Consider the following 144,179-nt stretch of genomic DNA (forward strand, 5'->3'; position numbering starts at 1 on the left):
TCTTGTAGATATGTATCCAATCCATGGACATGCGAGTTGAATGTGAATAATCAAATCATGTGGAATCCATGCATCTTTTTTTACTTTTTACTTTTTTTACTCATTAGCATTAGCGCTACGTGCTTCTCTCTTGCACCCACAAACACATCTCTTGGTGCAGCTGTGAAGCTATAGCTGCATAAAAAAACAGCAAAAGCAAACCACCTGACCTTTTTTCACCTCCTCCACCTGAGCTTCAGTACTTCAGACCAGCTGTTTACTGTTTCTCCACTCCAGCAAAAGATGCTCCACATATGAGCTGCTAAAAAACGCATCCATTTCCCTTTATAAAGCTATGAGTCGTCTCTCAAATATGAGGTTTTTTTTTTTGTTGTTGTTGGTGAAGAAGGCGAAGTTTATAAACGAATCAATGTGCACACGTGAGATAGTGTTTTACACTCTAAAAAACAGAGGCACGATATGAGTACTTTTTTGTACTCGAAGGTACACTCTTTATAATTGTACCCTCAAAGGTACAATATTGGTCTTTACGGGGTCAGATTTGTTCCCTCTGAAGTACAAAGTTATTTCTAACAGCAATAAGTACAAATTTGTACCATTTAACCAGCCAAAGGGTACATTCAGTATTCTGCATCACTGTACTAATGAACAATATATATTTAAATTGCACATTTTTTTATTTGAAAGCCAGACAATTTTGGATCATCAAGTTTTTGAGCCATATTTAGTTGATGATAATGTTTATAATCTTTATGATCTTTACTGCCACAAAAACCATGGGTACAAAAAAGGACTTTCACTGAAAGGTACTTTTTTGTGCCTCAATATAAGGTACAGCCCCAGCTACAAGCTTTGTACTCTTTTAAGTACAAATCTGTACTTATATTTCTTAGAGTGTAGGGATTGATTCGCTCACATTACACAGAGATACAGATCACTTACATTTGTGAATGTGAACCGTCAAGATAGACAAATCTGATTTGTAGCCTAAGTTATATCCAAGTTCATTTCTACAGTGTCCTACAGTCCCTTTAAAAAAGATGAAATGCAACATCTACAGGAATGTAAGGGATGTATTCACTATTGTTGGATACTGTATACAGTATACGTAAGCTGATAACAGAAGCAGAAGTGATTTGCAACAGAAGAACAGTATAGTGTTTAATCAGTACTTCTATTTACCATCGTTTACATTAGCACCTGACTGAGAGGAAGCAGAAGCAGACGCTATGGCCTGAGGAATTTCCCTGCTCTAATTCATCTTTTTGTAACACAAAGACCTCAGGTTATACAGTATATCCAGTTCACAGATATTTAAATAGTGGAGATGCTTCCCTGCTCTCCTCCACTGCTGGATGCTGGATGCTGTTGTGCCAGGTAACAGTTACCTGCACTGGGCCTGCAGAGCTGGCCTGCTGGAGCTGCGGACAATGAAGGTAATGTGCAATAAAATAAACAGCAATTGTAGGCGCAGGACTTCTCCTAGGATGTCTTGTAATTACTTACTTTGCTTTCCTGGCTTTTGTATATCACCGTCAGTATCTGTCAGTGTTTGAGTGGGTAAGCCTTGCTGTGAGCTTCACAAATGTGTCTGATTATGTCTGGTGTCTAAACTTTGCTTCTTTATTTGTTACGTGGAGATTTACAGTGCTGTAATTGCACACAGCATGTGGAAGAGTACTCTTAATACTCTTAATACAGTAACTTACAGTAAAGTTTGGACACTTTTCCTACATAGTAAATTAATAATAAAGTGATCCAGACTATGAGGGAGCACATAAGGAATCGTGTAGTAACTTAAAAGTGTTAAACAAACCAATATACTCTGTGAAGAAGAATTTAGTTGCTCTTATCTGGGGTTAAGCATTTTCTTAACTTGCAGTTTTTTGAGGCTGGTAACTCTGATTAACTTATTATGTACAACAGAGCTAACTCTTGCTCTTCCTTTCCTGGGGCAGCCCTGAGGAGTTTCATCATAACATTTTTGATGGTCTTCGTTCAGATTAACTGACCTTCATTTCTTAACATAGTTGTTGCTTCTCATAATATGGATTAGAACATTACTCAAACATTCACTATTCACTGTATACCTGTAACTCTACCTCTTCACTACTTTACAACTGATGCTCTCAGACATTAACATTAAGAGACAAGAAATTCAAGTTTAATTAACTCTTGACGAGTTCAGAACAGCTGTTAACTGAAAGCCTGAATTCCAGGTGACTCTACCTCATAAAGCTGACTGAGAAAATCCAGCAGAGATGTGCCAAACTGTCTCTATCTAAGCATCAAGTGCTACTTTGAAAAATCTAAAATAAAAACATATTCTGGTTTAACACTTTTTCAGTTTACTGAATAATTCCATATGATTTTCTTTATATTTTAAAATAATGACAAATCACTGAATTTAAGGTGTTTTCAAACTTGAATGGTTCTGTAGGTTCGGTGTTTTTGAGTTTATTGTTTTGTTGTCAAAATGTAGAGAGCAATTACATTCAGCAAACCTATAAGACCACTCTGTTTAGAATGAATATATTAAAGTTGCAGGGCTGGTTTTACCAGAACACTGATATCACACTGAGTAATACTACTGCTTTAAAAAAAAAATGGGAAAAAGGGAACTGCTGCTTAAACTAATTAAAAATATATATATTAGGTAATATTCAGTGTATAAATAATAAACAGTCATATTTTGGTCCCAATGTTTGGTCTATCAGAAAAATAAATAAATAAAATTATCGTAAAATATGTGGAGGTGACCTCAATTATTTTTGCAGACCAAATACTTCCAATTGTGTTTCTATTAGTGATGAGATCCTATTAATTTGAAATTAGCTGGTATTTTGACTGTTTAAAATATATGACTTTTCATTTTCAATATTTTGAATATGAATATGGATTTTTTAAATATTGATGCGAATACATGATTTTTAAAAGAAATATTTAATATTTCTATTCAAAGTAATGAAAAACCCTTTAAAATGGTGTGATTGCATTATTGCACCAATATTGCGATTACGTCATCATTATATAATGACATCCTATAATATTGTCTTAAAGTGAAATAATAATAGTAAAAATAATAATATAATTTCTTGCAATATTTTTTGGGTCATCATATCATTAAAAAAATATAATTGTAAAATGCCTACTTATAAATTTGATTGAGTTCAGCTTGTACAGTATACATTTACAATCTGATGAAGGTACAAAATACAAAAAAATCTAAAGAGATTTTAAACTTTTAAACATCACTGTTTAAAAGGCTGACAACTAAAAAGTAAACATGATAGAAAAAAATGTACTTGTACTTCGACTAGGAAGTTTTTAATTTAGAAGTTACTCCTTCCTGTCCATAAGAAAATTTAAAAAAGTGTGCAATTAACCTTTAGATTGGTTGATTTTCTCAAACAAAATAGCTGAAAAAAAAATCAGGGCATTGTGCTGCAGGGTAATCATTATTTACCCTGCACAAAAGAAGAAGAGTTAAAATTTCAAAGTATGAGGTTGGGTCCAAAATGCATACTAATCAGTACTATTAACCAGGTTTTAAGTAAGCTATATAGAATATGTAGTATAGATAAATATGCCAACGTCAAGTATAATCAGCTATCCCTGTTACTTAATATACTTTTTTTTTTCTAAGGAAAATGATAAGAAATGTATGTAATTTTTTAAACTAAGTGCAAAAAGGCACAGTATTCTAATAATGACCCAGTGGTACCACTTTAAAATAAGACTACCCTTATAAATGGTATATAAATGGTTTATAATCTTGGGTATGAAGTATTATTGATTAGGTTGTAAATGCCTTAAAACCATTGATAAGCAGTTACAACACATCAATTAAAAAGGCAGCAGTGATCCATTGTTTGTTTAGTCATTTAATTCAACGTAGTCATTTAATTTATAGTAAAGAATTAAACATACTTAGAAATATTTTAATATGAAAAGTTTAATGCTGATTGGTGAAAACACAAAATAAGATCAGTATCTAGGAAGATCTGAGGTTTGACAGTATAAATGAGTGTGAAATCACTACTTTGCCATTTTTTAACTCGCTGTTTTCATTTCTATCCATGTTGTTATTTATTTATTAACTGCTTATTAATGAGTTTTAAAGTATTTGAAGCCTAATTAATAACCATTAATAATCTCCTTTATAAATCATTCATAAACCCTTTATAAAGGTACTCTTATTTTAAAGTGGTACCGACCCGGTTAAAGACCCATTTTATAGAGTGTTTAAGAGGAAATATGTGCTGGCATTTAAAGCTACCATAGTAAAAAAGTAAAGTGTATTAAGTACATTTTTTAGAAGTATATTTAACATGGAAAAGTACATACTTTTAATGTTAAAATAAAAATATGTACTTAAATACATACTAAATGTACTATTTTGGATAAAAGTATGGCAACTTAAGTATATTTTAGTTGTAATTAAGCTATAATTAAACACAACATAAAAGATTTAAATTGTGCTTTTGAGAGCTTTTTTCATACAACTTTTGTGAACTTAAGTCGATTTAATATTTTATGTATTTTTTTTAATACACTTGAAGTATGTAGTAAATATACTAATTTGCATATTGATGCACATATTGTGTAGACCGTAACTACACTAAAGTGCACTTCAAGCAGTATTTAATGCCACTATGTATATTTTCCATCAACACAACATATAATTTAAAGCATTGCTTAAAAATGCATTTTAGGGAAATACAGAGAAAGTATATTTAATGTGTATTTTCATAAAGTACATTAATTTGAAAATGCACTTTTAGTATTCTTTACCTATTTTTTTTATTAATATATTTATTGATTTTCTTTTCAACAATCATAACAATGTTACATATGACATATACTTCCAAATAAACACAGTTAACCAACCCCACCCAACCGACAACACCCACCCCAACGACACCACTCCACCCACACAGTGCTATTAAAGTCCATGGTGAAAAAAAACCAAACAAACAAGCCATTAAAATGTAAAGAAATCCACAGAGCAGAGCCAGCATACTAGTAAATATAATTACAGATCCACAAATACACTCTGTAATAGCAACTCAATTTATATTATCAGTTACAAGATAGAGATGATAGATAGATGGTGCTCTGTACAGCACCATCACCAGGCAGAGGAGCTCATTCAGCGGCAGACTGCTGTCCCAGTCCTGCTCCACAGACAGACTCCGAAAGTCTTTTGTTCCTCAGGCCATAAGACTGTTCAACTCCTCTCAGCACAGCAAACTAAAGACTCTGTGAAACTTTTTCATTCCGGCCACTCTGGCCACACCATGGACACACCCCCAGCTATGGACACACTCTCAGACTTGCTGATGCCTAGAACACTTTTTATAGTTCTACCATATTTTGCACTAGTAGTTCATTCACTAGTTAATTCATCTACTGTTTACATATCTTTTGCACTGTTTACGTATCTTTTGCACTGCTTAATTTAATTTAAATTATTATATAACTGTGTATTTGCACTTTCTTTTTGGCTGACATCAGTTATCCTCACATTATGCACATCAACTGGTGTTCACTGTCTATTGTGTTCAACTGCACTACCTCCATTCTCCATCTCCATTACACACACACACACGAAGACTGTACATTTACACTGTATATTCTATTTCTTATTTGATTGTATTTATATGTATCTTTATATTTTATATTTTATCTTTTTTAACTTTGTGTATTGTGTAACCTGCTGCTGGATGCCAAGAATTTCCCCCCGGGGATCAATAAAGTATCTATCTATCTATCTATCTATCTATCTATCTATCTATCTATCTATCTATCTATCTATCTATCTATCTATCTATCTATCTATCTATCTATCTATCTATCTATCTATCTATCTATCTATCTATCTATCTATCTATCTATCTATCTATCTATCGTACCTCTGTTTTTTAGAGTGTATTGTTAATACGCTTTTCTTTTACAAGGGAAATACTAAAAAAAATAATTGTATGTAATTTTAAAAACTTTTTAAGCACAAAAAGGGACAGTATTTTGAATAAATAACCCAGTTAAGACCCATTTTATAGCATGTTTAAAAGGAAATGTGTGCTGGCGTTTAAAGTTATGCTTATTAGCCGTGCTAACAGACGGGATCAGTATCTCAGGCTTTGTCTAGTGGGACCGCTAATGACCTTACAGCCTGTCTTACAGCCAGCTGCTTCTGATAGAGGTCCTTCACCCATCAGCACCTAACGTCTGAGACGTTTGTGTATGTCCCTGAGTGTGTGTGTGTGTGTATCTATATATGTGTGTGTGTATGTGCTTATGCTCACATCTTGTGTGCGTGCATGCATGCATGCATGTGTGTGTATAAGTGTGTGTGTGTGTGTGTGTGTGTGCAGCTGTTGTCAGGCCATCTTTGAGTTAAAAGAGGAAAGGAGAAAAAAGTGTGTGAGGGTAGGAAATCCCCTGCACTAGGCCAACATCCCAGACTACATTGATTATGCAGAGGCAGCAACAACAGCAGCAGCAGCAGCGCTGAGCCCAGACACACAAAAACATCCAAACAAATGATCAGGATTTCAGCTCTGCAGCTTGACCTCCACGCCTGCAAGCACAAACACGCACAGAGAGAGAGAAATAACAGCCTGCAAACACACACACACACACACACCAGCGTAGGTCACGCTCTATAGTGCGCAAGATCTGTAACATACAATATACAACACAGTATACCACCTCGTCACCGTCACGCAAAACACATGCAACTTCAAATAACTGCACAACTTTACAGGAGAAGAAAAAAATATATAAAATAAACAAATGAATAGTTTATAACAGAATACTGAATTTATTACAGTAGAATGGAAAATCTGTAATAGTAAATACTAAAATACTGAAATAATATAGTAGACACTAAATCATTTACTGCAGATACTTAACTATGTATAGTAGATACTGAATAATTTACTGCAGATACTGAATTGTGTATAGTAGATTCAGAATCTCTAATAGTAGATACTGAATTATGAAGTACAGATACTGAATTATGTACTGCAGATACTGAAGTATGCATAGTATATACTGAATCATTTACTGCATATACTGAATTATGTACAGTAGATTCAGAATCTGTAATATTAAATACTGAATTGCCTATAGTAAATTTATAATCTATAATAGTAGATACTGAATCATTTACTGCATATACTGAATTATGTACAGTAGATTCAGAATCTGTAATATTAAATACTGAATTGCCTATAGTAAATTTATAATCTATAATAGTAGATACTGAATCATTTACTGCAGATACTGAATTATGTAGTACAGATACTGAATTATGTACTGCAGATACTGAAGTATGCATAGTATATGCTGAATCATTTACTGCAGATACTGAATTATGTACAGTAAATACTGAATCATTTACTGAAGATACTGAATTTTGTATTGTAGATTTAGAATATGTAATGATAAATACTGATTCATGTACTGCAGATACTGAATTATGCATAGTAAATACTGAATCATTTACTGCAGATACTGAATTTTGTATAATACACACTAAATCATGTACTGCAGCTACTGAGTTATGTATAGTAGATACTGAATCATTTAATTCAGATACTGAATCATTTACTGCAGGTACTGAATTTTGTATAGTACATACTGAATCATGTACTGCAGCTACTGAATTATGCATAGTAGATATTGAATAATTTACTACAGATACTGAATCATGTACTGCAGATACTGAATCATTTACTGCAGATACTGAATCATTTACTGCAGAGACTGAATTATGTACTGCAGATACTGAATTATGTACTGCAGATACTGAATCATTTACTGCAGATACTGAATCATTTACTGCAGATACTGAATCATTTACTGCAGAGACTGAATTATGTACTGCAGATACTGAATCATTTACTGCAGAGACTGAATTATGTACTGCAGATACTGAATCATTTACTGCAGAGACTGAATTATGTACTTCAGATACTGAATTATGTACAGTATGGTAGATACTGAATCATACACTTACAGTAGAGATTTATTGTAGACAGTGAACAATAATCATTTTATTGTTGATAATGATTTTTTATAGTGAAAAAAACTGAATTATGTGTAATAATTGCTAAAATTGGTAAATTTATCGTAGATATTCAATAAATTAGAGCAGATACTGAATCATGTATAGTAGATAATGAACAACAGATTTGCTGCGTGCATAATAACAATTTATAAATGTATTTAATATTGTTTAACAAGGCTTTAAAGGCCTTTTCCTACTCTATATTATAAAATATTATTTTTGGGGCATACATATTATAAGCAAAAAACCAGAAAAACAGGGGAAACAGCTGTAGATTGAAGAGATATTGTAGAAAATTAAAAAACAGAAGCTTCACAGCCTTGCTCACACAGTTAGTGCAGTGAAATGAGTGGGCGTCTGTGCTTTTAACCCTTTATAACCTGCCGTTGCAGAAGTTCAGAGCTTGTTTCTGAAGCTGAACTGGACTGTAGTTTATAGATTACAGCGGTCAGGGCTCTTATTAAAGCTGTGTGTTGTGTGGCAGCACTTAAGTAGGCCGACTCTTGGACCCGTACCAGGTCCCCCCTTTAGAGCTGAAAATATCAGGGCCTTTCACTATGTGGGAATTCCCCACTTGTGTTAAAAAACAGCTAACGCTTCCCCCAGTGCCACCAGTTTCCTTAAAAAACGCCTCACGGACACAAGCATCTTGTGTAGGTGAGTGTGCAAATGCTGTGTATTTATGCTATATGTGTGTATATGTTAAATTAATATATATAATGGGCTTAAGCATGACTTTCCTGCACTTTGCTCTGGCTTGGCTTTAGGTTTTGTGGTGTTTGAGCTTATTTACTGCAGGAAGAATGCATTCAGCTTGCTTTAAAAGCAGTATGTAATATTTTTTGTGGTATTAAACCATTAATAGTGTAATATAATGTATGTTGAGTTTAATGAAGAGTATTGAAATGCATGTGATTCCTACAGGCTGATCGTTTTAATGTGTTTAGCACTGCAGGACAGATTATTCAAGTTCGTTTGTGTTAAAAAAGTATTTTACAGCATTAAACAAGTTTAAACAGAGTTTATTTAAATATAAATTAGATTTATAGCTTTAATTGTCGAGGTTTATTTCTGTCTTTTCTAAAAACATGCACTACACTGTGTGCTGCACTTTTATGCTGCATACATTTTTTTTTTCGTATAGATTAATAATTAAACAGCAACATTTGAAGTTATAATAGTTCACTAGTTCTCTATTCATATTAGAACTTCAGTGTACTTTATTAATTTAAAATTTTTAAAAAATGTATATAAGTATGATAATGTAAAATTTGACATGTATAAGCCTATATGCACTCAAAAACCCCATACCATGATGAGCCTAATGTAATTACAGCGCTCATTTCCTCTCCGCTAACTCAGGCCATAGAGGTTCACCATAAAGCTTCAGTGTATTTTCAGTGTGTAAGTGAAACGGTCACCTCGGTTCATTTCTTCGAGTGAATTTTACACGAGAACGCTCCACCGTACACCCAGCTCTGTAATTTACCTCCTAAACCACAAGCCCTGCACTATTTCCACAAGATGTCACTATTTATTTTCCCATTACTCACAGCTGCTCTCTTTTCACTGCGTTCTGCTGAACTGCCCCTGTAACACACTGTACACCCCCATATATACTCCATTTACACTGCCAAAACTAATATAGGGCAATTTACTGGATAGATTACAAATATACTATATGACGTATCATTAAATAATAATAAAAAAAAAAACGAGTAGGTCAAAAAACAGTACTATTAAACATCAATAAATGGTTTAAATGTCTTAAATATTAATGAATTGACACTATTTTTAAACATTACTACATTTTAATGCTTAAGAATGTTGTAAATAATAATTAATTGACATCAAGTAAACATATATTTGGAATAAAAAGTAGAGACCACTTAAAAATGATGAGTTTCTTTAATTTTACTAAATTGAAAACCTCAAGAGGAAGATGGATGATCACAAGCCATCAAACCAAACTGAACTGCTTGAATTTTTGCTCCAGGAGTAAAGCAGCATAAAGTTATCCAAAAGCAGTGTGTAAGACTGGTGGAGGAGATTCAGTTTCTAAATCAGTTTCTGAATCAGTTTCTCTGGTTTTGCTATTTATAGGTGTACCTGTATGTTTGAGTAAAACTAACATTGTTAATTTATTCTATAAACTACGGACAACATTTCTCCCAAATTCCAAATAAAAATATTGTCATTTAGAGCATTTATTTGCAGAAAATGAGAAATAGCTGACTTCAAATAATGCAAAGAAAACAAGTTCATACTCATAAAGTTCATAAATCAATATTTGCTGGATTAGTGATTTTTTTCCCTAGAACTATATATAAATATATATATATATATATATATATATATATATATATATATATATATATATATATATATATATATATATATAGTGGTGTCAAATGATTTAACAATTTAATCAGATTATTCACTACAATATTCTGTGATTAACTGTGAATACTCAGACTTGTTCTTCTTAAGATGCAGATTTTTATAGTTGATATAAAAAAAATGTAAAAAAAAATTTTTAATTATATTTATATTAGTGGTAATAATGAAAATACTAGTACGTTTGAGGGGAGGTAAAGCCAGCGTGGGGCGATGGAATAAAGAAGAATGCATGATAAAGATTTAAAGATTCTCCACAAAGAGAAACAGCGGGTTAAACAGGCAGGCGAGGAAAAATGCGGGTTATGTTCTGAACCTCTGAGCTGTGGTTTACATCACTAAACACTGACTTTGTGGCCAAAATTGGAAAAAATGGAAGAAAAAAAATAGTATGCCATATTAATATCATGCATTATATACACATTAATTACACAATAAAATTACAAGTTTTATTGTTTTTGTGTTTTTTTTTTTTCTTTTTTTTTTTTGGGGGGGGGGGGGGGGTCAGGTATTAACACCAAAACTAATATAATATGTAATTATGCTAATAATGCGCTCATGAAATAAACACATAAAAAAATGAATAAAGTAAACTATATTGGGCAGATATAATGTGTCTCTAGTAGAAGAGTCAAGCAAAATGAGAACAGTAAATTTCCTTTATAGATTATCAAACACCAATCAATCAAATCAACATGTTACATGACAAAAGCTTAAACATAAGATTTTATGATGTGTACTGGTGTGTATTTCGTCACTGTCCAAATAATAATAAAAAAAAAACTAGTACGGACAAATTATTTGTCGATTTTTAGTTTACAGCATAGTTTGAACACACAAACTGTATTTTACACTACCTACAAAACTTTCTAATGAATGGACCAATAGAAATTGACCAAAATGAGCTGAAATTAACTTTTATTACATTGACTTCCATTGAAAGTTAAAAAAGATCTCTCTCCTGTAAAGCTGCTGTTTTTTAGATACAGTACGTTTTTTACTGGACTGTGGTGATATATGGCTAGGTGTGTGTCATATCGTATTGTGCGCAATAATGTTGCCAACATTTTCTTAATATTGTGACTGATATTATACCCTAAAATATCATGCCATATCACCCACGCCTATTTATCACGTCAGTGTACTACTTTTTGCTGTTTTTGCAAAAGGAAAAATCACATTGTTCTCATTTCCCATTATATATCTACTAGTGACAGATTATATCTGTTCAGTATCATTTATTTTACTTTAATCCTGGATATATGGAGATATTTAGAGAGCATTATTATTAGTATAATGACATTTTAGATCATTGACTTCATTCTGTTATAAATCTGATATATATATATTTTTTAATATCTCAGTTACGGGTGTGCCATATCATATTGTATGCAATAATAAAATTAAATATTTTTAACTCAGTGTTTTGTCATGTTATCACCAAAAGTATCGTTAGCACGAAAATACCATGAAATATCGTGGTATTATTTTAGGACCAAATCGCCCACCCTCGTTATGTGGCCGTACTCTATATCAGATTCCTGTCTGGGCGAATATGCAGACGCTCTGAAGCAGATTTAGGTCATTAATGTGTATTTTGGTATTACAGTCAGATGATTTCTGCAGATCTCCACGTAAGCCTCGTCTCAGTGTAATGACTTTATTACGTTACTGAATTGAGCATCGATTGTATGTAATTTCACACTGTATTTAACTGTAGTTTGTGATGCTGTAATAAACAAGGGCTATTGTGTTATCATGCGATGTGTGGAGGTCAAAGCAGTGCAAAACATCTTCAATTTTTCATATGTTTTATTATTTTCCCTGAGGATTTGATGGAATAATGTATTTTTCACACTATAAGGTGTATTTAAAATCCTTTATTTTTACCAAAATTCGTCAGTGCGCCTAAAGTACAGAGTTATACAGGAGTTTCAGTTTAGTTCTCCAGCACAGAGACTGGAGCAGTATTAGCATTAGCTTCTAACCGTGCTAAGCGCTAGCTCTTTTACCGTTCAGAGGTGATTATTATCTGCCTGTAGCCTGCTGCTAACTCCAGCTAGCACTACTGGAGCAGTATTTGCATTAGCCACTAACTGTGCTAAGCACTAGCTCTTTCTCTGTTTTGCTGGTGAGTATTATCAGACTGTAGCCTTCTGCTAACCCTAGCTAGCCATGCTGGAGCAGTATTAGCATCAGGTACTAACTGTGCTAAGCAATAGCTCTGTTTCTCTGTTTCACCAGTGAGTATTATCGGATTGTAGCCTGAATGTTTACCGTGTTAAAACAAGTTACGTGGGCTGTTCTGCTAGCTAATATCACCCTGGCTTACCAGAACACTCAGGGTTCCTCAGAGTAGCGCTGTCGGGTGGTATTAGCCGCTAAGCACGGCTAGCCTTAGTGGAAATCTGCAAATATAAGTTTACTGTAAATAAACGTAAGAGCTTTACTCACCCAAATAAACAGTTTTCATGAGAGACATCTGTGTAGATTTACATCCAGCACTTGTTTCCCTTTAAAAGAGAATGTTTTTAAAGAATTACAGTTTTGTTTACTTAGCTTAGCTTAGCTTAGCTTTACAGGTTTTGCCACCCAGTGGTGCAAGTTAAAAGGAAAATATGGCGACACCCCTGTTCCTTACTAGTGTCACATAATGCGTCTTCTCACCTTAGTGCGAAATATACGGTAATCAGCCATAATATTAAAACCACCTGCCAAGTTGTGTAGACCCACTTTTGATGCCAACGCAGCTCTGTGATATTTGACACCAAGACATGAGCAGCAGATTCTTAAAAAATCCTGCAAGTTGTGATGTGGAACCTCCATCAATCACTCTAATTAGCCTTGGGTACCCATACTTTTTTAATCTGCCTTTTTTCAATCCCTAATTTAGTGACCTTTAGGCTAAAAATGAGGTGCTAATTATTTTAATTAATAAGTTGCATGATTTGGTATTTCCTTTAAGAGCCAGGGGCACTCTGATTTTGGCGGATTGCTATTTTAATGGCGCAGCTACTTTAAAAAAAAATGCTATTTTCCATTTAAACATATTGTAGTTGTATTTTGTAACAAAATAAAATGTGTTATGAAGTTATAAGGTACATTTTAACTTATCTCAGTTTGAAACCTACCATCTTACATTTTTCAATAGACAACAATGAAACAATGCACTTTCGGATCTTGTCAGAGGTTCCTGTGGGTTCCGACACTGTTTACGTGGTATGACACAGTAATATCTTCAAAAATAGACTAAAGTCTGCACTGTGTTTAGACTACACCCACTTATAGGAGCACCTACACCCACTGTTTCAGCTGTGTGACATCATTTTCCATGTTTACAGATAACAGTATAAACCATATACATTGATCAGCCATAAAATTATAACCACCAAGAGATGAAATTAATTACATTCGTTATCTTGATACTAGTAGCATCTGTCAAAGAGTGAGATATACAGATTAGGCAGCGAGTGAACAGTTGTTAAGATATGAGATTATGTTGTTTGACAAGAACCAAGAACTGTGATGTCTAGATGACTGGGTCAGAACATCTTGTGCGGTGTCCGTGGCATCTCACGATACACTATTATCACAATACATTGCCCATTATAACCTAAATAAGCAAATACTAGGAATTATGAATTTATTGGCAACCAATATTCTTCACCGCAGGTTTAACCTATTCATTTGATTATAGCGCCACCATGTGGAGTAATGAAGCAGTAACTTTACTAAGTCAAAATGGGAGGGGGGTACTAGTCCTAGTTTATTTAGAGCGGCTATGGTTTAATAATATATCTATATTTGACTCCCTGCACTGATAATGTAATGCAAATGAAAATGATTCGATATATTGCGATATCAATATTTTGTCCCACCCCTAGTCAAAAAGTACAGTATATCAAAAGTTCTCCAAGTCTCACTGAATACATTTATAGGTTTTGTAGAGTCCATGCCTCAATGGATCAGAGCTGTTTTGGTGGCACATTTTGATCTACTCCAAACTAAGCAGGTGGTTTTAATGTTATGGCTGATGGTAGTGTACATACAGCTCTGGAAAATAATTAAAAGACCACCAAAAAAATTATGAGTTTTTCATTTTGCCAAATTTAAAACCTCTGGAATATAATCAAGAGGAAGATGGATGATCACAAGCCATCAAACCAAACTGAACTGCTTAAATTTGTGCACCAGGAGTGACATAAACATATCCAAAAGCAGTGTGTAAGACTGGTGGAGGAGAACATGCCACAGATGTGTGAACTGTAATTAAAAACCAGGGTTTTTATATTGATTTCTCAACTCTTAAACTTTAAAACTATGCATCTTTTTTGTTTCAGTCATTTCTCGTTTTCTGCAAATAAATGATCTAAATGACAATATTTTTATTTGGAATTTGGTTAAATAGGTTGTCTGTAGTTTATAGAATAAAACAACAATGTTCATTTTATTCAAACATATACCTATAAATACCAAATTCAGAGAAACCAATTCAGAAACTGAAGTGGTCTCTTAATTTTTTCCAGAGCTGTATACTTTTATTGTTCCATTTCATCACTGTGTCAAAGATCTCATATCTCCACAACAAGTTTTTTTTATTCATTCTTACTGTAGATATTGTGTCCCTGAGGTTCTAAAATGGTGTAATTACTATGTAATTAGTATGTATGTACAATACTATTGTTATTTAATAGTAAAAGTAGCTTAAAAAAGTCATATTTTTATGAATGCCAGACATTTCTTTTGATGTCTGCATTAGAATTATTTTGGTATAAAACAGCAACTTCATCATTTTTACCTTAAATTTGATTAGACACTTTATTCTGGACTAATAATAGGTTAGGTCTATACACATTTACATCACTTCTGAAAATTTATGGGAAGCAAAGATTCTGGTATTGACCAATACTGACAGCCTGATAGACATTACTAATAAATGACCTCATCCTGCTTTTGTGTTATTAAGAAATGACTCCATAAAGGCTTACTGCTGCATTTACACTGCTCTGTCACATCAACACACATGAATGCACTGCCCCCCTTCAGCCGGTCACATGTAGCCGTTTCAAAGGCTTTCTCTGCATCGTCCAATTAAAGTGTTGTAATAAATGGAAATTGGATTCATACTTCATTTCCTACTTCCTATTTCCATACTTTATTTCCTATCAAACTAATAAATATAAATGTATTCTTATAATTATACCACAGTTAGTTCTGACCCTGCAATGTAATTGGCTGAGAGGCGTTTTATGAATGACATTATCAGCCGGTAATGCACTGTGACCAAAGCTATTCTATGTATTACTCCACCACATACAGGTAACCTAGCAATGATGCAGCGCTTACAAACCAAATACAAACCAAATGCGATGTGATTAAACACCACTGGGAGCCACTGGATTCCATAGAGACATAGTGCAGAAACGTCATGTCTTCAATAGACGGCGGAGGCAAAGACGCGGTCCCACAAATAAATAAGCCCAGCAACGTTAGTGTCGTTAGGGTTTACTAGCTAGAGTTTGTATTCGCTCTTTTTACATTTTTTTTTTATCTGAGCCAAGTAAAAATGGTGCTTAAAACAAACAGCAGATTATAGGTTAATCTGGACCATAGTAGCTTTGCTTCATCACAGGGCTAAACAGAGTAAACAGAACCGAGCACCCAGTTCTGTAATTTGATGGAAATGTAAATTCTCTGGTAATAAAATACATGAACTGCACTTTTATCAGACATACAGTGGAAGAATCTGATGCACTGTAAACTCAATGAACGCAGTGAGACACTTGGTTTGGGAGAAGGGGGCGGGTCTAGCAAACAGTCTGGCTCAGGCTCTGGTTCCCTCTGCAGAGATTCTGAATGCAAATCTAACAGATGGCAGACAGGTTTAGCTTATTTTCTACAGAACAGAAGGGAATGGAACAGTCATCGTGTCAAATAGTGAAAACATTAGGAATAAAAGCCTTTTTAATATATACAGCATATTCATAAAGTTTTAAGAGTTCAGAAATCAATATTTGGTGGAATAACCCTGGATTTTAATCACAGTTTTCATGCATCTTGGAATGTTCTCCTCCACCAGTCTTACACACTGCTTTTGGATAACTTTATTCCACTCCTGATGCAAAAATTCAAGCAGTTCAGTTTGATTTGATGGCTTTTGGTCATCCATCTTCCTCTTGATTATATTCCAGAGGTTTTCAACTTGGTAAAATCAAAGAAAGTCATCATTTTTAAGAGGTCTCCAGAGCTGTATATTATAGTTATTTCTATTTACAATACTCTTAGCATAAATAGATGGATTCCCCCCTTAGTGAACATTCTGGCTAAAATAAAAATGTAACCATTGCTAAATCTGATGTAAACATGCCTACTCACATCCTACCTCCATTTCTAGAGTAAGAGTTTCTGAAGTAAAGATGTGGAAAACTCCCTTCTGATGTATGTTTAACGTGGGAGGAGCATTTCAACAACTATATCTGTTTTGGGGTGGATTTTTCATCTGATTAAAATGTCTGTGTAATGCAGAAGGAAGCCTGATATCTAATATTACTGACAAGGAATTTATAAGTGCTCAATGTTTGGCTTTAATAAAGAAAAAATATATACTAAATGCATTAACTGATGCTTTTAATTAGTTTTGATGCTAAATGCAATCAAATCCTCACAGCAATGACCCAACGTATAACATAAAGCTTTATTATCCTCATAGCTCTTTAAATTGAAATACTTATCCAACTTTAGCATACAAACTTAATGGTGCTTTTTATTAGTTTTAAGACTGAATGCAATCAAATCCTCACAGCAATGTCCCAACATATAACATAAAGCTATGGTTGTCACAGTTGAAAAAATAAAAACATGATTCCCACCAGTGCTTACTCCACTTATTGGTGAGTCAAACTGCTTGAATTTTTGCACCAGGAGTGGCATAAAGTTATCCAAAAGCAGTGTGTAAGGCTGGTGGAGGAGAACATGCCAAGATAAATAAAAACTGTGATTAAAAATCAGGGTTATTACATTAAAAAATAATTTCTGAACTCTTAAAACTTTATGAATACAAACTTGTTTTCTTTGCATTCATTGAGGTCTGAAAGCTCTGCATCTTTTTGTTATGTCAGCCATTTCTCATTTTCTGCAAATAAATGCTCTAAATTATAATATTTTTATTTGGAATTTGGAAAAATGTCAGTAGTTTATAGAACAAAACAACAACGTTCATTTTACTCAAACATAAACCTATAAATAGCAAAATCAGATAAACTGATTTAGAAACTAAAGTGAACTGATTTATTATGTATAATTTTTTTTTTTTTATAATAATCCCTCTTTCTTAACCAATTTATTTATTAATTAATTAACTGTTAATCCATTAGTATGACATTTTAAGTGGCCATATATATTATTTTTGTTTATATTTTTATTAGTTACAGTTGTTTGAGGCCGAATGCAATTAAATCCTCACAGCAATGTCCCTAAATTGAACGCAAAAAACCTTATTGGCTGCTCTTGTCTCTTTAAACAAAGATAAGGTCCATAAAGCAAGCTATAGCAGGCGCCCGTCGTTATTGGTGTGCTGATCTTGTCTAGTCTCACCTCACCATTTGTCCACTCACCTGTCAATCAGAGCTGGCCCTGCCCCTCGCAGTTCACAATTGGCTCAGAGGCCCGCCCACTGCTCATTCCTATTGGTCGGGGGCGCTGTCAATCACAGCTGTTTATATCAGCGTTGTTAGGTGGAATTTCCCCGGTTACGCCGCGTTTCACGGCTCGGATCGCGATTCGCTGCGACGCACGGCGACGACAGGTCAGAAAAACGGCTGTTTTACGAGATTTCTGCGATTAAACTGCGATTTTAAACGAATTATTATAAATTAAAAAGCTCAAAATTTGTTGTTAGCACCGTTAGCTTGGTGCTAGTTAGCTTTAAAGCTAGGTTAATGGTGAAAGCTAGCTTGCTAACTAACGTTAGTTAGATTCAAACACTGAGAGATTTAACGGTAATGTTTTATTTAACGATTTGTTGGTGTTTTAACGGTGGTAATTGTATTGTACAGTGTTATATATTAGATGTGGAGGCTTAAATTGGTTCATTTGGTCATTTATTCGCCTTAAAATCTAGTTTAAACGAGTGAAAATGGCAAAAGAGGCACATATGGCAAATCCATTTCCACAATGTAGTAATCCGCTCCGTGATTTTGCTCCAACTGCAAAGGCGGTTGAGCTGTAGCGCGGCTGCAGCAGAGCCGCCCAGGCAGTTGGAGCAAAATCCCGGAGCGGAGTAATACATTGTGGACCTGGATTCACCACTGTATACCTCTCTGTATACCTCACTAATAATAGGCTAACTGGACTGCTCACAGGCTGTATAGTACAGTATTTATCTAGCTAGCAATCCACTGCGGCTGTTATCTATTCTTCTCTTTGTCTCCATATATCTGCTCTCTGCTTCATCACTGTTCTTTATCATCATCATGGAAAGGAAAGTGAAACGTTCTCAGTCAGTTTCGAGCCTTAAACGCGGCAGATGTTGGTAAAGTCTGGATGTATCCTCACTGTTATTATCAGTGGGAGCTGAACAGAGGAGAGAGGCAGTGTGGGGGATTTTCAATTATCTTTAAATGACGTTATTGTCGTGAACGTGTGTTTTGTAGGAGGTGAGGGAACGATTCATTTAGAGTTTTATATTGAAGGAACGAGTTGTTGTTTAATTTAGGGAATGGATTGTTAAACTGAGGGAACGTGTTATTAAATTGGAGGAACACATTATTTAGATAAGAAAACGTGTTACTAAACTGGAGGAAGGATTTATTATTAAATAATTGAATGGGGTTTTAAACGGAGGAAACGTGTTACTAAACTGGAGGAGCAATTTATTGAGATGAGGGATTGTGTTATTAAACTGAAGGAATGATTTATTGTTGTGTAATTGAGGGAATGTGTGGTTAAACTGGAGGAACGATTTAAGGGCTAGATAAGGGAATGTGTTATTAAACTGAAGCAATTATCTATGATTATGTAATTGAGGGAACGTATGATTAAAATGAGGGAACATGGTATTAAATTGGATGAACAAGTTATTCTAGATTGGGGAATGTGTTGTTAAACTAAAGGAATTATTTACTATTATGTGATTGAGGTAATGGATTGTTAATCGGAGGGAACGTTTTATTAAACTGAAAAAATGATTCAATATTATGTAATTGAAGAAATGTATGGTTGAATTGAAGGAGTGTGTTATTAAATTGGAGGAACAAGCTATTGATATGAGGTAATGTTATTTATTAAACTGAAGGAACAATTTATTTAGATGAGAAAGCATGTTATTAAATTGGAGGAACTAGTTAGAGAATTGTGGGAATGTGTTATTAAACTAAAGGAACAATTTCTTGAGATGAGGGAACGTGTTATTAAATTGAAGGAACAAGTTATTTAGATAAGGGAACATGTTATTAAATTAATGGTGTATTATTATAGTGTATTATTATGTAATTGAGGGAATGTGTTGTTAAACTGGGGGGGCAGATTTATTGAAACAAGGGAAAGGATTATTAAACTAAACTAACATGTTATTGAATTGGGGAACAACTTATTGAGATGAGAGCATGTGTTATTAAACCGTTGGAAAGAATTATTAATCTGAGAAAATGGACTGTTAATTGAATAATGTATTTATTATTTGGTCGACAGAAACAATTGTGTATCTGATATCTTATTAATTTTTTATTAACTGTTTTTCGTGGGGAATTGATTCATGAATTGAAGTAATGATCTGTTGTATTGAAGGAACTGATTATTAAATGAAGGTAATGAATTGTTAACCTGAGGTGAACAAGTTGTTAGTCTGAAGAAATGGTTCATTAAACTGAGGGAACACGTTTTTATGCCGAAGGAACAGGTGGTTAAACTGTGGAAACAAATTATTAAACTAAGGGAACACTGTATAAAGAACACACATATAAATTTGAGAGTCATAGTTATTACTTAAAGGGAATAATTTCTTAATCTAAGGGAACAAACTATTAAGCAGAGAGAATGGTGAATTTGCCATTGAGGTAATGGTTCAAGTCTCTAAATATTTTATTTTTATTTTTTATACTATAGGTACTCTGTAATGTTCATGTTTCTTTATAGTGCGATTCCTCATCTAAAAAAACGCTAGTTATGAAACAGCCATGTTTTTTATTGTAGTATCAGAGGCGAGCATTCAAATGACCATGGACTAAAATAACTAGACAGAAATCCCCTGCACAGGATTATTCAAATGCTTTCTTTTTTGAATTGTAAATAGACTATTGTGCGTCAAAACCTGTAGGTTAGCTTTAGTTTCACTAAGTCACTGTGGCTGGGGCTGGTCTGGTGTTTATAAATGGTTGTGAGTGGATGTTTTTATCTTGTCCATCCTGCTGGAGATCAGCTGATCTGACTGGGCTGTGTTTTGTGTGTCTGGGCGCAGGGAAGCATGTTAAGCGAGTAGGCGGATATGGACGGAAAGGGCCCGTATCGGATCTATGACCCAGGTGGGAGCGAGAGTCAGGCCAAAGAGGAGGCCAGCAGCTATCGGCAACTCCTGGAGGAGAACAGTGTCCTGAGAGAGCGTATGAAGGGCCTGAAGAGCCTGGGTGAGTCCATCGTTTCTGTGCTGCTGTTCGGTTTCAGTAGAGTACAGCGGCGGCGGGAATTAGATCCCGGCCCTGGAGGGCCGATGTACTGCTGGGTTCAGGGTTTTCCCGGATTTATCACTCCTGATTCAGCCGTTTATCCCATTTCCTGGCACTTAAAGGGGAATTCCTGTATTTCTTTTATATTTGTGTCTGGTTAATTAATTTGCTTAGGTGTAAATAAAGACTTTCTTAGTCACCTACCAAATTTGATTTCTGTACAATATAGTCAGTGGTGGTGATGGGGTCCATGCACCATGACTGTACACAGATATAGACAGTTGATATACTATCCAAACCCATGTGTACTGTTAGTGATTGTAAAACTGTTAATTTAGCTTTAATTTAATGTTTTTGCCTTAATTTAATTAATTAAATTGATTAATATATATATATTTTAGCCCAAAACCTGCTTTTAAAGCAAGGATAAAACCCTGTCTTGTGCATCAGGCAGTGTATTGATAACTAATTACTTTAAAAACTTCCTGCGGGAGAACTTTTAGAGCCATTAAAATGTTCTTAAAGTACATTTATGTCTACTGTAAACAGTTATAGCACAGTTATACAGTTATAGCCATTACACAGTTATAGCCATTACCATATGTCTTCTGAATTATCTATTAAATATCAGCATTGAAATATGAAACACCTGCAGGTTCAGACCAAGGTCAGAACCAACATTCATTTGTTTTCTTATATTGCAGATATTTTATCTGGTTCGTTTTGGTTTCACCAAACCAAGTCTCTCCACTCTTCACACTGATTGGTTTGTGGAAGGGAGTGCATCAGACTATGCCATGTTGTCAGTTCAGCGAGTGCACTTTCAGCAGAATGAGTATAATAGGTTGTGCTCAGACTCATTTTATTTCTGTTTATGAATAAGGGTTAATCTACAGTTACAGTAGATACATTTGCATTAGAAGAAAAGCCATATTTAATAACAGCACTGTTTCTTTTTCTTCTTCCATTTGTTTGAGGGATGACTATAGCCTGCCTCAACATCCTGTAATTGGTTCAAAAGTCAGAACTTTCCATTAAACCTTCCTTTTTTACAGTGCAATCAAACCGGACCATGGTGTAGTTGATTTTAGCTGAAACCACCTATTTTAGGGCGTTTTCACACCTTGTCTGAATCAGTTGATGAGTTTGTTTACTTTGAGTGTTTTCTCCCTCTGTTTGGTTTGGTTTGGTTTGGTTTCACACAGGCAGAAACCTAAACGCACCAAAATGCACACCAATAAACCACAAGAAGATTCTGTGTTTCAGTGTATATCTGTGCAGTGTGAAACTGCTTTAACACAGAACTCTGGTTTTAAACAGTGTTTTTATTAGGGCGTGCAGCAGTACATGTAGTAAACGGAGTTGCGCGGCTCGAGCAGTGAACGCTGCCCACACTGTGCCTTATCAGCAGTTTAGCTCGTATAAAAGGAGTATATTTGATAGCTGTGTTGGATGGAGACCGGATCACGTTCTCAACAGAAGCGAACTGCTCCAGAGTTTGTTTGGAACCGCACTAGGGTGCAGATTAAAAAAAAAAAAACGCACAGAGACCTGCTAGAGGAGGTGGTATCGGACCATTTTTTTTATCTGCATCTGTGATTACTGTTTTTATACCTGCTCAATCAAACCACACTAAGGGTACAAGCAAACCAGAGTCTGTTTTAACCGGACTAAATGGTGCTGGTGTGAAAACGCCCTTAATTGGACCAAATTTTGTTCATTTGATCCAATCTAAAGATAGGTGTGAAAGCACCCAGAGAATTATACAATAGTGACAAATCTTAAAAACAACTCTTCGACAAGCCCTTCGACAAGCCCTCCAGCCCCCAGGTGAACACCAATAGTAGCGTAGCTTTGTAAGAGTGCTTCTACATGAAGTGTAAGCAAGGAGTGCTGATAAACGGCAGGTTTAAGTTCATTTTTAAGCCGTACTCACGCAAATTACATAAAATTAAGTGATCTGTTTTCTGGCCGAAAGCTACAAGCCGTACAGCGCTAGGATAGGACTTTTCACAGAATTCAAGCAGGTGGGCCACCACTGCAAAATGTATGGTGCGGAAACACTGAGCAGTGTTTTTGTTACCATTTTTGTGAGGGAACTTTTGAAGGCATTAAACACTGCTTCCATTCCCCAGCGCTGTGAGGAGTTCTGACTCAGTCTTTTATCTAGAATGGAGTGTTCCACATATAATGACTGAACATCTTTGTTTATATTTTAACTGTTTAATGATGGAGAAATTGTGGAAGATTGATGGAATTACCCAGCATTTTCCAGCTTTCAACACACACTGCAAAGCTGTTTACTGAAAACATGCTTCTGATTGAAGTTAGTGGGCAGGTGCTGCTCTTTTGTGCAGGGTAGTCATTGTCTGAGTGGTGAGTGTTGAAATGCTGAATTTAATTAGCTGAACTGAGTGTGTTTAGGCTGGTCACGATTACAGGTGGGACACTATATTAATATGGTGATCTATTGTATGCGTAGCTTCAAATATCAATATTTTAAGAGATTCATGTATTTATTTATAATTAATTGTTCTATACTCTTATGTTACACAGTTTAGGAAGGTTTTAGTTTAGTGTACATTTTTACAGTAGCAGAAATATTCTAGTTTCTGGAAGTTTGTAGCAATAACTTTTTGCCACATTAATGCCACTATGTTATAGAGCTGCAATCAGTAAATGTGTTAAATAAACACAAGCAAGCTAAGCTGTGCATTTTGTTGTACATTGTTTATATCAATTGTCATATAAAAAGTTTGTGTGAAACTGATACCAATAAATCCATAATTGCTGGTGTTTGCTTATTAAGGAGTATTTTATCCTCTTCATTAACACAGATGCTGTGAAGTATCGTAGAAAATTGTCATATATTGAGTATTGCAGAACTACAGTATCGGGAGATCATCTTTATTGTGGGCAATGTATTGTGATATCATATCTATTATCATGACAGTCCTATGTCTGTATGTTGTACTATAATTCAATAATGCTATTATTACAACGTGCCTACGTCTATATATATATATATATATATATATATATATATATATATATATATATATATATATATATATATATTCAATAATTATGATAATATGTAATTATCGTGACAGGTCTATGTCTATATATTGTATGATAACTGAATAATTTGAATATCGTGACGGACCCATGTCTATATATTATACGATAATTGGATAATGTGATTATCATGACTGGCCTATGTCTACATATTGTACAGTGCTTGGATAATATGATTATCGTGACAGGACTTTATCTATATATTGTACGATAATTGGATAATGTGATTCTCGTAACAGGCCTATGTCTATATAATGTACAATAATTTGATAATGTAACTGTTGGGAAAGGCCTGCATCTGTATATTGTACGATAATTGGATAATGTGATTCTCGTAACAGGCCTATGTCTATATAATGTACAATAATTTGATAATGTAACTGTTGGGAAAGGCCTGCATCTGTATATTGTACGATAATTGGATAATGCGATTATGCAGACAGGCAAACATGTATGTATTGTACGATAATTTAATAATGTGATTTTCATGACATGCCTACGTCGATATATTGTACGATAATGTAATTAGCGGGATGGGCATCCTATGTCTATATATTGTATGATAATTGGATAACGTGATTATCATGACAGACCTACGTCTATATATTGTATGATAATTGGATAATGTGGTTATCGTGACAGACCTACATCTATATATTGAACGATAATTGGATAACGCGATTATCGGGACGGACTACATCTAGCCTATATATTATACAATAATTAGTTAATTTAATTATCACAAGAGGCCTATGTCTATATAATGTACAATATTTGGATAATGTGATTATCGTGACAGACCTACGTCTATCTGATGTACAATAATTGGATAATGTAATTATTGTGAGAGGTCTGTGTCTATATATTGTATGATAATTTGATGATGTGAATATCGTGACAGGCTGGCGTCTATAAATTGTACAATTATTGGATAATGTAATTATTTTGAGTAGTCTGTGTCTATATATTGTACGATAATTTGATGATGTGATTATCGTGACAGGCCTATGTGTGATACCCGTTGGACTATGAGCTGGAAGCCTGAAGTATCAGGTTTCCTCTGAGGAAATTCATATCTAACCAGTAATACGGGAGTGTTTGGTGTAGCATGCTTTCACTTCAGTGTTTGGAGTAATTTCAGCCGGTTGTAGGTTTTAATGAAACACACATTAGGCATGTGAGCAGGAGGAGCATGTGATTGGGCAGGTTGTTTTGTCAGGTCAGAATGCAGCTTTTCCTGATTGGGATTTTTTCGGCATGTCGCTCTGACTCACTGATGGGAATCTCACACAGCTCACGTGGTGATAATGCTGGAGTCTAAGATTGCTTGGGAGATACTTGCTCAGGTTGATTGCTCTTCAGTAAACTGTAGATCCGTGTGTGTTTGGGTTGGCAGGAGACCTGCTGGAGGAGTCTCAGACCGAGGCGTCTAAACTGCGGAAGCGCGTGGAGGAGCTGGTCCGGGATAACGAAGCTCTGAAGTCCTCCACCTCCAGCTACGCTTCTAATGTGTGTATGGGAGCGCCTGTTCAGACGGACACACAAGGTAGGGTTTATGTAATGACATTTAAAGGCTTTAAGGTTAGACAGAAACTGGTGTATTCTGTTGTTTATTATAAAGCAGTTGAGATGAAATGTTCATACCCACTGTATGTAGAATTAAGTCTTGATTACTAAAGAGCCAGACTTGAGTAAAAGTATTCTTTATCTTCTTTATCAAAAAAGTGACTTGTATAAAAGTTGAAGTGTTCTTTAATACATAAGTAGAAATACTAAAGTATTTAACATGTTTTGTACTGTGTTCAATGTAGCTTCAAATGTACTACTGAAGTACTGAAAGTAAAAGTATAGTACTGGGTTATGTAGTAATTACTGAAAGCAGTGGAAAGTTCTTAGAGTTAAAGGCAGAACAGGAGCAGGTTTCAGCTTTATCTCTTGATTCACTCATTGATGAGCAGCTTCATCAAACCTGGTGAAAGTGCAGAATATCTCCCACTCTGACTTTAGTGATTATGTGGGTTTAAAATGATTTATAACATTTTTATAATTATAAAGAGTAAAGATGCAGCACATAAACAATTTATCAGAGTAAAAAAAAATAAACTCATCCAAATGTGTAGTGAAGTAAAAGTGGAAGTAGGAGAGAAGTAGGAAAACAGTATACAGGATACAGTATTTTAGTACTTAAGTACATTAATGAAGTAAAAATAATACTCCAGTAGATACAGATGCTGCACTTTAGTACTTAAATACAGTAGTAAAGTAAAATAATATGCCAGTAGATACAGATACAGTATTTTAGTGCTTAAGTACAGTAGTGAAGAAAAAAAACTAAATTTCACCGCTTATATTTACACTATTTGTTTCCCAAATACATCTTCAAATTAGAAAGATTAAGCGCTGTACAGCTTGTAGCTTTTGGACAGAAAAAGACAACATTTTTCCCAAATTCCAAATAAAAATATCATCATTTAGAGCATTTATTTGCAGAAAATGAGAAATGACTGAAATAACAAGAAAGATGCAGAGCTTTCAGACCTCAAATCATTTTAAGATTTAAGATAAAATTAAGATTTCAGAAATCAATATTTGGTGGAATAACCCTGGTTTTGGATCACAGTTTTCATGTATCTTGATATGTTCTCCACCAGTCTTACACACTGCTTTTGGATAACTTTATACCACTCCTGATGCAAAAAATCAAGCAGTTTACACTACTTTATTTACAGGAGAAGATAAAAGGGTGTAGAGCATCCTGATTCTTGTTAGGATAGAAGAGTAGGGTAAAAATATATTTTAAAAAAAGTATTAAACATAATATAATATGAAAGCAATGAACTAAAACTAAGCAAATAACTGTACTGGCATCATGCTGGAGTGACAGCTGGTGGTATGATGCTATGGGCTGAATTTAAGATGTTTTTTTTTCTGGTCCCTCAGGTCATGGGAAGCTTCTCAGTCACCCTGCATCCGTCAGAGCTGACCCTCGCGAGTGTTTGACTGGAAAAAGCGTTCAGCCCGAGGCAACCGTAAGTATCCCCGAGCCGTTATCATGTCCAGCGCTGCTGTAGCGCAGTATTATGTAAGTGTGGGTTCTCTGCTGTGAGCTACTTGGCAGCACAACATCCTTCTCCAGCAGATATGTGTGACCCTGCGGGAGCTGTGTTGTAATCCTGTGCATTCTTTTGTGTGTGTTGTAGGAGCCGTCCTCTCAGTTTGAACTGGTGAACATGGAGGACAAGACGGTCACAGAGACTCAGACGGTGAGATGTGGGGATGTTTGGGAGGGTCTGGGAAGGGATCTTTTAGTGTGTCGGTGTTCTTTTAGTATGTTTCGGAGAGCATATAGAAAAGACCCTCACGCTGCCCGGTGTGCTGTGATGCTGTGGCTGTGCTGGAGCTCTTCCCTGTGCTCTACTTCTCCGCTGTAGTGATTCAGTGGTTTGTATAGGGCACAGTCAGATGTGAGTCAGGGGGGAAACTCCAGGATTTACTTCAAGCAGGAAGACACTCGCAATCACAGGAATTTCTCTTTTGGACACATTTCAGAGGGAAAATCTTTTCGTAATTGATTTACCTTTCGGAGATCCTGAGAAGAGACTGATTTATTCAAATATTTGAGAGTTCGTTTTAAAAGCAAGGTACATTTTTAGAAAAATGTATTAATCATCCATCACTAGTAAATTGTATAATAAGGATCTAATAATCCAAACAATCAAATAAAAAATAATCATAATAGATATTAACTTTTAGATGAAGAAAATAAAAATACAGTAAGTACATAAATTCAGTAAGAATTTTCAGTGTTTTCTAACAGTATAACAGTAATAATTATAGAGCTGTATAAATCCAGTATGAATTCTTAGTGCATATTTTACAGTGCAACAGTGATAAAAAAAAAAAAGGAAAAAAATGATAGTGGATCCAAATAATAACACTCCATATTTAACAGTTTAACTAATAATTATACAATCGTATACATTTTCAGTGTTTTCTTACAGTTTAACAGTAATAATTGTAGTCACAAAAATCCAGAATGAATTTTTTAGTGTTTTCTTACAGTAGAACAGTAATAATAATGAAGCCGTATAAATGCAGTATGAATTCTTAGTGCAGATTTTAGTCAAACAGTAATAATTAAAGAATCTTATAAATTCAGTAAGAACTTTCAGTGTTTTCTTACAGTATAACAGTAATAATTATAGAGCCGTATAAATCTTTAGTGCATACTTTAAAGTATAAAAGTGATGATTATGGAGCCGTATAAATCCAGTATGAATTCTTAATGCATATTTTACAGTGCAACAGTGATAAATATGGAGTGTTATACATCCACTGTCATTTTTTTAACAGTTTAACAGTAATAATTATAGAATCTTATAAATTCTGAAACAATTTTCAGTGTGTTCTTACAGTATAACAGTAATAATTATAGAGTAGTATGTATCCAGTATGAATTCTTAGTGTAATATTTATGGAATCATTTAAATGCAGGATTACGTTTCTGGGCTTTTTTAGCAGTGAGATATTAAATTTTTTTTAAATTTTACAGGCTTACAGTGACAATTATGGAGTTATTTAAATAAAGGATGACTTTTCAGGATTTTTTCCAGTAGTTACACAGTAATAATGTTGTAATAGTATAAACCCAGTATTAATTTTTAATCTAGCTGTAATGGATCTAGAGTGATTTTAATCCAGGATTTTGGGCTTTGTTCATTATGGTGTTTGTATGTAATAATTGATAAAATAATTGAGTGATGTAAAAACCCTTGATAATAACATGGTGCCGTATTGGTAAATCGGAAGTAGAGGTGATATTTTGGAATATATGAAATTATGTAATCTCGTGAGTCATGTAATTACGTAATTATATCTAAATGGTTTAGCCATGAGAAACAAAGACGGGTTTAAATGGGTTTAAAGGTGTTTCTACTGACGTCTTGTTAAAAAAAAAAAAAATATATATATATATATATATATATATTATCTGATGTCTGTGTGAAGCAGAATACCTCAGAAGCATTGTCTGCTGGTGTGCTCCTTTGTTCTAACTGCTTGTTTATTGGAATTTTTGGCCTTTAAATATCAGGCAGCTGTTTTTGAAGGCTATTGTGGGGTGTTGTGATGTGATGTGTGAGTGATGGAGGTGGAATGTGGAGGAACAGGACGTCTGGAGAAGGATGACGGGGCAATTATAAGGTCCTGATCAGTTTGTGTGTGTGTACACAGGCTGGTGTCCTGCCCTTACCGCAGGAGAATACAGAGCTGGCCAGTCAGCTGCAGCGGCTGGAGAGCTCCTTTAGCGTGTTTGCAGAAGAGTCCAACCCCAATCAGCTCCTGGCTCACCTGGGACGCATGGCTGTGGAGTTCCACCACCTGTCCTCTAAAGTGCAGAAGAATGAGCAGAGAACATCACTGCTACAGGTACTGGATCTATGACAGGTTATGCTCTAATCATTTACAGCACTGGAAAAAAAATTAAGAGACCACTTCAGTTTCTGAATCAGTTTCTCTGATTTTGCTATTTATAGGTATATATTTGAGTAAAATGAACATTGTTGTTTTATTCTATAAACTACAGACAACATTTCTCCCAAATTCCAAATAAAATATTGTCATTTAGAGCATTTATTTGCAAAAAATGAGAAATGTCTGAAATAACAAAAAAAAGATGCAGAGCTTTCAGACCTCAAATAATGCAAAGAAAATAATTTCAAGTTCATATTCAAGTTTTAAGAGTTCAGAAATCAATATTTGGTGGAATAACCCTGGTTTTTAATCACAGTTTTAATGCATCTTGGCATCATGTTCTCCTCCACCAGTCTTACACACTGCTTTTGGATAAGTTTGTCGTTGCACCAGGAGTAAAAATTCAAGCAGTTCAGCTTGGTTTGATGGCTTGTGATCATTCATCTTCCTCTTGATTATATTCCAGAGGTTTTCAATTTGGTAAAATCAGAGAAACTCATCATTTTTAAGTGGTCTCTCTTCATAACACCCAGTAAAGCCATATAGTTTTACAATTATTTTACATTAGTATCCCAACTAATTTATAATTTTACTTGTATTAATCTGGAAGGATAGGGTAAAAGTGGACCTCGAACTCTGTATTTTTTTTTTTTTTTTGGTGATTTTAATTTTTGTATCAGTTGTTTTCCCACTTAGTTCAACAGTTGCCAAAACATTACACTACAAAACAGAGAACAGAGCAACACAAAGAACAAAAACAAAATAATAAAACCCTCCCCATTCCTCCCACTCTCACAGGTCCGTTCTTCCCCTTTCCACACTATATTGCATTTAAAGGGGCCAGAACAAGAACAAACACTGTGAGGAAGTTATTACCAGAAAAAATGATTATTTAACATTTTAATAAACACCATAATAACGTATTATTAATTTGGTTGGTTTTGATTAATTTGAGTAATTGAACAGCCATAGCTTCACATTTTAATATTTCTAATTTAAAGATGTATTGACAGTAATAACTGTGTAGTGATTTCAATCCAGTATGAATCTGCAGTGGGTGTGGGGAGTGAGGAGTTGATAGTCTAACAGTAATAACTGTGAAGAGATTTTAATCCAGTATGAATAGTCATTGTGTGAGGAGTTCATAGTCTTGACAGTAATGACTGTGGAGTGATTTCCCCACACGCACTGCAGATTCATACTGGATTAAATCCCTGAACAGTTATTACTGTCAAGACTAAGAACTCCACACACAATGGCTGTTCATGTAGTTTTGACAGTGATATTTGTGGAATTATTTAATCCAGTATGAATCTGCAATGGGTGTAGGGAGTGAGCAGTTCATAAGATTTAACAGTAATAATTGTGGATTGATTTAATCCAGTAAAAATAGTCATTGAGTGGAGGGATTTAATCCAGTATGAATCTGCAGTGTGTGATGTGTTCCTTTTCTTGACATTAATTACTGTGGAGGGATATAATCCAGTATGAATCTGCAGTGTGTGGGGAAAATCACTCCTCAGTTATTACTGTCAAGACTATGAACACCTTACACACTGCAGATTCATACTGGATTAAATCACTCCACAGTCATTACTGTCAAGACTATGAACACCTCACACACTGCAGCTTCATACTGGATTAAATCACTCCTCAGTTATTACTGTCAAGACTATGAACACCTCACACACTGCAGCTTCATACTGGATTAAATCACCCCACAGTTATTACTGTCAGGACTATGAACACCTCACACACTGCAAATTCATACTGGATTAAATCACTCCTCGGTTTAAGATTTAACAGTAATAATTGTGGATTGATTTAATCCAGTAAAAATAATCATTGAGTGGAGGGATTTAATCCAGTATGAATCTGCAGTGTGTGATGTGTTCCTTTTCTTGACATTAATTACTGTGGAGGGATATAATCCAGTATGAATCTGCAGTGTGTGGGGAAAATCACTCCTCAGTTATTACTGTCAAGACTATGAACACCTTACACACTGCAGATTCATACTGGATTAAATCACTCCACAGTCATTACTGTCAAGACTATGAACACCTTACACACTGCAGCTTCATACTGGATTAAATCACCCCACAGTTATTACTGTCAGGACTATGAACACCTCACACACTGCAAATTCATACTGGATTAAATCACTCCTCGGTTATTACCGTCAGTTTGTGAACTGTTTATGAGTCTATGAAGGTTTTATAGTCTTGACAGTAATAACTTTGGAGGGATTTAATCCAGTATGAATCTGCAGTGTGTGTGGGGAGTGAGGAGTCCATAGTCTGACAGTAATCACTGTGGAGGGATTTATTCCAGTATGAATCTGCAGTGGGTGAAATTTTACAGTCTCCTGGTCTTTCAGTAACAGTAGTTTTGTTCCAGTCTAAATAACAAAAGAAAAAACCCGCTAGTGATCACAGTCCATGGTGTTACTGTAATTGTCTCGTGTGGCGTAACATCTGGACCGTAATGTTTCAGTACAGAGTGTCTGTTTTTGAATTTGGGGAAACTACACAGGTATTTATCCTCGTGTGAATCAGTCAGTCAGTTATATTGCTGAGACAGGCTGCTTTAGGTAGGATGTTTTGGAGGAAGTTCAGTGGTGCTTTAGGACTGCAGTGTGATTTGTTTGTGGATTTGGTTTAGTGGTAGGGGTTAGTTTGGTTCTGTAGACTGGATTTGTCTGATGGATCCAGTGGGTGACTGGTTTGATTTGTTTCCCATTCAGACACTTTGTGAGCAGCTGAGGCAGGAAAATAACGAGCTTAGGAAAAAAATGGAGGAGGACCTTCAGTATCGGAATCGTGACCTGGAGCAGCTCAGGTAAGAGAGCTTTTATTTATTTGACTTTTAGGGGTAAAACATCTGAATCTTTACAGAGTAAAATCTTGGATGTCTAAGTTTTTTTTCTGTGTTTTGCTGTATAATTTTGCTTACTTCTATTATAGCTTTTTAATTCTATATGACTAGGAGTGGGCAATATGGCACTAAAGTTATATAACAGTATTTTAGGCTATTGCTATAGTATTATTGAAAAGCATTATTAAATAAAAAATGAAATAGTAAAAGTATTTTAAGTATTGTTTATTTGTAAACAGTGTCTTAAAAAGAGCTGTGGGCGATATGGCCCTAAAGTTATATTACAGTATTTAAGGGGATTTTTTCCTATAACATTTTATTGAAAAGCATTAACAGCAAAATGAAATAGTAAAAGTATTTTAAGTATTGTTCATATTGTTTAACCGTGCCTTAGAAAGACAGTTTTTTGTTTTAAAATAATATTAATGTAATAAAGCAATAGAATGTAAAATAATAAAGTAAAACAGATCTACTGCAATTCTACAACAAAAAATACCCTCAACGTTTCACAGAAAATAGCAAAATGATGCAAAATAGACTTTTAAAAATAGAATAAAAAAAAAAACACAAATCTCACATCTTTAAGTAATAATTAATTAATAATTAGAATAAAATTATGGGTGCAATAAGTGGTTCTTATATAGTCCAGAACCATAAAATAACTTCTTCTAACTCTATGGCTCCATAAAGAACTTTAATGTGAATTTTAAGGTAAAGGTTCTCCAGCAGTTTATAAGATCTTCACATTCTCATCTCTCTCTACAAACCTGCCTCTATAAGGAAGCAAAAGTGGTTGTTCTGTGGTAATGTATGTGGTATAAAAGGCGCTGTTTGTGTTGGGCATCTGTGGGTAAATGTTACGGTATGTTTTCTGAAGGAAGTGGAACGTGATGGAAGCAGAGCGTGATCAGAATAAACGTGAGGGTTTTTTTGGTTTCTCCTGCACGTGCTGCGCAGTACTGTACTCCTTTGGGAAGGTTCTGACCACATTTCCCTCTGTAGTGCAAGTGTAGGGTCTTTCCAGCCTGTGCCCGGTTCCTGTTGCGTCCTGCGCTGAATGAGTGTATCAATCCTGGAAGTCCTCTCTGCTCTGAGAAGCTGAGCCTCTGAGTTTCACTGTGTGTGAGAGACGGTCTCTCAGCCATGGGGGGTTGCAGCTTCCGGTCCTGGACGTCAAGCGCTTGGTGATTTCCCTGCCCAAGCAAATCTGACTCAGCATTTGTGTTAATTACCAGAGAAATTACCAGAGAAAGCACCAGACTGATCTGGACCGAAGTCCTTCAGAGGCAGCGTGGACAACTCCTGGATTAAATTCTGTTAATAAGTTACATTAATACACCTCAGATTAATATGTTAGTCTTGCTTTCTCATGTAGTTATTTACAACCTAATTTCTAATTCATGTATATTTAAGTGTTCTTTAAAACGGTGAGCTAGTAGTAGTTGTTGTGTTCTGTAAAGATTCTTAAAGTAAATGCTTCTCTAGATTTGACAGTTTAATTAAGGTAAATACAATATATATATTGAATTATTTAAATATTTATTTAAATAGCGTTTAATCATCCTTTTTGTTCTGCCTAAGGCTTAAGGTTTTAGTACTGGAAATTTTATATAAATACAAGAATCAAATGTTAATCAGCAAAGTTCAATTACATTTATATTAATTCATATATATATATATATAAATTTAAGAGACTCCTTAAAGATGATGAGTTTCTTTGTTTTTACCAAATTGAAAACCTCTGTAATATAATCAAGAGGAAGATGGATGATCACAAGCCATCAAACCATGCTGAAATTCTTGAATTTTTGTTTTAATGCATCTTGGCATGTTCTCCTCCACCAATCTTACACTGCTGGAGGAGAACATGCCAAGATGCATTAAAACTGTGACTGCATGAAAACTCTTTAGTTTACTTTAGTTTTTTTTTGCATTATTTGAGGTCTGAAAGCTCTACATCAAATATTTTTATTGTCTGTGTGTGTGAACAGGCAGGAGAATCTGAAGCTGAGGGAACAGGTAAACGGAAAAACGGAGGCGGTCCAGACCGAGTCACCTGAGTCCAAAGAAGAGCCCAAAGAGGAAGCTACAAAGGCCAAACTGGAGATGGCCATGACTCAGCAGGTACACACACACCCACACATATACACACTCTGATCCTCACCATACTACCTCAGTCAGGTGACATCACCTCAATAGATCTCCCACTATGCTTAAAAAAGGTCCTGTTATCGTTTATTCTCGTCCTATAAAGGTTTAGGTGTTTTTTTGTTTGTTTTTATAACTTTGTTTTGAGAAAATAACCCTATAAAAGTCACACAGGCAAATAAGAGACTCATTATAAGTCAGCCTTACTTTAGGGCAGTCCACTTCTGTTCTCCAGCACACGTGTTAGAAGCACAACTGTGGGAAGTTGACAGCAGTTCACCTTTTTCTCTTTAGTGCTTCATTGTGCCGTGTCCTGTTGTGCTTGTCCAGCTGGGGAATTGATCCCTAGTTTAGGTATTAGTTATCCAAAACACAGACTTTAACAATGGACCTTTCAAGCATTCAATACAGATATATAGAAGCGGGGCACTAAAGTTCAGCAAATTAGCTGCTGCTGGTTAACTAGATAACTTTAGGGAAGTTACTTATTATTGTCAAGTTCTTAATTCAACTGTGATGCAGAGCTAAAATGAGCTTTTATTAACTTTATTAACTTTATTACGTTTTGTTTTGTCATTCCACCTTAATTACTGCAGTCTTTGCTATCTTTTACACCATTTAAGGCGGAACGGGAAAGTTATCTAGCTGGTTACTGACACAAACTTCTAGTGTTGTTTTTTTTTTTTTTATGACTTTAATGGCCATAAAACTAAAACTACGATAAAACTCAATCACACTGTTTCTTCTTCTTAAAGCTTAAGATTTTATTAGTGGAGATATCATGTAAATACAAGAATCAAATGTTGATTAGCAAAGTTAATTAAAATAATAATTAAGTGTTAATAACAATAGTCTGTGATTAATAACAAACTTGTGACTCAATAGCAGGTCAAACACTTATGATCAGCACTTACTGTGTGTCTTTGTGCATTTAAGGTGGAACGGGAAAGTTAACAATCTTGTTACTTACACAAAGTTTTTTATTGTTATGACATAAAAGGTCATTAAACTTAAAACTACACATTAAACTAACGTAATGTAGTGGTTATCATAATTTTTAACAAGAAAAATACTAAAATTTATGGGTTTCTTTGGTCGCTTGTGTTGCACCATTTTGCCAGTGATTCTCATATCCCTGTTATTTGAGTGTTCCTCCAAAAAATAATCTTTGTTTAAAGAGTCAAGTAGCCCAACACCTCAGCCTAACAAGAATCAGGACACTTTACTTCTAGGCAAGAATGAGAAAAACCGAAAATTATAGGGCTAATTGGTAGGGCCCAGGTGGTTGGTGTGGTACAATGGATAACACCACCACCTGCAAGTGAGCTACCATGTGGGGTTGTACCACTGGGGTTCAATTCTAAGAGTCCTTGGGCAAGACTCTACAACCCTACATTGGCCCACCTCTGTAATAGGAATAACATTTTAATTTGCTCTAGATAAGAGCATCAGCTAAAATACTGTCAATGTAAATGTAAGGGGTGCAATGTGATTGGGCTTAATTCTTTGTTGTACAGTCTATTATTGTTGCGATCACATTTTTTGCCTCTCTCTACTCTCTACTCTACACTTGTAGTGTGCCTTTAATTAATTAATAATTCGTCCATTTTTTTATGTTTTAATTGTTTTATTTCACAGTCACAATCTTTTGTAATTTTTATTTTTTTATTATTATTTTTGTCCTTTTACAGTTTTATAATTTTTATTTTATATTATTTTGTTTTCTATTACATCTTACCTGAATGTTCCTTTTATTTTTAATTTTCCTTTTTTATTAATGTTTTGATTGCCTTTTATTATGTACAGCACGTAGAGCTGCATTTTAATGTATGAAAGGTGCTATATAAAATAGTTTATTATTATAGTGTGTACCAATTAATTAGTATTTCCTCCTTAAGTAAACTTCTTCCATGCTTGTGTCCCCAGGCTGGCAAAACTGTGGAGAAAACCCCGTCCAAGACCCTGGACCCAGAAGTGTACGAGAAGAAGATCAGGCTGCTGGAGAAGCAGAGGAGAGACGTAAGGGACCGTTCTGGAGTTCTCTCTTACTCCCCAGTGTGGGCTCTTCTCCACCGGGCGGTCTGACGCTCTGATTTACCTTTTTTCCAGGTGCTGGAGGTAAACAAACAGTGGGACATTCAGTGGAACTCGATGAAGGCGCAGTTTGAGCAGAAGGTATGACTAGGCCTCAGTGAACGTCTCAATAACAACTGATAATATTCCATTTCATCTCTTAACCTGTTTTTTGTGGGTCAGGCGCGGCCACACTCGATTCTTACCGTGACATTCGTCTGGTGATTCATTTTTACTGCGAAACAAAACGTTACTCAATAAGCCAGCTGGGTTGTGGCCTGTCTGCGTCAGTGGAGGCCGGGCGGGGTGACGTGTGATGGCTGAGCGTAGCAGCAGCAGCAGCAGCAGACTGTAGGTGAAGGCTCTGGGTCTGCGTGTCTGCGCTTGTGTAGCTGTGGAAACGCAGGCAAACGGAAAAGCAGATTGCTGCGTTTTGCAGCGGCGTTCGCAGACCACAGCGCCCCTCTGTCACACACACCGCAGAATTCCCCTCACTGAGGCTTCCTGCTTCTGCAGCCCTGACACTGTCTCTCTACACCTCTCTCTCTCTCTCTACACACATCCTCTGACGTTACTGAGCTTTATATGCAGCGATGGAACAAAAACATATGACCTAGTATTGACGTTTTGTCTGTGTATGTCATTGTGTTGTTTATTGAAGATATTCTATAAATAATTTTATTCTATAAATAATATGTTCCAACATTCAATCAAATATTTATTTAATGTTTCACAGCTCGTGTTGCCATGCAGACAGACACTCAAGACAAGCAGACAGACAGTCAGACACACAGTAATCTTGAAAGAAGCTGCAGAGTTACAGATTCAATAATAAGAACAACTATGACTATAACAGCATAGAGCTGATTCTGCATTTGTTTTGGCATTTAATTATCCTGTTCTCATAAGGTTAATGTGATTTACAGGGTTTATACGGTCATAAAAAACCTGGAAAAGTCATGAAATTTGAAAATGGCAATTTCCAGGCCTGGATAAGTTTTGAAAAATGAAAATACCCAGAAAGTTTAGCAAAAATCATGAAAATTAGGTCTACAAATCTTTGTGTTTCCTTTTATTGATGGAGAAAATCTATTTTGAGCTACACATAAATTCAGTAATTAAGCCCTACACAATACAGCTCTCAAGATCTGACACATTTTATTATTATTGAATAGTGTGTGTCAACATTTTATCTGATTTATTTTCTACTATGAAATGTTCATTAACCTTTTATGAACCAATATTAATAGATCAATTGTTTAATTTTTCAGCAACATAAATACATTATTCTGTAACCATTAGGGAATACTTGTCAGTAACCAGTATAAATTGTTCAATTATCATTATGAACAAATCAGTATCTGCTTGTAATTATTTAACTGTAAATGATTTAGAAACCATTATGAATTTTTTGTATCTACTATAAATTATTCAGTATCTATTTTGCACAAATTTGTATCGAAATCAGTATTAATTTTTCTACTGTGAATTATTCAGTAACCATAATGAATATAGCTGTTATAAATAGTCACTTTTAGGATTGAATGCTTCTCTATTTATGCAGGAAGTATATATGTATGCAGTGGATTTATACACTATATGCCCAAAAGTTTGTGGACACTACTTGTAATGAATCATTCAGCTACTTTAGGTTGCACCCATTGCTGACACAGATGTGCAGATGCTCACAGAGGAAATTGAGGATGAGGTGTGGTGGTGATCATCATTCAACATCCTCTACATCCAAAGCTTACGAACGCTCTTGATACGAAATGCAGTCAAAGTGTCACAGTTTACAAAAATCTAATAACATTAGTTTACTTGATTTTAGAAGAAATGGAGAATGAGCAAGTGTCCCACTCTATATTTAAATCCATATAGTGTGCATATTTATAGTTTAAAATGTTTAAATTGAATGGTATATTTACACACTGTATGTTCTAACTAGGAGGTGATAACAGGTTCCTCTGAAATTCAGTATTTTATTTGGAACTGACTTTTTAGTTTGGATTGAACCAAATGAAGCAGGTGTGAAAGGTGTGCGGGCCACAGTCTAGACCAAAGAATCAAAATTTGGTCTAGCTAGTGCTGGGTGGTATACCAGAGAAGAAATTAAAACCAGTATGCATTTTTCACATACCACCATACTGCTAGAGGCACTGTGGAGTGCTGTGTAGAACAGCACTGCCAAAGAAGCAGATACAATTCGCTAGCTAATCCTAGCCAGTTACATAGCATAACAAGCTGATACACTGGAGTAACTGTAGCTCAGCTCTGTGGAGTCAAATGCTCATCTAGCGCTGTCCAGCCTGGAGAGAAATTAGAACATTACTTTATCTGAGGAGCTCCTGATGCTGTTTCTCACTGTATGAGTGTTTTTATCAGAGTAAAATAGAAAAACAACAGCAAATATTCACTAAGAAAGAGATTCATAGAATTTCACAATCTATCCACAGCACCAGATGAGCCCAGAACTGGTCCTGGGTGCAGAATAGTTTATTCATCACAAGTGATTGAACTCCCTAAAACACTGAGGTGTTTAATGATATGATTTGCAAAAAAACTTCAAGAGGAGTAACTCTAAACCTGTTTAAATATATTAATATTGTAGACTGAAGCATAATTTAAGTGCAAACTAAACTGAATTTGTTTGTTAACTGGAGAAAGAAGGGAATTGTGGCTGACTTTAGTACTGTAATGCCTCCAATGGCTTCAATATAACATAAACAGTAACAGTAAATTGATATTAAACTTGTCTTACTTAATATCTATTTTGATTAGTTACATTTTGAGTATTTTTGGTTTATTTCTAGTGTTTATGGAACTATTTAAAATACTTAGTTTTATAAAATGAAGCAAGTTATTGGCATCTCTTTTTAAGGTCTATTGTTTACATTCTTCAGCTGCTTTTCTGCTAATGCAGAATACATGATTCCGTCATATATTGTGAAAGTTTGTGGGACAAACCCAGTAGTAATAAAACCCTAATTTAAAGCTTTAGTGTTTTATATTAAATGTACTTCTAACAGTACAGTAACTCACAAATCTGTAATACATAAAAAACTAGTCAAAAAATAAATAAATAAATAAAATGAAATACTGTGAAACCATTAGAATCTTGAAAAATAAAGTGATATATGTTTTTGGTTATACTGCTCAGCACTACATCCAGCAAATGAATCTACTTAAACCCTGTTCTGGTTTGCCTACAGTGTGAGGCCACTTTTCTAGGTGCATTTCTACCTCTCAAATGCACTTGATGCTAAATGCAAAAAACAAAAAATGTATTAAACTAGTTTACTTGATTTGAAAAGAAATGGTGAATGAGTCTGTGTCCCATCCAATATTTTAAACTATAAATATACACACACTATATGGACTGAAGTGTTTGAATAGAAAGGAGTATTTTGCATATGCTTTAACAAGAAGGTGATAACAGTTTCCTCTGAATTTCATCGGTACATGGAAGAGCGGTCATGTGTTCTCTTATAACGAAGCTGTTTAGCGCCACTGCTGCACTGCCATCGATTTCAGTCTGCTGCATCCAGCTCCTGATGACTATCCCCACATTCCTAGCTTCTGATGAGCTTCTGAAATAAGATATGATAGCCTCAGGCCAGTGTCCTGCTCTAGACGTCCCTTTCATATGTCAGAAACAGAAACCCACCAGTCCAGTTTAATAGCCTGTGGAAGTGTCCTTTAGTTTATCCGTTTGCATCTTGTGACTCAGTGTAATGTATTTGGATGAAGGTTTCTGATCCCTGTGGCATACATCTGTAACTCTGCCTCTGTGTGTATGTAGATTACAGATCTGCGGCAGCGGCTGGCAGACTCCCAGAAGGCCGTGCTGGAGCTGGAGGCTGAGAGGGAGCAGAGACAGAGAGACTACGACAAGAAACTGCTGCTGGCCAAATCCAAAATCGACAATGTGCAGGTAACCCCGCCTCTAGAGCTGCTTTCTGTGCTGCAGAACTTCACTCCTGTTGGCTTTACCTGTAACCTAAGCTTGGCTAATCTTTAAACACAATACCAACTAATGTAAAGAACAGGGCTGCCCACTGAAGCCCACAGGGGCTCTATTTGGCCTGCTGGAATGTGACCAAACCACACCCTATGTCAACCAATGAGAGAACAAATATATTTTACACATTATATACAGTACAGGTCAAAAGTTTGGACACACCTTCTCTTTTTCAATGCGTTTTCTTTATTTTCATGACTGTTTACAGTATAGATTCTCACTGAAGGTATACACGTTTTATATTCTAATTTCTTCAAAATAGCCACCCTTTGCTCTGATTACTGCTTTGCACACTCTTGGCATCATTTTCTCAATGAGCTTCAAGAGGTGGTCACCTGAAATGTTTTTTAGGTGAGCCTTATCAGGGTTTTAATTAGTGCAATTTCTTGCTTTATCAATGGGATTAAGACCATCAGTTGTGTTGTGCAGAAGTCAGGTTACTACACAGCCGACTGCCCTAATAATAAAATAAAAAATGTCGTGTAGTCTGAGCTTGGCATAAGGGATGTTTTAGGCAGTATATTGCCCAAGAAATAATTGTAATAAATGATTGTTTTTATTTTAGTATCTTTTTATTCCAGTGATATAATAGCATATTAATGCACTTGCATCCTTTAAAAGAACAATTAACTTTTATTTATTAAGAATATTCAGACATTAAGCTGGTATTTGGACTTGTTTATATTCTAATTCAATTCAAGTTGGGCTCACATTGCTGATTCTACTGTAAGTTCTACAGTACTACAGCTATTTCTACAGTAAGTCAATAAAGTAGTTATTGTGACAGGCTTACCGGATGCAGAGCCACCTTAAACTTAAACCTTATGGGCTCTGAGTGGTCCATCAGTCTAAAGCGCTGCCAGTATGATTGGGAGATCGTTGATTTCGAATCCTAGTTAGGCAGCTTGCCATCAGCTGCCGGTGATAGACAATCGGCCTAGCTAAATTAGGGAGAAAAATGAGGAGCATTTAGGAATACATCTTTAAAATAGGAAAGAAATTAAACCTTGTGATATTCCTGCATGACCTGTTCTCGAGTCAACAGGAACAGAGTAGGTTTATTTGTTCTTAGCTTTAGCGCAGCAAGGCTGTCAGACTTTGTCCTTGTAATAATATGCTTTCGTTTTTTCTGTATGGAAGCGTCCCGTGTGACAGAGTTATTGTCTGAGTGTTATCTGATCGTGCCAGTTGGGATCGGCATGATTACAATGCTGCTGTTAATTTGACTAAAGGGACTAATAAAGAGTCTCTAGTCACGTGAGGGTTCTTTTTATTTTGTTATCTGTGGCAGTGAAGAGAAATTATCCTTTGAACCTTTGTCTCAGAGAGATTTCCCTATATAAAAGTGAAAATGAGTCCATGACATTTTGCTTAAAAAGGGGTTCCAAAGTGAACATCTAGAGAATTTTCAAGACATTTCTAGCAATTTTCTCCCAAAACTTATAAAATTAAAAATATTCATGGAAAAGGGAATCATCACGTCCCTTGACTTTTGCCATATCCCATGGATGCTAAAGAAGACCTGTTTGATATATGTGTGGTCTCCTACATTCAGTGTGAATCTAATTTTTCCCAGGGTAGCTTGTCTGAACGCATGGACAATTCTAGCCAGATGCCGCCAGTCACAATCATTACCGCATTAACACTGCACAGTCCACTATGGGTGGTAATATTAAAGCTTCTATGATATATTGGGAATGGAATATCCCATTCATTTGGCACCCAACGTTGGAGACACTTGTTTATCCATGTTTTTCCCAATAAAAAGAATTAAAACATGTCTAAACTTCTGAGAAGGCTTTACACTAGATAACTTGTAAAAACTAAAAAGTATTGCTATGAGGATTTAATGGTGCCACAGCTAAAAGCAATCACAAATGCCACTCTAGTTCATGTCAAAAGCATTAGATTGAGCTCAGGCAGTTTTACTTAGCACAACTAGGGTCTTGTGTGACCTACCAGACCATCCCTTACCAGACAAGCCATATATGTCATATGTCATACTTGTGCGGGGCACAGGTGGAATTTGGCTTCCATCTTTAGACCAGTTCTTATTCAGCCACCTATTCATTCAGTGAACACCCACCCATGCATACACACCTTTAAGTACACTTAAAGTACACACACAGGGATACAGTGAGCACACATGCCCGGAGCAGTGGGCACCTAGGGCTGCAACTAATGACTATTTTAATAGTTCACTGTAATAATCTGTAATAAAATGAGATTACTCTTCATCGTCGTCTGTTAAATAAATATATATATTTTTAAGAGTAATTATTGCTATTTGTATTTTTGGTTACAATTTAGAAGAAAAAGTATTGTTTGGGTATCTAGATCAATTTTAAAGTATCGTATCAATACCATTAATTTTTTAAATGATACCCAGCCTTAGTTGATTTCGATTGTCGATTACGCTGATTAATCGTTACAGCCCTATGGGCGCCTATAGAGTAGTCATGGTTAAAAGCCTTGCTCCAGGGCCCAACAGTCAGCCCGCTAATCTCTTAACTGGTGAGCTGCCCCAGGGGTATCAGTGGTTATCTGAACTGAATTTACAGCAAAATGCATGTGTCAGCTGTATGTCCACTTTAAAACAAATAGTTTAGGATGTCCCTCCGCTCTCCCAGGCCCAGCAAAGTGCAGGTCACTGAGTGAACTGGTGAACATTTTGCTTTCTCAGGCCTTGAAGTGATGTCAGAGCCTGTGGGTGAAGTCCACAGGCAGCGAAGCCTGTTATGACTCATGGCACCAGAATAACAGCTAATTCTGTCTAGCATATTATAGGGGATCTTTAAAGCAGAGCTGCAGTAGTTCTCAAGAACAACACTAAAATAATCAGTCTACTCAGAATTAGGTTACACAAGGGTTTCCCTAAGTTCTGTCTTTTTGTGTGATGCGTGCATTTAAACTTCCTTTAAGAAACTGAACTTAGAACTCTATTAAAGGCAGAGGTCAGATATTTCCAATGCAGACAAAACAGGCTAATAGTACATAAAGAGAGGCTAAAGGTGACGGAGGTACAGAAAACTCCCTGAGATACAGTGTCAAGAATGGACCTGAAACCTTGAGAGGAACCAGAACTCAAACAGGGAACCCATTTTTGTTTTTTTATCACAACAGCGGAAGTGAATAAGAGTTTTAACTCTATAAAACTCAAAACGTACTGCTCACTTCTGCACGTGGGACCATTTATACAGTGGTGACACAGATGCTTGTTCACACTAGGGATAGGAGAATATATCTGTGATCTATCGTGATATATTGTATCGTTTGTTTATTTAAGACATATTATTAATATGTGGCATCAAATACAGCTCAGGAACAAATTAAGAGACCACTTCAGTTTCTGAATCAATTTCTCTGACTTTGCTGTTTATAGATTTATGTTTGAATAAAATGAACATTGTTGTTTTATTCTATAAACTACAGACAACATTTCTCCCAAATTCTAAATAAAAATATTGTCATTTAGAGCATTTATTTGCATGAGAAATGAGAAATGGCTGAAATACCAAAAAGATGCAGAGCTTTCAGACCTCAAATAATGCAAAGAAAACAAGTGTATATTCATAAAGTTTTAAGAGTTCAGAAATCAATATTTGGTGGAATAACCCTGGTTTTTAATCACTGTTTTCATGCATCTCGGCATGTTCTCCTCCACCAGTCTTACACACTGCTTTTGGATAACTTTTTGCCCCTCCTGGTGCAAACCTTCCTTAAGCAGTTCAGTTTGGTTTGATGGCTTGTGATCATTCATCTTTCTCTTGATTTTATTCCAGAGGTTTTCAATTTGGTAAAATCAAAGAAACTCATCATTTTTAAGTGGTCCCTTATTTGTTTCCAGAGCTGTATATTTCCTTTGCTGACAACTTTTATGGAGATGCGAATTTCATTTTCCAGCAGGACTTGGCACACCGCCCACACTGCCAAAAATACCAATAGGTCTAACATAATATTCTACTTTTCTGAGATACTGATTTTTTGGGGTTTCTTAGGCTGTAAGCCATAATCATCAACAATAAAATAAATAAACGCTTAAAATAGATCACTCTGTGTTTAATACATCTATATAATTTTAAAATATAAAAGTTTAAAATATAAAAGTTTCACATTTTGAACTGAATTACTGATATAAAGTAACTTTTCAGTGATATTCTATTTTTATACCCCTTTATATAGCCACACCTGGCATTAGACATGGTGCGAATAGGATTATACTTTGATAAACTGTTCCAAAGAGTCCTATTCTATTAGCAAGACTTTTTTTTTTCTTTACAGGAGCCAAACAATCTGTGCAAATGTGTGTGTGTGCTTTTGCACGTCTGTGTCAGCAATGGGTGGAGCTGAAATGCAGAATTAATTAGAAGAGGTGTCCACAAACGTTTGGACATCCCCCTCCCTGTTAACCGTCACACCTGGGAGGGAAAAGCTGATATCACCACTTTTCCATACGTATTAATACGTGCTCCCCCTTTCAGCCTCTGTAGACGCTGAGATGATGCTGTATGTTCTCACACCTCCGCGTGGACGGCCGCGTGTATTGAGTAGTGGTACGCTGTGGTGTGATACGATCAGTGCTGAGTCAGTGGGGGTTATGAAGGTTGTTGAAGTGGATGATGTAAAGGTAGAGATGGATGAGTGGTCTCTGACGCTGCACAGTAAAATCGCACTCTATCACACACTAACCGGGCAGAGATGTGTAGAACAGTCTAACACTGTATTCACATAATGATATCATTAAATCAGATAAATACACTGACATGGCAGAAATCATGGGACATGGGAACTAGTATGATTTATTGTTTTCCTGCCAAATCAAGGATGTTAAACAGTTTTATTCTGCTTTTGTTTGATTAAAGTTGATGTCTGTAAGTTTTGGGATTTAGGAGATTTAGGGCCCTCTCTGGTGAGATTAAGTAACTGTACAGAGCATGCAGAAGAATCATTTTAAACTAGGCGGGTGTGAAGCGGCCTTCTTTTAGAGTGAATTAATCCGATTCCAGGTTATGTTCAGTCAGAGAGAGAGAGACAGAACAGAAAAGTCACTCCTTTGTTTCTTTGTTTTTACTATGAGTGAATAAGCTACTGAGCTCTCAGATTCTCCTTCTGAAGTCTCCATTGTTCCACCAGCCGCTCGCGTTCACTAAGACAGTGCCGGATTCTCTTTAAGAGGCTGTAAATTTGGTATCAATATTCAGAAGTGGATCTGTGCTGTTACAGGTTAATAAGCTTGTTATTGAAAATTAAACAGTTTATTTAGTTTGGTAATTTATTTATTTTTTGTTTTTTCTCAGGGTGAAAAGGAGTGTTTGACGTCGGAGTCCTGTGAACTGAAGCAGAAGGTTCGGTACCTGCAGGATCAGCTGGTTCCTCTGACTAAACAGCGGGAGTACCAGGATAAGGAGATCCAACGCCTTAACCGGGTCGGTATCAGCAACACACACACACACACACACACACACACACAGGATCAGACTTGGTCTCACTGGAGTCTTTTGGAAAGGAGCAGATGGAAAGAACTTTTAAGTAAGAGTGTGTTTGTGTTCCAGGCTCTGGAGGAAGCGCTGAATCTGCACACTCCCGCGGCTCACGCTGGGACGAATCTGGGAGAGGGAGTTCTAAACCTGCGCCAACAGGAGCTTCACACACAGATCGCTGTCCTCAAAGAGCAGGTGAGTGTGTGTGTGTGTGTGTGTGTGTGTGTTCTTAGAGTGATTAAAATAGAGAAGCTTGTCATTTTGTCATGTAGACCAGAAAACACATTTTTGAGATTTGAGGTTTGTTTTTTTTTATGTTATTTTTACTATTTTTACAAATAAATGCTCTAAATGACTATATAAAATAACAGATTCTTAGTCCTCAAATAATGCAAAGAAAACATAGTTCATATTCATAAAGTTTAAGAGTTCAGAAATTAATATTTGTTGGAACAACCCTGGTTTTTAATCACAGTTTTCATGCAGCTATGCATGTTCACCTCCACCAGTCTTACACACTGCTTTTGGATAACTTTATGCCTTTACTCCTGTTGCAAAAATTCAAGCAGTTCAGTTTGGTTTGATGGCTTGTGGTCATCCATCTTCCTCTTGATTATATTCCAGAGGTTTTCAATTTGGTAAAATCAAAGAAACTCCTCAGTTTAAGAGGTACCTTTTTCTTTTTTCCAGAGCTGTATATGGTATATTATGATATAATAGTAATTGTCTTTTTTACCGTTTTGTATCTGTTCTTTTTATTTGTATTACTTTAACTGCTATTACTACATGATACTTTATACATGCACGTCTGCACACTCATGTACTGCATGCTCAGAATGAATGTGAAAGTATGAAACTGATAGTTGTGGGGATTTTAGGTGACTCTTTCTGTCTTATGAAGCCATTAGCTATTGCTATTCTCTCCTGACACACTTTTATATCAGCATATCTGCTCCAGGTGCAGCTCAAGTAGAACAGGTGTGTTTACAGCTGTAATCAAACATAAACATGAATCTATTCAGGAGTGTGTTTGTAATGGGAGTGTGTGGTAAACATGTTTTTGGAACAGTGAGACAGTGCATGACGGAGCAGCTGGATTGACCAAGTACACAACAGAGTGAAAGTATGTGATGGATGATCTGAGCCCACGCTACAGAATAATCACTGGACGGGATTAAAAGCTCTTTTGGGACTGAATTTCTGTGTGAATTTTTTTGAGGACACAGCCTGCTTATTAAAATAAGATTTTTCCTACTGCTTAGCATAGAGTCTGTATTCATAAGTATTCATACTCCTTGAACTTTTTTTCCCTTAAATGTATTTTACTGAGATAACCACTGAGGCCTTCACAGAACTGGTGCTTATATTTATACTGAGACTAAATTACACACAGCTGCACTTTTTTTTTATTAACTCATTCAGTGACTTCTGAAGGCAATTGACTGCACTGGATTTTATTTAGGGGGTTCAGACTAAAGGGGGCTGAATACTTTTGCACATCACACTTCTCAGCTTTTTATTTTATAAAAAATTCAAAAGTGTATCATTTTCATTTCACTTTACAATTATGTGCTACTTTGTGTTGATTTAGCACTAAAAATCTCTATGAAATACATTTAAGTTTGTGGTTGTAATGTGACAAAATGTGAAAGATTCAAGGGGTACGAATACTTTTACAAGCCACTGTAGATAAGGTTCCACCTTTCAAAATAGAGCCAGTCAGTTTATTGGTAACTATGCAGGAGGAGGAGTCTCAATGTGACGCTAGTGGGGAAAAGACCTAATAAAGGAATGAACCATGTCAGTCAACTGTGGAACTTCAAAAGTGGCAACGAAAATCAGAAAAACTGCACAACTGGCTGGCTAGTGGTAGAACTAAGCTTTTAGTATGAGTGCTTAAACATGCCAGCAAGTGGAAAAAATTTTGAGACACTTAAAGCATATATATATATATATATATATATATATATATATATATATATATATATATATATATATATTTTTTTTTTTTTTTTTTTTATAAATCTATGGTTGATCACATTGGTCTAGACAATACAAGACAAAGTAGACAAGCATTAGTGTTAAACACAGTTAGGACTGTCTTTTATTTTTCTGTGTACCTGTGTGTGCTTCAGGTGAAAATCTTCGAGGAGGATTTCCGGAAGGAGCGCAGTGACCGGGAGCGAATGAATGAAGAGAAAGAAGACCTGAGGCGGCAGGTGGAGCGGTTACAGGGTCAGATGACCAATCTGACCAATCAGGTAAGCAGCTGGTCAGGATAAAGTGGAGTAATATATATATGTATTGTGTTTGTCTATAATTGTAACTTTGATAATGATCAGAGACCACATTTATTAGGTTTTATTTTTTAATTAGATTTGTTTTTTTGTGTCTATATTTGTTACTTTATTCCATATATTATGTATAACAGCTGAAAACCAGGTACTTCTGAATGGTGACTTATTTTCTTGTAAATTTTCCTGTAATTGCTTATCACAGGGTTTTTTTTAACTACTTGAGCTCTATATGTTATATTTGTTAATCAGTATAATGAAATCATTTTTAAAGGTATTTATATTTGAGCAGAATTGAACTGTGGACCACATTCAGACTGAGCCAGCAGCTAACTGCTCTGGTGTTATCAGTGGTGTTGTGTTTTTTATATCTATCACTCTTATTGTAGCACTGATAAGCAAATTATTATGCTTACATTTTATTTAATCAGTGATAAGCGAGCTGTTATAGGCGTGGGAATGTTTGTTCAGGGTCAAGCCCTGAAATAAAATATTAAAAATCAGAATGCTCAAATAGCAGTGAACACCACTTTATGCTGTCCATGCACTATATGACTTTAAAAAGACTCTGAAAAGACTTTTAAGTCTGACTGCCTCTCACATCTAAAGACAAGTCACAGACTTTTTACTCACAGACTAAGATTTTACAAAGACTTGGGATCTTAAAGGGTCACGAACTGCACGACTGCAACTAGATTTTTTCTGAGATTATTTCCCATCATGCTTCTGCTGGAGTTTACATACAAAACATATTACATATCAGAGGTGGAAAAAGTACTGAAAATTGTAATTAAGTAAAAGTACCTTTACTTTGCTAAAATTCTACTCAAGTAAAATTAGAAGTACCCATCTAAAAATCTGCTCGAGTAAAAGTAAAAAGTACTTAATTTAAAATGTACTTTGAGTAAAAGTTACATAGTTACTTTTAATTATTTGATGTAAAAAAGTATTATAAATTATATTGTTTTTAATGAGCTATTATTTCACACAATAATTTGGACCTTTCAGGCAGTTTTTGTTCAGACCAGCCCATAAAACAAGTGGCATAGGTTTCTATGATCCATTTTTTTTCTTTTTATTAAACATTTATGGTAATATAGGTGACTATAAACCGTATTTTTATAGTTTTACAGTTCACTATTATGCTTTTAACTGCTATTTACATGTTTTTTAATTGTTATGATTATGATTGTTTAATCATAAAAGTACTTACCACCAGATGCTTTCTCAGGTTTGATGTGGAAGTTTTGAAAGCTGACAGCTCTGTCCGGCGGAGCACGTTTTGTTTTGCATGAGGACGTTATTACCTCGTTATTCCACGCGCGAGCATCTGTGACAATTTTTTTTTTTATTCAGACAGTTTTTTTTTTCTTCCCCCAGCATTTTATTTTTTACTCAGTAACGGGGAGTTTTCCAATGTAGCGAAGTAAATTACTTGTGTCAAAATGTACTTGAGTAAAAGTAAAATTACCTATTTTAAAAACTACTTTAAAAGTTACAAATTACTCATAAAATCTACTCAATTACAGTATCTTGAGTAAATGTAATTCATTACTTTCCACCTCTGTTACATATTAAGTTACAAATAATGTATAAATTATCAATACTGTGATTTATTATTCAGAAACTCACAACTTTTGTCCCCATCAACAGTTTATTTTTCTGCCACACTGTTAGTTCTTGATATTTTGTATATATTTAATATTTAATAGAATACGTTTACAGTATAACTCTGCCTAAAAGCTTCTTTCACCTTTTTTTTTGCTAAACCCTTGTATAGCAAAGAATCACAGTTTCACTGCTGTACATTTGCCTTTGTTTTAGATTTTAGAATTAATGCAATAAAAAAAAACATCAGTTTTGCAAAATGTGTATTTATTCAACTTGTTTGTATATAAAATAACACTGTACAATAAGATAAAGTAGTGCATCATAAAATAACTGTAATATTTACTGTATTTTAAACACAGGTAACACTTTATTTAAAGTAAGAACTATATAAGGCATATTAACTGCAAAATTTGTTCTTTTTCAAATCGTTTGTAAACTATTGCCTTGTGGCTTCCTGTAGCTTTTCTGTTGGTTGCTGAGATTGTTCTCATCACTATTTTCGTGAAAGAAACGCGAGGATGAGAAAAAGACGTTCTATCCTAATTTTTCAATCCAAATTTGTCTAGGAAGATCTACCTGGACATCATGGGAAAAACATAAAAAAACAATAACTAGCAAACACACACTTGCTATTGATCTTATACTGCTGTGTTTGTGTGTGTTTCTCAGCTCCATCAGGCTCAGAACGAGTGTCAGAGAGAGAGGGCAGAGCGATGTAAACTGGAGAGACTGCAGATGCAGCATAATAAGCAGGTAAGCTAAAACATTGACACTACCGCCCTCTAGTGTTAAAGATTATTATTAACTCTACTTCAGATAGACTTTGTGTACTTATTTTATTTTTTTGGCTTGTGTGTGATTTGGAGGGGCAACCAGAGCGAAGGACGTCTGACCCCACTTCAACCGCACCCAATGGCCCCCTGAGCCCACCGTACTGTGGCCCCTTTGTGCAGGTGGGTCACCAAGGCCTCGAGGCCTGGCCCATCCACTTCCCGCCCAGAATGCCCACGCTGAGCACGGCACCGGGCCGAGATTTCCAGCCTGTCAACCCGGTAAGAGCCAATGCTTGCCTCATTGAGCTACTGTAACTATACTGTAACTATACAGTAACTACTGTGTTTCCCAGCTTACACTCTGATTCATTTATTAATTTGTTAAAAATATAAGTAATATACAGTACTATTACACTTATAAAATAAGAGACTCCTTAAAAATTATGAGTTTCTTTGATTTTACCAAATTGAAAACCTCTGGAATATAATCAAGAGGAAGATGGATGATCACAAGCCATCAAACCAAACTGAACTGCTTAAATTTTGGCACCAGGAGTGGCGTAAAGGTATCTAAAAACAGTGTGTAAGAGTGGTGGAGGAGATGATTCAGAAACTAAAGTGGCCTATTCATTTTTTTCCAGAGCTGTTTGTCCTATATCTTATATACTCTATTGTGTGTTATATGCTCTTTATGTACTAGATTTCTCATTGGATATATCATGGATTCTGTGTGGTAATAGAAGTAGTGATACCTAAATGGCTAATGCTGGTTAAGTATTTCCCAATATATTTTATATTGCATAGTTTATTTAGATTTTTTTAGATCATCCAATAAAAAATACAATAATTTAATATTAATGACTAGTACTAGCACTAGTATTCCTTGTGAACTTCAAAAAAATTTAATATTTTTGAAAAGTTACTTATCAAATTCATATATTATAAAGATGTATGTCTTTTTTTAAGCGTTTATTTATTTTATTGTTGATGATTATGGCTTACAACCAATGAAAATCCAAAAATCAGTGTCTCCAGAAAATTTTAATATTATATAAGATCAACTGGTACTTTTGGCAATGTGGGCAGTGTGCCAAGTCCTGCTGGAAAATGAAATCCTCATCTCCATAAAAGTTGTCCGCAGAGAGAAGCATGAAGTGCTGTAAGATTTTGTGGGAAACAAAACTGCACTGACTTTAGACTTGATAATAAAACACAGTGGATCAACACCAGCAGATGATCAGCATGTCTCTCCAAACCATCACTGATTGGTGGAAACTTCACACTAGACCTCAAGCAGTTTGGACTGTGTGTCTCTCCACTCTTCCTCCAGACTCTGCTCCCTTGATTTACAAATGAAATGTAAAATGTACTGATGATCAGTGATGGTTTAGAGAGTCATGCTGATCATCTGCTGGTGTTGATCCACTGCAAAAAAAAACACTAGTTATCAGCTCCCCAGATAAGAGCAGCTAAAAGCTTCTTTACAGAGTATTTTGGTTTGTTTAACACTTTTAAGTTACTACATGATTCCTTATGTGTTCCTTCATAGTCTGGATGACTTTAATATTCATTTACAATGTAGGAAAATTATCTCTGGATGCAGAGATCATCTCACATACAAATGAAGACACTTTATAATTGTGTGTATGTGTTTGTATAGGGTTTTCCTTGGCAGTCATCATTCCCTCAGCCACGGGGTTCCAGAGGTCAACCAGATCCAGCAAGAGCTCCTCCAGAAAATGCAGGTGCGCGTGCGTGTACACACACACACACACACACACTCACTCAATTGTGGCTCTTGATGTCTAAAGGCACTTTATGTACTTTAATTTATTTTTAAGTTTAATCCAACACTACTTCAGAGTAGCTGACTTGGGGTGCAGTGAAATAACCAACCCAAATACAGAGAGCTTTTAGCCAATGCTCCCAACAGGCTTACAATGCTAGTGATATTCATGTTTTATTCATGCTAGTGAGATCCAAATTTTATTGGTAGAATTCTGAGAGCCCTGAAATTTAAAATGAGGCACTGAGAGCTTTAAAAGTGCACAGATAGTTTAAAAAAAAAAAACACTTTATACACACAGTACCTTCAACTAGTTCTCTATGCGACTGATGGACTGATGATCACAAACGAATAGGTAGGATAAAGGGAGCCGACTGCAAAATTTAAATTCTGTTGAAATTCCTAGATCTCAATAATATTTATATTTTATTTGTTTAATTCCATTTATTTTCTTTAAAACTAACTATTAAAAACTTGAAAATCTGAAGTGTGATGTAAAAAAAACTAAACACAACAAATAAAAGAGAATAGAACTTGATATTATTGGGCCTTAGATATGTTAAAAATGATATATCAAAATATTTAAAGACATTTCCTCGATACCGGTATTTAATGTGATGTGTTGACATGCAGACAGAACGCAACAGCAGGCACAGATTCTTAAAAATGTATTCAATGTTATTGAAATGCTCTTTCATGCACAGTACAGTGATTTTTATTCTTTTTTTGCTGAAAATTATTCGTTATGCCCTGATTACTCTCTCTGTAATGAAATGTACAGCTGCTCAGTGTTCTTTAAGCACTGATCTAGTGCCTATCAGGTGCCTATTCAAATATGCACATTGTTACAATAAGACAGTGTGTCTCAGTACGATAAAAGTACTGTCATATTGCTTAGCTCTGTTTCACGTGCTTTGGAAAAAAGTTCTTTTTTTTTTTGTTTCCTTTTAAACTTTTCTTTAATCCCGTTTTCTGGTTGTCGGCAGAAGCAGGAGCAGCCGGCTTTGGGAAGCGCGATCGTCAGAATGCTGCGGACCCTGGAAAGCACTAACCACCGCTTCAGCCCCGCTCCACTGGCACCCAGCTAGTAGCATGATGCCATTTATCTTTCTGTTGGCATGGTGTGAAAAAACTTTCTTTTTTTGTTGTTGTAGTTTGTTTTCTTTGTTTTTGTTTGTTTGTTTGTTTTTCTTTATTCCCCCCCTTAGTGTGTGTGTGTAAGTATGTATGTATGTATGCGTGTGTGCACGCGCAATTGAGTGTATGTATGTATGTATGTATCCGTGTGCGTGTGTATGTACATATATAAATATCTATCTCCTTCTGACGAAATGTTGTTTATATAATTAAGTTTTATAAGCCTATTGTGAAACACTGTTCTGGCAAATTCTGAATATATATATATATACAGTATATATAACGTATATATATACATTTATTATGTTACCTTTTTAATATTAAGGGTTAAACTCTGCTTTATATACAGCAATTCTATGCAGGAACTGAAGTCAGAAATTTAATGGATGAAAGGATGAAAATAATTCAGTAAGACAGTATACCTGCAGAGTTCAGTGAGGACCAGTATAGAAATGAAAAAGCTTATTTAATTGTAAGTGATGGTACCTGATAGTACTGGTGGTTTAGCAGGAGTATGGCCTGTTTGCATTGGGAAATAAACGGTCTGGTTAATGTAAAGAGCTGCTTTCTGCAGTTGGGATGTATTTTTGTGTTTTTGGAGATCTGCTGAGAGCTGGTCTGATTGTGAAATATAAAGCAGCAGTGGTGTAAATCCCGCTGTCCTGGAGCTCTGTAGGTAAATTGTCTTGCTAATGTTCCACAGTAGAATGTATCTCTATTTATTCAGTGGTCCGAGTCGTGATGGCCACTCGTTATTCTGTTTAATGCATCCACACGCCGGTTACCGAGCAGTGACCGAACACCCATTCAGTACACGTCATTTCCTAAAGCCATATACAGCACTTCTCAGCCTGCTCCACGCCACTGAAACCCAATCATCACTGAGAGCGTTTACATGCACTAAAAAAATCCTGTTCATAATCAGATGAGTAGTATGATAAGTAGCAATCTGATAAAAAAGCTGGATTTTGCTCAGTAATGGTATTTCTCAGTTCATATAAACTCTTATCTGGAGTATTCTGCAAGTCCTAATTCTGCGCCTGAGTGAAATCTATGGAAGCTCAGTTTTGCCACTTGAAAAAATAAAATAAGGATCATCTATTAAGTCGTAATAATGAGATACTAAATCCAAAAGTATGAAATATCAAGTCATAATTATGAGATATTAAGCCTAGGGGTATTATCTAATAATTATCACTTAGTATCTCATAATAATGACTTTGCATCTTGTAATTATGACTTAGTATCTCATAGTTATGATTTGCTATGTCATAATTAGGACTTGCTACCTCGTAAATATGCCTTGGTATCTCATTGTGACTTACTATCTCGTAATTATGAATTAGCATCTTGTAATAATGACTTACTATCTCATAATTGACTTAGTGAGTCATAATTACGAGATGCTAAGTCATAAATACGAGATTATAAGTCATAATAACAAGATGCTACCTCATAATTAAGACTTACTACCTTGTAATTATGACTTATTATCACTTATCTCGTAATTGTGATTATCTAAAAATTATGATTTAGTATCTCTTTTCATGACTTGATATCTCGTAAGTATGACTTACTATCTCATAATTAAGACTTACTACCTTGTAATTATAACTTAACATCTCGTAATTTTAATTTGGTATCTCGTAATTTTAATTTGGTATATCGTAATTATGACTTGGTATCTCGTAGTTATGACTTAGCATCTCATTATAGTGTCTTGATATCTCATAATTATGACTTAATTATGAGTATCTGGGTGGAAATGGGCTTCCATAGAAGACAGAACCTGGTAGTGGAAATAAGCGAGTAGCGCGAAGCAAGAATCTGATTATTGTCAGACTCATGAAAAATGTTGTGATTTCCCATAAGTTCATGTAAACAAGCTGATCAAATTACTAAAAAAAGATGTTTTGTAGTAATCTGGTAATGAAATGCATGTAAACGCACTCAGTGATGAGCTTATGTCGTTCAGTACGCCAGTAATCACTCAACAAAATGAAAAATTTGGGAGATTGGTTTTCAAGAGCTTAGTTTAATCAATACTAGCAGTGATACTTTTCTAAAAATAAAAAAGGTGACTATTTGAAGGGAATCTGCACCAAATTTGAATTTTAAAATGTGTTTTAATATAATGTGTGATGTTTGAGTCAAAAGTACCTTTTATTTAAAGTCTAGTTTAATGAATACATTTAAGATGTAAATAAAGCATTTCAGTGTGGGTTTGGTGTGAAATACTTCGTTCTTAACAAACTAGAGAGTCAGAATTGTTCACAGTGGTGATGAATAAAACGAGACCTCCTAAGCCTCAAAGGCTCTGTCCACACATATCTGGATATTTTTAAAAATAGACATTTTTCTCTCTTTGTTTTTGATTCAATTCGATTTACATTTATTCATATGTGTAAATCTGAAATCCAGTGCTTACTGTTTGTAGACACTGTAGTTTTGTGCCCTGTGTAGTTCACTATATAGTGAGTAACAAGGTTTTTCAGATTTAGACAGATGTCATTTTTTTAAGTGAAAAAAATGCATTTTTATTTCAACCAGAGCCAAAACCTTAGTTTTTTTAAAATATCCGTATATGTGTGGACTGCATCTAAAATATATACAATTATTTATTCTGTGAAATGATTATGAATATGCAGCCTAATTTCTGAGATATTATTTACTTTATTAATTGTTGTCAGAAGGTTCTTACCCAAAATGTTTTTGTTTGTAATATTTGCATTGATTAGAAGCGTTGTAAGTAAAAAAATTACCAGAAAAAAAACAAGTTTTGTTTTCTTTTTGTTGTTTTTTTCCATACAGATTTACACCATTTTTACTTAATCAACAATACATACAAAACTCGGAAGACTGGGTTCACTGGTGGGTTTGGATAAGTGCTGCACAATATTGGATTTTTTGTTGAAGATTTCCAGATTCCAGAAGTCAGTTATCCAACATATATTAGCATGTGGATGTGGATATTAGCAGTGCTCATATTGTACGTACACTGATTATTGGAATAAAGTAAATGATACTAAACAGGTGTAGTTGACCTCTGATAGATACGTCAGAAAATACTTAAATAATACCTAAAAAACGTACTTAAACAAGAAGTAGCAGCAGGGAAAAGAGGTTGTCATTTATAATATGCCCTATTCGCTTTCATCTGAACTGTTTCTGCTCTTAAACTGATGCTCGTTCACTTAAGTGCAGCGCTTCACATGAAGTTTCGGTTTCATCAGTTCCAGTGATTGACAGCTGGGCTCATCCTTGTGATTGCATTTGAGCTTTCTGTAAAAACAGCTCATTATTCGCTTATTTTGTATTTTCCTTTGAAGCTGCTGCCACTCCCTCCTGTGGCCATATTCAGCCATTTCATTTGAATCGCAGAGGGGTTGTGACACAAGGTTTGTAAATTAGTTGGAACAGATACGTTCGCTTTCCTCACTAAAAACACCACTGAAGCCCTCACTGCTGTTGCCCATTTTCCCTCCTTCTCACTGCCTCACTGATTTCTGTCTTCTTGAGGTAAAATCATGTGAATTTTGATTTGAATTCTCTGAAATCGTATATATATGTATTGGCAGGAGTTCTTAACTAAAGTTTTGTTTTTTTTAATTTTCATTTCTTTTTTTTTAAAGGTCTCATTTTATCATTTTTAAATTAATATTAATATTGTAAAATATTTTAGAAAGTCTAGTTGTGGTCTAGTATAACTGAAAGCCATGTGAGATGTTTTTTGTAAAAAAAAAAAAAAAAAAAAAAGGTGCTTAGGTGTTTCTGTTTAGCCCTGCTTTAGATCACTGAATTAGAGGTCTATGAAGAAAGACAGGTTTTGGGCTCTTGCCCAAATATATCGCTTCTGATTGGCTAACAGCACTGCAGCAGAGAATGCCCACCTGCCTTTCTTCCCTAATCGCCCCCAAACCCCCCATGTCCAGGTCCAAAAGGGTTAAAGTGTTTTTGCTGTTAACACTCATGGTTCCCGTGGGTCCTTAAAAGTCTGAAATTGTCTTAAATTTTCCGTAAATTCCATAAAATTAGCCAGTGCGTTCAATGCCGGTGGGAAAACACGTACTAAATTTGGGGTGAGTTACCGGAGAGAGAACTAAGGTTAGCATAGAGCTAGCTAACTTTAGCCACGAGCTAGCTAACGTTACTGGGGAGATAACTAATGTTAGCATAAAGCTGGCTAACTTTAGCCGTGAGCTAACTAACATTATTGGGGAGATAACTAATGTTAGCATAAAGCTGGCTAACTTTAGCTGCGAGCTAACTAACGTTACTGGGGAGAGAACTAAGGTTAGCATAAAGCTGGCTAACATTAACAGCGAGCTAACTAACGTTACTGGGGAGAGAACTAAGGTTAGCATAAAGCTGGCTAACATTAACGGCGAGCTAACTAACGTTACTGGGGAGAGAACTAAGGTTAGTTAAAATTAGCGGCGAGCTAGCTAACATACTAATGTTAGCGGCGAGTTAGCTACATTACCGAGGAGAAAACTAGAGTTTAACGGAGAGCTAGCTAATATGTTAACATGTTCTGCATCACTATGGAACAAAATTGAAAAAGAAAATTGGTCATTTTTGAAGATTGTTACGTTTTAATTTTCAATAAAATCATTTGTTCTCTACTTAAGAAGTTATGACTACATATTTGGGCATTAAATTTTATTTTTTGGCGCCTTAAAAAGCATTACATATGACTTTTAAAAATGGAGCAAGAACCCTGTCACTGTAACACATATGATTAACACACCTGTTTCACATATTTGGGCCACTTTTACCTGCTGTGTTTGTGAACAAAGCCATTTTAGTACCACATTGTTCCAGTCACCACCACTCACTGTAAACAGGTCTGACTGGTAATTATCTCTAGAATGGAGCTTTTATCACTAAAACCCACTCTGAATTAGTCCTAATTTAAACCCAGTTTACATCTAAACCACTGAATTTTGCAGAAATGTGTAGAAACCAGTGGTTTTCCCCTTGTTTCCTGGTTCTGTAGTGGATTTCTACTGGTGTAAACGAGTGTAAATGAGTAAAAGAGATAGGCCTCAAACTCTTTTCTAATCTATAGTTTCTAATCTTTCTGCATTTGCCTTGATAATACTGATGATGACTGTATGTGGCTCATTGTGTTAGTAATGCTGTGTTTGTGTACTGTGTGTGTGTGTGTGTCACTTATATACATACTGTAGCTGTGTGAAGATTGCTGGTGTGACTGTGTCAGCTGATGTATAAAGTGTGGGCCAAAAAACGTTTTATTTTTATTTTATAATTAATATTTTCCCCTGTGGAAGCAGTTTATCTGTCCACCAGTCTGTCTGTGCACCTTTACCCTGTCGTTTAGGACACACCAGTGCATATTCATCCCATAATAATCCAGTTTAAAGGTGAATGGGTTCAAATATATAGAGGAGAAAAGCTTACACAGGTGCTGCATTTAGTTTCTGAACTGATTCCATAGAGAAACCACTTTTGATTCCACAAAGAACCAAGTTTTAATGTTGTTTATGAGAGTTAAGAACTTATTGAAGGTCTTATTGAAGTTTAAAGGTTCTTCACACTATATATACTGTATATATTTTTTCTTTAAATTTTCTTCAGAGAAGAGGCCACTTCAGTTTCTGAATCAGTTTCTCTGATTTTGCTTTGTTTTTGTTATTCCATAAACTACAGACAACATTTATCCCAAATTCCAAATAAAATATTGTCGTTTAGAGCATTTATTTGCAGAAAATGAGAAATGGCTGAAATAACAAAAAAGATGCAGAGCTTTCAGACCTCAAATAATGCAAAGAAAACAAGTTCATATTCATACAGTTTTAAGATTTCAGAAATCAATATTTGGTGGAATAACCCTGGTTTTTAATCACAGTTTTTGTGCATCTTGACATCATGTTCTCCTCCACCAGTCTTACACACTGCTTTTAGATAACCTTATGCCTTTACTTCTGTTGGTGTAAAAAATCAAGCAGTTCAGTTTGGTTTGATGGCTTGTGATCATCCATCTTCCTCTTGATTAAATTCCAGATTTTTTCAATATGGTAAAATCAGAGAAACTCATAATGTTTAAATGATTTCCTATTTTTCCAGAGCTGTATATATATATACTCTATATCTGTAGGTTCTTCATGGGAAAGCTCTATAGTTCTTTACACAAAGGCACTGCTTTTCCATAGCAGAACTGTTTTTGGTTCTGTAAAGAACCATGTTTATAGAGCTGTGTGAGTGTGAACAACCTTCAGATTGGTGAAGAACCTGTGGATCAAGTGATGGTGTGCCAAGTCCTGCTGGAAAATGAAATCCTCATCTCCATAAAAGTGCTGTAAGATATTGTGGGAAAACACTGCACTGAATTTAGACTTGATAATGAAACACAGTGGATCAACACCAGCAGATGACATGTCTCTCCAAACCATCACTGACCATCTGTAAATTTTACATTTACATTCCGACTTAAATCAAGCAAAAATCACTTATTTTAAATACAAGGATCAGAATAACTTGACTGGTGACTTTTTCAAGCTTATTTAGATTAAAATTCAATAAATTGCTGAAAACTCTTAACTGAGACTTATTAAAATGATTTCTAAAATAATATTGTTTTTTTTTTTACAGTTCTCAGTAAGACAAAAATTATCAGAGAAAAAAAAAGATTTATTGCCCTAGATAATTTCACTTGCTAAGGTTTTGTTTTTTGCAGTGATGTTCTTTAAGGATCCAAAAGTGGTTCTTCTGTGGAATCTTTTGAAGAACAGTTGATTGAAGCAGCTTGGAGTGTGTGGAGTGTGTTTATCTGTATTATCATGTACATTATCTTTTACCTGATCTCAGATCACTCTTATAATAGGAGCCAGTGGGCCAGTTCTGTAGGTCAGGGGTCAGCAACAGGCGGTCCGCAGGCCATCTTCTTATAAGGGCGTTTTTTTTTCCCTGGCTGTATCCCAATTCACTAGCCAGGGCAATGGTAGTGTATTGTACAGCGCCCCTGACAATTTTTTTTTCTTTCTTCTTGGGTTTACCTGCTTTGAGATCCACTGTTCTGCAGTTGGGTTCAACAACCCTCTGGGCTGGAGAGCTACTAGTCTGTAGCACTCCATCCCATTACACTTCATTTTACAAAACAGATTTTTTTTCTTTTTTGTGGCCACATAATGGCTTGAGAAATATCTGGCCCATTGCCAAAATTAATTGCCGACCCCTGCTGTAGGTTTTGTGTTTGACCCTGACTGGACTGTATCTGCTGCCATGGTTTTGAAGTTGTGTGTATAAATACGGCTGGGTCTGGACGTCTGTGTGTGAGGGAGGTTTTTCGCTGTTGTTATTTATCGCTCACTGTAATTTACTGGATGGTAGTTTCTGTGCTTTTTGAAGTGAACTCTCCTTCCCCCCAAACAACCCCCCCCCCGAAAGCACATCTCACGTGAATCTTTTTATATCTGATTAGCTTATAAATATACTCTAAATGTCCCGGTATGTGTTGATGAAGGCTGTGGATGTGTAGAGCTGGATCTGCGAGGCCTCTGTGTGTTTACACCTGATTAAAGTCGATTTGTAACGCTGACTGAACGCTTCACACAACAACGTCAATGTGTTTAATAATCAATAAATCCAGAGGGACCATTTAGAAAGCGTACCTGTGTCCTGTGCTCATTATTAATAATCATATTAGCATGCATTTCATTTGGGGTTATGGTGAGGGTCATTTACCACATGGTTTCAAACCCTGAAGCTCAAACTGTGTTCACATTACAAGTGAGAAATTAATTAATTTATTCTTTATTAGGTCAAATATCTTGATTATTTTGGGCTTTAATGTGACTACAATTATTTTTGCATTGATGTACTCTACTTTGCATTGATATACACTACTCACTACTTAATGTGTTAATGTAACCAAATATGGATTTTATTGGGTAATGTGACAAAAAAAAAACATTTTTGTTAATGTAAGAAATATCAGACTTGTTTTTTCATTAATGGGCAAACATTTGTTTGTTTTTTTGCGTTATTACAAAAAGTTTATACAAATTCTTTTGAGTTAATGTGACAAAAATTATCCCAACTTTTTTTTGCATTCTTTTTAGTTAATGTGACATTAAGTTTTTTAAAAGCCACTAAACCCTAAGCCATCTAAAATGTGTTTATTTGTAATAAAAACACATACCAGTCCTGCTTAAAAATGTTATAAACCTTTTCTACCCTTTAAAAAATGCTTTTATTTTGGTAATTCATTTATTTCCAATCTTCTGGCTCGTGGCTAGAATTGTCCATAACTATAGGACAGAGTGACGGTATTAGGAGTTAGTTATCACATCCACATTCGCTGTAAGAGGCCACACATGCATATTCCACAGGTCAGTGCAGAGCTCTTTAGCTTCTATAGGACGTGCCAAAAATAATGGGACCCAAGACATTCCGATTATATGTGAGAGTATTAATTAAAAAAAAAGTGAAAACGAAAAAAAAACAGCACACGACGTCTTGCATTGAAAGCTTTATTGTATGGATAAAATCATAAAGATCACACACAGGGCCGGAGCAGGGCTGGGTGGGCGGGTCAGGAGAATGGGCGTGGCTTAATGGAAGCAGCAGAGCGGCCTGAATGCACTGAAGAACCTCTCTGGCCCCAAGCTTCTAGTCAGGCTTTGCAGGGGGTCTGCTTTCAAACCTGACCTTCATCCAGACGCCACACCTCCGGATCCAGCACCAGCACAGCCCTGCCGGCGTGAGATCTCCACCTCGACTTCTCCGCTCAGTCTCCTCCACACGGCCAGTCCTGGAGGGGCAGCTTCTGGACAGTAGAGGGAACATCCTCACCCGAGCAGACCTTAATAGTTTTGGGTGCGCTCGGGTTTGGAATGATTGAACTGGACCCTCAACTGCTCAGTACTGTGGTCCTTCAGGACTGGACGTGAAGAACAATGATGTAAATACATCTACAATATGGTAAAAATATTAATATTAACCATAATTAACCTCATAATAACAATTATTCTGTAGTTTACACTTGTTTTTCCCCCCTTGTTTTTTTTTTTTTTTTTGGCACAGTGGTGGACCGCTTGCTAACCAAACTCAACAGACACACAGGACAGGATTTGTCTTTATTTTTTTCTATGGTACCACTTTAAAATAAGGCTTCTTTATAAATGGTTTATAAACAGTTTATGAAGGAGTTTATTACAGGTTATTAATTAGGTTATAAACCATTAATACACAGCTACAACACATAAACAGAAAAGGCAACAGTGGCCTCTCATGTATCGAATAGTGATTCCTTTATACATTCATTTATAATTTATACTGTTAAACCTCAGATCTTACTACTAAAAGATACTTATCTTACTTTTTCTTTTCCACCAGTTATCATTAACTTCAGTTCAGTTAATAACTTTATTTTTTTAGCTATAAAAAAACATATTAAAGGACTAAATTGACTTTATCCCCTTGAGACCCTTTACATTTACATTACATTTCTGCATTTCTGCATCATAATTCTACACTTTTTTAACCATTTGGTGTACCATTTGGTGGTCGCATGACAACATTACTCTCAATTGATTAAAAATAAGATGGTGGGAATCCCAGTCACATGTTTCTACAGCCAGTCCAGAGAGAAACATGAGCCAGGTAAAAATTATTTTTCAATTTTACGTTTGAAGCTAATTTATTTACTTACTGTAGAAAGCTAAAATTTAGTTTTTTGTACTAATTGGGTTCTTCTGATCCCAAATTGCAAGGATCAATTTTAAATGTTAAAATAAACTGTTCTCTCTATATTAGGGCAATGTTATTTGCAAAAAAAACTATTTCTGTACAAAGACAAAGTTTAGTTTTTAATACTTATTCGGTCCTACAGATTCCACATAGATATAATACATTCAAAATGCACATCAAGAAAATGTTCGGGTCTCAGGAGGTTATATATTATTTTATTAAATATGTTAAAAAGGTCATTGTTACTGTTCTTTTATCTATTTGTGTTTATCGATTGTTTAGTAATGTTTTTAAAGTATTTGCAACTTGATTAATAACTATTTATAAACTCCTTCGTAAACTATTTATAAAGGAGCCTTATTTTAAAGTGGTACCTTGTCTATATAGATTCTGGAGTCGATTAGTGCTGGGAATACTGCTGACGAATCAGGCGAATGATGTCGGATCGCACTTCGGAAATGTTCACCCTCGGAAACCACCTCCTCAGCGGCTTCCCGTCCGGCCCCACCAGAAACTTCTCGAAGTTCCACTTAATGTCGTTGACCCTCAGCGGATCCCAGAACAGCCTTTCGTTGGGGTTTCCAAAGCTGTCGCCCACAGGTGGACAGGCATTCTTAAAGAAAAGAGAAAGAGAGAGATGGAGAGAAGGAGAGAAGGAGGATTACGTTAATCCCACCTTAATCTAAATCTAAACCCCACTCACTCTGCAGTCACAGGTCACAGGTTTCAGTGCAGTAAAGCCGTGGTGCTTTGCTGAATAGGGTTTCCTGTGTCTCTGTGCTACATATGTAAACATACACGGATGGACTTAGCCTGCCACCAATCTCTGCTCTGCAAATATAAACTCCCCAAAAAACACATTTAGCCCTGAGTTTGCTTTGGCAAGACAAATCGATGTGGTTTAGAACACAGTATGACTTACTGGATACTACTAACTCTAAAAAAAACCCTTTCAGCTCAAAATGTTATGTTTAAAAAGGTGACATAACCCTTGTTTTCTTTTATTTATGAGCTACTTTTCTATCTGCATTGTAGAGTAATACTACAAAAGCCATCCAAACTATGAAGAAAAAAACAATTTGAAGGTGTTAGATACTTAAAAAGTAAGCTTCTTGCTTAGATACAGACAGCTTTACACATCTCTGCTGGATTTTCTCAGTCAGCTTTTTGAGGTAGAGTCACCTGGAATTGAGGCTTTCAGTTAACGGCTGTGCTGAACTCATCAAGAGTTAATTACTTGAATTTCTTGTCTCTTAATAAAGTGTTTGAGAGCATCAGTTAAAGTAAAGTAGTGAAGAGGTAGAGTTACAGGTATACAGTGAATAGTTTTGTTTGAGTAATGTTCTAATCCAGATTATGATAAGCAAGAACTACTCAACTAAGTAAAGAAAACTGTCAAAAACATTATGATGAAACTGGCACTCATCAGGGCTGCACCAGGAAAGGAAGGGGAAGAGTTTCCTCTGTTGTACAGGATAAGTTCATCAGAGTTACCAGCCTCAGAAACCGCAGGTTAACAGCTCCCCAGATAAGAGCACCTAAATGCTTCTTCACAGAGTATTTTGGTTTGTTTAACACTTTTAAGTTACTACATGATTCCTTATGTATTCCTTCATATAAAAAAATATATACATATATTGTATTTTTCGCACTATAAGGCGCACTTAAAATCCTTTAGATTTCCCAAATCATCAATACGTCTTATGATCTGGTGCTCCTTATGTATGAATTCTACCAGTCAGGTATTAAGGAGCAGTAAAGTCACTCTGCTGAAGTACAGAGTTATACAGGAGTTTCAGTTTAGTTCTCCAGCACAGAGACTCGAGCAGCATTAGCATTAGCCGCTAACTACGCTAAGCACTAGCTCTTTCACCGTTCAGAGGCGAGTATATTGGACTGTAGTCTGCACGATTACTGTGTTAAAACAAGCTGAGTGGGACGAACTGATAGCTAATATAACCCTGGCTTACCAGAACACTCAGGGTGCATTTACCTGCTAAATTAGCTGCTAAGGCTAATGATGCTGCACCCAGCCTTAGTGGAAATCTGGAAATCTTAGCTTACTGTAAATAAACAGAAGCACTTTACTCAGCTAAATAAACAGTTTTCAGAAGAGAAATTTGTGTAAATTTACATCCAATGCTTGTTTTTTTTTAAGAATTACAGTTTTGTTTACTTAGCTTAGCTCCACTTTAGTTACCCCACCACCACCAAGCGGCGAGGTTTGCTGAATTAGAAGGAAAACATGGTGACACCCCTGTTCCTTACTAGTGTTGCATAATGCACCTTATAGTCTGGTAAGAGCATTGTGGATCATTGACAGTGTTTTTTTTCTAAAGAATTCAGCGACATATTTCAAAACCTAAACTCAGGTAAACGGGACTGTACCTTCAGGAAGGTGAAAAGGGCTTGCTCATGGTCTCCGTTCACATCACCTCTTTCAAACAGCTGGAAATTTGGAACGAACCCGTTGCCTGGGCGGACGTACCTGTGAACGCAAACAGAAACAGACCTGATAAAGTGCTGCAGGTGTGTCTTAAAGACAAACAGACAAACAAAGCTTTCATTATTCAGTGTGCCAACCTGGTCTATATACACTATATGCCCAAATGTTTGAACACCACATCTAATGAATACATTCAGCTACTCTGCTGACACACAGAGCTTGTTTAGTTCCTGTAGAGTAGTACTGACAAAATAGATAACCACAAACCTATTGGTACAATGCTTAATGCCAGGCGTGTGCTATATAGAGGGGTATAGAGCCTCAAGTATTGAGCTATAAGGCAGTAAAACTGTGTTCTTTGGAATGATGGAGCTCCATTCAGTATTATTGAATGAGTTGGGGCAATCAAATCCTCACAGCAATGCTTCAATGCACAGTATATGTACAGTATTAGTAAGAAGTTTGGACACGCCTTCTAATTCAATGCTTTTATTTTTTTCCTACATAGTAAATGAATACTGAAGTGACCCAAATTATGAAGGAACACATAAGGAATCATGTAGTAACTTAAAAGTGTTAAACAAACCAAAATATTTTAGGTGTTCTTATCTGGGGAGCTGGTAACTCTGATTAACTTATCCTGTGCTACAAAGGGAACTCTCGCTCTTCCTTTCCTGGAGCGGTCCTGATGAGTGCCAGTTTCACCATAACGTGTTTAAAAGGATCCTCAAGTACAGTCAATGCAAAAATCACCAAACACGTTATGGTGAAACTGGCACTCATCAGGACCGCTCCAGGAAAGGAAGAGCGAGAGTTCCCTTTGTAGCACAGGATAAGTTAATCAGAGTTACCAGCTCCCCAGATAAGAACACCTAAAATATTTATGTCTCAAATTAACTGACCTTCATTTCTTAAAGTGCCACTAACCTCACATAGTAATTGTATGCTGAGAAATCGAGTCATTAGCACTTACTTGCCTACAAAATTGTGGTTTAAAGATTTAAAGATGGCTGCTCCTCCTGTTTTTGATAAATGAACCAAAATGTGCAACTATATAGGAAACAGTGTGCAATAATTTCATTAAACACATATTAAAAGTCTCTTATTAGAGATTACATTAACCTGTGTTAAGGATGTGGTAATTTAGGTATGCAACTAATGAGAGCCAGTTTCATCATTATAACTTTTTAATAGTCTTTTTTGTGACTTCACTTGAGGATACTTTCAAAATTCTTTATGAAGAAATTCTTCTTCATGCTAAGATATTGTCTGACCTTTTTTTTTTTTTTTTAGCTAAGTAGTTCTTGCTCCTCATAATATAGATTAGAATATTACTCAAATAGGGTTATTCACTGTATACTAGATCTTAGATCGGGCCCAAAAAATCTGACCCGACATGGCCCAAGCCCGTGCACGTTCTGCCTGAGCCTGACCCGACCCGCTCCATAAACTGTCATTATGAGCCTGAGTCTGAATTAAACAAGACATTTTTTAGTAAGTAAAGCATTAAAACTTGGCTGTTTGAAAGAGTTAAATCTGTTCAGAAAGATGTTAATGAACATTGCAACACTTAAGAAGCATAGACTAATTATTTAAGATTTTATTTTATTTAACAGCTACTCACAGCATTGCAAATCAAATGCGGAGAAGTGGATTATAACATTCCAACTTGTGCAACTTTTATTTAAAAACTGGTTATTTCGTCACTTTGTTATATTGGTGATTATCACGCTATAGCTTTATATACAAACCAGAGTACAACAGAGGTAACTCTTGCTCTTCCTTTCCTGGTGCAGTCCTGATGATGGCCAGTTTCATCATAACGTTTTTTAAAGTTCTTAAATTGTTTCAGATTGAATGAACTTCATTTCTTAAAGTATTTTTGTCTTAATTTAGTTGAGTAGTTCTTGCTTCTCATAATCTGGATTAGAACAGTACTCTATAAATATTCACTTTTCACTGTATACCTGTAACTCTACCTCTTCACTACTTTACTTTAACTGATGCTCTCAAACACTTTATTAAGAGACAAGAAATTCAAGTAATTAACTCTTGATGAGTTCAGCACAGCTGTTAACTGAAAGAACTGAATTCCAGGAGACTCTACCTCATAAAGCTGACTGAGGAAATCCAGCAGAGATGTTTGCCAACCAATTTTTAGCTTCCCTCCATTGGCTACCGGTTTCATCTAGAATAGAGTTTAATATTTTATTACTAGTCTATAAATCAATTAATAGTTTAGCACCTTCATACATCTCTGAAATGCTGATTGAATATGTTCCAAATCGAGTTTTAAGATCATCAATTAATTTGGTTCTGATTTTATGTTTACCCTATTATTATCTTATTTTTATTGTATAGCTTTTATAAGCTTTTTAAATATTATTTACTGTATTTTTATTCTATCATAATTTTCATTCGTCTGTTTTTGAGTATTATATTTTATTTGTTTATTTAATTTTTTTAATTTGTATTTGTTTATTTTTTTATGTCTTGCTTGTGTGCTATACTTACTCTCTTTCTCTCTATGTAAAGCACTTTGAGCTGCATTTTTATGTATGAAATGTGTTATAAAAATAAAGTTTATTATTACTAGATAATTACATGTGATTTTCTTCATAGTTTGAATGACTTTAGATTTACTCTACAATGCAGAATTGCTTTTAAATAAGAGAACTTTTTTCAGCACAGCTGTTAACTGAAAGCCTGGATTCCAGGTGACTCTACCTCATAAAGCTGACTGAGAAAATCCAGCAGAGATGCGCGAAATTGTCTAATCTAAGCAAGAGGTGCTACTTTGAAAAATGAACATATAAAACAAATTCTGATTTGTTTAACACTTTTTTTGGTTTATTAAATAAATACATATGTTTTTCTTCACAGTTTGGTTGACTTTAGTATTAATCTACAATGAAAAACACTAAATTTAAGGTGTGTCCAAACTTTTAACTAAAAATATATATAGAGTAGATGGCAGATCTGATGTTTGGATCTGATGTAATGGGAGAATAGTGCGCTATACTGCTTTAAACCCCAGCGCACGCCTTAAGACATCCTGATATATAATATGAGCTGTGATCATGAAGTGATGAGTGTCCACTGCAGGTCTGAGCTGAGGAACAATAGCCTGTGTGAGATGAACAGAGTCTCAGAGCTGCCAGGTAAAGTGATCCTCCTGCCAGAGAGCTGCCACCCTCTGATTAAACGGCGCTGACTGATGAACCGCTGGCAGGAGCTCCTGAGGTGACCCGTGACTCGGCTTCATAAACCCCTTCACTGTGTGAAGATCTGCTCACGCTGAGGGCCGTACTCTCAGAGATACTCACTTTAATGCAGGCAGGATTTCATAATTGGCCCCAGGCTCCTGTTTCCCGAACTGGTTGCAGGGAAAGCCGAGAATAGTGAACCCCATGTGCTTCAGCTCGTCATGTAGTGCATTCAGTTCTGGGTGGGATTAGAGCAGAAGAACATGTGATCAGAGATTGACTGTTAGTACACTGAAGAAGTTAATGGGCTAAATTTAACTGATAACAAATGTGGATGATTTTTATATTTTTACTTCCTATGGGCAATGCTTGTGCTGATGTAATATATTTACAGTGGTGTGAAAAAGTGTTTGCCCTCTACAGATTTATTTGTTTTTGCTTTTTTTTGTTATACTTAAATTTTTTTAAAGATCTTTTAAAGATGACCTGAGTAAATATTTAAAATATATATAATTAAAAAAAATGATAATTATTTATTAAAGTGGCAGTCTGTATTATTTTGTTTCTAAACTAACTAAAAGCAGAGGCATTTCTGAGTGGAGAAGGGATCAAATATTGCATTTAAATGGTACCAGTGTCCTGGAACGGCTAAGCCTGATATATTCATTCTAAAAACTGGGTTTCGGGGCTCTTTTCGCGGGAGTTCTTCTTCTGGCCATGTCACACGTCTTTACATACAGTTTTACTGAACGTGAGCGGCTGGTGGAGCAATGGAGACTTCAGAAGAGGAAACTCAGAGCTCAGTAGCTCATTCACCCATAGTAAAACCAAAGAAACGATGGAGTGAAGTTTCTGACTTAGCGCTCTCTCTCTCTCTCTCTCTCTCTCTCTCTCTCTCTCTCTCACTGAACATAACCTGGAATCATATTCATCCGCTCTGAAAGGAGATTCTTCCGCATGCTCTGTGCAATTACCCATTCTCACCAGAGAGGGCCCTAAATCCCCTTTATCCCAACACTAACAGACATCAGCTTTAAAGGGATAAAAACTATCCAAACCAATCTAGCCCTGTGTGAAAAAGTGGACATTCCTCTGACCCATAACACATGATCTATTTAGTGTACTCTGCCGTCTAGAGATGTCAGTAACGTGTTACTAAGTAAATCTAATCTGACATGTTACTATTTCCAATACAGTAATCAGATTAAAACGTTACTTATCCAAGTCACTGTCTGTTACTTTCTTTGTAAGTACAAAAACACAATGTCAAATTTAAAAAATGTTTGGAGTCACAGAGGCACATTACAGAATAAGTCCCAAAGGTGGACTGAAGCTTCCAATAAAGTGAGTTTTGGCAAAACTGTTAAGTTAAGGTGGCAGGGGTTCTCGGCTGCTGCACAAAGTAACTAATAAAGCAACTTAAAAGTAACTTGAAACAGATTGCAGATGATTTTGGCCCAAATACCATCCAACTGAGGCACGGACAGGTCAGTTATGAGACAGGTGATGAGGTAATGTATCATTTGATGCTGCAGACTGGGACTGGACTGGGGTCCGGCCTGGACACCTCACAACTCACATAAGATAACACCTCACAACCTATAGAGTCATGAGAGTTTTTTTTTTTTTTAGCCATCCACTGAGGTAACACTTAATGGTCAATCTACACTAGTGATGGGTCGGTCGCAAACGATCCGGAGAACGATCCGGCTCCTGAGAGTGAGCAGATTTTTTTGCCACACCGATTGGTGTGTTTACACTGAGGAAAAAAAACGGAATGGGAACGGGAGTGCTCTATTTTTTTTAGAGCTGGATAAACAGGGTTTATTAGCTACAGTTATACACTGTGAATCTCGTTCAGTTATAAAGTGTAAATGTATATAAAGTGTAATTATCGTTATCATTCTGTCAAACGTTTTTGCATATATATATATATATATATATATATATATATATATATATATATATATATATATATATATATATATATATTTAACTTTTATTTAAAGTTTCAAGGTGAAACATATAAACCACAACAAAAGACAGCATCAAAATATACATTAAGGAAGACAAAACTATATAAAAATAGAGAAATATGAACAAGAAATCAGTGAAGACTCATCATTAATTCTTTTTTAGGCATTTCTTATTCTTAGCAATTCTAAAGGATTTCAAAAGTGATGTAAAATCCAGTAAGGAGAAATCAAACTTTGGTATTGAAGTCTAGTATTTACGATGGTGAATGTAGTATTTACTCAATAAAATAATAATATTAATAATATACTCTATAACAAGATCAGTGTAAGAAAAACCATATCTCACCAAGGTTCATACTTATAGAGATGTTGCACTTTTTTTTTTATTTGGTTGAGTGACACTTTGTAAATGTTGTTCTGTGTTGTTTGTTTCACGGTATATAGTTGCAAATTTACAAATAATATACACATTTAGAGACTGACTTGAGATGGGCCTTTGTTTTTGTATTTCATTATTTATTTAATATATTTAATATATATTTAATATATATTTCATATAATGTATGTTTTTACACTAGTAATTAATTCAACACATAATTTAAGCTTTTCCCTAGAAAGAGCTGGAATTCCCATCACTACTCTTCACACTACTATCTGATGATCTTTGGCTTATCAGTGTAATAATAACAGTTTTATTATGTTTTTCAATATGTACATTACATAAAACATTATAATCTAATATTATACATTTGTTTTGTCTAAAATGTGCTCAAAATATTTATATAATATATTTTTTCCACTTATTTTCCTTTTTTTTCATTATTAAACATTGATTTTCTTTGAGCAGACTCACTCAGATTTAGTTAAATACAGTATTTCATTAATGTAAATGTTTTTCTACACAACAGACCAAAGTACAGCAGAAAGCCAGGTGGGGTTAAACTCCAGTTTGTAGCTGTAACTCAAATATTGACCTGTGTGTAGAGTCGATGTCCTGATCTGTGTGTGTTTTTGAGGTAGTTTTTTCTGCTGCTTACCCACATACTGGAAGGTGAGTCCTCAGAAGGTCGCCACATTCAGGATGAGGACGTATTTCCCGGCGTACTGCCGCAGAGGGATGTGCACACTTCCGTTTATAGTGTTCGCTCCATAGTCGTATATGGAGCCGTCCACGTCTTTATTACATACCTGCAGAAGACATGTTGGATATATTCCTTAAATATTCCGATCAAGTGCTCCTTTCTAGATAAATGTACAGTAGTGCTGGGCGGCATATCAGTTTTAAATTGCTTGAGTAGCTGTGGAGTGCTGTGAAGAACCAGCATCACCAAAGAAGCTTACTGACACAGCTCACCAGCTAACACTATCCAGTTAGCATAGCAAGCTAACACGCTGGATTAACGGTAGCTCATCTAACTCCGTCCTACCTGGAGAAATATTATGTGCTATGAGACCACCACTTTATCTGAGGAGCTCCTGCTGCTGTTCTTTACTGCATGAGTGTTTTTATATCCGAGTAAACTAGAAAAACAACAGCAAAGTTATGAAGCTTTTGCAATGACTCACAGAAAGAGTTTCTCTCGTCCCCAGACGAGCCCAGTATATATATATATATATATATATATACACATACATATAAAAGCAGCAACTATTGTTCAGCACCTCCAGGAACTCCTTCGAGATGCTGAGAAAACTATTCCAGGTGACACTGAGATTAAAATACCTGCAGATCTGTCCTCAAAGATAAATGTGCTACTTATATCTAAAGTATAAAACATGTTCTGGTTTGTTTAACACTTTTGTTTAACATAATAATTCTGCAGGTGTTCCTGTATAGTTTTAATATAGTCTTCAATATTAAATATACAATGTAAAAAAAAAATCATAAAAAGAAAGAAAACACACTGAATGAGAAGAGGTGTGTGTGTATAAACTTTTACTGGTACTGTATATAACTCATTCAAAAACAAGTTTTCTCTAGTTACGCAAGCACAGAACCCAGGTCCAAAATAAATACAGGGTATTCAAACATGGGGATAACCTTTGGTCAATATTTTTAAACAGTCTGAGTTGAGTAAAATGTCTGGTTCACCTCACTCTTCCACGCTCAGACCACGAGATCTAATCTTACAGGTAGAATAAATACATTTATGATGCAGAGTGTCAAAGTAGAGACTTACTATACCAAAACGGTCAAACTACAGTGGCGTGAAAATGTGTTTTTGCATTTTTGTCAAAGTTACATTTTTCTGATTATCAAACAAACTTCAATATCAGACAAATATAACCTGAGTAAATATAAAAAAAACACTTTTTAAATTATGAAAAAACTATCAAAACCAATCTAGACCTGTGTGAAAAAGTGTTTCTCCCAATAAACAAACTGTGATTTATTACACTTTTTGGAAACCTAAGTCCAATTTCACTACTAACCACAATCAGGACTGATTACTGACTACAGACCTGTAGAATCAAGAAATCACTCAAATAGAACCTGTCTGACAACATGATGCAGATAAAAGATCTCAAAAAGCAGCACATTATTAAACCCTGTTCTGAAGAAATAAAAAACAGATGAGAAAACATTCATTCATCAAGTCATTAATCATCTATCAGTCTGGAAAAGGTTACAACGTCATTTCTGAAGCTTTGAGACTCCAGAGAACCACAGTGATTCACTTTTATTCACTAATGGAGAAAAAAACACATGGAACACTGGTGAACCTTCCCAGGAGTGACCGGCCAACCGACCGAAATTACTCCAAAAGGGCACGAACAACTCATCCAGGAGATCCCAAAAGAACCCAGAACAACATTTAAAGAACTGCAGGATCTCACTCACCTCAGTTAAGATCAGTGTTAATGATTCAATAATAAGAAAGAGACTGGGTGAAAATGGTCTCCATGGGAGAATTCCAAGATAAAAAACACTGCTGACCAAAAACAACACAACCACCTGTCTCACATTTACCACCTAACTTCAAAAAACACCACAACCACCCGTCTCACATTTACCAACTAACATCTTGATGATCTCCAGAACTTTGGGTAAATATTCTTTGGACTGACGTGAAAAAGGTTTTTTGGAAGGTGTGTGTCCCGTTACATCTGGAGTAAAACTAACACATAATTTCAGAAAAAGAACATCATACTGAACGTAAAACATGGTGGTGGTAGTGTGATGGTCTGGAGCTGCTCTGCTGCTTCAGGGTCTGAATAACTGGTACCACTTTAAAATAAGACTACCTTTATAAAGGGTTTATAAATGGGTTACAATTAGTTTACTTATGTTACTAGTTAGGTTGTAAATGCCTTAAAATCATTAATAATCAGTTATAACACATAATTAGAAAGGGCAACAATATAAATGGCTGTGGGTTCACTATTTGGCAAATAGGTCACTGTTGCGCTTTCTACGCATGCGTCATAACTAATTATTATTAATGATTTTTAAGGCATTTACAACCTAATTAGTAACCATTAATAAACTAATTGTAAACCATTTATAAACCCTTTATAAAGGTAGTCTTATTTTAAAGTGGTACCAAATAAGGAATTTTGCTGTTTACCAGACAATCCTGAAGGAGAATATCCAACCATCTATTCGGGTTTTCTTTGTCTGATATTAAAGTTTGTCTGATAATCAGAAAAATAAAATAATAAAAACAAAAATAAAATAAATCTATAGGGGGTGAAAAGTTTTTCATGCCACGGTACCTAAAAATCACGTGTTAATAACTGTGCTAGTGATTACCTCATATATTATTGGCTTCAAGATGCCATGAATTAAAAAATGAGCAGTAATTTCAGCCTTTTCACTTAGAGAATCAGCTGCCAGCACTGTATTTAACCATCCGCTCCATCTGCTGTGTGCTTGTGACGGAGAGAGCCATAATGACTCCACTTCTTCATGTTCTTTAACACAGTTGCTGGGCAACAGGCCCAGGCTGCCTGTTCTCATAGAAACCAAATAATTCACTATAAACAAGTTTATACACACATGATTCATTTATATATTAAAAAACAAATCACATATGGCATTATAATTTATTATATTGGTGCATCTAAATAGAATATCATTGATAAGTTACTTTATTTCAGTAATTCAGTTCAAGAATGTGAAACTCATATATGATATAGATGTGCTACACACAGAGTGATCTATTGTACGTGTTTATTTATTGTATTGTTGATTATGGCTTACAGCCAATGAAAACCCAAAAATCAGTTTCTGCCCAAGTCCTGCTGGAAAATGAAATCCGCATCTCCATAAAAGTTGTCAGTAGCAGAGGGAAGCATGAAGTGCTGTAAGATTTTGTGGTAAAACAAATCTGCACTGACTTTAGACTTGATAATAAAACACAGTGGATCAACACCAGCAGATGATCAGCATGTCTCTCCAAACCATCACTGATCATCAGTACATTTTACATTTCATTTGTAAATCAAGGGAGCAGAGTCTGGAGGAAGAGTGGAGAGACACACAGTCCAAACTGCTTGAGGTCTAGTGTGAGGTTTCCACCAATCAGTGATAGATAGATAGATAGATAGATAGATAGATAGATAGATAGATAGATAGATAGATAGATAGATAGATAGATAGATAGATAGATACTTTATTGATCCCCGGGGGGAAATTCTTGATGGTTTGAAGAGAGATGCTGATCATCTGCTGGTGTTGATCCACTGTGTTTTAGTGGCACAGCATTCACTCACCCAGAGGGGGAAATTGAACCGCAGTAGTTGCTCACTGACAGGTAGTGCAGTTAGTGGTGTTATCCACTGTGCTACCAACCTGTGAACTGCTGGTCATACATAGTGGGCCTAATTCAGCGAAACACTGACGAAGGAAGGTGCCTGCCTGATGACCCCTGAGAAGAGCTTGCACTGAAGTTTGTGTTAGAGTTTGGATGAAGGGGATTGGTGTGGTCCTGCTCTTGTAATAATTTGTCTCATGAGTTTTTGTAGACGTCTGAGTACTTGGCAGTTGAGGCACGGACCATGAACATAGTTCGCTATGCTTCTGGATTCTTGTCGAGCCAGTATCGGATGGTAGTGGTTGCTGTGTTCTGCTCACGCAACATATAATGTGATTTATTGTATGTGATTGTGCTTAGGTAAGTGTGTTGTTGCCATAGTTAAAGGAAGTGAGCTTAGATTAAGGAGGGATTCTGTGTTCATAGGTTATTTTTTTGGTAGGTCTGTTACTTGGCAGTTGAGGCAGTGGACCATGAACATAGTGTTAGGCTGTGCTTCTGGATTCTTGTCGAGCCAGTATCAGATTGTGGTGGTTTTGCTATTATTGTTAGTTGAGTGAGTAGTAGATCCTGGCTGAGCCCTATGCATAACCCCAGCTGTTAGGTGCAGGATTTGTCAATTTCCTGTATTATATTACTGGTTGTACAGCTTAGTCATGATCAACAAGACCAAACTAGTCCAACAGTATAACCATCATATAATTTTTTTTTTAGATTATCAAACAAACTTTAATATCACACAAAGATAAGCTGAGTAAACATAAAAAACACATTTTAAATGATGAAATATTTAAATATGCAAACCAATCTAGCCCTTTGGGAAAGTGTTTTCCCCCCCTATAAGTTAGGTGTGATTAATCACACTTTTTGGAAAGCTGAGTTCAATTTCACTACTAACCACAACCAGGCCTGATTACTGCCAGACATGTAGAATCAAGAAATCACTTAAATAGAACCTGTCTGACATCATGAAGCAGATAAAAGGTCTCAAAAAGCAACAAAATGAAAAACAAAACAGATGAGAAAAGTTGTTGATCATCTATGAGTCTGGAAAATTTAATTTCTAAAGCTTTGGGACTCCAGAGAACCACAGTGAGAGCCATTATTCACTAATGGAGAAAACATGGAACATTGGTGAACCTTCCCAGGAGTGACCAACCGACCATAATTACTCCAAAAGGGCACGAACAACTCATCCAGGAGGTCCCAAAAAACCCAGAACCACATTTTAAGAATTTTGGGTCTCACCAACATGAGTTCCTGGGCAAGAGTTCTAACACTACATTGGCCCATTTCTAAGAGCACAGTGAACTCCACCCTGTACAACAAGTCCAGTCGTGAAATTTCACTACTCACTACGAAACATTCCACAGCCAACTGTCAGTGATATTATAACACAGTGGAAGAGACTGGGAAGGACAGCGACAGTGTAAAATAACAGAGCGGGGTCAGTGGATGTTGAGGAGCATAGTGCACAGAGTTCACCAACTTTCGGCAGAGTCACTACACCAATCACTACACACCTCCAAAGTTCATGTAGCTTCAGAGTTCATCACTACACACCTCCAAACTTCATGTAGCTTTAGAGTTCATCATCACTACACACCTCCAAACTTAATGTAGCTTCAGCAGAGTTAATCATCACTACACACCTCCAAACTTCATGTAGCTTCAGAGTTCATCACTACACACCTCTAAATTTCATGTAGCTTCAGAGTTCATCACTACACACCTCTAAATTTTATGTAGCTTCAGAGTTCATCACTACACACCTCCAAACTTCATGTAGCTTCAGAGTTCATCATCACTACACACCTCTAAATTTCATGTAGCTTTAGAGTTCATCATCACTACACACCTCCAAACTTCATGTAGCTTCAGAGTTCATCACTACACACCTCCAAACTTCATGTAGCTTTAGAGTTCATCATCACTACACACCTCCAAACTTCATGTAGCTTCAGAGTTCATCACTACACACCTCCAAATTTCACGTAGCTTCAGACTTCATTACTACACACCTCCAAACTTCATGCAGCTTCAGAGTTCATCACTACACACCTCCAAACTTCATGCAGCTTCAGATTAGATCATCACTACACACCTCCAAACTTCATGTAGCTTCAGAGTTCATCACTACACACCTCTAAATTGCATGTAGCTTCAGAGTTCATCACTACACACCTCCAAACTTCATGTAGCTTCAGAGTTCATCACTACACACCTCCAAATTTCACGTAGCTTCAGACTTCATTACTACACACCTCCAAACTTCATGCAGCTTCAGAGTTCATCACTACACACCTCCAAACTTCATGCAGCTTCAGATTAGATCATCACTACACACCTCCAAACTTCATGTAGCTTCAGAGTTCATCACTACACACCTCTAAATTGCATGTAGCTTCAGAGTTCATCACTACACACCTCCAAACTTCATGTAGCTTCAGAGTTCATCACTACACACCTCTAAATTGCATGTAGCTTCAGAGTTCATCACTACACACCTCCAAACTTCATGTAGCTTTAGAGTTCATCATCACTACACACCTCCAAACTTCATGTAGCTTCAGAGTTCATCACTACACACCTCTAAATTTCATGTAGCTTCAGAGTTCATCACTACACACCTCCAAACTTCATGTAGCTTCAGAGTTCATCACTACACACCTCCAAACTTCATGTAGCTTCAGAGTTCATCACTCACTACACACCTCCAAATTTCATGTAGCTTCAGAGTTCATCACTACACACCTCCAAACTTCATGTAGCTTCAGAGTTCATCATCACTACACACCTCCAAACTTCATGTAGCTTCAGAGTTCATCACTCACTACACACCTCCAAACTTCATGTAGCTTCAGAGTTCATCACTACACACCTCTAAACTTCATGTAGCTTCAGAGTTCATCACTACACACCTCCAAACTTCATGTAGCTTCAGAGTTCATCACTACACACCTCCAAACTTCATGTAGCTTCAGAGTTCATCACTCACTACACACCTCCAAACTTCATGTAGCTTCAGCAGAGTTCATCACTACACACCTCCAAACTTCATGTAGCTTCAGAGTTCATCACTCACTACACACCTCCAAACTTCATGTAGCTTTAGAGTTCATCATCACTACACACCTGTGTGTGTGTGTGTGTGTGTGTGTGTGTGTGTGTGTGTGTGTGTGTGTGTGTGTGTGTGTGTGTGTGTGAGGGGTACCTGTGTGTTGGATGAGGTTGAGCAGGTCTGCAGTGAGGGCAGCAGCAGGAGTAGCAGAGGGAGCCAGGGCTTCCTGCAGGACTCCATCAGGAGCAGCTCCTCTCACCTCTCTCTATCTCTTCTTCTCTCTCTCTCTCTCTCTTCCTCTCACTCTCTCTACCTCTCCCTCTCTCTCTCCCCCTCTCAGCAAAACAGCATGACGCACTTCCTCTACAGCCAATCAGCTCAGTCTGGTGTGTGTGTGAGTGTGTGTTTGGGCAGGAGAAAGGAAGAGCTCCACCCACATGGACGTCTCCAATCAGTGTGTGTCAGAGACTTTAGAAAACATGGACAGCACAGCAGTGTTAAGTAAATAATGAAAAATAAACTAAGCTAAAAGTAACATTTGGAAACAAGATTGATGATGCAGTGTATTGCACTTTTCACCAACAAATAAAAAGTAACCAATAATCTGAATAAACAGAAATAATTTTAATCAGACTGCTACAAATCAGACAACGCTTTAAAATCCTGTTATTTAGTAGAGAGCAATTATGAACTTAGGGGAATAAAAGAGAAAGGACTAGTGTAAGAAATATATATGATATATGTCACTGTGGTAAAACTGTGGAATAGCTTTGATGAGGAATTAGGATAAAAACTAAAAAACTAAGGAATAATGTTTTATATGAAATTTTACATTTATCATTTTTTTTGTTTGATTTTTGTGTCACTACACAAAATGTAATGCTCCTGGACACTAATTACAACTAAATACTAAATATAAACCTGTGCAAGTACTGTATTTAAGTTGGCAGGTTACTTTCACACTTTGTATAGTTTTTGTATTCATATTTTCATATATATAGGCTTCATTTAGCATCTTATAAGGTATAGTTAATATTTCAAATCTAAGTTAGAATCATACATACAAATGTATATTAGTTAGTAATGTAATTGAGATATAGGCCAAAATAAGCTAAAGCATCAGCCTATACAATTTCATTCTGTATTAATTTGTGTAAATGCTAATCTAATTGATTAATGTAGTATTTATTTCTTTCTTTATTATTCATTTTTATTTCTTTTTTAAGTGTGTATACATTTTGCAAAATGCTAATAAACTACGATAACCTTAAATGATCCAATTATCTGTTCGTCAGTTGGGTTGATGATTAGATGTTTTGCTTCGCCCTTCCTCTTGCTCTCAAAGAAGTCCAATATCTCGGCAATTACAATTTGTACATCTTGGTGAAACAAATAGTTCAGTACATTTAATAAAATATATCCAGGATTACTGCAACATGTGCTGGAGACAGTAAGGGACTGTATGTAAAGTGCACACACTGTTGAAAAACGTAAAAACATTCACAAAGTAATGAAGACTGCTATTGTTTGAAGTACATCTAGCTGGGACTCTTCTGCACGTTTGGACTTTATCCTAAGCCCAGAGAATTGGGCGCTGCTTCTGGACATGGTGAACAAAAGTTATAAGTGGTATTAGTGAATGTACAGTAAAGAGAAAATTACGGTGGCCGAGAAAGCCCAACGCAGTGCAAATTGAAAAGCGCTGCAAAAGCACTAAACACATCCATCAAAATTACAACACAGGCGCAGCAAATAGAAAAACGCGCTGCAAATAGAAAAACGCGCTGCAAAAAGAAAAACGCGCTGCAAATAGAAAAACGCGCAGCAAATAGAAAAACGCGCTGCAAATAGAAAAACGCGCTGCAAATAGAAAAACGCGCTGCAAATAGAAAAACGCGCTGCAAATAGAACCACAACACAACGGAAGTGAGTCACAACACAACGGAATTTTCCCGGGGGACCTTAAAAGATGCTGTACCAGCTGTGTACAAAGGACAATAAGTGGCAAACAAGCTTCTGAAAAGTAAGTTATGTTTATTACCTGTGATTACCACGGTTGTGTGCATATTATTAAAAGTTCTGCTTCACAAAACGCCTTGTTTGCCACTTATTGTCCTTTGTACACATAGTGAAGTCCGAGACGTTACTGAAGACGCAGCTTAGCTGGTACAGTATCTTTTAAGGTCCCCCGGGAAAATTCCGTTGTGTTGTGACTCACTTCCGTTGTGTTGTGGTTGTATTTGCAGCGCGTTTTTCTATTTGCAGCGCGTTTTTCTAGTTGCTGCGCCTGTGTTGTAATTTTGATGGATGTGTTTTGTGCTTTTGCAGCGCTTTTCAATTTGCACTGCATTGGGCTTTCTCGGCCACCGTAGAAAATAGAGCAAAGAGAGAAAAGAGAGGAAGTGAGGAGAGAGGTAAAGAGAAATAGAGATAAAAAGAGAGAGAGAGAGAGAGAGAGAGAGAGAGCAGTAATTAAATCCCGCTGTACAAACAGCAGTAGAATAAAAGCTGTGTGTTGCTGCAGTAAAAGTGCTGAGGCGTTTATCTGAGTGCAGTGTATTGTTCTCCTGTCCGTCCACAGCAGGACATCAGCTCTGTTTATGGAACAAATCAGTTCACTAATGGACCTTCAGTCAACACAGCACAGCCCCAACACAGCCCAGCCCAGCCTGTCGTCTGATCTGCTGACCCCTCAGAGCAAAACACACCCATCAATCACCCAGCATACTACACCCACAATCACAGCTTCTCTACAGGAACACTGAAACACACTTCTCTGACTGAACTAAAGTACTGAAGTACTGAAGTGTGGAGAGCGGAGTATGGGAAGGAGATAATGCTGGGCACGATGTCTTCCCAATCCCATGGTGCACCACTGGCTCACTCTTTTAGCAGTAGTAAATTCTGTTCAGCATCTAATAAAAGTGTTGAACTACTAGGTGTTAATCAATGTGTTGACTGTTCCGCTTTGTTATTTTCAGTAGATTTGATGTAGTGAATTGATATACTTTGGTTATCTACTGTAACGTTAGCTAGAAGCTTCTCTGAGGTTTTCACTGTGTGGATCAGAGTTGGTTTCACTTACCTAGTGTATGTAAGCGCTGTAAGTACACCTAATTAAGAGCTTACCTTAACTCTTATAACACCATTAACAAACATTTCAAACAATGGCATATTGTTTATACAGTTTAATTACTCAGGAATGCGTCAACACACCAACATGAAAACCTATTGTTTTTTTTACACATTTATTTTTCTTATTTTTCCTCCCAATTTGGCTATCCAATTGTTTCACCCCTTTGTGCGTCCCCATTACCAGTGGCGCCTGCGACCCTAGGAGGATGCGGACGAGCACACGCCTCCTCCGACACGTGTGAAGTCAGACTCCGCCTCTTTTTGAACTTCTGCTGATGCATATTTGCCGAGTAGCATCACAGCGCACTCGGAGAAAAGCACAGCGACTCGGTTCTGATACATCAGCTCACAGATGCTTCGTGCTGCTCAGCACAACCTTTTAGCATGATGGGGATAGAATGGCGGCGGCAGCTGATGGCAGGGCTTAATAAACGGGATTTGAACCTGCGACCTCTCGCGGGAACGAAATCATTAAGGCATAGGAACAAGATCATTAAGGCGTGGCCACGATTTATTTAGCGTAGGAACGAGTTAATTAATTCGTAGCCATTAAGGCGTGGCCACAAGTTCCTTTTGTTTCACAGCTAACAAATCGAGCAGCTCACAGGGGTTGTGCTCAAATAACTGCCTAAGGAAGGTAAAAAGGTCTGAATACTGTCTGCGTCTCAGCCAATCAGCTTTTAGTATGAGAATTAAGCGTCTTCTACTTAGAATTATAACATGTCTCACTGCAAGAGACGCTTATCATAATCATCATAATTCATGGCCACGCCTTAATGATCTTGTGACCATGCCTTAATTATCTTGTTACGCATTTATTTATTTTTTTTACATGATGTCACCTTAGGGACTCCATGCAACATGCTTCCTCATGCCAAAAATGTTAGATGGCAATATATTATACAATACAAACAATATTTTTCTTGAGTTTTATATCGGGTTTGATTTAAATGTTGCTGATGGGATCATAAATGTGTTGTGTGTCGTGTGTCAACATTTACACTGTAGATAACTGTGAAGAGTTAACCCCTTATTCAAATAATTAACACCTCGACCAGTCTCAGTGTTCAGACTGGTTAAACATTACCAAGTAAATTATAATATAAGAGTAAACTTTATCTCTTTATCAGCAGAGTTATAACTGTACAGCACCAGTTACGCTGCTAAGTTCCCTGTAACAATTTTGGGATTTTTCTATGTTTAGATATCAGAGGCCTGAACAGCCCCAACTTAATCCAATTTCTGCTTTATTTTCCTGTTTCTGATGGTGCCTTTTGCAGCCCACACCAAGAAAAATTTAGCTAATTCCATATTTAACATTTATTGACTGTTTACTAAAACATTTGATTATTATTATTATTAATAGTAAATAGGAAATATGAACTTAACTGAACTGAACATTGGATTAGCTTTTCTGTTCGATGGCCACACTCTTCTTCTTTACTTAAATAGCCACACAAATTTAGCTGTTTCAGGCATTTTTCTGCTTCTTACCGAAGAACAAAATATATTTGTTGGCTTAACTTAACTCAGCAAGGTCATAATTTTGATCTGACTCTGTTCATTTGCAAATATATGCTATTTTTATTTATTTTAATCAACTTAACAAAGTTTTGGTCACACAATAATCTTTTAATTTATTGTTTTTGTCAAGTATTGCGATTGTAAGGAATTTACTTTTGACAAGTTTATAAAAAAGTTGGTGTCTCTACTCCTAAGTCCTTAGTTACTACTAGTTAGTTTCACACCGTGTTTTTTATAGTTATCAATTAATTTGTTTTTGATATGATTATTAATATTATTATTATTTTTTTGTACCATGAGAAACCACAGAAACACTGCAGAGCCACTGCCTAAGCACATGGTGTAGTACCAGCATATCACCACTAGATGTCACTAACTTTGCACAGCACACAGTGGCCAAGGTGTTCCAGACATAGACATATATACATGTCTATGGTTCCAATTACTTTACCAGCCTTAGGCTTTGATACCTCTAGATTTGTACTAATGTTTTCTGTTAAAACTGGTACTGTCATTCCCTCTTTATTCCCCCATCACTATATGCACTATTGTCTTGTGTCTCTTGTCTCACGTATTTCTATATCTGTGACCTTGTTGTATTGTTCATTTAGCGTCTCTTATTTTTTTACGGAGCCCCTAAGGTGACATCATGTAAAAAATAAATAAATCATGCCCACGCCTTATTAAGGCATGGGAACGAGATCCTAAGATGTGGGAATTAGATAGTTAAGGCATGGGAACGAGATCATTATATCGTAGCCGTTAAGGTGTGGCCACAAGTTTCTTTTGTTACACAGATAACAAAGCGAGTAGCTCTCAGGGGTTGTGCAGAATATGACCGCTTAAGGAAGGTAAACGGGACTGCATACTGTCAGCGTCTGAGCCAATCAGCTTTTAGTATGAGAATTAAGTGTCTTTTACTTAGAATTATAACATGTCTCACTGCAAGAGACTCCAACATATCACCATAATTCATTCAGAGATTAAAATAAAAGTAAGTCGCTTTTTGTAAGTCGCTTTGGACAAAAGCGTCTGCCAAATGTAATGTAATGTAATGTAATGTAAAAAAGAAACCAAATCCACTCTCTATTTTCTTACTAAAGATTATACCTGGTTTTGAGTTTTGATGTAATATTCCGTCTTTTTCATGGATATTAATTTACAGAAAAGCAAGCTTTATTATTCTCCAGCTAGATTTAATTATGTTGCTCCCACATCTTAATAAGTTGTGGTCACGCCTTAATGATCTTGTTCCCACACCTTAATTATCTTGTTCCGACGCATTAATATCTAATTCCCACATCTTAGTATCTCGTTTCCACGCATTAGTATCTTTTTACATGATGTCAACTTAGGAGCTCCGTGATTGATGTACGACTAAAAACCTTCGTTTGGTTCCCTTGAGAGAAGGGCACTAAGTAGGGAGCGAGGGCGATTTGGAACACACCCCTAATAGCTACCGTAATCTGTGCGCGAGGAGAGGGCGTGGCTTCAGAGATGGCGTCCCTCCTGCAGCCGGACAGGGTGCTGTATCTGGTCCGCGGAGAGAAGAAGATCCGCGCCCCGCTTTCACAGCTGTATTTCTGCCGCTACTGCAGCGAGCTGCGCTCCCTGGAGTGCGTCTCTCATGAAGTAAGTGGATCAAAGTCGCGATCTGTGTATTTAGAGGCAGATTTCAGCCGTTCTCTGCCGCTGATTTTGCCTGTGCAGGGCCGGTGTTCTGTCGGATTGTGCTACCCATCGACAGGTTCTTCCTACCACCAGTGCGCATGCGCGGACCCACATTTTGTTTAATGTTTTCATGTGTTTTTATGGTAATTCCGCTGGGGTGCATTAAACAACTGGTCATTATTTGTGTAAATATGTAGTTCTAATAACTTCTATTCACTTAACTGAACCCTGATATATTCATTCAGGCTTTCCCAATATCTTACCCAGACGTTTGCAGGAAGCATTTTCACATGGCACGTTTTTCTGGCATTTTTACCTTTAAATATACAATAGTGTAGCACGATTTGACAGGGTAGCACAACCCTAGTGTATATAGTACACATACAAATACAAAAATCAGCATATTTAAAAGGCTCTGGGCAGGATATTTGGATTGCCTGAATCAAAATATCAAGGTACAGTTGGGGATTGATAAGGGTGATTAGAGCCCTGTTTTTTTATTTTTCATTGTCTTATTATGACTTTTATTATTATTAATAACTGCAATTTGCACATTTGTGACACGTGTAACACTTAGACAAATTATGTCAAGGGGCTGCGGTTATTTAATACACCCAAAAGCACAGATGTAACCTAAAAACGCATGAAAACCCAGAAAATGTGGGTCAGCGCATGCGCACTCTTAGTAAGAAGCACATTGTGATGGGTAGCACGTCTCGACATAACATTACACCGAACACTGAAGCTTTTTCCTCTCGTCCCGCCTACTCTGGGACAATCCTGTTATTGAATTGGCTGCTTCATGTGTCAATCATGCGGTTCTTTGCGAATGGCGCGTTTTGATTGGCTGCTGTGTTGTCAATTCTGGTGTTTAGCTATTTAACTAGTTAGCTTCATAGCCTGTTGTTATTTTATTGATAAAAACGCTAGCTACGTTGTTTTTATGAGGGAGTATTGCGTGTTTAAGTTGTTTAAAGCTACATAATTCGGATTAGCTGCCAAAATAATAATGATACGTGTAAATCGGCGCGTATTTGCTCTTATATTAGCGGTTAATCCAGCCAACGCTTGTGATGTGGACAGGCACCACCGCACCCTGTTGTCTGAGATCTGTGTCTAATTCTGAGGGTTTTTACAGAAAAATACAGCAACAACATGTTGAAATGTGATCTTATCAAGTATTTCTGTGAATTATTGTGCTCATTTTTATGTTAAATGCGTGTCTTGGTTAATTTTATAGCCCCTTATTAGCTACAAGGAGTGGGAATCGCGGGGCATGTTACCATACGATATTATCACGATACTATGATTCTATGATACTCGATATATCACAAGACGATTCTTTACGATACATCACAGCATCAGTGTTACTAATAAAAAGAGAATAACGTTACTAGTGGAGGCCTTTATTTTTAGCCATATCAGTCAAAAATAGTGGAATTCTAAGCTTACTGTAAATAAACGCAAGAGCTTTATCTTACTCACACAAATAAACGGTTTTCAGGAAATAAAAATTGCGTAGATTAAAGTCCAGCGCTCGTTTATTTCCACTCGCTGTTGTGTTTACGTGGACCTCTGTGGAAATGCGTGTCCAAAGTGTAATTACGGTGTGTGGCAGTGGACAAATAGCTATTTTATTAAACACGAGGTGAATAAACTTAGAGCTGTGTGTCCGGATGGGACTGAGATTACATTACGGCTACGAAGTTCAGAAAAAAAAACAGGTATTTCAGCCTGTGATTTTCTCAGAGGACGTCTGAGAAAAACACATGGTCATTCCAGAAGGAAATACAATCACAGAACCCTCCATAAAAGAGAAAATTACCCCAGGACCCCCTATAAAAACTAAAAACCCATCAGGATAGGGCTTTTGAAAGATTTTCTTTTTATGTTGTTTTTAAGAATTAAAGTTTTGGTTACTTCGGCAAACATGTTAACTCTAAGTGTCAAGTCAAGTAGTTTTATTGTCAATACTGCATATGTACAGTACATACAGAGAATCTAAATTACGTTACTCTCCTTCCCAAATTTTATAGCAAGTCTGGATGCTGAGTGAGTGTGTGCTAGGGGCAGGATTGGGATGGGGGATAGAGCAGGGAGAGAGTTCAGCATCCTCACAGCCTGATGGATGGGGCTGTCTCACAGTCTGCTGGTCCTTGCCCCGAGACTCCTCAGTCTCCTACCTGATGGCAGCAGGCTGAAGAAGCTGTGCAGTGGGTGGGAGGGATCTCCTGCCAGACGGAGGGCTTTCCGTGTGAGGCGGGAGCTGTACATGTCTTGAAGGGAGGGGAGAGAGGTGCCAACAAGTGTCTAAGTGTGGCTATTATTATGCCAATGTTGTTAAATATCCATAAAGTGCCATACATTAAAATAGTTCTGTTCGCACACAAGTACACTCCATCCTATGCTTAGCATTGTGTCATGGAAACTTATGCCACGGTGCTCCTGGCTCCTGTTCTGCTGTTAATAGCTAGAGGAGGTTCTGGAACTCTGCAGCTAATGAATCAGTTAATTAATGTTTATTTAGATAGCTGGCATGGCTAGGAGCTTAATTTTAGGTACACGTATTTCAGTAGGCCTGAAAATGTTGGTAAAACTGGAAAGTGGAAACTTGAAATTTGGTCCTGTTTATTCTCCAAAGAACAGACATTCAGGGAAACGATGGATGGATGTGACCGGTGGCCCCTACTCATCACTCAGTGAGTGTATGAATGAGTCTGAATCCTGTTGTTTTCTTGTTGTTGTTTTCAGGTCGATTCCCATTACTGCCCCAGCTGTCTGGAGAACATGCCTTCAGCTGAGGCCAAGCTTAAAAAGAACAGGTAATGTGGATTTTTTTTTTTTTTTACCTCACATGGTATTATTTTTATTATTATTATTTTATTATTATATTATTTTATTTTTTGCACTTAAAATCCTTTAATTTTCCCGAAAAAATCAGTGTGTTTTATCCAGTGCATCTAATGTATGAAATTTACCAGTGGGGTATTAAGGGATATTAAAGCCACAACACTGAAGTAAAGCATTATGTAAGAGTTTAGTTATCTAGCAGTATTAGCATTAGCCATTTACTGTGCTAAGCACTAGCTCCTTTGCTGTTCAGAGGTGAGTATATCAGCCTGTAGTCTGCGTCCACCATGCTTGACATTGTTCCATTGGAGCTCATGCCATGAAGCTCCCGGCGCAAAGTTTTTGTGCTGATGTTAATGATAGAGAAGGTTCTGGAATAGAACTGCAGTTATTGAATGTTTTTTAAGTTCAGGGTTCGTATGGGTGCCTGAAATTCTGGAAAATGCTCGAATTTTAACGTTCTGTTTTCCAGGCCTGGAAAGTGCTGGAATTTTGGAAAAAGTGCTTGAAAATACTTAAAATTCTAACTACATTTACTTTACAATAAATAACTATCTGACTAAATAAATTTGCTTAAAGAAAAAAAATTGCAGAGTTTAAAATAAAAAAGGTTTTAATTTCTTCTCCTTCTGCTATTACATATAAACACAATTCTGGTAGTGTTTACACAAACATAATACCATCTCTTGCAGTGTGACAAAAAGCAAATCAATAATGTTGAGTATATTTATGTATAAATGCTCTCAACTTATCCCCGAATTTGACAAACTACAGTAACTGCTCAATTAAATGAATAGGGTAAACATTCTGTGAAGAACATTGGTATTTAAATTGTGTGAAACTGACACCAATAAATCCATAATTCCTGCTATTTACTTACTTATAAGATTTTTTTCTCACTTGCATAGTCGCTGTGAAGTGTGGAGAATAGTTTTGTGATATATTGATTATCGCTGAAAGGTTTATGAACCCTGTAAGTTAGACTGCATGACCAGAGGCTTGACTATATATTCACTTATTTTATAGAACATCTCCATTTTAGTGATTTTTTGAGGTGTGTCTCAGTACTTTTGGTTATATGCTGTAGTGTATATGTGTTTGTCATGTTTGCAGGTGTGCCAACTGCTTTGACTGCCCATGCTGCATGCACACCCTGTCCACACGAGCCACCAACATCCCCGCCCCTTTACCAGACGACCCGACCAAAACCGCCATGAAGAAGGCCTATTACCTGGCCTGCGGGTTCTGCCGCTGGACCTCGCGGGATGTAGGCATGGCTGACAAGTCTGTGGGTACGTTCAAGCCTTTCTGACACTTTTATGATTGTTTTACTTAATGTTTTGTTTTTTTTTTTTTAACTTTTTTGCTGTTAGGATATGAATAAAATAATTCAGAATAGGTTTGGTTTAAAACTCTCGAACCAAATTCTAGTAAACAGAACTACAGTATCTAACAAAAGTAAGAACACCCCTCACTTTTTATTATATTATTATTATGTTTTATTATATAATTTCATGGGACAACTTTAAAGATATGACACTGTAATACAATGAAAATAGTCAGTGTACAGCTTGTATAACAGTGTAAATAAATTTGCTGTTCCCCTTAAAATAATTCAACACACATTTATTATGGTCTAAACCTAAGTGAAAATGTCCAAATTGTGCTCAATTTGCCATTTTCCCTCTCCATTGTCATATGACTCGTTAGTGTTACAAGGTCTCAGGTGTAAATGGCCAGTGAGCAGGCCTGTTAAATTTTGATGTTTTGGATACAATTCTCTCTTCCTGGCCACTGGATATGTAGCATGCCACCTCATGGCAAATAACTCTCAGTGGATGTGAGAAAGAATTGTTGCTCCTCACAAAGATGGCCTAGGTTTTAAGAAGATTGCTAACACCCTAAAACTGAAATATCTGTTGATTTTAAGCCAGAGTATGCAATTGGTGTTCACACAATATTTCTCTAATTAGAAATACTTAATTACATTAATTAAAATCAAAACAAAAACACTAAAATCCTTACACAAAATGTGCATGAAATAAAATATTTCTTATATTTTAAAAGAAAGTCTTCAGTTGTAGAAGCAGGGCTTCAGACTAGCTTTTTTCACAACCATCCCAGAACTGTCCTTAAGTGTTCGTTACTGTTTTTTCATTACTGTATTTTTTTGTGTATTTCTCTACAGCCATAATATCACTAGTAGTTTGGATTTTTATGACAATATGCCTTAAAAAGTGCTTAAAACCGGTTTCACCACATAGAGGTTCACCATCCTGAAAGTATCCTAAAAGCGCTTTAATCTCGTCCCATGTGCTATTATTATTATTTTTTTTAAACTGTCCTCTGGACGGTGGGACCATATTATTCCGGAGCCCTGGTAGTAGACTGGCTCTGTACAGCTTATTGATGTCACGTCTGTTGTACAGAACATTTACATTTCCAGTTTTGCCAGTCCTCATTCGATAACTGCAAGATGGACTGCTTTAATTTTTGCACCAGGAGTGGCATAAAGTTATCCAAAAGCAGTGTGTAAGACTGGTGGAGGAGAACATGCCAATATGCATGAAAAAACTGTGATTAAAAACCAGGATTATTCATCAAAATATTGATTTCTGAACTCTTAAACTTTATGAATATGAACTGCTTAAAACCAGTTTTAGCACATAGAGGTTCACCATCCTGAAAGTGCTCCAAAAGAGCTCTAATCTCGTCCCATCTGTGTTTTTTTTTTTTTTTTTTTTTTTTTTTTTTTTTTTTTGTCCCCTGGGACGATAGGACCATGTTAGCCTGGAGCTCTGGTAGTAGACCGGCTCTGTACAGCTTATTGATGTCACATCTGATGTACAGAAGCCGTGTGTGATGATACATTACCAGTTCTGCCTGGAAAGGTTAATATCTTCTTGCCCATCCTTGATTGTTAACCGCACTGAACTGATTGTTAACTAATGAATCGATCATATTCAAAGACTATTAGGTTTAAAATATCGACCCCAAAAACACATATTGGTCCATCTTTATTCCTTTAATGTGTGTAGTTATGTGTGGTTAATGTGAATTGTAGTATATGCTTGTGACTTTTTAAGGTTTTGCACTTCTGATTTTACAGTCTGTGCTATACTTTATGAACCAAACTAATGAAAATATAACAAAACTGTATTTGTGTTCTGTAACGCAGCCAGTGGAGGATGGCAGGAACCAGAGAATCCTCACACTCAGAGGGTGAGTACAGGAAGTTATATAAAAGTTAAAGTATTAATACTAAGACCTGATTGCTCTTAAATATGCTCCTTATTAATTATGTATATTCTGATTTATTTCACATTTTTCATTATTGCCTCCTCAGATCAATAAACTGATCGAGTATTATCAGCAACTGGCCCAGAGAGAGAAGCTGGAGAGAGACAGGAAGAAACTGGCCAGAAGACGCCCTTTCATGCCTCAGGCTTTCTCGGTAGACTCACACTCACAGATACACATGATCACACACTTCTATAGTCTAGAAACATCAATACTGTGACTGTTTATAGTTAAAAACTCCACGTCCAATTCTCTGGGAGTTGATTGGGTTGCCATATTTACAGCTCTGGAAAAAAAAAATAAGAGTCCGCAAAAAAATGATACTCTTCTTTGATTTTACCAAATTGAAAACCTCTGGAATATAATCAAGAGGAAGATGGATGATCACAAGCCATCAAACCAAACTGAACTGCTTGAATTTTTGCTCCAGGAGTAAAGACATAGAGTTATCCAAAAGCAGTGTGTAAGACTGGTGGAGGAGAACATGATGCCAAGATGCATGAAAACTAACTGTGATTAAAAACCACAATTATCCCACCAAATATTGATTTCAAAACTTTATGAATATGAACTTGTTTTTTCTTTTATTATTTGAGGTCTGAAAGCTCTGCATCTTTTTTTGTTATTTCAGTCATTTCTCATTTTCTGCAAATAAATGCTTTAAATGACAATATTTTTATTTGGAATTTGGGATAAATGTTGTCTGTAGTTTACAGAATAAAACAACAATGTTCATTTTACTCAAACATAAACCTATAAATAGAAAAATCAGAGAAACTGATTCAGAAATTAAGAAAGTGATCTCTTATTTTTTCCAGAGCTGTATATAGGAAAGACAATGTAATGCATGTTACAGAAATTCTCACAAATTTCACTTAAGTCCTTAGTTTTTATTATCAGTATTCTTATTATTCTCACTGTTGCTGCTGTTTAAATTGCTTTAATTGTTTTGCAAAATTTTACCAGTGTCTGTTATAAATAACACAGTTTATTAATATTTGCATCCTAATTATTTGTGTTGTATTTTTTTTTTGTTTTGCTGCAAAGGTTAATTTTTTAACCCTGTAACACTCAGTGCTTCTAAAATCAGTTTTACTGATCACACTTTAAGCCACAGCTTGTGTTAATGACTGTATGCATTATTTAATCTGTTTAATCTGCTTTATTTCACTAAAGTCTGCTTGGATGCTGAGTTTCACCCAGTTTCTCTCTCTCTCTCTCTTTCTTTTTCTCTCTCTCTCTATTTCTCTCACTGTCTTTGCTTGCGCACGCTGATATTTTGGTTTTACCTCCCCTCCCTTCCCCAGCAACACACTATTCACGTGGTGGTGAGTGGGACTTTTTCACAACTCTCACAGTCCTTCTTGTGAACTGACTCTCTTGTGGAGTTGAAAGTGTTTTTATTTTTATTTTTTCTCTTCTTGCCCTTCTTGTCTTCGGTTTATCGTGTCTGATCAGCTGATCACATGATCCTCCCTTTAGTGCTAAACTGTCCCGCTGCATAATTGGGTTCTTTGTGGTAAAAGAAAAAGGAGATGTAAAAGGAGCACTGTTTGTACACATTGTGTTAGACTAAAGAGATATATTTTGAAAATAATTAATTTTAGAGGTGAATACACAGTGGCTTACAAAAGTATTCATACCCCTTGAACTTTTCTATATTTTGTCACGTTACAACCACAAACATAAATATATTTAATTGTAATTTAATGTGAAAGACCAACACAAAGTGGTGTACAATTGTGAAGTGGAAAGAAAAATTATGCATGATTCAAAACATTTTTGTACAAAAAAAAAGAAAAGTATGTTCGGGCGGAGGTTCACCTTCCAGCAGGACAATGACCCTAAACATGAAGCCAGAGCTACAATGGAATGGTTTAAAATAAAACATATTCATGTGTTAGAATGATCCAGTCAAAGTTCAGACCTAAACCCAATCCAGAACTTTTGGCTGGATCTAAAAAAAAACTGCTTTTCATAAGCGCTCTCCATCTAATCTGGCTGATCGTTAGCTTTTTTTGCAAAAAAGAATGGGCAAAAATTACAGTCTCTAGATGTGCAAAGCTGGAGGAGATATACCCTAAAAGACTTGCAGCTGTAATTGCAGCCAAAGGTGGTTCCACTAAGTATTGACTTTTGCACACCACACTTTTCAGTTATTTTTTTTTTTTGGAATAAATGTTTTGAATCATGTGTAATTCTCTTTCTATTTCACAATTGTATACCACGTTGTGTTGGTCTTTCACATCAAATTCCAATGGAATATACAGTATTTGTTTGCAGTTGTAATGTGACAAAATATGGAAAAGTTTAAGGGGTATGACAACTTTTGCAAGCTGCTGTACATTGTTAGAGTTAAAGAAATTGCTTGTACAAACTATGAAGTGAATGAGACGGCCTATTAAAGGTAGTAATTAACACTAATTCACATTGATTTATTAATTTATTTTTTATGTTTTGCCAAAAGTAAACGCTCAATCATTGAAATCATTAATCTCAGGTGTTCCAGTCGCTTTGGTTTCAGTTGTGTAAAGCACACTGCCAATACTGGACTGTAGAGCAGTGGAGACGTGTTTTCTGGAGTGACAAATAACACATTTCTTCTTTTGGCAAACCGATGGACGAGTCTGGGTTTGGCGATTGCCTGGAGAGAAGAGTACTTGTGCCTAGTGTAAAGATTATGGTATGGGGTTGTTTTTTAGAAGGAGTTGGGCTCTGCCTCTTCGTTTCAGTGAAAAGATGTATCGCACTGTCCATCTATCCGCGTCTGACCTTACAGATGTGTTTCATGAAGAATGAATGGTCAAAATTCACAAAAACACACTCCTAAACCTTGTGGAAAGCCTTCCCAGAAGAGTTAAAACTGTTATAGCTGCAAATGCTGGGCCCAAGTTTATATGAGCATATGAGCAAATACTTTTGGCAATATAGTTTATTATTAATTTATGAAGAATGAAACAGCGCACATCAATAAAAGCTGGTTGTAATTACTGTGATTTTTCTGTGATTTTGTGCGTAAAGGAGAAGTATGGTCTGGGCACTCGTCTGCAGAGACAGAGACCTGGAGCTCCAGTCAGCGCTCTCTATGGCCTCTCGTGAGTATACTTTTATATTCTATCTTAGAGATCTAAGAGCTGATGAGTGTTTTTGAGGGTGATACCAGTCGTTTGTTGTCTTTTAGCATGATCAGCCAATCAGGATTGCCATCTAGCAGCCCTGTGACCTCCCTCAATGCTGCAGCAACTAAAATATGAATTGTATGATCTGATCAGCTCTAAGGATCAGCTAAATGATCAGCTGTGTGTGTTTTGTGTGTGGGTTGTAGTCTGAAGGAGGGAGAGGAGCAGAAGGAGGTCAGTATTGAACCTGCTCAGGCTCTGGATGAGGTGGAGCCTCTGCCTGAAGACTGCTACACACGGCCCATCAACCTGCCGGAAGGTATGTCTCCTCCAGTTTCAGACCTTGCTTGACACAGTTCACTTCATGAAGGCTAAAATAACGTCTTTTTCGCACTATAAGGTGCACTTAAAATCCTTAAATTTTCCTAAAAAACATCAGTGCGCCTTATAATCCAGTGCACTTGTGTATAAATTTTACCAGTCAGGTATTATGGAGCAGTAATACAGCGAAAATACAGCGTTATACAGGAGTTTGAGTTTAGTTCTACAGCGCCGATCTTCGAGACTGAAGAAGTATTAGCATTAGCCGCTAGCTGCGTTAAGCACTAGCTCTTTTGACGTTCAGAGGTGAGTATTATCGAACTGTAGCCTGTTACTAACCCTGGCTAGCACTGCTGGAGCAGCATTAGCATTATCCGCTAACCGCACTAAATGCTAGCTCGTTAGCCATTCAGAGGCAAGTATATCGGACTGTAGTCTGTGTGTTTACTGTGTTAAAACGAGCTATATAGTAAGAACCGCTAGCTAATGTCACCCACGGCTAGCCTTAACGAAAATCTGGGAATCTAAGCTTATTATAAATAAATGGAAGCACTTTACTCACCCAAATAGTTTTCAAAAAATAACAGTTTTCAGACTGTATGAAGCCCTGTTTTAACAGTGCAGCATGATGGGCAACATATTATCGTAATTTCCAGCCTATAAACCGCTACTTTTTTCACATGCTTTGAACACAACGGCTTATTTAACAGTATGTTTTTTTTGTTTGTTTGTTTGTTTGTTTTTTTGTTTACTGGCTAACAAGCTTCATGCCTTCAAAATACGCCAGTTCAATTAAAACATTGGAAATCTAAGCTTACTGTTAATAAAAAATTTGGTACCACTTTAAAATAAGACTACCTTTATAAAAGGTTTATAAACGGTTTACAATTAGTTTATTAATGGTTACTAATTAGGTTGTAAATGCCTTAAAAATCATTAATAATCAGTTATAACACATGCGTTGAAAGGGCAACAATGACCTGTTGTTTGCCAAATAGTGAACCCACAGCCATCTATATCGTTGCCCTTTCTACGTATATGTTATAACTGATTATTAATGATTTTAAAGCATTTACAACCTAATTAGTAACCATTAATAAACTAATTGTAAACCAATTATAAACCCTTTATAAAGGTAGTCTTATTTTAAAGTGGTACCAAAAATTCTTTACTTACTCAGAGAAACTGATTTTTTATAAACTGTTTATTTGTCCGGAATTGTCACAGCATGGACGGAATATTCTTGCCAGTTCTTTTTGTGAATGCTGTTTCTGTTAGATAGGATTTATTGGAGTGTGGGAAATGCATTGCTGTTAAACAGTGTGTGTGTGTCTGTGTGTGTGTGTGTTCGTTCATGCAGTGACCACTCTTCGCCAGAGGCTGCTACAGCCAGATTTCCAGCCTGCAGGAGCCTCTCAGCTGCATCCCAAACACAAGCATCTGCTGATGAAACGCTCACTGCGCTGCAGGGTATATATACCCACATACATACACTTACATACAGTACCAGTCAAAAATTTGGACACACCTTATTTAATGTTTTTTAACTTTGTAAATAAATACTACAGTGATCCAGACTATGAATGAACACAATGAATCATATAGTAACTTAAAAGTGCTAAACAAACCAATTTAGGTGCTCTTATCTGGGGAGCTGTTTGTTAACTTGCAGTTTCTGAGGCTGGTAACTCTGATTAGCTCATCCTGTACAACAGAGGAAACTCCTGCTCTTCCTTTTCTGGGGTAGTCCTGATGAGGGCCAGTTTCATCATAACATTTTTGATGGTCTTTCGACTGCAATTGAGGATATTTTAAAAGTTCTTGAAATGTTTCAGATTGACTGGACCCCATTAATTGACTTAGTAATTGAGTAGTTGTTGCTTCTCATAATCTGGATTAGAACATTACTCAAATCGGGCTATTCACTGTATACCTGTAACTCTACCTCTTCACTACTCTACAACTGATGCTCTCAAACACATTAAGAGGAGCTGGAAATTTAAGTAATTAACTCTTGATGAGTTCAGCACAGCTGTTAACTGAAAGCCTGAGTTCCAGGTGACTCTACCTCATTAAACTGACTGAGAAAATCCAGCCAAGATGTGTAAAACGTCATTCTTAACAAGAGGTGCAACTTTAAAGAATCTAAAATATAAAACATATTCTGGTTTGTTGAATACTTTTTTCATTTCTAAGTAATTCCATATGTTTTTCTTCGTAGTTTGGATGACTTTAGAACACATACATACACACACACACACACACAGTTAAATCAGCACTTTAACAGCAGTGTTTCTATTTCATCAGAAATGTGAGCACAATCTGAGCAAACCTGAGTTCAACCCGACCTCAATCAAGTTCAAAATCCAGCTGGTGGCTGTGTGAGTATATAGAGATAAAGAGAGATAAAGTGTGTTAGTAGGGAGTGTTGGTGGTTGTGATGATCTTGATGATGATGATGATGGTAATGATGGAATTTTGTTTTTCAGGAGCTACATCCCTGAAGTGAGAATCATGTCCATTCCAAACCTGCGTCACATGAAGGCAAGCGTTCATCCTGACTTAAATAAAATTATCTCTATACCCCATAAATGCTTTAGTGAGCTTTATAAGTAATTTACTATAGGTTTTTCTAGTGTCATCCTTTCTAGAACCCTTTCTTAACCCAGGAATACGGGAACAACAGCACATTTGCAGAACATTACGCTGAAGTAATGTAAAAAAAAAAGGCTTTTTAAGTAAAAATATATATTTTTAAAGCATTACTATTACTAAGCTTTAATATTAGAGTAAAGAAACTATACAAATAACGTGCTTTTACTTTACGATTTACATGTGATTACACACATCTCAGTCTTTTAGTTTGCCAAAATGACAAAAATATATTTAAAAAAAGACAATTATAAAGGTAAATGTAATTTTACAAAATAAGACTGTACAGATACTTTGATATTCCAAAAAATATATAATCTAAAAACAAATCTTCATGTGGACGTCTGGACTTTTGAGTCGTTTGAGGTTAATAAATATATCAAATATATAATTCAATGTGTTAAATACAGTTATTGTTTTTTAGACTTAAAATCCTTTCATTTTACCAAAAATCCTGAGTGTACCTTATAATCCGGTGTGCCTTAAATATGAATATTACCAGTCGGGTATTAAGGAGAAGTAAAGCCACTCCGCTGAAGTACAGAGTTATAAGGGTGAGTTTTCAGGGAAGTTTCTCCAGCACACTAAGGCTTGGTGCAGCAGCATTAGCATTAGCTGCTAAACACGCTAAGCACTAGCTCTTTTGCCGTTCAAAGTTGAGTATATTGGACTGTAGTCTGCGTGTTTACCATGTTAAAACAAGCTACGTGGGACGAACCGCTAGCTGATAGAGCCCTGGGTTTATGTCCTGCTTGTGCTGTGGTTAGCAGCTAATGCTACTGCTGCTGCTCCAAGCTTTAGTGCTGGAGAAACTTTTTTCTGAAAACTTACCCTTAGGAAAATATTGGAAATCTAAGCTTACTGAAAATAAAGGAAGCTCTTTACTCACCCAAATAAACAGTTTTCAGGAGAGAAATCTGTGTAGATTAACATCCAGCGCTCGTTAGACTTAAAAAAATGGGGAAAGAGGGCGACAACCTTGCTCTCTTCGATGTAGGCATCCTTACCAGTGTTGCTTAATACGCCTTATAATCCGGTGAGCCTTATGTATAAAAAAAAGTAGACCAGAAAATAGCCGCTCATTGATAGCTTGCCTTATAATCCAAAATTGAAATGAAATTTGTGAATCCTATTGTTCTTTATTATAAAATAAACATATAACTATGATTCTAAAGATTATTTGTTTTTTATTTTTTCTTCAGGAGTCTCAGGTGCTGCTGACTCTCACTAACCCGGTGGAGAGCATCACACATGTCAGCCTGTTCACCTGTGAGGAGGGGGATCCTGACGACATCAACAGCACAGCCAAGGTACATGCTCAGAAAACACCATCCAAAAAGTGCTGCTTCTGATACAAGCACATTTTCACAAGTCAGCTGTGCCTTTCCATTCACTATTAGCTGATGCTTTTAGTTGTAAGACCATAGGTGAGTTCTGCTACTTAACAGGACATGTTTTCTATGTGGGTGTTTTGTTTGTGTGTGTGTGTAGGTGATGGTACCAGCGAAGGAGCTGGTTTTAGCCGGGAAGGATGCAGCAGCTGAATATGACGAACTAGCTGAACCACAAGACTTTCAGGATGACCCAGAGTAAGAATGAGCTGTTAAATATTCAGCGTTCACACTCAACATGACACAAAGACACATGCTTTAATATAAATGCAAATGCATCACTATACATTTGTGTGTAGAATTGCGAATTGCGTGTAGAATTCGCATGAATGAGCAAATCAAAAATATATGACTTTACCAAACATGATAGGGAAAAACACTATATATATACACTATGTTACCAAAAGTATCTAAGGAAATTTCACAACTGAACTCTTTGTACTTAAAATCCTTTAATTTGTTCACAAATCGTCAGTGCGTCTTATAATAATAATAATAATCCGCTGCTCCTTTTGTATAAATTCTACCAGTCAGGTATTAAGGAGCAGTAAAGCCACTCCACTGAAGTACAGAGTTATACAGGAGTTTCAGTTTAGTTCTCCAGCAGTATTAGCATTAGCCGCTAACCGTGCTAAGCGCTAGATCTTTTGCCATTCAGACATGAGAATAATCGGCCTGTATTCTGCTCCTAACCCCAGCTAGCACTGCTGGAGCAGCATTAGCATTAACCGCTAACCGTGCTGAGGGCTAGCTCTTTTGTCATTCAGAGGGGAGTATATCAGACTGTAGTCTGCATGTTTACCGTGTAAAAACAAGCTATTATGGGACGAATTGGTGGCTAATATCACCCTGAGTTAATGAAACATTAATCCTACCTTCACACTGGAACGCGACGAGTTTTTGTATGTGATAGGTCCTAAGGAATGCTAGAAGCCAATCGGGTTCGAATGTCGCTTCACTGAATCGTAATTCATTTGCGTAAAATTAAGAAAATTTCAAGTCCGTGTCGCTTGTCACTTTGCTGTTTGCTTTCCAGTGTGAACGCAGGGTCAGGGTTCCTCAGTGTAGCGCTGTTGGGCGCTAGTGGTTAGTCGTTAAAGCTAATGCTGCTGCTCCCAGCCTTAGAGGAAATCTGGAAATCTAAGCTTACTGTTAATAAACAGAAGTGCCATACTTACTCAAATAAACTGTTTTCAGGAGAGAAATCTGTGTAGATTAACATCCAGCAAAAAAGGTTTTTGTTAAGAATTACTGTTTTGAGACCTGCTGAATTAGAAGGAAAACATGGCGACACCCCTGTTCCTTACGAGTGTTGCATAATGCACCTTATAATCCGGTGCACCTTATGTATGAAAATAGACCAGAAAATAGATGTATTTAATAGTGTGCCTTATAATCTGGTTCTCTCTCTTTCTCTCTCTTTCTCTCTCTCTTCGTGCAGTGTGGTGGCTTTCAGGAAGTCCAACAAGATTGGCTTCTTTATTAAAGTGATCCCACAGCAGGAGGAGGGGGACGTCACCGTGGCCTTTAAAATACGGCACGACTTCCGCAACCTGGCCGCCCCCATCCGGCCCAGCGAGGACGGGGAGACGCCCAGCGAGGTCATCTGGCTCGTGCACCATGTGGAGCTCAGCCTGGGGCCACTGATAGCCTAAAAACACACACACACTCACACACACACACATACATCTACACACACACACACACACTTACGTACATATTTAGACAGACACACATTTTTACACACAGCTCAGAGCTTGAGACCACTGGTAGTATGAACTGATATGCACTTAGTAACACCATATAGAGCTCAACCCTGGGTCACTGGTAGCCTGAAGCTTTACAGAACTATGACACACACTCACAGACACACACATTATAGAGCTCAGCCTGGGGCATCTACTACCCTACAACATGAGTTCACATCATGAAAGGGTTAAAATTAGCTTTTTTTTTCTCCATTAAGTCGTTTATCTTCTGCAGTAATCCTGTTAATCTGTTGCAATGTTTCACTACAAACACTACCTACACAGTACACAGATCAGGCTTACCGATGTTTCTTCACTGATAAAATACTTACCTGCATGCTTTCCATAGCTTTTTCTCGTTTCCTTACTAACTAAAGTGTGTCCCAGGCTGGATGAGCGCCACCTACATACACCACCTTGTACAGAACCGTAACTCTACAGCGAGTGCCGACCAACACCTATAGATTCTCCTCTTTACTGTCTTCTTTACACGCTAATCTCTCGCCTCACTGGCCTCGCTCTGTCGGACGTACCGTGCGCTTTTTCGTTGCTTTAGCGTGGAGAACACTCTGCAGATTACTAACTACGTCGCACAAACTCAATGGTTGTAAAAATGGTGAAACTATTCATTCTTATGTGTTAAAGATTATAGAAAATAAAATATCAGTGCTTTAATTCTCTGCTACAATCAGAAGACTGGAACACTCTAGACTCTAGACGTCTTTCTGCCGCTGATGTTTCTGTGTGTGAGAATCAGATCTGTAGTGAGAGAGTCTGGAATTGTGGTGCACTAATAAAAAAACAAACCAAGAGATTCCAACGGATTGTGTATGATTTATTTTTTGTTTAGTTATTGTATTAAGTTTATAGACAAGTTTTTATGTTTTTTTTTTAATAAGTTCCCACCACATTTTTATGAATTCCTATGATTAGTGCTGGCATTAGTGTTTAGAACAGCCAATATAACCACCAGAACACAACATACAATACAGTTTTAATGCATGGGAACCATTTAATATGGTTTTTTTGATGTGTGCAAAAAAGTTACACAAGCCAAATTAAATAAAACAAATGGTGCTGCAGCTTACTTGATACAAAATGAATATTTGCACTCCATAGATATATCTATCAGATTAAAATTGTCATTATTATTAAATAAATCTGTATAATAAATGTCTAATTAGTGTGTAGTTATAAAAAATATATTAGCTGATCTTTTATGTAGATTTTAGCTGACTCCACCCTCATCTAATAACATATATTTAACTATTCAAAACATGTACTGGTCAAACTTGGGCAGCTTTACCTAATTTTTTACATGATTTCTAATCTGAAAATGGCTACAAAACTCGTGACAATTTAAAAGCATGATTAAAAAGTCCACTAATTCCTTTGATTTTTTTCTTAAGAAAGTCTTTGTTTTAAATAAATGCTTACCTGCATGTTCAAATAATTGATATATACGACAAAAAAATCACTCCTGTTACTGGAACTCACTCCTGTTACTGGCACTTATTCCTGTTACTTTTTATGTTTTAGGAATTAAAGTAACAGGAACGAGTTTTTAGCATAGAATTAAAAAAAAACATGAAAATTAGCACGTTCTATTGATTTTTCCCTAAATTTTGATAAAAAAAATTAACAAATGAGATCTAAGAATTAATTTAGGTAACAAGAAAGAGTGTTGAGATTGAGCTCCTCAGTCATAATTACAATACGAACAATTATACAGAAAAACTAAAAAGAAACTTAATTTTGGTTTTCCCATGATCTTCAGAAGATTGTAGATGTTGTAGATGTGACTTGTAGAAAGTTCCAGATGTTTCAGATGATCAGAATAATGTGTTAGGGTAACAGGACTGAGTGAAACCCAAGGACACAACTAAAATGAACTTAAATACTATGGATTTATTATGAAAAAAAAAGGTTGTAAAGCATAGATGGGATTTGCAGTCACATAATGCAAAAACATAAATCTCTGAAGGATTTTAATAATTAAATTTCATGGTATTTTTTTCCTGCTTTTGTTGCCTCTAATATCTAATGAAAATCCTTTTTTTACTAGATTTTGGAACACTGCCGTAAGGATTTGATTGTATTCAGTGTGAGGAATGCTATAACTGCCACCAAGTGGCGCTGTTGCTCTACATGCTGTGCGCAGCTTGTTGTAATATAGGCTGCAGAGACTGTAGCAGGCTGAGCTGGATGTGCTGTAGTGGTTAGCTGGGAGAACTTGTAGATATCTGACAGTAGTGTGAATAAACTGTCTTAAATTCTGCACTGGTATAGTAGAACCCACAACCACCTACAGTACCAGTCAAAAGTTTGGACAAACCTTCACATTCAGTGTTTTTTTTTTCAGTTTTCCTACATATGATTTGAATACTGAAGTGATCCAGAGTATAAAGAAACACATAATGAATCATGTAGTAACTTAAAAGTATTTCTGTGCTCTTATCTGGGAAGCTGTTAGTTAACTTGTGGTTTCTGAGACTGGAAACTCTGATAAAGTTATCCTTTACAACAGATGAAACTCTTGCTCTTCCTTTCCTGGGATGGTCCTGATGAGAGCCTGATGGTTTGATGTTTGATGTTTGAAAACCCAAAAATCAGTGTCTCAGAAAATTTCAATACTATATATGACCAATCGGTACTCATGGCAGTGTGGGCAGTGTGCCAAGTCCTGCTGTAAAATGAAATCCACATCTCCATAAAAGTTGTCAGCAGCAGAGGGAAGCAGCATGAAGTGCTGTCAGATTTTTGTGGGAAAACTAAACTGCACTGACTTTAGACTTGATAATAAAACACAGTGGATCAACACCAGCAGATGATCAGCATGTCTCTCCAAACCATCACTGATCATCAGTACATTTTACATTTCATTTGTAAATCAAGGGAGCAGAGTCTGGAGGAAGAGTCGAAAGACACACAGTTCAAGCTGCTTGAGGTCTAGTGTGAAGTTCCCACCAATCAGTGATGGTCTGGAGAGGCATGTCATCTGCTGGTGTTGATCCACTGTGTTTTATTATCAAGTCTAAAGTCAGTGCAGTTTTGTTTTCCCACAAAATCTTACAGCACTTCATGTTTCCCTCTGCTGCTGACAACTTTTATGGAGATGAGGATTTCATTTTCCAGCAGGACTTGGCACAGTGCCAAAAGTACCAATTGTTCTTATATAATATTCTAATTTCCTTTCACATTATCCTCAACTCCTCAACTTAAAATTCCAAAATTATTGGATGGAGCTCCATCATTCCAGAGAACACAGTTCCACAGCTCAATACTGGAGCACTTTATACCGCTCTAACCCACACCTCCCATTAGGCACGGTGTGAATACTGTAGTAAAGACCCCAGTAATAATCCCGTGTACATTAACGGTGGTATGTGACTGATGTTACATGACCTGAAACATGACTCCTTTACACTCCCTGTATAAATGTGTGGTAAACTCTTCCAGTGCAACTGTGTTTTCTACATACTGTGTATTACTTGTTATTATTTAAAAAAACAAGTCATTAAAAAAACATTTTCAATTTAAAATAGTACAGCTCTGGAAAAAATAAGAGAGCACTTCAGTTTCTGAATCAGTTTCTCTGATTTTGCTATTTATAGGTTTATGTTTGAGTAAAATGAACATTGTTGTTTTAATTTTTATAAACTACAGACAAAATTTCTCCCAAATTCTAAATAAAAATATTGTCGTTTAGAGCATTTATTTGCAGAAAATGAGAAATGGCTGAAATAATAAAAAAAATGCAGAGCTTTCAGACCTCAAATAATGCAAAGAAAACAAGTTCATATTCATAAAGTTTTAAGAGTTCAGAAATCAATATTTGGTGGAATAATCCTGGTTTTTAATCACAGTTTTCATGTATCTTGGCATCATGTTCTCCTCCACCAGTCTTATACACTGCTTTTGGATAACTTCATGCCTTTACTCCTGGTGCACAAATTCAAGCAGTTCAGTTTGGTTTGATGGCTTGTGATCATCCATTTTCCTCTTGATTATATTCCAGAGGTTTTCAATTTGGTAAAATCAAATAAACTCATCAATTTTAAGTGCTCTCTTGTTTTTTTCTGTATATCAAATATAAATTTTTTGTACATAAGAAAAACTAAAAGTGATTGGTGGCCTTATCTTCAACTGTTCATCAAAAGTTACATGTTGTTACAGAAGTACAGTACTACTTATATAAAGCAGAATTATTATATACTATATGTATTGTGTTATTACAGACGTGTTACCCACCACTATAGAAAAAATCTCCCGTTTTCTCTTCAGATATTTCCGCAGGGCTTTGGCTGATTAGGCTGTAATTTCAGGGTTATTTGTCAGTTCTCAGAACAGTAACGCTGCCAGAGGGCTTTAAATGCTGCTGTGAGATTTCAGTCAAAAATAATTATCATAAAAAGTAAAATGTAATCTTGTAAAATGTCAAAACGGAGACAGGAGGTTGTTTCACATCCCTGCCAAATTCTGCTTCTTGGAGCGGGTCTCAGACCAACAGCTTTCTGCTGCTTTCTTACTCTCACTCACTCTCTCTTTTTCTATCTCTTTCTCTCTCTCTTTTTTCCTTCTCTCTTTCTTTCTCTCTCTAACTTTCCCTCTTGTGTTCTCTCTCTCTTTCTCTCTCTCTCTCTCACTCTTTTACTTGCTTTCTTTATCTATCTGTCTCTCTTACTTTCTCTCTCTTTTTCTCACTCTCTCTGTCTTTCACTTATGCACTCTCTCCATTTTTCTCATTTTCTGTCTATTTTGCTTTCTCTTTCTCTCTTATGCTCTTTCCCTTGCTCTATTTCTCTTATTCTCACTCACTCACTCACTCATTCACTCTTCTTCTCTTTTTCTATCTCCCTCTCTCATTCTCTCTGCATTTTTTCTTATTGTTTCTCTCTTTTGCTCTCTCTTTTTCTCTTACACACTTGCTCTATTTATCTTATTCTTTCACTCACTCTCTCTGTCTCTCTCATACATTTCTTTTCTCTCTTGCTCTTTCTTTGTCTCTCTTTTTCTCTCTATTTTTCTCATTCTGTGTCTCTTTTTTGCTCTCTCTCTGTCTCTCACATTCTTTCTTATGCTCTCTCTCTCTCTCTCTCTGTGCTGGATGGTTGCTGATGGTCAGTTGGAGGATGTGTAGGTACAGGCTGGTGTTCTGTGGAGCTCAGTAGAGGAGCTCAGCTGCTCTGGGATCAGTATCGAGTCTCAGCCACCATAAACATCCCCCAGACCGACCTTCATACTCCCACATACTTCCCCGTTACCCCGGCCAGTCCTGCCAGATTACCATCTTAACTCAGACTCCATCTAGAAGAGAAAACAGTAGCTGCCATAGAATACATTTACTTTATAGTATGAGTACATCCATTACCACTGCCTGAGAACAGATCAGTTACGCTACAGTAATAGGTTTCAGAACATGACTCCAGCACTGGGACAGAAAATACATTTACTTTGATTAGTATAAGTCCATTTCTACATTTTATACCTGCAACACCTTTAAAAAAAGTTAGAAAAGGTCAAATTTAGGGCTAATCATGACAAAATAATTATGTAATTTTAAACTAGTGATGTGAGCAAGAGCAAAATTGACTAAGAACAGAATATATAACAAATGTGTGAGAAAATTATTTAAATTAAAAGTAATGTTCTTTAAAAAAGGGAAGAAATATGGAAGGGATGTCTGTATTTCTCCCTCTATAGCCCATAATATTATGAAACCAATTATAAAATCTGGAGGATTTTCAGTGCAAAGTAAAGGCCCAAGCCTAAGCTGAAACCTTGTATCTCCAAACCCTCAGACGCACTGCATCAAGAATCGTAGTGTTATACAGGAGTTTCAGTTTAGTTCTCCAGCTTCAAGACTGGAGCAGTATTAGCATTAGCCGTTAAACGTGCTTAGCGCTAACTCTTTTTCCATTCAGAGGCAAGTATAATTGGACTGTAGCCTAATGTTAACCCCGGCTAGCACTGCTGGAGCAGCATTAGCATTGCCCGCTAACCACTAGCTCTTTTGCCATTCAGAGGCAAGTATAATTGGACTGTAGCCTAATGTTAACCCCGGCTAGCACTGCTGGAGCAGCATTAGCATTACCAGCTAACCATGCTAAGCGCTAGCTTTTTTTTATTGTTCAGAAATTAGTATTATTTGATTGTAGTGTTTTCCATGTTAAAACAAGCTACATGGGATGAACCGCTAGCTAATACAGTCCTTGCTTACCGGAACACTCAGGGTTCCTCAGTGTAGCTCTGTTGGGCGGCATTAGTGGAAATCTGGAAATCTAAGCTTATCATAAATAAATGGAAGCACTTTACTCACCCAAATAAACAGTTTTCAGGGGAGAAATCTGCGCAGATTAATAGAAAATGTTTTTTTTTTAAGAATTACAGTTTTATTTACTTAACTTAGCTTAGCTAAACATGGTCACACCCCTGTTCCTTACTAGTGTCGCATAGTGTGCCTTATAATCCAGTGCGCTGTATAGTGTGAAAAAAAACTGTACCCCTCTCTATTCTGAATGACTCTATTTACACACCTGAATGACTGAATCGTGCTGGAATTTTGAGAAATGGCTGGAGTTCCCCTGTTTAAACTAGTTTAAAGTGAAGGACGATCTGTAGCTCCGGCTGTATGTTTGTGTTAAATGGCTATTTCAGCTGTGCAGTTCGAAGCCTCCTGAATACAGTGTGTGTGTGTGTGTTCCGCACTGTTTGGGGCTCATTTATAAGCGCTGGCGAAAACCACAGGGCCCTCGCTAAGCCTGGCATAAGATGACATCTATAAACCTGATTTTTCAGGGCCTTCGGGTGCCAAGTCTACGTGTGTGAAAAACGAGCTGTTTATGTTTCCATGTGTGACTAAGCAGGAGAAATAAGAACACTTCGATCTGGAGCCAGAGACGCATATTTATCGCCTATTTATATTAAAGTGACGCAGCTGGGGAGCGTTTCTGATGGGGGATCAGACAACTGTCCAAAAGGTGTCTAAACTATCTTTCTAAGTAGAATGTCACGATAGTTCAGAGCCATTAGCTGTACTTTCATTAGTGCTGTACGTACAGGATACATCATAAAGTGTAGTAGAATTTTCTTAAAAGGGTGTCAGTGTGTCTTTGCTATCGTAAAGACGGGAAAAGTATGCCTAAAGAATGTATTAATTCTCTTTATTAATCATTCATTCAGTTTATTGTTGATGTAGAAGTTTGTATAGTTGCCAACAGGCGCATGCTATAGGTTTGTTTGTGCATAACAAGTGCGCGGTGTATGCATGTTAGGGACACACCTGCGTTGACAATTCACTGCCAAGATAGCAATGAACATCTGACTAGATCTGACATTGACTAGATCTGTCTAGGATATTGGTGGGGTGTAAGATAGCAATGAGCATCACAACGCACCTTGCACAGGGTGTAAGATAGGGCCCAAAGTGCCCTATTAGCTGTCTTCAAAGTTTCAAAGTAAACTTTAATCATACTTTTTAAAAAGTACAATATAGTGTATTTTAAATAAATAGACTACTATAAAGTACACTTTTAGTTTAATGTAATTCAATATACTTCTAAAATACTTCTTTCCAAAGAAGCTTTTGTACATTTTTAGCAAAATGTGTTAAAAACAGCTGTTACAGTAGTTCACTTAAAGTACAATGTATCATGTAATGTTTTAGAAAAAAAATTAAATTACTACATTGGTACAATGTTTTAAAAATAAATTAAGGTATTGCATTAATATAACAGTTAAAATGTATATCAACGCTCTGTAACTAAAATTAGGAAAATATAAGTATAAGTAAATTATAGTATACAGTGTTAAATAACACATTTAAATGTCAAATAAAAAATGTAAAGTAAATTTACATAAAGTGTAGTAAATTTTTTTTTAAAGGGTGTCGTTGTGTCTTTGCTATCAGAAAGATGGAAAATATGCCTCAGGCATGTATTCATTTTCTTTATTAATCATGCATGTGTTTTGGGCGTAATATGCAATAAACTAATAGGCATCTTATTTGCTATTCCCTTTAAGAGCCAGATTATGCCCATTAGCGTAGGTATTCACAAACCTTGTTGCTATTTAAATGGCTCAGTTGGAAGCTGTGAAAATAGACTAGTTGTGGGGTATAAGATAGCAATAAGCATCACAACACGCCTTGTACAGGGTGTAAGATAGGGCCCAAATGGCTCTTTTGGCTGTCCTTCTTCTGGGGTAAAAATTAAGAGAGTGCCAACTAGGGTGCCATTTCTTGCAAATAATTATGATGTGCCTCTAAACATAGTGTCTGAATTAATGTCCATCTATGGGTGCCTTACTATTCTTCCAGTAGAAAAGGATACTGTCTATAAAATAGTGTCTATGCAACCCTTTACTAGATAGTGTCCCAGTTTGTTTCTGGTTTGTCTATGCCTGGCTTGTATTGTTATACTGGTTCTGTTTGCCTACCATTTCTTGTCGTGTTGGATACCTGCCTTACTTACTAATTTCCTTAAAGGCAAGGCAAGGCAAGGCAAGTTTATTTATATAGCACCTTTCATACACAGCGGTCATTCAAAGTGCTTTACAAATTAGAAAATACACAGAGAAGTCATATAAAAAATAATAATAAAAAAAACATGTAAAAGAATAACAGTAAAAATGGAAAATAAAAACTAAAATAAGAGTCAAGAAGTAAAATTAAAAACATGTAAAAGAACAACAAGGAATTGGAAATAAAATTAAAATAAGAAAAAAACATAATATAAAAGTGCCGTTACAGAATAAAAGTGGGCGGAGCTGCAGTGTTTTAAACTGAGCTGAAAGCCTGATCAAACATGTAGGTTTTCAGTCTGGATTTAAACATGTTTAGTGTTGGAGCTCTTCTAACACTCTCTGTTAACTGGTTCCATTTAAGAGCAGCGTAGTAGCTAAACGCTGCCTCTCCATGTTTAGTTTTTACTTTAGGCGGCTCTAACTGACCAGTTCCTGATGATCTGAGAGCTCTGCTCGACTCATACTGCTGGAGCACATCAGATAAATATGCTGGTCCTGCACCATTAACACATTTATAGACCAGTAACAGTACCTTAAAGTCTATTCTGTAACATACTGGTATCCAGTGCAGGGATTTAAGGATGGGGGTGATGTGCTCCCTTCTTTTACTTCTAGTCAAAACTCTGGCTGCTGAATTCTGAATCAGCTGAAGCTGTTTGATGGTCTTTTTTGGGAGTCCAGTTAGGAGTCCATTACAGTAATCAATCCTACTAGAAATAAAGGCGTGGATGAGTTTCTCCAGGTCTGCTTTAGACAGAAAATCTCTGATCTTATTTATGTTCTTGAGGTGATAAAATGCTGATTTGGTGACGGCTTTGACGTGACTGTTAAAAGTGAGATCAGAGTCCATTTGTACACCAAGATTACGCACTAGTTCTTTAGATTTCAGGCTTTTTGAATCCAGATAGGCAGCTAGACTGTGCCTCTCATTACTATTCCCAAATAAAATAATCTCTGTTTTATCTTTATTTAACTGCAGAAAGTTCTGTCCCATCCATTTATTTATCTGCTCAAGGCATTTACACAGTGAGTCAATGGGACTGAAATTGTTTGGGCAGAGGGCCATGTAGATCTGAGTGTCATCTGCATAGCTGTGGTAAGATATCCCATAGTCACGCATGATTTCACCCAGAGGAATCATATATAAATTAAATAAGAGTGGCCCAAGAATTGAACCCTGGGGTACACCACAGGTCACTGGCACAGTCTCAGAAACATTATTTTCCATTTCCACAAAGTATTTCCTTCCTTGAAGGTATGAACTGAACCATTTTAGGACAGTTCCAGAAATTCCAACCCGGTTCTCTAGTCTATCTATGAGAATGTTGTGGTCAATGGTGTCAAAAGCAGCACTGAGATCAAGCAGTAGTAGAATAGATATTTTTCCTGAGTCTGTGTTTAAGCGAATGTCATTGATAACCTTAATAAGCGCAGTCTCAGTACTATGATTGGGCCGGAAACCTGACTGAAATTGGTCTAGACAGTTATTTATGGACAGGAAGTGCATAACTTGCTTGAAGACAATTTTTTCAATTATTTTTCCAATGAATGGTAGATTAGAAATTGGTCTGTAATTGTTTAATAAGTTTGTATCTAAATTTTTCTTTTTTAAGAGAGGCTTCACAACGGCTGTTTTTAATGAATTTGGAAAATCACCCGACATGAGTGAGGTATTTACTATTTGAAGAATGTCTGCTGATATTGAGTAAAACACATTCTTTAAAAACTTGGTTGGTAATGTATCAAGACTGCAGGTGGATGATTTGAGGTAACTCACTGTATCAATTAAAACTTCTTCATTAATAGTGCTAAATTGGGACATGTTGACTATGATGCATGGTTTTGGAGAGCACGAGGGCTCGTTGGTGAATGTAGATGTACTGATGGCTTGTCTGATATTGTGGATTTTAGTATTAAAAAATTTAGCAAACTCATTACATCTCTCAGTTGAAACTAGCTCAGAGGTCATATATGTAGATGAGTTAGTTAGTCTGTCAACCACAGTGAAAAGAACTTTGCTATTGTTAATATTATTGTTAATAATGCTGGAGAAGTAGGTTTGTCTACATGTGCACATTATTTTATTGTAATCACGCAATCTATCTTTAAAAATTTCTTTGTGAATGTGAAGCTTGGTTTTACGCCATCTGCGCTCAGCCTTTCTGCATTCTCTCTTTTGGAGCTGAACTGCAGCATCATTTCTCCATGGAGCTTTCTGCTTGCATGGCATGGTTTTAACTCTAACTGGTGCAATCTCATCTAAAACTCTAGCAGTTTTTGAGTTAAAACTATCCAGCAGAGTATCTACAGAGTCTGATGGTTTGCATGGTGCAGAGCACACTTTGCTCACAAAAAGTTCAGCTGTCATGTCATTTATCTGCCTTTTCTTGTACCTAATCTGTCTGGTTTCACTGTGTATTGAAGTCCACATTTCAAAGAATACACAGTAGTGATCTGATAGTGCAACATCCTTAATAGAGGCTGATATGTTGAGACCCTTTGAAATAACCAAATCCAGGGTGTGACCATGACAGTGTGTGCTTCCAGTCACATGCTGAGAGAGTTCAAAAGAGTCAAATACATCATAGAGTTCTCTGGCATAATTATCCTTGGGATTATCAATATGAATGTTAAAATCACCAGCAATAATAAAATGATCAAATTCAGTAGAAATAAAAGACAGCATATCTGTAAAATCATCAATAAAATCAGCATTGTACCTTGGAGGCCTATAGACAATTATTAGTAATATTCTTGGTGTCCCTTTTAAAACTGCACCTAAATATTCAAAAGATGTGAAATCACCAAGTGATAACTGCTTGCATTGGAAAGTATCATCAAACAGCATAGCTACACCTCCACCTTTCTTGCCGGTACGTGAGACATTTAAAAAGTTAAAGTTTGGAGCCGACTCAATTAATACACTTTCAGCACTACATGAATTTAACCATGTCTCTGTTAAAAACAGAAAATCAAGCCCATAATTTGTAATAAAATCATTAATTAGATAGGACTTGTTTGTAAGAGATCTGATATTTAGCAGAGCTAACTTAATAACCTGTGCATTTTGTTCCAAAGCCTGTGGGTTACAATTTACATACTGCAAGTTGGATATATTCACATTATCTGACCTATACTCTCTGTTCTTTCTGCTTCTGATAAGAACTGGAATGGGGGAGATAATTGGCACACAGGGTCCGTACTTGTTTTGAAAACATGTACTGCTGACTTCACCATTGTAGCAGCACGGACCCAAAAGATATCAGTTTGCTGGATTACTTGTGGCGGCCTCTTCCCTTATGGTGGAGGGAGGTGGGAGGGGCTCCTGCTGGTGAAGAAGTCGAGAGCGGAGCTGTCTGTCCGGTGGTTTAGGAGCTTGCCTCTTCTTTTTGGGTTGTGGGGGGAGTTTGTTTAATACTTCCTCATGTTCATGCTCACTGGGCTTCATTTTGGTCCCCTTTACTAACTCCTTGATTGGGGAGTGTAGTGGTGTTGAGAATGGGGGTTGCTGGGTCCGTGAGGCAGTAGGTGACTGTGGAGGAGAAGTTGTGCTGATTTTCCGCTGTACCTGAGGACTCGCTGACAGAGAAAGCGTCAGTCTTGTCCCTGCAGATACCAGCTTCTCCATGGTTGCTGGGAAGTTCAGGTGGGGTGATGATGGGGTGGAGATGGAGGATGATGATGATGAGGTGGAGATGGAGGATGGTGTGGAGTGTTCATGCAGTTGCGGTGTTTCCGGCAGCTGATACAGCAGATCATGGCTCCCGTCCGATAACTCCGCAGTCTCTGTGGGGGGAGGATGTTGTGTCTCTGTAGTGCAGACAGTGTCCTTGGGTGTTAAAGCTGACGTGTCTTCACCAGTGGGAACAGAGAAGTTGCACAGAGAAAAAATGAAGTTCTCTGACAGGAATTTGACTCCTCTCTTGTTGGTGTGCAGTCCATCTCGCCTGAAAAACTCTCTCTTCCCAAAAAACAGATTGAAATTGTCAATGAAGTTCAGTCCGTTTGACCTGCAGGTTTTCTGAAGCCATATGTTTAATGCCAACAGCCTAGAGAACATATTGCAGCCTCTTGCAGGCAGAGGACCACTGATGAATGTCTGAATGTTGAATTTGCGCAGTGTGGTAAAAAGATCATTAAAGTCCCTTTTTAACACCTCAGACTCCTCTTTCCTTGTATCATTCTTTCCAACATGAACAATAATCCGTTTCACTGTTCTGTATTCAGCCAGTAGTGTTGGAAGCTTCTCATTCAGTTCAGAAACTGTGATGTTTGGCTCACATCGAACGATGAGTTTGTGATTATTTTTCATGCCATGAACAGAGTCATCCCCCAAAACAAGGGTGTCTGCTGTGGCCACAGCCTGGAGCCCTGTGGCTCTCCTGGGGTGTTTTGAATGGCTGAATCTTCTGGTTATTTCTGTATCATACTGGCTGGTATTAGGAAAGTCATTGAGGTCTTGCAGTGGCTCAAATCTGTTTTGCAAACTAAGTGACTGGAACTGATTTCCTCTGGCTCTGTGCTCTGATCTCCGAGCAATAGCTTTAGCATTAGCATTAGCCAGATGTGCTATGTTAGCAGGAGTGGAGGACACTACAGAGCTGTATGTGGCATGGCGTTTGGGTTTAGCTCCAATGCGAACCCATTGCTGGTTTTGCCCATATCTTTCAGCTGTACTCACATTAGGGATGTCCACATGATCTGCTGGTCCAGTTCTGTTCGTCTCCACTGCTCGCTGCTCCGTTAAAATCCCTGCCCGTTGTCCGCTGGCAGCACTCCCACACTCCGATGGTCCTCGAACAGCGCAGAAATGCCAGTCCTTAAACTCTGATAACAAGGACCGAAAATTTGTTTCCAAAACAGTCATTCTTTGTAGAAGATTGTAGCAGTTCTGGCAGCACAGGTGCTCTGAACCCACACAAGGAGGCATCTTGTAGATTTCTTCTTTAGTACTCTACAGAAACTTGTCTAATTCCTGTGCCTATGGCTCTACTATAAAATGTCCAAAAGAAACTAGAAAACATAAAATAAGAAACAAAATATGGTAGTGCTAGTGCTAATCTAAATAATGAGCTCAGACACTGTAGCTCTAAAATGTCTAAAAATAAAGAAAAGTATGAAAGATAGCAGAGCTAAGCAGAGCTAAGCAGAGAAGCGTCTGAACGGCACAGAAGCAGGAAGCAGGTCTCATTCTGCTAAAATCCACTTTTTTTTGTTCTTTGTGAAATACTATATATATCTTTGAGTTTTATATGGTGCTGCACATGAAACTGTTTCTCAACCTCCATTGTCTGCAGTAGCTATTAAAAGAATATCCTCAGAAATACGAGTTGATCAGAGAGATGTAAAATGTTGACGTCAACCAGTGAGTTCATGGCATCACCCACCTCGGCTCAGGACTGCTCATAGGAGGAGCTTACAGCTTTTGTTAACAAAGCTAGTTAGCGTTAGCTATCTTGTGTAAGTAACTGTAGGTTTAAATTGGATCTCCGGTGGATTCTTCATTTTACAAAGACCTTAAATATACTCTAGGAGAGCATGGTTTGACAAGGCAGCTTAACTCGAAAGAACACCAGTCAAAGTGGGCGCCGTTAGCGGCAGATTTTATGATACAAAGTTGACTCTGCGGCTTCAAAGTAGTGAAACTGGCCAGGCACTGAAGCACCAAGCCTGAGGTGCTAGTTTAGTAGCCGCCGGGGTTGGCTCGGCCCGCATCGTTGATAATGTTTCTCGGCTATGGGGAAAGAGTGCGCTGGGCTCGGCTCCCGGCGTTGATAACGTTTCTTGGCCATGGAGCTGCTCGTGTCTGACGTTAAGTAAAGTTTAGGGTTAATTTTATCTAGCACTCAGTGCTATATCTTTATAACTAGGGCCATAACATTTTGTCAATTAAGTTTTAGCGCTGTAAAATTGACTGTGGAGGAAGGCATTAGGTGTTCTCTGCTTCAGCGCTTATTAGCCAATCAGAGGTGATATATTTGCATGTATGAATATTCATGAGAAAGAGCCAAATCCTGTCTGTCTTCAGAGACCAGTAATTCAGTGATCTAAAACAAGGCTATACAAAAACACCTAAGCACTTTTTTACACAGCATTCATTCATACTAGAGACAGAACTAGACATTTTAAAATCAACTTAAAAACAATGGAATGAGACCTTTAAACATCTCACTTTTTTCCTTAAACCTGACAATCTTTATTTGTGTTAATGACCTTTTCACCTTTGGAAGATTCTCCTGAAGCTCTGAAGCTGTAGCAGTTGAGCTCTTCTGTCCAGTTTTTCTAGATGCTCGTCATTTATGACCTCACAGACAGTGTTGATGTAGAACATGCCAGCGCAGTGTGTGTGTGTGTGTCTTTATTACAGGCCTGTGGACGGTGCTGTTTGTACAGCAGGCTGGTTTATTTGCTGGGTCCGAGACTATGACTGGGATGATTCTCCTTCACGTGGCCTCTGAGTTCACTGTCCTCCACCTGGGCTTTTTCCTCCCGTCTCCTCCGCTCTACTGTCCAAACAGCCCAGTCCTGTTATTACCCCGCGAGGTCAGACCTCCTCGCTGTCAATCATTTCTGCCTCCGTCGCAGAGAGCAGTGAAGACTGTGTGTCATGGAGATGGCATGCATGTGTGTGTGTGTGTGTGTGTGTTAGTGTCTGTAGTGATGTGGTTCCAGAGGCTTCTGCTGGAGGCCTTAACCACTGAACTGTGAAAACACTCTGGGTGACCTCGAGAGCACAGCCAATGAAATCCGTAGGGAAAATAAAGGAAGAAGCTCTTTTTTTTAGAACAGTTCTGCTGTAAAAAGGTAAGCAAGCCAATGACAGAACAAGTGGTGTAAAATAAGTGATGTTTAAAGGTCTCATTCCATCGTTTTTTCATTCATTTTAAAGTATCTAGTTGTGCTCACTAGTATGAATAAAAAAAAAAATGGGCTCAGGTGATCCAGTATAACGCTGCTTTAGTCCGGTGGAGGAGTGCGCAGGGAGAAGCGATAGGATTTCGGTTCTTGCTCATGAATATTTATACATGCAAACATATCACCTCTGATTGGCTAACAGCACTGTGACACCTGGATGCAGCAAGAAGGTCAGCAGTTAGAAATGTTTTAAAATAAAGACATTTTTACATTAATAACAATGTGCAATTGAACTTTGCAATGTCATATGTTACTTTACAACATGTGTAATGCTCTGCTTAGTTCAGTCACTGACCTAGTCTTAGAGTCCCTGTAAAACACATAATCCACCGGAGATCCTACGTAAACACACAGGCGTGGGGAAAGACACCTTTAATCAATAATTGCCACTAATAATCCTAATACAGAAACTATTTTGAATTATGTATCTTGTGGAATCCAATAGGGTTCTATTTGAATTCTATCAAACTTTGAAATCTCTAAAAATTAAGAAATAACTCTTTTCAAGGACAGTGCCCATCTGCTTTAATAACTAAACCAACAAATCAGGGTACAAATGGTGCACTAAATAAAATTCCTACTAATTGCTAACAACCCTAATCGAATAATAGAAATCATTGTGAACTATTGTGAAACTTTCGAATTCCCACATGGTTCTATTTAAGGGCCTATCAAAGTTTGAAAACTTCAAAAGCATTCTGGGTGACCTTGAGTTCACAGTGAAAAAAAATAGTTGGTCAGAATAAAAGAAGAATTACACATCAGCTGTAACTTCACTAATACATTGTGAAAAGCTGCAATCTATGCCTATATACCCCCTATTCCCCCAATTAGACCTATCCTGTAACCATCTACCACTCTCTGACATCAACTGGAAGAAAGCTTTACCTACTTCTCCATGCAGAATTCTTTCAGCTTTTTTTTTTCAGAAGTTTGGGGGTTTCTTTTATACACTTCCCCTTTTAACCCTTGTGTGGTGTTCATATTTTTGTTACTCGTTTACTTTGTTATTTGTATTTAATTCAGCAAAATTAAGCAATTGTACATTAAAATGCTTTACACATGCTTGCTTCACCTAAATTGCAAGCAATATAAACAGCTTACATGGTTAATATTTGCCCTTTACCTTTCTTATGTTACATTTCTTTCAAAAAGTGCTACTCTTTTTTTATTACTTTTTTAATAAAATGTAAAAGAAAATGAATTAAACTCAAGATATGAGTAGAAAATTTGTTTAGTTTTAAATTTACAAATGAAGCAATGTTTATTAGCCCTTGGCCAAACATACTGTATGTAATATAAATGTGTAGGGGGGGGGGAGGGTGTACAGTGTGTGTTTATCGGAAATGTGTTTTGATATATGTTTTTCACAAAAAATGAGCCAATGCCAATGAGTTTGAGTTAGAAAAAATATTTTTTTAGTATCATTTGATGAAAAATGAAAACGGGTCCCACAGAACACCACACAAGGGCTAAATCACCCCACATCATTCCTTGGTGGATTTACTGGAATGTTTTAGGTCGTTGTCATGTTGCATGGTCCGTCACTGATTCAGCTTCACTTTTTGAACAGATGGTCTCACATTTTCCTCAATCAGAGTTAAAACAAAAACAAAGCTGAGCTCAGGCACTGCAATTTGATGGAAATGTAATATTTTACTACAGTACCTTTAATTTAATACTACATGTGGTTTAGTAATGAAACAATGCACTTTACTGTTGAAACATTACACTTACTAGCAAATGAATGCACTCTGCTTATGGTACTTTAGGCTGCACTGAAAACTCAATGAAGGCAGTCTGAGACACTCGTTCTTGGAGAAGGGGATGGGCATACTAAATGAGTACATGAGTTTGTACGTACGAACAAATGCCAGGAAATTACATGCACCGCCCTTACTTGGTTATATAACAGTCTCCAGTATAGAATTTCAGTGCTCAATGAGGAAAATGAGATTTTCTAGATTAACTAAACCATATAAATGTTCTGTTTTCTTAACTTTTCTCCTCATTGTAGATGAACAGCTGATCCTAGGCTGGTCACATTCCATCATATCCAGACTTCAGGGCGGTTCCTGAAGAGATTAAAATGATCAATAAAAGTCAAAACAAGGCTTTTTAAAACCAAAAATGCAGATGGGAATCTGGGTAGCTGCTGTGTGATGTCCGAGACGTTGGCGCCACTGATAGGGTGGAAGAGGGCTTTGGGATGATTAATGTGTTCTGTGATAGATTCGCTGTAATGGTATTTGGAGGGAAGTGCTGGGATTTTTGTTGAAGTATGAGAGGAAGGAGACATTTTCTACAGCTTTTCCAGCACGAAGAACCAAAAAAAAGGTGGATTTCACTCAATTGTTGCTCAGCTGGACATTTTGTGGTCCTCTGTAATGGATGGAACGTCTATCAACATGCAATTCACCACTGGCAGTGGATCAGGGTTCAGTCCGGCAGGGTGTGGAGCAGCACATCCTCTTTGGTTTTGGTTGAGCTCCAAGTCGATGCCAGTCATGTAGGGACTACTGCCAGCCAACACAGTAGTGATAGTGTGGGTTGTTGCCAACAATCTTTTCTTCTAGCTCTGGTACTGGTGAGCCAAGAGCAAAGTCAGAGACGGTATACATGAGGAGAGTTCTTATAATGCTTAACATGCGGTCTGTTCATAGATAAAGTCCCGCCTTTCAATAATAAGAGCCAATCAGCTTGCTTGATATTGCTTGATAACGAGTTGGAGGCAGGATGCAAATGGAAGTTTATCTTTTTATTTGTAGCCATTACAAATAAAAACTAAGAACAAAAACTGAGGCAAAGAAACAAACCTGAGACACAAAAACTATCAAAAAAACTATCAAACAAAGAAGCAAACATAAACAAATTAACATACAAACTAAAGAAACCAAACCAGAAATGAGGGTCAAACTAACAGAAATCACACTATAAAGCAGGGTAGAACACGACAGGGTCAAACAAAAAGCACAACAGAGTACAAAGGAAAACTATTTATGCACAGTCACAGACAAGGAACACCTGGGGAAGTAACAAGGGGTGGGTTTGACATGAGACAGGAGGGATTACAGATGACATGCCTGCTAAGTGAACAGACTATTTGGAGGCATAAGTGAAGCAATCTCAAATCTTATAAAAATTATAAAACGTCTGTCTGAACATAGTTGATCAGAAGTTTAACTGATGAAATTAATTTTTAATATTTTTTTAATATTAATTTTTTTTTTTACACTTTTTGCCTGCATCATTTGAATAGCAACAAAGCTTGTGAATTTATCTACGCTGTCGGCCATGGTGGTCTGGAAATGAGGTGTGTTCAGAGTAAATTTCTGGCGTATTGCTATACAGTATATCTTGGCAACGGAAAACACAGGTGCTCCACTGATTGAATACAATCTAGACAGACGTCAATAGTAAGATGTTCATTGCTATCTTGGCAGTAAATTGCATAGACAACATGCACTTGTTATGCACACATGCATACACAGCAGTGCACAAATCCTTAACATTACTCTACATCAACACAAAATATAGCCCATTATCATATTATTGTTAGTGTTAAATGAGCTGCTCACGCACCTTCACAGTGTGAATGAGCAGGTCAGTTTCCTCTGCTGAGAAGCACTGGACAGGTCCAGGTAGCTGCACTGTTAAAATAGCAATCCACCAAAGTCAGAGTGCACCTTTCTCTTAAAGTGAATGACAAGTGACACGTTGATTGGTTTATTTCAGGTTACGCTCAAAAGCACCCATGATTAAGATAATTAGTTCATGCCTGCCCTGTGATGGATTGGAGGCCTCGATGGATAGTACATGTCTTTAGTGTTTTTTGAGCTGCCCAAGGTATACTTTTCCTGTCGTTACGATAGCAAAGACACACTGACACGCCCTAAATTAAGCTGCAAAGGGCACAATTAATGGATTGCTAACCATTGATAAAAAAAAACAGGACCCAGAGACTTAAAGCAACCATTTCTTTGGGCTTGAGTGTTTGAGTTAATGTATGCATTCCAACCAAACTTTTCTTTTAAACTAAACACAGGGTTCCTTCTCTCACTGTTTTTCTCTATATTTTCTGCACCTGAGGGCCTCTTGTTAAGTGAAGAAATGAGACAGCTGAGGAGTGAAAGTTTCTGAAGTGTGTCCCGAGTCAGGGATTTTACCACATATCCCTGATCTTTTACAGCTCCTGAATTTCTTTAAAGATGTCCTTTTGCATATAAAACATCAGTTTTATATGCTTTACCCAGTAATTCAGAGCTGAGGAACAAATGGTTAGAATTTGTCTATGGAACACCACCAGCGAAGTACATTTGAGATAGGTATGTGTATGTTTAAAATATACTTTCTGGACCTAAACTGCCCCCTTTGGTGTGTTATATAGATTTAAATAGGATCTCCAGTGAATTTTGCGTTTTATAGAGACTCTAAGACTAGGTCAGTGGCTGAACTGCACTTAATAGGACATTACACATGTTGTATGGTAACATACTGTATGACATTGCAAAGACTGTTATTAGTGTAAAAATGTCTTTAAAACTTGTCCGTCCCACTGCCTCCTGGTGTCGCAGTGCTGTTAGCCAATCAGAGATGATATGTTTGCATGTATGAATATTCATGAGCAAGAGCTAAAATCCTATCGTTCTCCCAGCCCACTCCTCCACTGGACTAAAGCAGTGTTATACTGGATCACCGGAGCATTTTATTTTTCAGAAAAAACAGCTCACATGGCATTTATTCATACTAGAGACCTAGAGACATTTATTCATTTTAAAATGAATAAAAATACATGATATAAGACCTTTAATTAATGTGATGTTAGACAATCATAATGCTTTATAAAGAGAGGAAACCCCCGCATACCCCCACCCCACCCAGCCCCTGCCCTTTCAGGAAGAAACCTGGCCTCTTCTCTTCCCTCCTTCTTTTCTCTTGCTTTTCCAGCTCTGTGATGTTCTCATATTGTCTTACCTTGAGCTGGAGAGCACGAGGGATTCGTCATTAAATTGCAGGGTGACAGGAGTCTGGACCCTACCCTCATGACATCACCTCCGAAACGCTCAGTAAAGCCGGCCTGGTTTCACCATCACTCTGGTGGCACTGAGTGAGAGAGAGCAGGAGCCTGCAGAGAGGCATTCATCAAGACTTGTATTAGGTAGGGTCCAAAACGTCTGGGCTAGAGATTATGATTCAGAAGCCGAGAATAGAAATGAGCAAAACTGCAAAGAATAATTGCTATAATTCACCTTTTGCTGCACTAAATCTTAGCAGGATTAATTATGCTTTCATAGCAAAAATAACATTGATTTCACACAAAAATATACACTGTAAAAAACAAAACTTAAAATTGTTCTCCTTAACATTAATCCTTAACATATTAAATTGCACCATAAACTATGGCAAACTAAGTTTCTTGTTAAAAGTTGGTCTAACCAAAACTAAATAATCTGTTGAAAAATCTTAAAATCGTAGTTAAACTCTAGTTGGGGCCAAGCCAACTACTCTGCACAGGCTCACTAAGGCTACGTTCACATTAAAAGCTACATTGCTCAAATCCGATTTTTTGCTCAGATCAGATTTGTCTATTCTGACGGTTCACATCTGATCTGTGATCTGTATCTGTGTGTAATGTAAACGAATTGATACGTGTATAAACTTCTCCTTCTTCACCTTCAACAACAAAAAACCTTAGAGAGACGACCCGTAGCTTTATAAAGGGAAATGGATGAGTTAGCAGCTCATATGTGGAGCATCTTTTGCTGGAGTGGAGAAACAGTAAACAGCTGGTCTGAAGTTCATGCTCAGGTCGAGGAGGTGAAAAAAAAAAAGGCCAGGCGGTTTGCTTTTGCTGTTTTTGCAGCTATAGCTGCACAGCTGCACCAAGAGATGTGTGGGTACGAGAGAGAAGCATGTAGCGCATGCGTAAAAGCATGGACGCAAGCATTCTGATTTGACCGTTCACATTCATGTTGCATGTGTATGGATCAGATATGAAAGTGACTCAACTCTGAGTTTAAAAAATCGGATTTTGTACATTTACACGGCCATGAAAAAAATCTGATTTGAAGAACATTGAACAAAAAATCAGATCTGAGTCACTTTAGCCAGTAATGCCGGTAATGTAAACATTACCTAGCCTATTATGTGTGTCCAATCTGTCTAGATTGGTTCTGTTTGTCTATTTATCTACTTTAGTAAATATGTGATTTTTTTTTGTTCAAATTTAGAACATAAAGGTTTCAAGTCGTCCAGCAGACGCTGCCACTATGATCGTGAGATTGCTCGTTCGAATCCCGGTAATGCAGCTTTCCATCAGCTGCTGGAGCTCTGAGAGAGCACAATTGGTCTGGCTCTCTCTGGGTGGGTAGATGGCGCTCTTTCCCCTCATCACTTCTAGGGTGATGTCGATCAGTACAAGGTGTCTGTGAGCTGATGTATCAGAACCGAGTCGCTGTGCTTTCCTCCGAGTGCACTGTCATGCTACTCAGCAATGCTGCATCAGCAGCAGTTCAAAAAGAGGCAGTGGCTGACTTCACATGTGCTAGTCTTTTTTTCACCCGCCTGGTGTTTGGGCATCAGTAGTGATAGGGATAAAAGAAATAGGATAAAATAAAATAAAAAATCTAGAACATTCTAAAGGGTTCCCAAACTTTCAGTCGCCACTGTACCTGGTATTTTTTGTTTGTGGTACAGGCTTGAGATTATGCCTTAGAAACCAATAACTGGTACAGAAATGTTACTTTTATTCACATTTTTGATGCACTAAATCTTATTAGGACTTATTGTGCTTTTATAACAAAAAATAACATTCATGTCACACAAAAATGTACCTACAATATGACAGCTTTCCTTAATTTCTTAAAATGGAAAACTATATAAAAGAATATTCCAAATCTTTTTGGAGTACTGGAATTGGACCATCTGCTGAATTCTTTGTTGTCAACGTTTTATTTTGTGGGGGAGTCCGAGTCAATCCCGACAGTCAAGAAAGCAGAACATACAGCTCTGGAAAAAAATTAAGAGACCACTTCAGATTCTGAATCAGTTTCTCTGATTTTACTATTTATAGGTTTATGTAAAGTAAAATAAACATTGTTGTTTTATTCTATAACCTACAGACAACATTTCTCCCAAATTCCAAAAAAAAATATTGTAATTTAGAGCATTTATTTGCAGAAAATGAGAAATGGCTGAAATAACAAAAAATAACTTTTAGACCTCAAATTATGCAAAGAAAGCAAATTCATATTAATAAAGTTTTAAGGAGTTCAGAAATCAATATTCGCATCTTGGCATGTTCTCCTCCACCAGTCTTACACACTGCTTTTGGATAACTTGTCACTCCTGGTGCAAAAATTCAAGCAGTTCAGTTTGGTTTGATGGCTTGTGATCATTCATCTTCCTCTTGATTATATTCCAGAAGTTTTCAATTTGGTAAAACTCATAATTTTTAAGTGGTCTCTTAGTTTTTTTTTTCCAGAGCTGTGTAAAGAGCAATCATTATTATATAAAAAAATTGAATCAACAAAACCGGAGAAACAAGATTAAAGTGCTTTTTACAAAGATCTCTTCACAGTATTAGCAGTGAGGGCTAATGCTCTGGTCCAGTGGCCTCTTGGACCTGTAGAGGAGGTCAGTGAGGAGGTGCTGTGTTTCTCTGCAGTAATGGTCTGGAGGGTTTATGGGTAAACAGAGATGACTCAGTTAATCCCTGCTTTATCTCCCTGCTCACCCAACCATCAATCAGCTCACTAATTGCAGAGACTGAAGAGCACAGATGAAAGGCCACGGTCCTTCAGTCTCCAGAACACACACCTGTGAAATCCAGGCTGAAGCCTGACCCAACAGACACCACCTTTCTTTCTGTGGATCCAGATTATTTGCTTCATTGCTTTCTGTGTAGATTAACATCCAGCTCTCGTTTGACTTTAAAATATGATTTTATTTACTTAAGTTAGCTTAGTGTTACAAGTCGATCCGCTTTATGTATGAAAAAAGACCAGAAAATAGACGTTTATTGTCAGTGTACCTTATAATCTGGTGCGTTTTATAGTCCAAAAAATGATTTCTATCTATCTATCTATCTATCTATCTATCTATCTATCTATCTATCTATCTATCTATCTATCTATCTATCTATCTACATAAATAGATCAGTGAATAATTTAAATACCTAAATAAAATACAAAAAATCTTTAAAAACTTTAAGAAGTTTTAGTTGCCCTAATAACTCCACTCTCCTCCTCAATCTCCTCAACAGCCAATCATGATGTAGCATGAATTTATGCCACATTGATGGCCTAATCTGACATATTGCACACCATTAAAAAAGCAAAAATAGATGGCTCTGAGTTGTCCAGAAGATATATGATATATGATATATGATATGCTGCTATATGATCAGGAGATTTCCGGTTGAATCCTGTCCATGCAGCTTGCCGTCAGCTGCCGGAGCCCTGAAAGAGCAAATATTGGCTTTGCTCTCTCTGGGCGGGTAGATGGCACTCTTTCCCCTCATCCCTCCAAAGGGTGATGTTGATCAGCACGAGGCATCTTTGAGCTGATGTATCATAACTGAGTCGCTGCGTTTTCCTCCGAGTGCACTATGATGCTACTCTGTAATTCTGCATCAGCAGCAGTTTGAAAGTCTGACTATACATGTATAGGTGGAAGCATGTGTTATCTTCACCCCGGGTGTTCGGCATCACTAGTGATAGGAGAAGTCGTAATGAGTGGGTTGGGTAATTGGCCTTGTAAATTGGGAGAAAATAGGAAAAAGGCAAAAACGTAAGTGTAGTCTAATCCTGGTGTAAAAAAAAGTGACATTAATGTGCCCAGGACCACAACACAGGCCTTCATTTTCCTCCTGCAGGCCGTCTGGGTTCAGGGCTGTGTATTTTGGGCTGGGCGAGTGGCACTGGGACACACCCTCTCTGTGTGGCTCAGATGGGCCCTGGCTCCCCCCGGCTGAGCTCGTCCCCGCTGGTGTATTAATAGCTGGATGGAAATGGTAGGTTTGGAGTGGAGGAGCACACGCTGAGGTTGGATTTGATTAGACTAGCTCAGCTCACGCCTCATTAATGAAGCGAGACAGCTGGACCTGACAAGGGCCTTGTGTTCTTCTCGGGGTATCTGACAGATATCAATGTCAGAAGAGGACTAAAGAAGACTAAGGGCCTTATTTTAACAACCTATAATCGATTGTGTATCACGCAACATGATTTAGGGCATATTGGTCTGTTTTTGGTATCAAGAGGATGCAAAAAACACACCTTGCACAGCTCGAAACGCACAAAAGGCATGAACTAATTCTCTTAATTAATCATGGGTGTGGTTAATTTTGGGTGTAACGTGAAAGAAACCAATCAGAGTGCCAATTGATATTCCCTTTGAGAGTCAGGTGAGCGCTGACTTCGGCGCGTTCGTATCTTAACAGTGCGATTATTTTTCTGTTTATTGTTGATGTAAAACCTGGATTTGTGCACTGGTGTTTGTGTTTAACAAGCTGGGTGTGTGCATGCTGAGGGCAAGCTGTGTGCATGGCGCTTCTGCATGGCTAAGATAGGATTGGGCGGCTGACAGTTGACTGTTGTCAGGGTTTTAATCAGTCAGTGGCGCACCTGTATTTCCCACCGCCAGAAATTTACCTGAACACACCTCACTTCCAGACCACCACACCCATCAGTAGATTTATAACTAAACTTCAAACCAGAAGTCACCAGCCATGATCATTACCACCCACTGCTCTGTCTACTATGGGTGGTAATGCGTTTTATAACATATTCCCATACACACGACACTGTGGGTTGAGGAAAGAGCCTGCTAACCCATGTTGGTGTGGTGCAGTGGATAACACCAACACCTGCTAGTGAGCTACCATGTGGAAGACTGGGGTTCAGTTCCAGGTCTGGGTAGCTTTGCTGTGCTGTGACTCACCTCTGTAATATAAATAACCTTGTAAGTCGCTCTGGATAAGAGCATCAGCTAAATGCCTTTAATGTTCATTTAAATGTAAATGTTCGACTTCCCTCACAAGATAACACCTCATAAGGTATACACCAAAAACTGTGTCGTTTAAAAAGCAACAGTGCTTGTGAATATATCTACATGGCTGATGGCTGATAGGCGTGGTGGTCTGGAAGGTGTGTTCAGATAAATTTCTGACGTATTGCTATATCTTGGCATCAGAAAACACAGGTGCTGCACTGACTGAATACAACCGAAGCAGACTTCAACAGTCAGACGTTCATTGCTATCTTGGCAGTGATCTGTGAACATGGACGCATCCCTTGATTTTAAAGGGAATGGCAAGTGACACGCTGATTGGTTTATTTCACATTACTCATATACATGTACGGCATATACATGCCTTTTGTGCATTTCGAGCCAAACAAGGTGTACTTTTCCTGTCGTTACGATAGCAAAGACACACTGGCATGCCCTTAATCCAGCTGCACAGTGCACAGTTGACGACTCGCCTATGGATTGATAAAAAGGGCCCTGAAAGTGTCTGTTGGTAATTTCTGGTTCTGCGACTGTGATGAATCAGACGAAGTTTGATGCAGCTTTTGTCTAAAATAGTGTTGTTTTCTTTAATTTCCTGTTGGAAAATCCAGCAGATATGATTTCCTGCAACTGGGGGAATGTGGTATAAACATCCCTGCAGTCTATCGGGTCTCCAGACATTACACTACGTTCTGCAGCCTTCATTGGGTTTAAGGTGTCTGAGAAGGGTTCTCAGAAACTCTTCTATAAATTAATAATGCACAGAATATCTGGCAACCAAAAGTGTTAAAAAGTAAGAGAAAATGTAAACCAAAACTATGATTAAGTTAATTTAAGCAATATCGCAGTGTTTCCTCTAATGTTTTAATTATATGTTTTACAAACTATATGTGTTTTCCAGTTAAAGGATAGTAAGCTGCAAGCTGTACAATACTAGAATAGTAACGTTAGCCGAACAAACTTAGAGCGTTTGTTTGTTTAACAAATTTAATTCACGTGTGACTTGAGTAGCACTGTTGAGATAAATGCGTGATTAGAATAGCACTACTGGGATAAATGTATTATGCTTTGTTGATTTTTCTGCTGGGATTTAAAATCTTTTAAATGTAGTCTATAAAAAAACAATAGATTTAAGCTATTTAATCTATTAAAGGATGAACATTGGTAAATTTAATAATTTTTTTTTTTTTTTTTTATTTCTGACAAACTCTGCTTTTAAGCTGCATTAATGTGTGCCTGTGTGATGACTGTAGAAATACATACTGGCCTAAAATAAAAAAAATGTTAGATAGTTTGCATAAAATTTAGAATTTAAAGAAAGGCATGTCCAGGATGTATGGTTACGCTACACAGTACGTTTAATTATTGTATTTTAAACCAATGACAGTTCACTTTTCTATAATAAGAGTCATTCCTTCTCAGTTTAGTTAACAATCATTGGTTAATAGTATCTAAGAAAGTTTAATCTGTCAGGTTTTCTGGATGTTGACTTTTTTTATTTAAACAAATGTCTTTTAAATTTTATTTTTTATATACATAAGAACTTGAGAAAACAAACAAAAAAACGAGATAGAAGAAAAAGGTAGAGGAAAGCCTCCTCCGACACATGTACACTCAGACTCCGCCTTTTGTTTTTTACTTTTGCTGATGCAGCATTACTGAGTAGCATCACAGCGCACTCGGAGGAAAGTACAGCACCTCGGTTCTGATACAACAGCTCACAGAGGCAGCCTTGTGCTGATCAACATCACCCTAGGAGTGATGAGTGGAAAGAGCACCATCTACTGTACCCACCCAGAGAGAGCAAGACCAATTGTGCTCTCTCAGGGCTCTGGCAGCTGATTTTCCGATTATAGACGCAGCCCCTGGAACATTATTTCTGTAATGGTACAGGATAACCTTCCTGGAACCTTTTCAAAATGTTGCTAAAAGTTCTTATAACGTTCTCCGTTAGCTGGGTACCTGGCAGTAGTGCCTCTGGGTGGCAGGCTGCAGTGGAGGACTGTGTAGACTTTGGACTCCAATGTCAGTGCTGGAATGTTTTCTGAAGGGGTGTGTCCAGTGATTGAGCGCAGAGCGGAGCTGGCCTGCTGGGAGATTAGCATGACTTAGCTTTGCAGTGTAGCTTGCACAATGTTACAAAGAGAAACACAGAGGAGCACAGAGGAACGTATGCCAGCAAAGCTCTCCTGCGTTCGCTTCTTCCACGCTCTGCTGAGCATACAAATATTTCCATGCTGAGGGTTATCATAACATGACCTTATGAAACAGCAAAACAAAGCATTCCTTCTCCTCAAGCATTCACAATAAGAGTCTCTCTCTCACTCGCTTACCCTTTTAGTACATTCACCCTCATTCACTCGTTCTTTCAATCACTTACCGTATTTTATCGACTATAAGGTGCACTTAAAATCCTTTAATTTTCCCAAAAATTGCAGTGCTTCTTATAATCTGGTGCGCCTTATGTATGAATTGGACCAGTCAGGTATTAAGAAGCAGTAAAGCCACTCTGCTGAATTACAGAGTTATACAGGAGTTTCAGTAAGGTCTCCAGCAGCATTAGCATTTTCCACTGATTGTGCTAAACGCTAGCTCTTTCGCCTTTCGGAGGTGAGTATTATCAGTTTGTAGCCTGCTGCTAACTTTGGCTAGCACTGCTAAAGCATTATTAGCATTAGCCGCTAATCGCTCTAAGCACTAGCTCTTTTACCATTCAGAGGTGAGTATATCGGCCTGTAGCCTACGCGTTTACCATGTTAAAACAAGCTACGTGGGACGAACCACTAGCTGATATTACCTTGGCTTATCGAAAACACTCAGGGTTCCTCAGTGTAGCGCTATCGGGCTGCATTAGCCGCTAACTGTAACTAGCACTAGTGGTTAGCCGCTAATGCTAATATTGCTGCACCCAGCCTTTATCTGGAAACCTACAGTTTACTGTAAATAAACAGAACCACTTTACTCTCTCAGGATAGAAATCTGTGCAGATTAAAACCAGTGTTGGGCACGTTACTTTGAAAAAGTAATTAGTTATAGTTACTCGTTACTTCTCCAAAAAAGTAACTGAGTTACTAACGGAGTTACTCCACTATAAAAGTAACTAGTTACCAGTAAAAGTAACTATCGCGTTACTTTTATTATTCGCCCGTCAAAAAAAAAAAGGAAATGAATTATGCATTTACTATTATTAGAAAAATACCAAACGATAATAAACCCAAAATGTTGACAAAAATATAATCTAACGAATTACAAAAAATAAAAACGAAATTCTTCACAGAACCAAAGAAAATTACTAAAACATATAATACTGAAAAAAACGAAAAAAAAAAAAAAAAAACAGAAAAACGCGTCTGGGGATGGAGTTAAACAAACCAAGCCACACTCAAAGGAAATATGTATATATAAACAAAACAAAATAATGGAAAAAAACAACAATCTAATGACCGTTAAAATGGTATTAATATAACAGTTTCACCAAAAGAGAATAGAGCTTAGATCGGCCCAAAAAATCCGACCCGACCCAGCCGGAGCCCGTGCACGTTCTGCCCAAGCCCGAACCATGAACTGTCATTATCAGCCCGAGCCAACCCAAACCATAAACTGTCTGTTTTCGGGCTGATTGAATGAGTGAAATATAATCAGAATTATGTTAATTAACACTGAAACATAGCATAAAACTATTATTTAATTAAAATGATTTTTAAGAACAGCTACACACAGTGCTGCAAGTCAAACGCGGAGGCGTTCACGTGCGCCCAGAGCTACGTGATTACATTTTTCATTTTATTATAGTTTGATTCAGTAAGTTTTAATTTGTTTTTAGGGTGGGCTTGCTAGTTTTTATTAGTTTTCACACATCTCATCAGAGAGATCAATCTAATAAACGTGAGAGAGAAAGAGAGAGAGAGAGATTTGCGTGTTCTGGTATGAGCTACTCACAGGTAAATGTTCTCACATACTGTATCTCCTGTTTCTCTTTCATCTGCCTGGCGCTCATATTGTAATCCCATACATAGTTCTGCAGTTTTTCAGTGTTTTCTGTCGTATTTTGTGGCTACACCGCCCGCTGTACAACTCCGCTGTACAACAGCTCTTATAAATAAATTAAACACGAAAATTCAGTAATTTTAGTTCGTTTTAGTTAGTTTTATAAACACAAAATACAGTTCGAGATAGTTATGTTTTTTCCTTTTAAGTACCGTTTTTTATTAGATTCAGTTAACACAAATGTTTTTTCACTTTCAATTTTCGCTATTTCGTTCGCTTTAGTGAACAATAATAATTGGTTATTTAGCAACATTGTGATTATCACACCAGAGCTTTATATAAAATAAAAATAGGAGCCCGATTTTGGGACGGTCTTTGGGTCAGGTCGGGTTCGGGCAGAGAATCTAAGCTCTAAAAGAGAAAGCAGCAGCACCACAAAAACCGGAGCAGCTAAAAAGAGCTTAACGTCCTTAAATCGGAACTTGGCCTGTCCACGGCAATCACTGAATTGATTAGAGCAGCAAATCGTCACAATTGTGCCTCACTTCACCACGCCAAACCACAGGCACAGCGGCCAGAAACTCAAGTTCACCGGAAAGAAGAGGGGTTAACCAGGGCAAACCAAAGTTACAACAAAAAAAAAGTTCATACAGCGGCTAAAGTAACGTGCAGTAACGGGGTGTCGGAAATGGTAACGGCGTTATAGTTACAGCCATAGTAATTAGTTAGATTACTCGTTATGGCGTTAGTAACGCCGTTAGTTTTAACGCCGTTACTCCCAACACTGATTAAAACTCAGAACTTGTTTCACTTTAAAAGAAAATGTGTGTGTGTGTTTTTTTTTTAAACCTCTTAACACGCCATATCTGGCTGTGTTTATGAATAGTTATGAACAATTATAGACTCAATATAGACACCCAATATACCATTTTAAAGCTTAGAATCTCTGCTTTTCAGTTATCTAGCCTATTTAGCAGTATCTCCTTTCAGAAAATAAGCATTTATGGCGAAATATGCCTAGTTTCATAAAGTTATGATTAATATCTTTCATATTTGCGTTTATCATACGTCCATATTTGGTCGGATGCGGTCCTGTACTGTTCCTGAATTAGAGCTGAAAGAGCGCATCGGAGCGCGTGTTTACAGTTCAAACCTGCTGGAGTTTTGTCCTGGGGTTAACTCAGGACACACCACACACCTCTCCAACCCCCACCAGCGCATCCCCCACGCTCTTACCTTCAAAACGAGTCCAAATTTAAGAGAATCCATCAATCCAGTCTCCTGTAATCCCCATTTATATCCACTCAGAGTTTGAAATCATTTCAGGCAGAAATAAATTAATATAAACTTTAACTCCTTTATTTAAAGCGTTTTATTCGACGCTCCGGCACGTGTGCGGTGTCAGATTACTCAGCAGACTCTACTGGACGTGATGGTATGCAAATGAGGTCTGTCAGCCAATCAGGTGTCGAGCTCAGCCAGCTGGAAGGAGGGCGGGGGCTGCTTGGGCACAGAGACTGTATCTCAGAGACTTCTCACTCTGCAGGAAGCGCTCTGTTAAAGAGACACTGCGGTTTTCTGTTTGTATAGGAGTAGACCACACAAAAACAGCCTTATTACTGCAAAATGAGTTATTAAAGTGGAAGTTTTTATTATTATAAAGTTTCCAGTCCTTTGGAGAAAGAAAATACCATTACTGCTTCAGATCACAATAAAATCTGACCAGTAAGAGGCAGCAGTTTATTATTTTATATGATGATTGTAAACACATTATAGCACAATGTAGAGCTGCCAAAACACTTCATCCATATATATAGTTCATTTTATGTGTCTGGAAATAAAAAAATAAAATAGAAAATCTGAAAAGCGCCTAAAAATTTTCCTGGTTTATACCATATTTTGGCCATTACATGTTCAATTGAATAATTAAAGTGTCCTAAATGAATTGTGTAAAGGCTTCTAAGTAATGTTAGTTCATACAATTGACTCTGAATTAATATTGGAATGATAAGCCTTCAAATGTGAGTATGTAATTTCAGGCGGAAATTGGTCAAAATAGGTTTGGAGCTTAAGAGGTTAATTACAGTTTTGTTTACTTAAATTAGCTTCGCTTTACAGGTCTTGCCACCCGGCAGCGAGACCTGGTGAATTAGAAGGAAAACATGGTGACACCCCTGTTCCTTACTAGTGTTGCATAATGTGCCTTATAATTCTGTGCACCTTTTTTATTAAAAAATAGACCAGAAAATAGACGTTTATTTATAGTGTGTCTTATAATCTGGTTAGCTTAGTGTGGTTAGTGATTAATGCTAATGCTACTCTAGCAGTGCTAGCTGGGGTTAGCAGCAGGCTACAGGCAAATAATACTCACCTCTGAACAGCGAATAAGCTAGTGCTTAGCATTGTTAGCAGCTAATGCTAATACTCCTGGAGAAGTAAAATGAAACTCCTGTATAACTCTGTACTTCAGTGGAGTGGCTTTACTGCTCCTTAATTCCTGACTGAAATAATTTATGGATAAGGCACACTGGATTATAAGGAGCACTGATAATTTTTGGGAAAATTAAAGGATTTTAAGTGCACATTATAGTGTGAAAAATACGGTAATCAATTAATGTGCCACTGAAAGTTGAAGAAACCATTATATTTGACTAAGAAACAATAGAAAAACGTTTTTGAAACATTAGCCAAACCAGAAGCTTATCTTAGTAACCATAAAGAGACCGGTGGGCCTCCACAGCTGATGACAGATGCTTTTCTCATCATAGTGATGAAAAATCCTCACATACCTGTCTGGCAGATCAGACACTCTTCAGGAGGCAGGTGAGGATTTGTTAGTGACTGCTGTCCTCTACAGAATTCTCAGACAGGTATACAGAAGCTTCATCTGCGAGATGCAAACCACTGGTTACTACAGCCAGGTTACAGTTTAATCAAAATCAGTTAAAGCTGCTTTATGTTGGAAAGTATAGGAATTGGCATCTTTTGGTCTTGGGATTCCCCTACAATCAGAATGTGTCATTTATGATTTTCATTTTTGTGTGAAATTCTGTAATATTACTCTGCTACTTCACATTATTTTTTTCACTTTAAGTGTCAGTTCTGTATCTTTTTTAGCTTGTATAGTCAGTGTCAGTTTTAGTCCCTTCCAGAAGGAGCCGTTTAAGGACTCTGTCACTTTTATGCGAATTAAGCTGTTTCTGACCAAGTCCCATGTATTTACTGAGTGTTTACCACACAATAGCGTTAGCTTGTGCTAAATGGCAAAACAAAAACAAGCTAGTTCATGCTTAACTGCGATAAAAGGACAAAACTCATCGTTTGAAAGTACTAACATCACCCTCATCTGCTGACTTGCCACAGACAGTAGGTACAGATCCCTCCCTCGGAAGAAGTCTGCTGGCTTATCCAGCTGTATACTGTCTGAGGTACCTCAACTGATCTAGTGGGTGGGGCTCTGCTGTGGGTTAACAGGTGAGGGGTGGTGCCAGGAAGTTTTTTTTTTATTGTGCTTATTGTGACAAAATCTGTTAGCTGATTCACAGAAAAAGTACTTACCTTTGAAGAATAGTACACCGCTGTTTTTCCACAGCGTTCCCAGATACAGAAATTTTAACAGTTTGTCCAAACACGCTTCAGACTGTGTGACACGGGGCATGCTTTGCGCCGATAAATTGCTTTTTACACCGTTATCCAGCTCAAAGTAGCTCCACACCTCCTTGCTAGAATCTGAGGTGCCCTGACATTTAAAACTAGGCATTAATAACTTTAAAAAAATTACTGTGCTGATAATGACATAGACATATATATACATAGATTCTGCATAGCCTGCTTCCTAGAGATTCTACTAAGGAGGTGTGGAGCTACTTTGAGCCTGGATACTGATGTAGAAAGCTATTTATTAGGGTAAATTATGCCCTGTGTCACCCAGTCTGAAGGATGTTTGGACAAACTGTTAAAATTTCTGAATTTCAGAGCGCTGTGGGAGAGCGGAGGTGTGCTATTTATCAAAGGTAAGTACTTTTTACCACGTTTTACTACACAAAAACTCCATTTTACACCAGAGTTTAAGAATTATGTTTCTCACTGCAGATTGTGTTCTTTGTGGCAGAGCTTCACTTTGTTTGCTGTAGTTTTCTGACTGAACGTGCTCTTGTGTAACACTGGTGAGAGCGTGTTAAAGAAACCACTGAAACGAGGAAGACCTTCCATTCTCAGCCATTCTGTTACTTTCATTCACTCACTCTCAGTCTCTCATTTGCTCACTCAGCCACTCGTCCGTTTTCTCTCTCTCTCTCTTTCTCTCGCTCTCTCGCTCGCTGGTCTCTGTTGGTCTACCATTCCCTGCCCTGCTCTCTGCCAGCCACTAATTAAAGGCAAGTAAAAATAAGCTTGGAGTTGCTAAGCTCATGAGTTTCTCCGTGCTGAATCCAGCCTCGCTGAACTGCCAGCCCGGGCTCATGGAGCACGTTCGTCAGCATGCTCTTCTATGTAGGTCAGAAAACTGAAACCTTGGGCATTTCTTCAGCCCCTCCTTCTCCTTTAAAATCACGCTCACCCTCTGCTCTGTAGACTAAAGTTTACAAACTGAATAATACACTCCCTGGCCAAAAAAAAGGTCACACACTCTAATATTTGGTTGAACCATCTTTATCTTTGATTGCTTTGACGCATTCACTGTAGCATTGTTTCAATGTCACAAGATTTATTTTAATCCAGTGTTGCTGCATTAATTTTTCACCAAGATCTTGCAGCAGCATTGATGATGGTAGAGTCTGACCAACCGCTGCACAAAGCAGCTCTTCTCCATCCAGCACATCCCAAAGATTCTCAATGAGGTTAAGATCTGGACTCTGTGGTGAACTCTCTCTCAATCCATGTGTGAAAATGATGATCTCATGCTCCCTGAATCCTGAACTCTTTCACAATTCCAGCCCCATGAATCCTGACATTGTCTTATCTTGGAATATGATCGTTTTCATCAGGGAATAAAAAATCCATTGATGGAATAACCTGGTCTATATTCAGTATATTCAGGTAGTCAGCTGACCTCATTCTTTCAGCACATACTGTTGCTGAACCTAAACCTGCAGACCAACTGCAGCATCAACCCCACATCATTTACTTACTTAAATCCAGGTGGAGACTTTTATTTTTTGTCCAGGAAGTGTATAATCTGTGGAAGCTTATCCCGCCATCTAAAAAAAATTAAAATAATTCTGCATATTTTAAAATTATTATTATGTAAACTGCTACCTCATTATTTTGAGAAAGCAAGTCATTATTGTGAGATAGTAAGTCATTATTCTGAGGTACTAAGTTATTATTGTGAGATAATATCTTATTATTTTGAGATACTAGTAGACTGTACAGAGACAGATGCAGGTGAGACAAAGACGCAAAATGGATACTATCATTGAGGACAACTAGTATTTTTTAAAATAATTACTTATTATCTCAAAAAAATGACTTTGTTTTCTTAAAATAATGACAGTGTCTCAAAATAATGATGTAGTATCTCAAAATAATGAAATAGTATATTAAATCTCAAATAATGACTTAGTATGTCAAAATATTGAGATAGCAGTTTACTATATAATAATAAAACAATGTGCTGGATTATTATTATATTTTTTAGGTGGCGGGAATGGGCTTCCATAACAATCTGTTATAGCACACTGACCTTTAGAGAGCCGGATCACACCTAGCTGCTGAATTACTATGCCCCTGAGAGTGCCACGGGACAGCTGTTCAGGTCCTGTATCAGCAGGGTAACGTGAGATGCCCTGTGTGTCTGCTGTTCTTCTGCATCCATTCAATCACAAATGTCAGGACTGTGTCCCACTATGTGAGAGTGTTTACATAAGACTTGGAATTATTGAGATTAAAGTGGAAGTTTAAATAGATTGGTCATAACAAGCCTTTAACCTCCTAAGACACAAACTCTTGCATTTTTTATTTCTCTTTGCTATTTGGGATAATTGGCACCTGATTAGTGTGCCAAAGAATGATCTTTTTACATTATGTAGTAGATGAAAAATTATGTTCACATATGAGGACTTTAGTTTTATATTTCAATAGAACAAAATCAAGTCGCATTTAATAGTTAGTAAAACAAAAGTAGAAACAACAATTGATCCCCTTTGAGCAATATGGCTCATTTAAAGTGCTGCTTTAGGTTTCAGGTGTTATTTTATCCTTTTCTTTTTGCAGACACGTCTTAAGGTGCGTAAAAGTACAGGGTTCTTTTTGCATTTATCATTTTAAAACTTTCCACACATTCTCTATTAGGAGAAGGCAGGACTGCCAGCAGACCATTGCAGTACCTGTACCCTCTTCTTCCACAGTGCCGGGCAGTGACACTGTCAGATAGAAGCTAACAGCTCTAGGAACGACATGGCAGTTCATTCCTGTGTTATTTGTGCAAATAACACATCAGTGTTTATATGCTTTGTCCAGTAATTCAGAGCTAAGAAACAAACGGTTAGAATCTATGGAACACCAGCAGTGAAGTACAGTTGAGAAAAGTAGATGTATGTTTAGAACAGTTCTGTTTACTCTAGTTAAAAGTAAAAATCCACCCCAGGTGTTTTGTTCCAACTGCCTGGGCGGCTCTGCTGCGGCTCAGACAAAAAAAAAAACAAGATCGATTTTTACTTTCTGGACCTGGACTACCCACTTCTGTGTGTAAGTAACTATAGGTTTAAATAGGATCTCCGGTGGATTTGGTGTTTTAACGAGATTCTAAGATTAGATCAGTGGCTGAACTGCACTTAGCAGGGCTTTACACATGTTGTAAAGTAACATATGACATTGCAAAGTCTGTTATTAGTGTTATTAGTTTAGTTAAAATGTCTTTATTTTAAAACATTTATAACTGTTGTCCATCCCACTGCCTCCTGGTGTCACAGAGGCGATATGTTTGCAAGTGTGAGTAAGAGCTGATAAGTAAGAGCTGATATCCTATGCTCCACCTTACTAAAGCAGTGTTATACTGGATCACCGGAGCACTGTTTTTACAAAAACTAGCTCAAATGGCATTCATCCATACTAAAAACAACAACTACAACATTAATATTAATTTTTTAAAAAACAACGGAATGAGACCTTTAAGCTCTAAAACTCCTTCTCCCGGTACTATATTGGTGTAGGTGTGTGTGCAGGAGATAAACTGCACCTCCTCACACGTCCTGTCCATTTCTGTACTGCCCTCTCAGGCATCTGTACCGAGCGCTTCACATTGCTGCGACATTAATATCCTCAGTGTTTACAAACACCGTCCAAGTACTTGTTAGCAGAGCATTGCGGGAGCGCTGCGGATAATTGGATTTCTCTGTAATGACTCTTTGATATCACTTGCATTAAGGCGGGATCTTTTATAGCAGCCGGGGAATGTGTAAATGGAGACCACGACTGAAACCCAGTGGAGACGGTAATTATAATATTCTCCTCGTTGGCTCCTTGGGGTGAGCTTAGCACCCAATCAGCTGAAGCCTGCAGGTCTGCTGGTGGTTTAGTGTGTCATTGAGTTGTTCAGATTCAGAACATGCTCAGTGGACTCATAATCCACCATAGAAACACCTACTTTTCAGATCCTCTTAAACCTTTTTGACCTTTTTGTGCTTTGAGTGAAGCCATAGATGAACCACTTTATTGTCCTTAAACACCCAAAGTTTGGCATGTTTCTATTTTTTTTGCATGAATTCTATTACATTTTTTCCCCAATGTGGAAGGCCAATTACCCAACCCACTTATTAGAACTCCCTCTATCAATAGTAATGCCCTTAACACTTGGGTGGAAGGTGAAGACTAGCACATGCCTCCTCAGATACATGTTAAGTCAACCAGTGCCTCTCATTTTCAACTGCCATTAAATTAACATTACCTGAAAACCAGTGTACTCTATTTGTTGCACTATAAGGCACACCGGATTATAAGGTGCATTATGTGCCACTGGTAAGGAACAGGGGTGCTATGTTTTCCTTTTAAACCTGTAAAGCTAAGCCAAGCTAAGTAAACAGAACTGCACCTACACTGAGGAACTCTGAGTGTTCCAGTAAGCCAAGGTAATATTAGCTAGCTGTTTGTCCCATGTAGCTTGTTTTAACATGGCAAACACACAGACTACAGTCCAATATACTCACCTCTAAACAGCGAAAGAGCTAGCGCTTAGCACAGTTAGTGGGTAATTCTAGTGCTGCTCCAGCAGTGCCAGCCGGGGTTAGCAGCAGGCTACAGGCAGATAAAACTCACCTCTTAACTGCAACCTCTTATTTGACTCTGCCCAACAGGAAGTCGGCCATTTTGACAGAAAGTCGCAAGATAAAAAGTTTCCCGCTGGGTTTTGGAGGGGTTAAGATGTTTGAAAACTGTTAAAATTTTACAGACCTATTTGGCTTAGGCCTTACTTTGACGTTATATTGAATTTTTGTATATTCATGTTTCATCAGCTCTCTAGTGCCCCCAATTTTATATGACATTTATGGAAAGCTCCCAGCCTCTTGAAAATTGGCAGATTCAATGAGGCCACAAAATGATTTAGAACAATGTTGTCATTTTTTTCGTGTGTAGCTAAAGGACTCTACAGCGCCACCTATATTTTTTGGCTATTAATTAGCTGTGGCCTTAACAAAAAATCTTTTTTGCTCATTTGCTCATATAAACTTGGGTGCACCATTTGCAGCTATAACAGTTTTAAACTTTTCTGGGAAGGCTTTCCACAAGGTTTAGGAGTGTGTTAATGGGAATTTTGACAATTAATTTTCCATAAAACACTGTAAGGTCAGACGCGGATAGACAACAGACAATAAAATTAGCAGATATTCTCGATATTTGGTAGAAACATAGATAATATGATCCCGCACATATTACCGGCACGTTTAGTGGCTAATGCTAATTTTGCTCCAGCCATTGTTTTGAACCTACCTTGGCCAGTTTTACCCCTTAGACTTGCAAGGTGAAGGAGCTACAGAGTAGGTGTTTTAAATTAAGTAGTGGGTGAGTATATATATATATATATATCTTGAAGGACAAATTAGGACTCATTTTATGACCTAATCTCATCCATACTTTATTGGTTTTGCTGTTTTTCTGTGCTTTTCTTTTTCTTCTATAGCTTGTCAAGTTCCTAGCTCTACTGTGAGCCTTTCCAGACAGGCCTGTACAACAACACAGAAAGCCAAAGCAGAAGAGAGACATGACTCTAATTACAGTCACACACTTTCAGTTCAGTGTTCAGCTTCAGATTTCTCTCTCTGAGCTCTAGTTTTCCACTGTTAGTGTATTATAGTAGAGCTCTGAGGACCAGCGCTGGGCTTTAACCTCTCTGTAAGCTTGTAATTAGTCATGTCACTACGGTCAGCCTTGTAACTTTAGTAAGCCAAGCGCGGTTTGGCCTGCGTCCGGAATTAAATGCTACTGTCCAGGAGTTTGAATTTTAGACACAATAATGGGCTTGTTTTGTTCGGTGGAACGAATTTCGTCTCCTGTATGGGCTGGTTTGCGTGTCTGGTATCCGCTGTGTCTTTGCTTTTCCGGTTGGCTTGTCACTGGCGATGTGTTTGAAGTCGTCTGATGCAACTACTAAAATATCTGGATGCAGGCAGGACTGGATCTGGATTCTGCAGTTGACTCATATGAATGTTTCTGAGTATATTGTGGAATATATTCCTCTCCTACCAGTTCTAGAAACTGCCAGTATGCTTCAGAGGGTTTTCCAGGATCAGTCATTCTTTAATTTTAATTTTCCTTTTCTTTTTTTTTGCCACAGTTTTTTTTTACCCAATTTAATCCCTTCCATTTCCCACTTGCTATCTAGGTTCCTAGTCTAATGCTATTCAGTGATGGCATAGTTACTTTTAAAAAGTAATCAAATTACTAATTACTGATTACTGATTACTTCTGGGGTAATTTCCTCTTTTATGGGGAGTCCTCTGTGATTTCATTTCCGCCAAGAACAACCATGTACGTGTTTTTCTCAGATGTCCTCTGAGAAAATTACAGGCTGAATTACCTACTGTTTTTCGCTGAACTCCATGGTCCTGTGGTAATTTTATTTTCTCTGAGTTTCGTCTCCTCGCGTTTAATAAAATATCTATTTGCCCACTGCCACACACCGTAATTACACTTTGGGTGCACGTTTCCATGGAGATCCATGGAAACACAACAGCGAGTGGAAATGGAGGAGCTACTGAACACAATGTCATGTGACCGAGAAGTTAAAAAAACTCACTGGTCCTGTTTTTCCAATTGCAGTGCAGATACAAGAGTTTTATTACTGAGTAGAAGTGTGAAATATTTTTCACAGTCGTTTCCCTGAGAAACTTATCCTGTGTGATTGGGCTAAAATTAGATTGCAATTTACTCCCCCTCCCACCCCCATAGTTGGTGTGGGCTGCAGGTGGAGATTGTCCGACTTCACTTCTACCCACCTCCACCCCCCCAACTGCACCCGGCTGCTCTCGCTCACAAGCAAGGTTTGCTCTGTACGTTTGTCTGTACCACTAAGACTCCAAATGTTTCTTCAGATTCTTCAGTTTCTGAAGCTAGGTAGTACTTTGTTGTACTTTCTAAATATTTTCTATTAAGAAAAAAGATTTAAAAAAAAAGCACAGTGACTTGTATAAGTGCGGGTGCAGGGAGGACGCGGAGGCGGACGCAAATGCAAACAAAAAAGGGATTTATTAAAGAAAACAAATACAAAATACACCGGGAATAAACTGAAAACAGGACTGAGGAAACTGGGGAACACTGACAGATGATAAACATACAAGGATCGACACCGGGGAAATGGAACACGGACCTTAAATAGAGGTGCACACACACAGGAAACAGGAAACACCTGGGACGAAGGGGCGGAGCTACAAATGAACACAGGTGAGTGGAAAAACACTGGGAATGAAACACAGAGGAGCCGGGTCACATGAGAACATACAGACAAGAGAACAGACAGGACATGACAAAGTAACTTTAGTCAGACTACTGAGTTGGAGTTAGTAATGCGTCAGATTACTCGTTACTGAAAAAAAATGGTCAGATTAATGGTTAGATTTATTCTATAAACTATGGACAACATTTTTCCTCAATTCCAAATAAAAATATTGTCATTTAGAGCATTTATTTGCAGAAAATGAGAAATGGCTGAAAAAAACAAAAAGATAAAAAGATTTTTATCTTTCAGACCTCAAATAATGCAAAGAAAACCCAGTTTTAATCACAGTTTTCGTGCATTTTGGAATGTTCTCCTCCACCAGTCTTACACACTGCTTTTGGATAACTTTTTGACACTTTTGGTGCAAAAATTCAAGCAGTTCAGTTTGGTTTGATGGCTTGTGATCATCCATCTTCCTCTTGGTTATATTCCAGAGGTTTTTAATTTGGTAAAATCAAAGAAACCCATCTTTTTTAAGTGGTCTCTTATTTTTTTTTTCAGAGCTGTATACTTCTTGGTGCATTATGATCATCATTTTATTCTTTTTATTTTGTCGATAAGTGTAGCCCTCACGGTTGATGGTATAATCTATGAAGTAAGAAATCTAATGTTGGTAAAGGCAGATTGCATGGCTAAGTGCTTGATTTTATACACCTGTGGCCATGGTTAGAAGTTTAGAATCTACACTTTCAACACTTTTCGAGAAACTTGAGAGATAATTCAAACACACTGACATCATGCTTTTGTCACTGTCAACGAGAAAAGGCTTAAAGCAGCAGAGTGCTGACCGATACGGGGCACCGCTGAGACACGGCTCTCTCTGTCATAACTGTGCTGACCCGGCCGACGGCCCCTCCAGTATAAAATAAATACACTCAATCCAGCCATAGACAGCAAGCCGGCCCATTTATTTAAGAATGCTTTCACAGGTGTATGCATGTGTGTGTGTGGGTGTGAGGGGGTGTGAGGGTCAGTGTTCTGGTGAAATGGGCCCTGAATACAAACACACACACACACACACACACACACACACACACACACACACTCGGGCAGCTCTGAGTCACTGAGAGGGGATTTCCTCTCTCACACAGAGCTTTTCAGTCCCGCTAAAACAACACGTCTGTGGGCATCAAGTGGAGGAAGAGGAGAGCGGCATGCCATGCACAGCATGACCTCACCCGCCTGCGCCTGTGCATGCCTCTGCTGCAGAGAGCAGGAGCTGCAATTCAGTGCAATACAATATTATTATTATTATTATTACACTGAAATTCTCTGACACAAAAGTCATGGGACAGATTTATGTAACTCAATCATAAAGTGTTGTTACCTCAGGAAATGGCTTAGGAGTGCCCACACGTGTACAATTCTGGAAATAAATAAGAGACCACTTAAAAAATAGAATTTTCTTTGATTTTACCAAATTGAAAACCTCTGGAATATAATCAAGAGGAAGATGGATGATCACAAGCCATCAAACCAAACTGAACTGCTTGAATTGTTGTGGAATTATAAAGTTATCCAAAAACAGTGTGTAAGACTGGTGGAGGAGAACAAGCCAAGATGCATGAAAACTGTGATTAAAAAACAGGGTTATTCCACCAAATATTGATTTCTGAACTCTTAAAACTTTATGAATATGAACTTGTTGTTTTCTTTGCATTATTTGAGGTCTGAAAGCATCTGCATCTTTTTTGTTATTTCAGCCATTTCTCATTTTCTGCAAATAAATGCTCTTAATGACAATATATTTATTTGGAATTTGGGAGAAATGTTGTCTGTAGTTTATAGAATAAAACAACCATGTTAATTTTACTCAAACATGAACCTATAAATAGCAAAATCAGAGAAACTGATTCAGAAACTGAAGTTGTCTCTTAATTTTTTCCAGAGCTGTATATCTGTAAACATTTTGGAGTGTTATCTTGTGAATGAGGCTTAACACTGCTGAATCTGGTGTGAAATGGACTTGGGTTGTAGTGAAACAAGAAAACGAGTGTGAACTTTTCTCAAATAGCCCACTTCCGTTCATCCCCAGCTTTCTGAAATACAGCGTATTTAGCTGATACTCCCAACAGGCTTATAGTTCTAGTAATAGGGGCATAGAGTAGCCCATGCAAATAAATCAGTATTTAACACAATTAAGAAGCTCAAAGTAGCGTAACGCTTTCTTGGTAGAATCCTGAGAGCCCTGACATTAAAAATGAGGCACTGAGAGTTTTGAAAATGCATAGTTTATTTAAAGGCACTGTTTGTACAGAGCATGAATTAAAAAACTGCAGCCGATAAGTTTTGGATTGGAGTTGGTGCAACAGAAATGGGCAAATATTGTAAGGATGGCAGAATATAAGGGTTAATACTTTTGCAATCTGTTACTCTATCCTACTTATTCATTCGTAAATATCATGACTTAATTTTAAGATGATGGCACTCTGACAACTACCTGAAGGTACTGTGTGTATAAACAATATACTATCAGTGCACTTTCAAAGTTCTAAGTGCCTTATTTTAAATGTCAAGGCTCTCAGAATTCTACACACTAAGAAAAGTAAGTACAGATTTGTACTTAAAAGAGTACAAAGCTTGTTGCTGTACTTTATACTGAGGTACAGAAAAGTTCCTTTCAGTAAAAGTCCTTTGTTGTATCCATGGTTTTTTTGTACCAGTAAAGATTATAAAGATTTTAAACATAATCATTGAGTGAATATGGCTCAAAAACTTGATCAAAAATTGGCTGCCTTTCAAATAAAAAACTGTGCAATTTAAATATATATTTTTTATTAGTACAGTGATACAGAATACTGAATGTACCCCTTTGTCTGGTTAAATAGTACAAATTTGTACTTATTGCTGTTAGGAATGACTTTGTACTTCAGAGGGAACAAACCTGACCCTGTAAAGACCAATATTGTACCTTTGAGGGTGCAATTATGAAGAGTGTACCAATGAAGTTTGAAGCTTTGAGTTTGGTAATGGTGTAAAAATAGCCAATTCTTTACTTGAGAAACTGTATGCCCCAATCACTAGCATTTTAAGCTTGTTCGGAGCATTAGCTAAAAGCGCTGT

General features: G+C 37.0%; 3 protein-coding genes and 1 long non-coding RNA gene across 10 annotated transcripts; 2 read left to right on the forward strand and 2 right to left on the reverse strand.

Moving 5' to 3' along the window:
* Window positions 1-8,713: 8,713 nt before the first annotated feature.
* On the forward strand, window positions 8,714-56,103 carry tnip1 (TNFAIP3 interacting protein 1). 6 transcript variants are annotated; one of them, XM_022671946.2, is made up of 18 exons: window positions 8,714-8,734; window positions 20,928-21,093; window positions 25,607-25,756; window positions 27,151-27,239; window positions 27,411-27,473; window positions 29,443-29,637; window positions 32,429-32,523; window positions 34,551-34,683; window positions 36,634-36,726; window positions 36,817-36,882; window positions 40,583-40,714; window positions 46,099-46,227; window positions 46,354-46,476; window positions 48,417-48,542; window positions 50,856-50,939; window positions 51,053-51,238; window positions 52,620-52,704; window positions 53,732-56,103. In XM_022671946.2, the coding sequence occupies exons 2-18, from the start codon at window positions 20,955-20,957 to the stop codon at window positions 53,794-53,796; spliced, it is 1,953 nt and encodes a 650-aa protein (XP_022527667.2). In that variant the 5' UTR covers window positions 8,714-8,734; window positions 20,928-20,954; the 3' UTR covers window positions 53,797-56,103. The 6 variants fall into 6 exon arrangements, with proteins under 6 accessions (XP_022527667.2, XP_049331218.1, XP_049331221.1 ...); XM_049475261.1 differs by having other exon boundaries at window positions 50,856-50,938; window positions 51,049-51,238; XM_049475264.1 differs by having other exon boundaries at window positions 50,856-50,938; window positions 51,049-51,238; window positions 53,738-56,103.
* Window positions 56,104-62,361: 6,258 nt separating this feature from the next.
* Window positions 62,362-79,335, reverse strand: gpx3 (glutathione peroxidase 3). Its single transcript, XM_049475276.1, has 5 exons — window positions 79,196-79,335; window positions 72,262-72,412; window positions 69,369-69,486; window positions 65,985-66,084; window positions 62,362-64,209 (listed from the first exon to the last, which is right to left on the reverse strand). The coding sequence occupies exons 1-5, from the start codon at window positions 79,280-79,282 to the stop codon at window positions 63,997-63,999; spliced, it is 669 nt and encodes a 222-aa protein (XP_049331233.1). The 5' UTR covers window positions 79,283-79,335; the 3' UTR covers window positions 62,362-63,996.
* LOC125799194 (uncharacterized) lies at window positions 77,790-79,139 on the reverse strand. The gene is made up of 3 exons (XR_007438022.1): window positions 78,779-79,139; window positions 78,489-78,651; window positions 77,790-78,002 (listed from the first exon to the last, which is right to left on the reverse strand). It is a non-coding gene; the product is annotated as an uncharacterized LOC125799194 (long non-coding RNA).
* Window positions 79,336-85,161: 5,826 nt separating the features above from the next.
* dctn4 (dynactin 4) lies at window positions 85,162-101,573 on the forward strand. Of its 2 annotated transcripts, XM_007257739.4 has the most exons (14): window positions 85,162-85,333; window positions 88,124-88,194; window positions 89,336-89,514; window positions 91,401-91,444; window positions 91,569-91,676; window positions 92,830-92,850; window positions 94,544-94,617; window positions 94,848-94,960; window positions 96,323-96,432; window positions 97,270-97,343; window positions 97,452-97,506; window positions 98,817-98,924; window positions 99,106-99,203; window positions 100,447-101,573. In XM_007257739.4, the coding sequence occupies exons 1-14, from the start codon at window positions 85,199-85,201 to the stop codon at window positions 100,658-100,660; spliced, it is 1,404 nt and encodes a 467-aa protein (XP_007257801.3). In that variant the 5' UTR covers window positions 85,162-85,198; the 3' UTR covers window positions 100,661-101,573. The 2 variants fall into 2 exon arrangements, with proteins under 2 accessions (XP_007257801.3, XP_007257802.3); XM_007257740.4 differs by lacking the exon at window positions 92,830-92,850.
* Window positions 101,574-144,179: the final 42,606 nt, after the last annotated feature.

This window comes from Astyanax mexicanus, chromosome 2, assembly GCF_023375975.1.
Source record: "Astyanax mexicanus isolate ESR-SI-001 chromosome 2, AstMex3_surface, whole genome shotgun sequence".
Lineage (NCBI taxonomy): Eukaryota > Metazoa > Chordata > Actinopteri > Characiformes > Acestrorhamphidae > Astyanax > Astyanax mexicanus.

Bases quoted from the DNA above. Each gene is read 5' to 3' on its own strand.
- tnip1 (XM_049475261.1), top strand. From the start codon at position 20,955: ATGGACGGAAAGGGCCCGTATCGGATCTATGACCCAGGTGGGAGCGAG. The intron at 36,727-36,816 runs GTAAGGGACCGT...CCTTTTTTCCAG, and splicing joins TGGAGAAGCAGAGGAGAGAC to GTGCTGGAGGTAAACAAACA. The intron at 40,715-46,098 runs GTAACCCCGCCT...GTTTTTTCTCAG, and splicing joins CCAAAATCGACAATGTGCAG to GGTGAAAAGGAGTGTTTGAC.
- dctn4 (XM_007257739.4), top strand. From the start codon at position 85,199: ATGGCGTCCCTCCTGCAGCCGGACAGGGTGCTGTATCTGGTCCGCGGA. The intron at 94,618-94,847 runs GTGAGTATACTT...TGTGGGTTGTAG, and splicing joins AGCGCTCTCTATGGCCTCTC to TCTGAAGGAGGGAGAGGAGC. The intron at 97,344-97,451 runs GTGAGTATATAG...TTTGTTTTTCAG, and splicing joins AAAATCCAGCTGGTGGCTGT to GAGCTACATCCCTGAAGTGA.